This window comes from Sminthopsis crassicaudata, chromosome 5 (assembly GCF_048593235.1).
Source record: "Sminthopsis crassicaudata isolate SCR6 chromosome 5, ASM4859323v1, whole genome shotgun sequence".
NCBI classification, from domain to species: domain Eukaryota; kingdom Metazoa; phylum Chordata; class Mammalia; order Dasyuromorphia; family Dasyuridae; genus Sminthopsis; species Sminthopsis crassicaudata.
The window spans coordinates 243,325,156-243,469,334 of NC_133621.1; the positions used below are offsets into that span (position 1 = coordinate 243,325,156).

Consider the following 144,179-nt stretch of genomic DNA (forward strand, 5'->3'; position numbering starts at 1 on the left):
GTTATGTGCAACTCCTCATTATGGCTACCTAAAAAGGCAGAAAGAATAGTCCCCATCTGTGGCCTCTGACTAAATTTAACTAGCTTTGCAAATGTTAAGTCTCTTGTAAGTCCCTCAAGTTGATTGAACTCTGTTGCAATTGGCTTTATTTGTACATGATCTTAACAAAAATTGTGACTCATTAGGTCATTGTTAAACTTCTGTAGCCTTCCAAAGTTCCTTGGAAGTGAAAACCCATCCACAGTCTCACTCTTCTGCACAGGCAATCACATAATAATAGGATAAGCCAATTACTTAGAAAACTTATGAGGTTTTCTTACCACCCATGATAATTCCCAATTCTCACCCTCATTTCTGGCCTCATTGTCTTCTTGCTCTTTAATACACTTTCCAGAAAAATGCCAGGGTCAGACAGTTTTTCCCACTTATCCTTTGGTTCCCTTCCACTCTCACCACTGTCTCTTTTATCTACCTTCCAGACATAGTCATTAAAAACCAAGCACTCTGTTTTTAATTGATGAATTTGATGAAATTTATTTTCATTTTTCTTATGTTTTTAATTGATGAATTTGATGAAATTTATTTTCATTTTTCTTATGTTGTCAATCTAACTTTTCTCAAGCTATTAATAATAACCAGAGAATGCTTCCTCTCGGTGTTATCTTTATCCTTTATGCTTTAACTTTCCTTTGTACCCAGTGTCCCAATGCTTTAGGATCAATAAGAGCGCTCTTCTTTTTTCCTGTGAGAAGCCTTGCCTGTGATAGTCATAGGGTCCCATACTGCTGAATTGGGTCATTCTTTCACCTATGACTCCACTTCTTTTGTTTTGCCTTTCCAAAATTCAAGTCCATTTACCATTGCCAATTATTACGGGCCAGTACCAACTTAGGTTAGTCTACTGGTTTCAGGTTTGAGTTTGGAATGAAATGAGACATTCATAAATCACCTAATAGTTAACAAAATAACAGAAAAAGACATTAAGCAAGAATATAGTATTGATTTAGGTAAATGCAGGCTACCTCATCTCCACACAGAAACACATCTGGCTAGAAGATCATTTTGATTTGAATGACTGTAGAAGTCATCAAGGATGTTGGACACTTGCTAATTATGGGTTGACTTTTTTATTCCCTTAATAACCTGGAAGCCTTATCAAGACCATGAACTAAGTAAATCTCAAGGACAATTCCTTTGATTTTTAAGGGGAAAACTGACACAGTCTGTATAACAGGGCCTTAGGAAAAAGTAGCCCAATCTATTAGGCAGGGCTTTACTAGGTAGACCATGGAAGTCCTAATTGGCTATCTGAGCTCTTCCTCCAATATTATGGGGTAGCCACAAAGATGAATGTGGAAGGAGACTAAAATGATAAACAAATTTGACTTGGGTTAGAGAAGTATATTCCCTATGAATTAAAGAAAGGGCCTTGCCTCTTTCACACATATCACCCCATTGCACATCTGAAGTAACAGATGTAACACATGTAACTGACTCTGAGACTACAGCTGCTAAAATTTGAGAAAGGAAAATTTCTCCCTCCTTAGTCTCAGACCAGGGGGGATTATAATTCTCTAAGAGGACAAAGGGCAAGTGAACTATGGGGCCTGGAAGCAGCTGGTAATTTCCTCCTCCTTCTTGTGTCTAATGCCAAAGTTTTAGCAAAACAGGAAGAGGTGATTTAACAGCTGGGAAAGTAGGAGTATTTCTTCTTCCCCCTCCTCTTACCAATCTTGGGGCTGAAGTGGGGGTAAGAAATACTTTAGAGACCAACTTGATCCAGAGAAGTGACATCTCTTAGAGGTAAAGAAGAGCGAGTCATAGGTGAATCTCATCTGAGCTTTCTCTTCCAGCAATATAGAGACATTGAATTTAGTAGCAAAGGGCTTTGAATTTGGATTCAGAGGACATATGCTTGAATCTTAGCTCTATCACTTGTTAGCTGTGTGATCTTGAATAAGTCACTTCCCATGTTTTCTTGTCTGTTAAATGATTAAGCAGTCACCATCTTTCTTTCTAGGTACAATCTTAATAGGAGCTATATGGGGTGCTATATACACCCTCACTTTCACCCCCACACCATTCATGCTTATTTCAGGTTGTCACCTTTGGAGCTTCTCTTACCTCATCTTTGTTCAAGGCTTAGAGAAACATTTAATTGGTTCTAAGCCAAATTATCCAGTAAAACTGAGATCCAAGCCTCCTGATTACTAGCCCAAGCAAAGCTTTATTCCATGCTTTTTGTAGCTGGCTTTCCATCTGCCTCAACTAGTCAGAGTCTAGGCAGAGGAGAACAATTGATTTTCTTGTAAGAAGAATGATTAAAGGACCACCTTGATCTTCAGTTTGGGAGAAAGCCAACGTGTTTTCAAGAAGTAAAATTCTGGGGAATTTCTGTCCTAGGATCGCACCTATAATGACAGTCAAATCCATCTCAATTCTCCTTCTGACCATGTTTCCCTGGGCAATTGTGAAACAAAAAAAATGAGAGAATGAAGCAGGAACTGTACTTTATTTACATTGCCTTTAGAAGACTGTCTGTCCATAAGGTATCTTCATCTTATATGGTTCTATCAGTGACTAGCTATAGTCTTTAATCAGTCAGATAAATCCAGCAGCATCTGTTTCAAAGGTCAGGTGGAAAGGGTGGGGAGGGGGAAAGAGCAGAACTTAATGTAAAGGATTCCTTTTCTCTATATGGAATTGGATACTTGAATTCTTAGGGACCTCTTGTAGACATGGAGTCAGCTCAGATGGAATCTACACAATAGAATAGACAGGGAAACTAAGAAATAGAATGTGGTAGAAGGCACAATTATCTCACAATTTTGGGAAACGTGCTTCACTCCTCTTCTATTTACCAACACACCTGGGGCTGGGCTGGGCTGAGCTAGGCTGAGCTAAGAACTGATGAAATCTCATTTCCTTTCTTGCCAGGTGTACCTAACCTCTGCCCCTCTCTCACCCATCTACTCTGTCCAAACTAGCCCTCTCCTCTCTCCCTCTCCTTTTCTCCCACCTTGGCCAAAAAATGTTGTGCTATGTCCAATGAAGGTTTAGATTAAAGAAGGAACTAGGATACAAGCACATAGCCAATCAGTTAAATGTTAAATATTAAAATGTTAAAAAATTCTAATGCTGAAGGATTAATTAAATCATGGCATGGATGGGGTCCATTTTTTGTTTTGTTTTGTTTTGAAGGGAGATGTAGATGAGAGAGTAAACTCTTACTAGAGGAATTATCTGTCTTATTTGCCCAAAGTGAGGTGTCTACTTCCTTTCCCTTCTTTCCCATATGTTCTCTACTGTAAGCTTCTCATTGTCTGGAATGGGCATAAAAGATAGAGGGGAGGGGAAATTGGGTAATAACAACAGAGGAAGGTTGGGGCAGGAATAGTAGAGGAACAAGGGACTGAAATGGAGGTTATAAAGGGGCTGGTGGGGAAAAAGATGTCACCCATGCATTAAAGGGAATTCCATCATAGGTCTTGGATAAAGTTGTAACCTAGATACAGGACTATAGGTCCTTCAAAGACCTGAAGGGGACAAAGGAGACATGAACCCGGTCATTACTCTCGCTGCTATCCATATTCCCTTTCAGAACTCCCTGTGTCCTAATTCATAGTCATCAAGATTAAACTGATGTCCATTTGACGTTTTGTTTCCATAAAATTTATCTATTATTCATTTATTGTAAAACTATCTTAAACTTCTGGCTCCTTTCCCCACCATAACTCCTCAGCCTCTTTTCCTATTGCCTACCCAGAATCTATTCCTTCCTCCAGACTCTCAATCTATTCTCCTTTACCTCCATCGCTCTCATAATCTATTAGTTCTTCCTCAGTCCCTCCTTTCCACACCTCTATTCTCCCTATACATCTTACTCACTCCTGTGCTCTAAGGGCTACTGATCACTCCTGCTTCCAGTGGCCTGAGCTTTGGAAAAGGGGATTTTTCTCCTCCTTTTGTAAAGTGTCAGGAAGAAAGATGTTTGGCCCAGAGGGGCTTCTTTCTTATTTAGAATCAGGAAGCTAGGTATACCTTCAGTGTCAATCTAGAAGAAGCCCTGTCCCTTTTCCACTTATCCCATATCTGTTTTTTTTCCTAGACAACGTAATACTAAGAAGCTCTCCTTTCCTCCATCCCTTATTGTTAATTCTCAATTTCTCTGCCTTTTCTTCCAAAGGATACATGAAGTTTAATTGCTCTCTTCACTCTTTTTTTTTTTTAAAGAAAACTAGGGTTTTCTGCTCCTCATTCTGAAACCCCCCCCCCAGAATGATGAGTTTGAAAGTTCTAAGGTTCTAAAGTTCTAAAGGGGCTTATTGGAGAGAGGCGGTTGGGGTTCTGGTGGGGTTCTGGCAAGGAGAGCTACTGGAAATCTATGGGGATGGAGGTGGGGGAGTATTGTGGTTTGGGTTATCTGATGTAAAGAGCCACGTGTGCAGCTGTAGTGCTTGGGGGAGGAAGGTAAAGGAACAGGGCTAAAAGAGACAAAGACAAAAAGATGGTGTGAATGACAAAGATGTGAGGGAGAGATAATGAAACATAAACCTGAGACAGTGAAAGACTGAGAGAGGAGATGACAATGGAGTATGTTTCTGTGGATTCTGAATCTCTTTCTTCCGTATTTGTGCTGCTTCTGCCTTCTGTGACCCTAAATCACAACCTTTCCACCCTTTTCTCCTCCATTCTTTTAGAGAATGCTCATTTCCTTGGTAGATTCTGGGATTGAGGGGTCAAAATAGTATCAGGACCCTTTTCTCACTCTTCTACTCTAATAATAAAAAATAATAATTAAAAAAAAGCCTTAATAGCCCAAGCCTTCCTGTCTGACCTTCTTATCCTTCTTCCTGACCTTATTGTCTATGGCCAGGAATATCTTGGTTTTCTAGGTTGACAGATTTTACTTTGGGGAGAGAAAAGAGAAACTGACTCAATCCCAACTCTTCCAGAACCCCCCAAAAAAACTTTTCCAGTTTTGCAGACTTCTCCCCTCTCTGGACTCTGGTAAAGTAGAAGGGTGGCAGTGCTTGGGGTCTGTATAGGCATGTGAGATTGAGGAGTATAATCTTGTCCCAGCATCAGAGCAGTTATTGGGTGACAGTTGGGTGTTTCTAATCTTGGCTGGAGAGTTGAGGGGATGGGGAAAACTTTGCAAGGGCAGATAATGAGACAAGGAACCTCTCCTGGAAGAGAGTACCTGGGAATTAAGTTGTGCTCTTGCTGCCCCCTCATTTTTCATTAGGCCTTTGAACATACCTCTTCTGGGACTTTCTTCCCCTCTGGTTGCATATGAGAAATGATTTGGGGAAAGAATGGACTCAAATGAAAAAGACCCAAAGGCAGGAACAATTTCTGAAGAATTCAGATCATGTAAGTTATAGTTGGAAGGGTCCTGAATGAATAGATGGAGAGAGGGCAAAGAGAGTAATTAAGCTGTAAGTATTGTATTTCCTTTAACACTTTGCAGACAATATAGGCAGCAATAATAGTGATAATAATAAAATTGCTGTATAGTGCTTTAAGTTTTGCAAAGAACTTTACATATGTATTTGTTGAAAGAGGGAATGTTAGCCTACAAGTTATTCTACAAGGCAAATAACTTTTAGGAGTCACTGAACTCATTAACAAATAAAAACATCTCTTTCCTACCAAAGTTCACTACTCCAAATCTTTCCTGTAAAAACAGCTATGGACTGAGACCCATTTCTGGGGTGGGGTCCCTATCTGAGAGGAAGTATGTCTATCTGGCTTCCCCCTAAATAAATTTCCTTTATCATTCAGTCCCCCTTCTCCACTCCACCCATCTCCTCCCGTAACAAGCTCCCCAACAGCCACCCCGCCTTAGAATTTCTTTCCTAGTCTCTGAATTTTTCTGGAGATATAGTTTAGAGGAAACTGGGAGGGGAAAGGGGACTATGTCATAGAGGAAACAGAAAAGATGTTACCTCCAACATACAATGTTCCTACATTCTGTACCCCACAAATGAAAGTTCACAGATTCACAGTACCTGTTAGATTCTCAAACCCAGGTTCATAAATCTAGTATCTTTAAATCTAGGGACAACCATTTCCCTCATTGAGGACAGAAGTACCCCCTGAGATGTATAATACCTTTGTTGTGTCTTCTCTGAAGACCTGTTTGGGAGGAAGGCAGATAAAGAGTATGAAATAGGGGACTGGTAGAGAAGTGGATAGGAAGAGTGAGTGGCTCAGACTTAAGTCCCAGACAAAAAGGATGGATACCAAGATAGCATCCTCTACTAGACTGCTCAACTCCTTTTGTCCTAGTCCCAACTTAGGCTACTGTGGTGTTACAGATTGGAGCAAAGTAAGATACTTGTAAAGGAACTAAGAGTTAAGTAAAAGAATTTTAATAATTTAACAATGACATGGAAAGAATATTCATCAAGGACATAGCAAAGTTCAGTTAAATGCTGTTCCCCATTTTCCATGGCAGGAAACCTGGTCAGAAGTATTATGTTAAGACTGAAAAATTCCTTGATTCTTTTAAAGGCTTTTGTACTTGGGTGATTGGCATACTGTGTCAATTGGTGAAAGTGGTTTCGTTATCTTTTAAAAAATTATTTGTGTTTTGTTTTTTACATTAACTACTTATAATGCTGTATCCCTTTCCCAAATTCCTACAAAGGGAATAAGTAAGAAAAAAGGGAAAAAAATAACTTAGCAAATCTAATAAAAATACATTAAAACAATTCAAAACAAATGTTTTATGCAATGTTTTACACCCTTGGTTTCCCTACCACTACCACCTATAAAAAGAATCAATGGGAAGTATCTTCTCATATCCTTTATTTGGATTATTCTTTATAAGTTAATGTAATTAAGTTTTGATTATTTTTTGTTCTTTCCATTTCCATTGTTGTAGTCTTGTTTTCCTCATTCTGCTTACTTCAATTTGTATCAGTTCACGTAGATTTGCCTTCAAGTTTATATTTTAATAGGGAAGAAAGAACATGTGTACAAGAATAATGGTCAGGAAAATGGGGTTTTCATCAGAAAGATCAAAGGGAAAAGAGATTGTGGTCACAATCATGTCGTGTGAAATAGTGTTTATGTGTTTTACTATTCTAAGAGCTGGAATTGGAAATGGCATGAAGGTTTGGGAAGGAGTGTTTGTATGTAGTACCATGACATGGAGATAGTCAGGAAGTGACATGGTAGATCTTCATTTGGACAAGATAAAGAAAATGCACATCAGTCAGAAGCCCAGGAGAGCAAAGGTGGGAGTTAAAGATGAAAATCAGGGTGGAACTTGGAGTTACAGTGAAAAGAAAATACTATTATAAATTTTTTGGTGTAGTGTGGGAGGGGAAAGGAATAAATATTTATATAGTTCCTACCATATGTCAAGTACTACTGTAAATTTTTATAAATATTATCTCATTTGATCCTCATAATAATCCTGAGAAGTAGGTTTTTGTCATTATTTCTATTTTACACTTGAGGAAACTCAAGATTTCTTTGGCCTTTATTTATTTGTTTTATTTTAATAGTTTTTATTTACCAAATATATGCATGGGTAATTTTACAACATTGACAATTGCCAAATCTTTTGTTCTAATTTTTCCCCTCCTTTCCCCTCCCCCCATGGCAGGTTGACAATACAACAAAATATGTTAAAGTACAAATTAAATACAATATATGTATACATGTCCAAGCAGTTGTTTTGCTGTACAAAAAGAATCGGACTTTGAAATAGTGTACAATTAGCCTGTGAAGGAAATCCAAAATGCAGGCGGACAAAATTAAAGGGATTGGGAATTCTTTGTAGAAGTTCGTAGTCATCTCCCAGAGTTCTTTCGCTGAGTGTAGCTGGTTCAGTTCATTACTGCTCTATTGGAATTGGTTCATCTCATTGTTGAAAATGGCCACATCCATCAGATTGATCATCATATAGTATTATTGTTGAAGTATACAATGATCTCCTGGTCCTGCTCATTTCACTCAGCATCAGTTCATGGAAGTCTCTCTGAAATCATCCTGTTGGTCATTTCTTACAGAACAATAATATTCCATAATATTCATTTCCCACAATGTATTCAGCCAATCTCTAATTGATGGGCATCCACGTAGTTTCCAGTTTCTGGCCACTACAAAGAGGGCTGCCACAAACATTCTTGCATATACAGGTCCCTTTCCTTTCTTTAAGATCTCTTTGGGATATAAACCCAGTAGTAACATTGCTGGGTCAAAGGGTATGCACAGTTTGATAACTTTTTGAGCATATTTGGCCTTTATTTTTGCCATTGATCTCCTTATATCTAGCAGTGGGACCTCTGGATCAAAAGGTATGGATATTTCAGTTATTCTCTTTGGATAAATCCAAATTACTTTCCAGAATGGCTGAATTAATTCATAGCTCTGCAAATAACATATTAACACATTCACATCCTTCCCATATTAACGATTATATTTTGTTATCTTTGCTAGATTCCTGGGTGTGAAGTATAAACTTAATTATTCTGATTGGCTTTTTTCTTATTAGTGATTTGGAGAAATGGTTTCACATGATAATAGTTTACAATTTGAGGGGGAACTGTTTATTCATATCATTTAACCAGGGGTATAGTTTTTGGACATAAATTTGTCTATTAGTTATTTATATTTCTTGAATATCAGACTCCAATAAAAGATAATTGAGAAGATTTTCCCCAGTTGATTGCTTGCCTTCTTATCATAGTTATTTTAATTTTCTTCATGAAGAAACTTTTCAATTTCATGCAATCAAAATTACCTGTTTTATCTTTTTAAAATCTATTTTATCTTTTCACTTTTGTTTCTCTTTTGGATAAAAATTTATTCCCTAACCATGGCTGTAAAAAGTGTACAATCTGTTCTCTTTTTATGGTATGAGTATTAATATTCAGCTCATATATCCATTTTGAATTTATTATGGAATATGTTGGTCTAAGCTTAATTTCTTCTTGACTGCTTTCAAGTTTTCCCAGAAGTCTTCTTAAATAGTGAATTGTTTTCTAAGTAACTTAGATTTGAGAAGTTTATTGTACAGTGAATTACTGAATTCAATTGTTTCTGATTTTTTTCCTTATCTAGTCTGTTCCACTAACCTTTTAAATTTTTTAATCAGTAATAAATATAAGATAATTATTTCTTATAATTGAAATTATATAATTGGAAGACTAGAATTATACAGTTAAAAGACTAATACTAGCCTTAATTCATATATTTTTCCCATAATGTCTCTTAATATTCAAGATATTTTATTCCTCTAAAATGAATTTTGTTATTATTTTGTTTAGTGCTGTAAAGTATCCTTTGTAGTTTTATGGACTTCTAATGTGATTAAGTGAATTGTGTTCTCAATGTTGAATGAATGACTTTTTGGATAAATTGCTGTAGTCTTTTGATTAGGATTTAAAAACTTGGATCCACATTCATTAGTAATATAGGCCTATAATTCTCTTTATTTTATCCTTCTTAGGATCAAATATTAGGACTACATTTGTGGAATATGGTAAGTTTAGCAGAATGTTTTTTTTTCCTTTCTCAATTTTTAGATTAATTAATGTAGCTTAAGTATAATTATTCTTTAAAGGCTTCATAGTATTCTCTATAACTCTGTCTAGACCAAGATTTTTTCCTTTGATAATTCCATAATTAGTTCAATTTTTCTTCTAAAATTGGATTATTTAGTATATCTATTTACTGTTATGATAATTTTAGTATTTTATATTTTTGTAAATAGTCCTCTCTTTTGAATTTTCAATTTTGTTGGCAGATAAGTGTATATGATAGATTCTGATAATTGTTTTCTATTTCTTATTTATTGATTTTACTTTATTCTTTTCAAAATTTCTTAATTTGATTTTCCTTCCTTTCAATTAGGTTGACTAAAGATTTGTGAATTTTATTAGTTATTTAAAACAATCAACTTTCAGTTTAATTTTGTAGGTACTATATTAATTTATTTATTTGAAATAATTAGAAATTTTATTTTATTTATTATTTATTTAGTTTATATAATTTGAAAAAAACTTTTCTGCTTCTTTTTGAGTTTATTTTTTGGTTTTCTGATTTTTAAAATTTCAAATTATGTTCATTATTTCTTTTTTATTTTGTTACTTTTTTGTTATTTTTTTTTACTTTTAGGAACATACATTTTATTCTGAGGACTACTTTCATTTTATTTCAGACATTTTTAAAAGGGTTTCATCATTGTTTTTCTTTTTTTTTTTTAGATTACTTTATTTAGAATTTTTTCCCACAGTATATATGCATGAGTAATTTTTAAAAATAATATTATCCCTTGTATTGATTTTTCCAAATTATCCCCCCCCTCCACTCCTTCCCCTCCCCATGACAGGCAATCCCATACATTTTACATATGTTACAATATAACCCAGATACAATATATGTGTGTAAATCATAATTGTTTTTCACATAATTGTTACTCATTTGCTTACTAGACATTTTTTAAAAATCTACATTTAGATTTGTGTTTTTGGCTTGTTATTTTAATCGAGTTGTAGTTTTTAGAAGATGTGTTTGATATGTCTGCTTTTTCTTACATTCACTTGCAGATTTTCTGCCCTAAAGCAAAATCTATTTTGTAAAGATTCTATGTGATTCTGAGTAATAAATTTACATTCACTTACAGATTTTCTGCCCTAAAGCAAAATATTGAAAGAAGAAAAATTGAGAATTGAAAGTCTTTTCTTTTTTCCTCTTCTGAGGTGGTGATAATGTCCTAATCTCCCATCCTCATGGAAGTGAGGTTTTTGTAATGGATTGTTATAGGGCCTGGTGCATACCCAGATGACATCAATTTCCTCAGATGCTAAGGAAGCTTGCTTCTCAGATACTGATGCATAAGGAAAATTCCTGGAACTGTTATGAAGCATTTCTAGATGTTCCCCAGATAATTCTGCTCCATTAATGGAGTAGTGGAAGGATGTTCTTTCATTTGTTTTATACACATTAAAAAAGGCCTGTTTAATATCCCATATTTTCTTTATTTCTTTGGGTGACTCCTTTGCATCTGTAAGGAATGTATTGTAACAGGAATGTTCTCACTGACCTCTCCCCATCTGAGATCATATGGTCCCAAGAAATGGTCTTCTGTCCTTAGATTTTTAACTTAATTCTTTTCCATTCTAAGTGAAGGGAGTGGATTCTCCGACCTTGGGAGTTTTAAAGGTTGAGAAAGTGGATCACAGGAATTTGAGTGTTGGAATTCAGGCTGGGTTTTTCAGCCAGCATAGCATTGATGCCCCAAGGAACAAGGAATGATTTTTTGCAAGTGACCTTCAATCATGTCATATTTGGACATTTTGTGAGATCATTGCTATGTAGGAACCAGGGTAAGTTTTGAGCTTATAGAGATTGAACCCTAGAGATTGAAATTAGGGGAGAAGTCCCCTGTAGGAACTGGGAGAAATGCTTGTGTGCTTGATTTTGCTCTATCTTTGGAGTAAATACCTCTTTGTAAAAGTTAATTGATGTTGAACAGTTAATGGAACTGGGACCCAGTAATAGTATCCTAACAATCGGGAGAACCATTGTTCCCCAGATGATGGGGATCAAATTTAAGGCATTAGAGAAATGACATTCTATCTCCTCAGGATTATTCTCTGAAATCTTGAGGGGGAGATATAGCCAGAATGACCCCTGGAAAGTGGGACCAAAGTATACATGCTAACCTTAAAACATATTGAAGTCATCTTTGAGATGTGATTGGCTCAGAGAACTGTATTTAAAAAACCTTAAGAACTTGAGGAATGCTCTGATGAGGCTAATAGACAGTAATAGGTCAAGTAATAGGTGAGTTAAGAGGGCTATCTCTTCGGAAAACTACATTCAGCTGAGTCAATTCAGGGTGTCCTCAATGAATATCTTTGTTGAATATTCTTATGTTATGAATTTTTAAATTATTAATTGTTGAATGACTCATAAATGTTTCAACATCAAACCACCATGAGTGGTCACAGTCCTGAGTCAAACTCAGTCCAGAATACTTTCAGCTTTTTAGAATAGTCAGTTTTCTTTTTTTTCTGCACCTTTTTCTAAGAAGTGTTCTTTTGCTTCATTTTCTCCATTGATTTTCTCCTTCTAGACATTTGGGAGTGCAGTAAATAGAGCACAGGAAGTCTGGATTCCTTCAGTATAAATCCAGTCTTTGCTACTTAGTAGCTTCATCACCCGAACTTAGTCACTTAACGTGTGTTTGCCTCAGCTTCTTCATTTGTAAAGTGAAATAATAATAGAAATAATATTTCTGAGAATCAAACTAAGTATTTGTAAACTGCTTTGCAAGCCCCAAAGCTGCCAATTCTGAGGAAGAAGTCTTTGCTAGGCCACTTCTCTACTTTTCCCACTGCAGGAGGGGAAATAAATCCATAGCTTTTGGTTATCCATATTCTCACACTCTCCAAAATCTCTTTGGCCAAAGATGATATCCAATGTCAACCAGTGTGTTGATGATATATTTCATATGACTCTGGATTAAACAGTGGTGAAAGAATGGAAAGAAATCACAGGGGGAAGGAAATTCACTGAGTATTGACTGGATTACAGCTGGTGATTTTCAGAATAGGATTGTTTTTGTGCTGGTGCTTTCTGGCCACAAAGAAGAGGTGAGTTAAGAGGGCTATCTCACATTTATACACAGCCCCATTATTAAGGAGAGCTACACAATAGCAACTGCTTCTCACTATAAAGAAGGCAAGCCAAGAAGCACAAATCCAGTACTAAGTGCTAAAATCTGCAAATGTTCCCATGGCATCACCATGGAGGCAGCCTCAATCCCCTGACCCTTAGGTCACAGCTTCTGCCTTCTGCTTTTCAAATTATTTTGAAACAATCCTATAGACACACACCCACACCCATTCATTTCATGACTTCATCCAAGAAATCCTGGAAAAATATCTGTATTATCATAACCCTAAGACAGAGCTAGATTCTAACACAGGATTACAGTGAGATAAAATAGCTGAGTACTCTTATTTTAAAAAACTGGAGGAAATAGATGATATGCCCTTATCTTGCCCAGAAATGACTATGAAAGGGATAATGACTCCTATAATCTCTAAGCAAGAAGGGCTGTAAGAGAAAAGGACAGAAAAAGGGAGGGATTGAATTTGGGGAGTAAAATAAAAGAAAGGCATCTACAAAATATAGGGTCCATTCATGAGAAATCCTGTAAAGCCTCTCTCTCTGTCTTTGTCTCTGCCTCTCTCTCTCTCTCTGTCTCTCTCTCTCTCTCTCTACACACACACACACACACACACACACACACACACACACACACACACGCACACACGCGCGCACACACACACACACATACACACACACTCCAGCATCAGGAGGTGAAGAACTTATTCACCTACTGATAACAGTACAGGAAGAAGGAAAGAACCAGAGGCAACTTTCTTCTACCTAAAGGCATGGACCCTATGCCTGAGAAACTGGCTTGAGATTTGGATCTGTTTCATCTGTTCTTTTTCAATTCTAGATACAGCTCCTGAGCCAGAAGCTCAAGTACTGGAGACCTTGGCACACTGGATTCCAGCCCAGATGTTGTAACCAGCACAATAGGCCCTCCCTGCCAAAACTAGGATTACTGATCTCAAACCCAGGGGATGGGTTTTGAACCTGAAACTTAGTGTAACTGAAGTTATTTAGGGATTGAGTTAAACGGAACCTAATTTTCCTCCTCTCTCCAGAGATTTATGTAGGGGAAATTATGCCTTTGAGATATTAGAAGCTTTTTGTATGTAGGTTTTCATTATGTCTTTGAAATAAACATGGTCAACTGTACCCAGAGTTCTTGGACCCCTAAAATGAAAAGGGAACATAACTGGTGGGAACTTGAGCCAGTAACAGGGATAAGAGATACCTTAAGAATTCTGAAGAACCCTGAGGGAGAGATGAAATGTAGCACACCTGAAGTGAGCCTTCAGGTGTGAGACCAGAGAATTATGGTACCAAAAAGAGCTTATTTATGTGTTTACTGTTAAAGGCAAAACATATTCAGAAAGTATTTAAATTTGCACAAGGCTGTTTGAATTGCATTTCCCATTAGGGATTCAAGTTTACTTAGCACTTTCCTGTACTGATACTCATCAAAAACAACATAGCAAATGTCAAATCTAGTGTAAATCTCTTAGTAAAGCATGCATGAAAATGACCTTATCCATGAATGTTAGTGATCTTCCCTGCAGTGAAATTTTGCCTTTCTTTATTCTTTAGCCAGGCAAATACAGCTGGACTAAATGTAGACCAAGAATTGTCAAGAAGGCAAAGATTGAGGAGAGTTGGAGAAAGTAGCATATGAGTTCTAGGGATCCTTCCAGTTTCAAATTCTATAGATTTTTAAAAATATTCTTTGTATCCCCATTCCCCCCTTTTTTATTCTGTCTTGAAATCCAAACCCTGAGAGACTTAATAAGACTTAATAAGTCTTTGCAAGAGCCGACTTTTTTATTTTTCAAAAGTGGTATGACCTCCCAAATGACAAGTCTGCTCCCTGGTGGTGAGACGTCACATAGCACAAAAATAAGCTAGGTCCTTAGACTAATTTAAGTAGCTGTCTCTTTTAGAGCCAGAACAGAGAGGGAAGAGGACCCAGAGAGAGATGAAGATGATAAGATAACTGGGTAGTTGGAAGAACAGCTGAAAGCAAGTTTGTTTTGCATCAGATTACATTTGTTTTGCATCAGATTACAGTCCAACTACTCTAAAGGCCTCAAAGGCCTCTTTTTGCATTACCAAGAATTTAGTACAATGCCCAGCATCTGGTAGGTTCTTAATAAATGTTTATTGCTTGCTTGTTTGATTAATTAACATCTTTAAGTCATTCTCCTAATTAAATCCATCCAATAAGCATTTATTAAACGTCTACTATGTGTCAGGTACTGGGAGCTAAATTCTAAGGATGTAAACAAAAGCAAAAGATAGTCACATCCCTTATTATGTAGGAAAGCATAGTTATCTTTCCAGACATCAGCCTTAAAACTCAGGTATATCTGCTTCTTAGTTCCATTTTTATTTTCTTTTTGTACCATCTCTTAAGGTCCTGACTTCCATTTGTTTCCCAGGTATGAAATGGTATGTATTTTTTTTTAAATAAGTTTTAAACTTCTCTAAATCTCAAAATGTATTCTCTCCTTCAATTCAGTTAAATAAACATTTATATGTTAAGTTCCTGTCATTTTCCAGTTATGGGAAGACAAAGATGAAAACTGAAGCTCAAGAATATTTTAGTACTTGAAATTTCATAAGTCTGCCTGAATTTCATCTCCCATTAGGAACACAAAAATTCAGTTAGCACTTTCTTATATTAATGTGTTGAAGCTATCAAGTAAAATCATTAATTAATTAAATCATTTAATGCATAGGTCAAGTATCTCACAATTAAAGTTAGAAGGGATCTAAGAAAACCATTTGGGATAACTTTTCCATTTTGTAGATGCACAAGCTGAGGCCTAGAAAGACAAGGTGATTTGGCCACAGTCGCACAGTCAACTATAGGAGAATATTAAAAAACAATACACATACAAACTAAACACCTTGTTTGTAAAACTGAAAATATTTTGCAATGATATTTCTCTAGCTTAATAAGTAGTCCTTTCCTTGCTTCCCTGTGTAAAGATGGAATAGCTCATATACAATTCCCCTTAATGCTAATTAATGTCTTTCCCTCTAGTGATTATCTCCAGTCTATTCTGTTATATTGTTCCATTCCATGCTCTTCCATCCCCAGCTCTTTGACAGCAGTTCTTCCAGATGAATTTTGTTGTTAGTTTCTTGGGAGTTTGATTGGCACAACACTAAATAAATAGATTAGTTTGGGGAGTATTGTCATCTTTATTATATTTGCTTGACATCCAAGAGTACCTGATATTTTTCCAGTTGTTTAGATCTGACTTTATATTTGGGGAAAGTGTTTTGTAGTTTTCCTGACTTTCCCTTGGCAGATAAATTCCCAAATATTTTATACTATTGACAGTTATTTTAAATGGAACTTTTCTTATATCTCTTGCTGTTGGATTTTGTTAGTGATGTATGAAATGCTGATGATTTATGCGGATTTATTTTATATCTTGCAACTTTGCTAAAGTTGTGGATTACTTCTAATAGCTTTTTAGTTGATTCTCTGGGGTTCTCTAAGTATACCATCACATCTTCTACAAACACTGATAATTTGGTTTCTTCATTACCTACTCTAATTCTTTTAATCTTTTTCATCTCTTATTGCCAAAGCTAGCATTTCTAATACAATATTGAATAGTAATGGTGATGGCTTTTAGTCTTATAAATTTGATTCAGTTCCTTATATAATTTGGAAATAAGACTTTGTTTCAAAGATCTTTTCCTGGTTATCTAGTTTATTTCTAATTTTTAGTACATTAGATTTGTTTGTGCAAACTCTTCTTAATTTAATTTAATAAAATCCTGGTTGAGGCTCCCTGAGCCTTGTCTTTCTCCCTGCGCTTGTCTTTCTGGTCCTGAGAGCTTTTTGCTTATATGGTGCACACTGAGTATGCATTATATCATTATATTACTAGGAAACCATTATTTGTTGTAAGATTAAATCAATGCTAAACTAGATTTAACCATTGAATGGTTGATGGTAAAATTCCACCTTGTTTCAAGTTCTGGCCCATAACATCTCCTTGTAGGATTAAATCAATCATACTAAACCATGCTAGATTAGATAACTATTGTCTCTATCAATTCCACTGACTTAGTACCTTGTAAAAATCCTTTGTTTCAAGTTTAGAGCTCTGGCCCCAAACAGATTTTCCTAAAAAGGCTTTAGTCGTTGTCTACTGTCTCCAGGCTCAAATATAAAATTCTCTTTTTGATTTTTAAAAACTTATATAACCTGACCCTTTCTTAACTTTCCATTCTTACTATGCCTTATACTCCCTTCTCTTCATGTGCTTTTTTCCCCCCAGTAACATCAATCTCTTTGTTGTTCCTTGAATAAGACACTCCTTCTCCTGATTCCAGGTCTTTGGAAATCTCCTCATCTCATCTCTAGCTTATCCTCCTAGCTTTTCTAGATTCCTTCAAGTCTCAGCTAAAAAATCTCAGTCCTTTTTAATCTCAGTTGATTACCCCCAGTTTGTACAGCATCTTCATTTTTTGTATATAGTTATTTGCATGTTGTTTTCTCCTTAGATTGTGAATTTCTTGAGAGCAGGTACTGTTTTTATACATATATGTATATAAGTGCATGGTATATACACTTAATAATTACCTGTTGATTGTTCCCAGATATTTCTTATCTTGGATCCAGAGTATTGATTTTAAGGAAAGTCAAATTTCTCTTCAATTGGTGTCCTCTCAAATTATTTTGAAGTCTCTTCTCCTGTAAAAACTCAGAATTGTATAGGGATGAAGTATAGCTCCTGATTGGTCTGCGAATTATTTTCCAGTTAAGTACAAAAGGGCTAGGTGATGTCAGCAGAGCTGTTGGCCTGCTCATGAATCTTTTATCCCATATTCTTGACTATAATTTATTACCTCTAAGATCTTCCAGTTGTTTATTCACATGAGTTTGAATTTAATTTTACTAAAAAATTTGAATGTTTCATTGACTACTTCTTCCTCTGGGTTGTTTTGAAAAATAGTAAATAAAATCTTATTACTAAGTCCTAAGAAATCTTACTCTTTATAATCCTATATCTGTAGATGTGTTGGATATTTTTAATAATATATTTAGAATATATCATGTTTTTATCAACATATTTTGCTTCACCTTTCTTTTTGAATATATCATTCCCCTCAGTGTGTGTGTGTGTGTGTGTGTGTGTGTATTTCTCTCCTTAGATCCTCCATGGGATGGCATTTGGTGATTTCTTTCAGGAAGTGACTGGTGAATTCTTTCTATTTTCACTTTGTAGTCTGGTTCTAAGAGATCTGAATAGTTTTCTTCTATAATGGCTTAAGATTTTTTTATCTTTTTTTTTTTTTTTTTTTTGTGAGGGCTTTCAGGTACTACTTCAATTCTTAAATTACATCTCCTTAATATTTTCTCCAGTTCATTTGTTTTTGCTAGTAATTATCTTATATATTTCTCTTATATTTTAAGTCTTTTCTCTTTGTTTAAAAATTTTTTTTTTATTATTTCATGGAATCATTAACTTCTTATTTGGTCCATTCAAATGTTGAGGGAAATTTTTTCCCTTTTGAATCACGTTTTGTATCTTTTGTGTTAAACTGATAGTTATTTTTTAAATTCTGTATTCCATCATTCTCATTTCTTTTTAAATTTTTTTTTCTAGTACTCTGATTTATTTTAAGTAATTTTAAAAACTCATAAAAGTTACTTTAACTTTTTCAATAATTCTACTTGAGTTACTCAAGGTTTTTCTTGTAGCTATTTTTAAGTCATTTTCTTCTAGGTTTGTGTCTTGAGAATCCTGTCACCATAACAGTTCTTTATGTTAGGATATTTTTCTTCATTTGTTCATTCTTTCCTCCTATTTCTTAATTTCAGACTATATAAAGGAAAGGCTCTCAGTTCTGGAGGCATTGCCTGAGCTGATTCTACTCATTCTTTCTCAGGGAATTGAATGTTATATTATTTTAGGAACTTGAGTACAATACAGACTGGGGACCTGCAAGCTTATAGTGCTTTCAGAATGGTCTTATGCAGTGTGAAGTCATTTCTCATCTAAGTTCTATCAATTCCTGACCTGAGTTTGGGCCTGAGCATATGCCTGATGATTTACACTTGGTTGGAGTTCTAGTAGACAATAGCTGGACTCAGCTACTATCAACCATCTGGGAATCTCTCCTTGTTTATAGTGACAGAACTTTAGACTTTGTTTTGGTACAGGATTCCTGCCCTAGTTATTCCATAGCAAGTTTCTGACTGGAGACTATAACTAAGACTCCCATTCCATTCCAAAGGCCACAACCACATACCTTTTCTTGCTTTTGAACTTGTTTTTAGCTCATTACACCAATTTATGGCTTGCAACCACTTTTCATCCTGGAATGCCATTCCTAAGTACAAGCATCTTTCTCATTTCATCCTGGATTTATGACTTAGAATAGAATACCTATAGGATAATGGATGACAGCTTCCAGTTGACACTTTATTCCTACACTCTATCCAAGGATATCCTTTATCCTGGATATGAGATCCTTTTTGTCTCTGATGCACAGCTTTTTCCTATATTGAAGCACTTAGGATTGCCTTTCTTGGCTAAAGTCAGTCTCTTATGTCTGTAGATGTCTCTGTCTTCCTATGCTCCTCTGAACTGGAAAAAAGATGCATTGTGATTTTTTTTTTTTCTTGGATTCTCCAATCAGGAATCAATGTAGTTCATTTTCTAGATCTGTAGGAGAGTTTTACTTTCCTTTCTGCTACATCAACATTTTTATTCTACTTCTCTTCTTCTTTTATTTTAATGCCCTTCTAATTAGATTCACAAGACTTCAGGAAAATACATTCTTACTATTGCTTCTTTGTTTTGTTGTATGCCATCTTTAGCTAGTGGATTGTTGTTATGGACCAGAACTAGAAACAAGGTGCTAAGTCACTGAAGAGACAATACTTATTTCACACCTTTAAGGGAGTTCACACCTTTAGAGAGCATATATAAGGAGGAGATTCACAAGTCAGACAGAAATATAAGTAAGAAGCACTCAGGGCCAGAGCCATAAGCCACAGAAACCCACAAGCCCACTCTCTGGAAGGAGGAGTAAAGATTCATTCCAACTTCCACCTTTGTGTTGGCTGGAGGCTGAAGCTGGAAGAGACAAAGGACTAGGCGCAAGAGCTCTCGAGGACTAAGGAGAGAGGAAGGCCTCTAGAAAACTAGCAGAGCCCTAAGTGAAGGAGATAAGATTTTGGAAGAGACAATAAAGGATTTGGACTTTTAACTCTTGCTTGCATTTGGGATTATTGAACTGAACTGAAAATAAGGCTGCCTCCAGAAGCTCCCCAAGAAACCTGCTCCCAGAGGATATTACAGTTAACAGAAGAGAACATTACAAATTGTTATTCCTGTCTTTTAAATCATGATCCAAAAATCCAAACTCCATTGTCAAACACTACTCAACTATTCGCTTTTCTTGGACAGATCATGTCTGCTTCTATATGGACATAACTGAACAATAACTTGTTCTCATAAATCAGAAAAAGAAACAGTAGATTGAAGGGCCAGATAGATAGGTTATAACTTTTTAGTTCTCTAATACTTTTTCTTATTTATTATAGGCTCTTGAAAGCTTTTCAGAGTCCATAGGGACATAAATTCAGAGCAATAAGAAATCTCAAAAGGTGAATACAACCTATATATTTTAATAAATGAGGAAACTGAGGCCCCAAATAGTTAAGTGACTTGTTCAGGGTCACTAGCTAGTATATATGTAAGGCAGGATTTGAACCCAGGACTTCCTAACTCCAAGTCTGGTGCTTTTTTTTTCACTAGACTGTGATGTTTTATTGATTTTAAACTTCCTAGGTTCCCTTTGTCATTGCTCTGATGTCAAAGATCACATTAACAATCCAATAAATCTTCTACTACAGTTGTTTTTTATGAAGACAAGTTATATATTTAAACCAATAATTATTCAGATTTATCCTTGAATTCCTTCAGAACTGTCATTCATCCAGTCTGGTGATTTGTATATTTATTTTCTTCATCCATTCCTTTCAACAATTTGACTTAAATATCCTGAATTTTGACTACTCTTATTTAGTGTCTCTCCCTACTCACTTAAGTTACTTTTCTTTTTTTTTTTTTCCCCAAAATGTATCTCTTCCTATAAAAAGCTGACTCCTAGGTAACCATCAATGGCTTTTTTTCTTTTTTCTTTTTGGTTCCAGAGTCTGCTATTTGTCACCCTTTGTATATAGTCACCAGGCTTCTTAAATCCACAGACTTGCAGAGTTGAAATATCAGACTTTGATCTAAAATGGGAATTTCTGGCAAAGGTCCCAAACATGGCAGCCTTACGCCTGCCAGGTCAAAGGATTTCTGCTCACTGGAACCACCTGGTTCTGATGCCCTCCTCTCTTTACCTAACAACTTTTACCTTATTTTCAAACCCCATAATAAACCTCTTTCATCAATCTAAAAAAAAATTAATTAAAATGGGAATTTCTAACAATCCCAATAAGTGATTACTCACTTGTACCCAAGTAGCTCATTCTTTTCTGGTATGGTTTTATTTATTGGTTTGTGTTTTCTTAAGTTGACTTAAAATATGCCCTCATGCAACTTTATCCATTGCTAGACATCTGTCCTCCAGAAAAAAGACATCAGTATGTCTGGTAACCAAAAATTTCAAGACAGGTTTTTTTTTTTTTTTTGTAGTTACTGACTTTAAAATTTCTATGTATTTCTTCTTAGTCTCCTTTCTAGATGAATGAGCCAGATTAGTGCCCACATTTTCTCATTATTCCTTTCTCTAAAATTAAGTAAACATATTATGAATGCTAACTGAGACTTTCCCTTTGAAGATGACCAGGGTTTCTAGTGTGGATTGATGTCCATGTCACTGGAGTGGATTACAAAGAATTCATCATGGAAGCCAATGCCAAAGCTAGAGCTGGGAAGGTGGACACATAACAAAGCCAAATGTACTTTATTGATAAGGCAATAGCATCATATAGGCAAAAGTGGCTCCATGAAGCCAGGGTCAGAGTACAGTCCAGTTTAGTATCTTGTCACAACAAAGAAACAGCCAAGAAGGAAGAATTATTTGAACAAGACTTCTTTCTAAAGTTCAAGGTCCCAGAGGCACTGAATAAATTGAGAGAAGATTATATTTGGATTGCAATTTAGTATAATGTTAAAAAGAAAGTACTAGATTGGAAGTTGGCTTGAGGAAAGGAAGCAAGAGCTGGAGCATTTATCTCTGTCCCCACTTAAATTGGGGAATAGGGCTTCCTCAACCTTTCACTTAAGGGAAAACCCCTGGCTTCCACTCCAATTCTTTCACCAACAGGTCTTAGTCTCTAATCTTAGTCCCAACAGATTGTGTGACCCTAAGGAAGTTGCCAGTCTGCACTTCGGTTTTTTCATCTTTAAAATGAGGGTGTTGAGGGATGACTTTTAAAGTTTCTTCTTGCTCTAATATTCTCTAAATCTAGTTGGATATATTAATAAAAATTTTTAAAAAGCAAAAGAAGAAAGGGCTGTTTCTCTTCTAGATGGTCTCAGAAGAGTTCTGACCAATCTTTAGAATTGTTTCCATGAACATAAGTTATCTATTTACATACATCCTGTGGTCTAGTAACTATTTATACTGAGGAATTCATATAGAACAGGGATTCTTAATACAGGATATGTGAAAATTAAAATATATATACTTTGATAATTATATTTTTAATATAATTGGCTTCCTTTATAATCTAATGTATTTATGTATTTAAAAATAATATTCTGAGAAGGCTTCACTAGACTACCCCATGAGTCTATGACATAAAAACATTAAGAATTCCTTCCATAGAAAGATACTGCTGCAAAATAACCCTTTACCCCAAGTTCCTTCCACATCAATTGTACCCTCTCCAACCAAAACCTCTTACTGAATGAGTGCATTCTTGAGTAATTTATTCTCTGCTTGGTATTTTGTCACTCATTCATATAAGTTCTTTACCATGCAAAAAAAAAAAAAAAAAAAAAAAAAAAAAGATCACCATAGACTTTCTTTTTGCCCAAGGTACGGAAACAAAGCAGAGAACTGTAGCTATTATTGTCCAATCTTACTCTTATTCCTATGGATAGGAGGCTATTTGAATATTTTTAGCACTACATGAGTAACGTTTTTATAGCAGCAGAATTTCAGCCAATGGAAAGGAGAGTGTGACTTTGGTTCTGGGGTTTACTCTTAGAGGAGGATGTCTTGAGGTGGTAGGTGAGTGAAGGCCTCTATTCTGGGATTAGAGTTGTTTTGAGAAAGGGAGCCAACTTTCTTTGTCCTTCTTATTCACTGAGAAAGAAGACTTCCTAACTTTCCAACTGAGGGGATGAAAGGAGGCAGATGCTAGAGGGATACGAAACATGATGAAAAAGAATCTAAGGGTATCTTCTGGAATGGAGATAAAATACTGTTGAGATAGGGATCAGAGTATGAAATGATGCTTTCTGTTTGAAGGGGCTTTCTATGTTTTGTCACACATCTCAGTCTCTGAAATCCAGGAAGAAGCTGAAAGCTTAGGAAGCTAGCTGTGTGGTGTCCTCCTTCTCCCTCTCCCCTTCCCCTTCTACTATTAACATTTTTTGGAGTTGATATAGAAGACAAGAGATGGATTTCCTTTTTCTTGCTGTCCCCATTTTAGCTTTTGTTTTTCATGTAATCCTCTTAGCAGGTGAGTTCGATGATGGCTGTCCCCATTCTATGAATGAAGATGCAGCTGACTAGATTCCAAACTCAGGACAAGGAGTCTGTTTACGACAACTGCTATTGAAGAGGCTCTGGAGACACTTACTATAGTAACACAGAAATGGTTTGGTCACTGAAGGAGCCAGGCAGAAGGTGTGGAAAGGTTGGAAAGGTATATAATTATCACCATAGTCACCATATTTCTGGAAAACTACTGTAGAGAATGTCCCAGCCCTTGCTCATCTGCCTGGATTCTCTAAATCCAGTCTACTATATAGTTCCTAAGTGGCATAGGTTGGCCAGGGAAATGCATATATGCAAGCAGATTATTTATCTTTGGGGATGGGGAAGGGCTGAAGGAATCCACTAGGACTCAAGTGTTTTGGAGTTACAGATATGTCTCTGAGGAATGGACATATTTTTCTTATATGGTCTCACAATACCTTCTGGCTGCCATATAGATACAGGGAAGAAGCCTTAACATTCAGGCTCTTGCCTTCTGATCTCTGATTCCTTTGAGTTGCCTTATCAAATAAACAGTGCCTCTTAACTGAGGTCCAAAGGAACTGGAAAGCCTTCAAAAGGGTGTGGGATGAGGAGAGGTCTTGGGACCCCTGACACACAGGCTGGACAGGAGAAAGGATTGACCTGGGGTATGGTAAAGGGAAGGAAAGAAGGCAAGGAGGAGGCTGAGCTCCAAAAGGGGTAGGGAGTGCTGCTCAGCAGCAAGTAGTCAAAGGATTCTGGAGCTGGGTGACCATTTGCACCACCCCTTTGGAGAGTGCCTCCTACCCAGATACTAGCATTGGCTGACCCAGTCATGAGATCTCATTGCCAAACACCTCGAGTACCAGGGGAGTGAGCTTCATGCTGTGCTCTGGTTGGAAGGACAGGCAGCGGTACTGCTTTGAGTGTTCCTCATTGAGACTCCGCAGGTCTGCTAACTTCTGGATCATCTTAGCATACAGGAGGTGACTACCAGGTGGAGGGTGGCGGCAGCGAATGTAGGTCTGCAGCGTGTTGGACAGCCGGTCTTGGATGGCCTCAATGAGTGCTGCATCCTGCACCCCAGGCCGGTCTGTAGGAGGGAGAATGACAGGGATAACTCTCTCAATGAAACTCTGGCACTAGGGCTCCTTAGACACACCTCCCCTATAAACACACATTGCATTTTTTTTTTTGGCTACAGATTGAGGTGACTATTTATATGTCCTTTCCATTCTTAGGTTTCAAAAGACAGCCCTGACTATTCAGGACTGCGCTTGAAAATAAAGACAAGTCATTTATCTTTACTCTTAACAGCTTGGATCCAATCATATGGGAATCTTCCTACCTATTTCATCCCCATTTCATGCCATGTTCCCCAGTAGACCCCTTCTCCACCCAGCCAAATTCCAGTTTTCCTTGGTTGTGGGCCCCCTACCTGGGGACACAATGCAGATAGCCATAAGTAAGACATGTTCTTCTTCATGCAAGTTCAGTTTCTTCAACCCAACCTGGAACTTGATAAGTGGTTCAATTAATTCCAGGCTGTGTCCAGCTGTAGAGGAGAAAGGCCATGGATAGTTCAACCTCTCAACATGAAGCTAACTGAATTCCTTCCCTTAGTCTACCTCCTCCCAATCCTTCACCAATTTTTCTGGGTACAGAAGGGATGAAGGGAGAAACTGGGTGAAGAGGGCTTGGAGTAACTTACCTTTAGCAACATCACTGACACGGTACTTATAGTCTTGGCTCCCACAGGTCCAAGACATGTCATCCATGGTGAAGGATTGGTTGGAGCGAAGCATGATCACTTCTATAGCACTCGATTTGAGCAGCACAATCTGGTCCTCAGAGGTGAGGTCTCTATGGAGTAGAGATTGAGGGTGGGTGGGATAGAGAATAAGCTTGGGGTACTGGCCATTATAACAAGCCCAAGTCAGCAATATGATAGTCACATGATACTTTTGTGGCTAGCATTGTGAAGACATGCAGAAAAAGTAAATAAAACTATTTCTGTCTTCAAGGAATTTACAGACTTGTTGAAACTAATAATTAGTTTAATAATAAATTCTCATTTTTGGAATGGAATATATCTCATATCATCTTTCCAATGAAGATGTAAATAATGGAGCCACTGTTTTAACAGATGAGGAATTTGAGGGACTGGAGAAGATGAATAATTTTCCCCAAAGTCACAAAGATTGTGATTAGTGTGCTAGAATAAGAACTTGGATCTTATTTTTTTTTTAGATTTTTGTTGACATTTTGCACATAAAAAGCATTATATAAATGTTAGTTATTACTGTTATCTTTTGTTTTAATATAGCCTAGATTTTCCCTTGCATCTTTTCTTTTCTTCTCCTAGAAAGTCTTCTTTTATAACAAAGAACTATTTTTTTAAGAGGAAAGGAAAAAAAAACATTCAGCAAAATCAATTGGTTTTAAAACATTAAAAACATCTGATATTATATGCAATGTTCTATCTACGAGAATCCCCACATTCAAAAGGAAGTTATATCTCTTTTTTGGAAAATCCTAGTTCAATATTCTTTCTGTCATATTATACTTCCTCATACAAGGGCAAAACTCATAATAAAAAAGTAATGGAAAAAATAGGCAAAAAAACCAAGAAAGTCTTCAATTTGAGTATCAAGGCAAGTAGTAATATAGAGGCTTTAATTAAGGGGGAGAAAATGTAAAAGAGGAATTTATGCATGAAGTAAAATAGTTGTAACAGGTAGTGTCTATAAATTTTTCCTGCTCCAAAGCTTCCTTAACCTGGCTCGCCAAACCTGCCAGAGAAGAAATTGCAGTGACAAACAGTCAGAGGCTGAAGGAATTTCTTTACATGCTGACATCAGCGTGTTAAATAATATGGTAAGCTTTTAAAAATTTAAATATTTTGTGATTGGAGAGGCAATTGGGGTTAGGTGACTTAGCCGGCTATGCTTTCCCATGCACTTGCCCATATGTACTCTTCTATGAGTACCATTTTCAATTTCTTCCCCCTGTACGTTTGTTCATAGCAGATCATAGCATCTGAGATTTAGAGTCAAAAGTGACCTCAGATTACTAGTCCAATCCCTTCATTTCACATGATTCTCTATGACTGAAATACCTTTTTTCCTAACCTCTATTCAAGACCCATACCATCACCACCAAATCTATTCAAGACCCATACCATCACCACCAAATCTATTCAAGACCCATACCATCACCACCAAATCTATTCAAGACCCATACCATCACCACCAAATCAATTCAAGACCCATACCATCACCACCAAATCAATTAAAATATTTTCTAAAATAAAATATCAGGCATGTCAGATCTTTGGATCAAGCAATTGGCATTCAGACCACTTGTTAGGTAATTACTATTTGCAGTTGTTTGGTTGTTTCAGTCTTGTCCAACTATTTGTACCCTATTTGGAGTTTTCTTGCCAAAGATACTAGAGTAGTTTGCCATTTCCTTCTCCAACTAATTTTACATATGTGCAAACTGAGGTAAATAGGATTAAGTGACTTGCCCAGAATCATACAGTTATTAAGTGTCTGAAACCAGATTTGAACTCAGGAAGACTCCTCCTTCCTGACTCAAGATCCAATACTATGACACCTAGCTGCCCCAACTTGGAATTAGACTAATTGGTCCCAGGTTTGAGTTAATCTATCTAATATTTTTGTATCTTACATATGTATAATATATTATTTTTTATTTTATGTACATAATATAATCTTATTTATCCCCATTCTAAACCTCTAAGGTAGGAATTACAGGCATTATTATCCTCTTTTTACAGAAGAGGAAATTCAGTCTCAGAGAGATTAAATGCCTTGCCTGTTGTCACATTGCTAGTAAATATCAGAGATGGAATCTGAACCTAGGTTTTCTTGACACTGCAGTTAGCACACTAACTCTACTCCCACGCTGCCTATCAGAGCAGCAAAATTCTTCCATCAGAGCATCAAAGAACAAATATTCCCAATTATCAGTAAATCCATCTATCAGCATATATTAAGTATATGTTATATGTTAGATCCTGGGTAAGGTGTTTGGGATAAAAAAATGCAAAGATGAAACAAATCCCTGCTTTAACCATGGGATATTTAATAATCAGATAATTAATGTGGATATATATATAGTCTGTGGATTACATATGAAAAAATCATTTAAAATAAATACAAAGTAATTAAATAAAAGGTAGTTTGGAAGGGAAGGCATAATCATTTGAGGATTTTATTTTTGGCAAAAGTTATGTTTGATCTGAGTTTTAAAGGAAGAATTCTATGAAGTTCAGTTGAGGAGTGGATGCATTCGAAGCGTGGGGAGCAACAGAGCAACAGCAGAAATGTCAGAGTGTTATGGGTTAGGAACAAAGAGAAGGTCATCTTGGCTATATTGCAGACATTTGGAAGGAGAGTAATGTTCAGTGAGGGTTAGTGCCAGGCTGTGAAGGGATTTGAAAGCTAAAAATAGCAGTTTATTTTTATTCTAGAGGTAATATGGATTCATACAAATTGTTTGAGTAGGAGTATTGCATGCATTTAAAGAAAATTACTTTGGTAGCAGTACCAAGGTAGGATGGACTAAAGTGTGGAAAGATGCAAGGAGGGGGGACTAGCTTCAATAATCCAGATGAGAGGTGACAAAGAATAAGGTGATGTCTGTGCAAGGAGAGATGTGTGGGTGTGGATATGAGAGATGAGAAGGATTTAGAAATGGCAAGAGTTAGCAGCTAAGATATATGAAGGGAAGAAGAATGAGGAAAGGAGAAGACTGAAGTTATAATCCTGGATAATACCTTTGATAGAAATAGAAAAAATTTGGGGAAAGATATATTAAGTTTAAGGTATCTTCAAGATATTTAATTTCAAATATCTAAGAGTCAACTAGTAATGTGGAAATGAAGTGCAGGAAGGAGACTGAGTTTCAGGAGTGTAAGTATGGGAGAAATACATATATGTGTATGTTCACATATTACATACATGTATTTATACAATATACACATATGCATATATATACATACATATATATGTGTCATTTTCAAAGAGTTGCTAGTCAAGCCCATATCAATTGATTAAGTTAACAAGAAAACTAGTTTAAAAAGAGAAAAGAAAAGATCAAGAAACACCTATAGTTGGGGTGTGATATGGATGGCAAGTCATCAAAAGAAACGGAAGGAACAATCATACAGATAGAAAGAGATCCAGGAGAATGTCACAAAAATACAGAAAATCAAGGTAGTCAGCAGTGTTTAATGAAAAGACATGTCAAGAAGGATGAGGAGCTGAGAAAAACAAACAGATCTGGCATTTAAGAAATCCTTGGTAAATTTGGAGAGAGCAGTTTCAGTTGAGTAATCAGTTAGAAGTTAGATTGCTAAGGGTAGAAGAGAAAGAAAAGAAGAAAGTAAAGTAATGAACATAGGCAGTTTTTTTCAAGGACTTTGGTTGAGAGAGGAGAAATAGAGGATAATTTTTTAAGGGCTTACATTTGAAGGGAGTAGGGAAAGAACCATTATATTGGAAGAAACTGAAGTTTAGAGAGAAGGTTGATTGAAGTTGTAATGTGCTAGAGAAGATGGGAAGGGAGGATTCTGGGAAGATGGTGGAATAGGTTGGTAAATTTCAAACTCTCCTGATTTCCCCCACAAATAGAACAAATTTGCACCTCAGGGTGAACCTAGACTCTTGAAGATTTGAGAAGACTTGGGGCAGAATCCAAGATCTGAAGACCGACCTGGGATTGGATTAATCTGTCTGAAATGCAAACACTTCCAGGCTACTTCCAAAAAACATCAAGTGGGGAATCCTTGGACTAGCTAGTTAGGGCTGGAACCTCAGCAGGAACCACCGAGATTTTTACCTTCTGGACTGTTTGTCAAGTTGGAGTCTGAAACCGGGAGGACTGAGTGAACCTTGGCTGATTGGGAATGCCAGGCCCAGTTGTGCTGCTGAGATGTGGTCCTGGGCAAGAAGGAACTAGCACCCTGAGTGCAGAGGCAGTGGGGCAAGGATGCCGCTGACTATGGGCACTTACAGGAGGATCAAGCTCTTAAAAAAAAAAAAAAAGAACTAACAAAGAAGAAAGACCCTCACTATTAAAACATATTATGGGAACAGGAAAGAACAAGGTTCATCTTCAGAGGAGGACATTTTAGTTTAAGAAAAAAAAAAAAAAAAAAAAAAAAACCTTCTACTCCAAAGAGTAATGTGAAATGGCTCCTTGCCCAGAGAGCATTTATAGAGCTCAAAAAAATTTAGAAATCAAATGAGAGACATTGAGGAAAAATTAAAAAGAAAAATAAAAACTATCCAAGAAAAAAAAAAGAGTATTAAAAAAAGATAATCAACTAGAAAAGGAAGTACAGAGTCTCAAAGATGAAAATAATTTTTTGAAAACTGGATGTAATTGGACAAGGGGAAGCTAGTGAAGCTATGAGAGACAAAGAAATAACAAAACAGATTATAAAGAATGAGAAAAATAGAACAGAATGTGAAACATAAGAAAAATGACAGTTTTAGAGAACAGATCAAGAAGAGAAAATATAAGAATAATTGTACTGTTGGACAGTTCTGACTAAAAAGAGAACCTTGATACAATAGTGTAAGAAGTAATCTAAGAAAATTGTCCTGGAATGAGAGAACATGAGAGGAAAGGAGAAATAGAAAAAAATCCACTGATCCTTCTGAAAAACACAGGAATATTATTACCAGATTTTGAAAACCCCAGATTAAAGAAAACATTTTGCAAGAAAAAAGAAAAAAAAATTCAAATATGCTGAGGCTACCATTAGAATTGTACAAGACTTATCAGTAGCTACAATAAAAGACTTCAGAATCCTATAATCATATCTATTAATAATCAAAATAGCTAGGCTTGCGGCCAAAAATATCATATACAGCAAAATTATAATTTTGAATAAGAAAAACCGGACATTCAATGAACTTACAGATTTTCAGGACTTTCTATCAACCAAACCTGAATTTAACAGAAAATTTAACATATAAAAACCAATATGAAAGATCCGTTTTAAAGAATTTAAGATGGCCAACGGTTAAAACATGGACAAATTATGTTTTTTATACATTTATACATGTATAAATTAAGATTCACATCAACAGTAGTATGGCTCAAAAGAAACATTGGCAGAGTTAAGGTAAAAATAATCATATTATACAAATATGTGTAGAGGAAGAATAAACTCAGAGGCATTAGAGGGGGCCGGAAGGAGATCTTGTAATTCTGAAAACCTACTCACAAGGGGATGAAAACTTATTCATACCAATAGTCAATACTACATATATACCATGGAGGGTACAGCACCCTCCAAAATCTATAAAGAAAAAGTGGATGGGGAAGCAAAGGGTAAGAGAAGAAGACAAAGGAGGAATTTTTAGGTGAGGGAGAGTTTTAAGTAATAGTAAGACAAGTTAGGGAGCAGCATTTAATTAGTTAGCAGGGATAGGAAAGACATGTAGATGTTGGGTATATGTGTGTGAATATATGTATATATCTACATATATATATCTATATATATATATATATAGATATATATATATATATCTATATATATATATATATACACCTTTTATTAATTATACCTTGCCTGAGGGTTGTGGGGGGATGAAAAGAAAAAAAAAATAAAGTAAATAAGGTGAACAGCAGAGAATCAAAAAACAAAAGGAAGTAAAGAAAAAGTGGACATTCATGAATATAATTTCATCTCCTAATATGTGTGTGTGTGTGTGTGTGTGTGTGTGTGTGTGTGTGTATACATACTTTCTTGATCTGGCACTTTTTTTATATTTTGAATCCTTCCTGATGTTCTGCTAGGCACATGACAATATTCTCTTTTGTTTTGCTTTATTTTGTTTTGTATTTTTTTGTTTTTATTTTTCTTACTCCTTTTTCAAATAAAATTTAATAAATTTAAAAAAAAATAAAAAATTAAAAAAAAATTAAAAATGATGGGAAACTATGATATCAAGGGTATGTGTAGATTGGTTGACTTGGACAAGGAAAAGAGTCATTCCATTATCCTAAACTGGAGAATATGAGGACAGTGTGGGATGGTGTCAAGGGATTTTGAGATAAAGAAGAGAGAAAAGGAAAGATCTCATGTTGAATGATCTCAATTTTATCTATAAAGAAGATTTTCACCTAAAAGGGGGAGAAAAGTATGGAAGGCTTGAGGAGTGAAGAAAAAATCCGAAGCAATTTCTGTGGAGAGAGAGCTCAATTAGAGAAGAATAAACAAATTGCCTTCAGTTCCAATGAGCTTGTGATGAAAAGAGCCATCTAAACCCAGATAGAGGACTATGGGAACTTGTAGAGGGCTGCAGATAATGGGGCAACTCTGGGTAAGGTAAAAGACCCTTTAGCCCAGAGAAAACTCGCTGACAATATCTGGTTTGGCTCCCCATTTTCCTTGGTGTTCACACCTTTTCCTGAGAAGTCAAGGAGAGTGTGACCACCTGTGTTCTACTTGAAGTAAGGACACTAACAGGGTGTTTACTCAGTGTGATTGAGTAAATTCTCTAGTTCTTATTTAGTGTGTTATGGTGATGTGATGGTTCTATAGTTGGCACATGCTCAGTAGTGCTGTAATTGTACTAAGATATTTAAGGGCTGAGAGGACTGGAGAGGAGAGAGTGTGTGCTTGAACTCGATCCTAGACTCCAGACTCTATCCCTGACCATCCTTGTGGTAACTCTCCTGCTAAGACCAAGTCCCATCCAGAGATCCTTCAGAAAGTTAGCCCAGACACTACAGGAACTTAATGTGGATCACAACATAACATTCTCACTCTTTTTGATATTGTTCACTTGCATTTTGTTTTCTTCCTCATTTTCTTTTCTTTTTGATCTGATTTTTCTTGTGCAACAAGAGAATTATATAAATATGTTTATATATATTGGATTTAACATATAATTTAACATGTATAACATATATTGGATTGCTTGCCATCTAGGGGAGAGGATGAGGGAAAGGAGGGGGAAATCTGAAACACAAGGCTATGCAAGGATCAATGTTGAAAAGTTATCCTTGCACATATTTTGAAAATAAATAGCTTAAAAAATTTAAAAATAAATATATTCCAACCTTCCCACCCACCCCTCAAAATGTTCTCTGTTAGGTTTTTTTGGAGGTCTCTGGAGCAGTCTTCTTTTCCGAAGAGTAATCATCACAAGAATAGCCAGGTGTTAAAGTCCAAATCCTTTAAATCCTTCAAAATCTTGTCTCCTCAACTAAGGCTCAGCTAGCTTTCTTGAGATCCTTCAAGAGTCTTGGTTTCAGTGGAGAAGGGTAGGAGGCCAGGCCAGCCACCACCTAACTGAAGATGAAATTGAATCTCTCTCTTTCCCTCTAAGAGCTTGAGCTCCCAGTTTATATGCTCTACACTAAGTATAAACCAATCATTATATCACTAGGAAACCATTATTTGTTGTAAGATTAAATCTATCATATTGAATTTAGAGAGCTATTAAGCATTATGCTTGCTAAACTAGACAACCATTGTCTTTATCAATTCCACTGACTTAGCACCTTGTAAGAATCCTTATTTCAAGTTCAGAGTTCTGGCCCATAACACCCCATCCAAAAAAAAAATCCAAAAAAACCCCAAATTGCCTTGCTCTGGTGAAGTTACTTACCATGAATATACCCAGTCAACATGGCTATTTCACTTCCTCTAGTTCTGATTGGTAGCATGTGGAGAATGCAGATGGTAAGAAAATATATAGAGTTGAGATTTGGCACGGAATGATCGAAATAAGGACAAGAAGTTGTGGAATTTGAGAGCCAAGGACAGTATCATATTGAATTGGTTGACTACAGGTTTGAGATTAAAGAGTGATGTCAGAGCAGGAGTAATAGCCTGAAGAAAAATTGAGGGGTGGAGGGATGAGAGATAAATAAAAAAATTTAGGAGAGGTGAGGCACTGGGAAAGATTAGATGATAGCAATTTATAGCCTTTCAAACTTTAGAGGAATGTCAGAGTTTTAATTAAGGAAGTAAACTAACTCATGAGTAATGGTGATATTGAGGGTGTAACCATCCACCCTTGTACTTGAGGTGGAGTACAGGAATAGGTCATGGGATTCAAAGAGACTAAAGAAATGGGAGGTTAGAGAGTTTGAGGGAACATCAATATTTGTGTCCAAGTTCCCTAGCAAAAAGGCTGGGACAGTTATGTGGTACAGTGGATAGCGTGCTAGGCCTAGATTCAGAAAGACCTGCATTCAAATTCAGTCTTAAGAGCTGTGTGATCCTAGGCAAATCACTTAACCTGATTTGCCTCACCTTGAAAAAAGGAAATGGTAAACTATTTCATCATCTTTACCAAAAAAACCAAAACCAAATTGGGCCATGAAGAGTCAGACATCAAATTGACTCAAAAATTTAAATAACTCAACAAAAAGAAAAATGCAACAGCAGAAGTTAGTGAACCAGGTGCTGAAGTCTTTGAGAAGGGAGGAAGAGCTAGAAAAGTTTGAGATCTAGCACTCAACAGTTGCAATGTTCTAGACTGGATGAAAATTAATAGTGAACTTCGAAGGAGAGGTTATTGAGTAACAGTAGTAAAAGGAAATCTGAAAGTGGCAGTGGAGAGTAAGGAGTATTACAATAACATTCCTTCTTCCCACCAGGAATAGTGTGTGTAGAGAGTTGATAGGGTGGTTCGAAGGGAGTGGTGAATGAGGGTACAACCAGTGCTGGAAAGGATGGCTGATGATCAACCAGGTGTCAAATCTTAGAACTGGAAAATGGAAGGAATGTAAGAGAAGATGGTCCAAACTAAAAGGAAGTTTGTTCACCTTGGAACAGGAATTCTAGATGGTGCAATGGGTAGAGTTAAAGTGAGTTATCATTGTATAAGATTAAGTAGAGATGAGAGAACAAGAGGTGAGAGCTAAAGATACCATGTTCCTATGTAGCTAGTGATTGATTAGTATGAGCATGGGAAAATGAAGGGGTGGGAAGAAATTGCTAGTTCTAATATGAGGCTATAAATAACAAAGCTCATATCTCCAAGAGGTATAGCTTTCCTAACAGTCCTTATAATATTTAATGATGTGTTCCCAAATGCTGCTCCCTTTCTCCCAAATCTTATCTTCTCTAGGCTAATTTATCCCTAGTACTTACATGGTTTCTAGACTCTTATAATTGATATACTGAAACATCTTCTCAGAGAAAACAATGTCCTTCAAAATGTACTTTAGATATGACCCAATCAAAACTGTTATTTTCTTTTACTGTGGTGAGGTCACTGCTTTCTATGATTTAAAGAAAATTTTCCTCGGAATACAATTTAAGTTAAAAGATTAGGTGAATCCAAATACCCCTGGTAAAAAGTAAAGGAGCAGTGACAAAGGAGAAGAGAGAAAAATGAAGAGGAAGTAAGAAAAAGATTTCAAAAGAAAGGAGAGACTACATTCTAATAGTCTACCTGAAATCTTAGGAATCAAAGTTTGAAAACTTTATAAATGTAAAGAATGTTTCAATTTATCCTGGTTCATTTTTTGATTCTTTCAAGAACTTAAAAAAAGCTTATATTGGATGAAAAGGAAAGCAAGCTACAAGAATGAATAATAATAATAATAATAATAAAAACAATGACTTCTTAATCATAACAAGGCAGAAAAGACCAGAGTACAGAATGGGTCGGACTTAGGACAAAGGCATCTAGATTGGAAGAATACTGATTATAACCTACATTATAATATCTTCTTGTATTTGTGTCAGCTAGTAATTAATCATATAAAGTTTGACATTTACCAATCATCCTGCCAATAGTTGGTGTTTTTTAATGTCTTGAAGTCAAGTAGCCTAAATAATGTCTTGCTACTGATTCCTTATTACTGAAAAGGCAAATAAAATTTCATGATGTCTTTCAAATCAAGACCTCCTGATCTAAGATTTTATGAATCAATGAGATTACTCCTCATACTTGAAATGTTAGCAACAACATTTTCCAATTGGGATACCTGGTGGTACTTGGGTGTGGGTCATATTGTGAAGAGTTTGTTAGAAAGGACTTCAGGTTTCAGAAGTAGCCCTCTTTACTCTTCTAGAACTTAGCCTCTCCCTTTACATCTCCATACCTTTGATCTAGCACAATTGTCAAAAATACCTAGCCCTTCTGGATTTCAATTGTGTCGATATTTCTTTGACAATGAGACTCAAGAGTGTCAAGGCCAGATAGCAGAGGGCTCTATCATAACTTTCAGCCCAAAGTATGTTCAGGGATACTTGGAGTCTGCTTTGGCACCCCAGCAATGATTTCTTTATAATGTCTCCTTCCTTCTAGGGGAAAAGATAACTTTTGTAGGACACAGGCCTTTTAGTGCCTAGCCTAGAGGCTGAGGAGGAACAGTCAATCAGTCAACATGCACCTACTATGTGCCAAGCATTGTTTGAAGCACTGGTAGAGGGCCAAGACCAGGCCCATATTCAACTCCTACTCCATCTTGGTCACATGCTTATGTAGAAATTTCCTACTATACCCCCTTCCCTTAACCTATTCACATAATAGTCTCATCCTCCCTTCCCTAAACCCTCCACTTTCCACCCCCCCACTGCTGGGCCCCAAGATCAAAGCTGCAAGGGATAAAGCTACTGTTCCTTCAGTTCTTGGAATAACAGAACCCCCAAGCTCATAAACCAGAAGAACCAGGTTGCTGGGAAACTGCCTGCCCTGCCCAACCCCACGTGGGTCCCACCTGGGCCCTGAGGTCTTCACCCTGATATTTACCACCCTGGACTTTGGCACAAGCTATACCATTGTCCTTCCAGGAGGCACTTGCCTAGGCAGACATGGTCTGCAGTGAGAAAAAACAAAACAAAACAAAACATTGGCATTGATTCAGAGGAAGAGAGTTTTTAAGATCCTTAAGGTACCTCAGAAATCACCTAGTCCTAGGTCTATATTGAACTCTCACTGTGATGGTCATGTGCTTATTTATGTGTGTCTCATGGATCTTTTGGCAGTCTGGTGAAGTTTAGACTCAGTAAAATAATGTTACCTATATTCATAATTGAAGGAAATATTACATTATTATTGTTGAAAATAAAGATGTCATTTTCCCCTCACTCAAGTTACAACACCTATCCATGCTTTCCTTGGAGGCTTTGTGGACCCAAGGTTTAGAACCTCTGACCTAGTCCAACTCACATTTTACTAATGAGAAAACAATCCCAGAGAAGTGTCAAGATTTGATTTAAATCTACTATTTTTTCCACTGCACATATCTTCTACTACCAAGGATTAGCATTTAGCAATCAGTTCATGTTATCATCTAAGCATATATTGATTTTGCCAACAAATAATTCTTCAATGGCTTTTCAAATAGAACATTCCAGTGTCAGAGAATACCAAGGAAAATTGGTATTTGCTCTTCTACAATCTAAAACATGAGATTAAAGCCACTGAGGTGAATAGGAAGTAGGCAGAATTTAGGACTCTCAATAAGTGAACAATTCCTTAGTAGTCCTAGTACAATTGTACCACTGTGTACAAGACAGATTCTTATGTTAATCAGAACTATGGCACTTCATTAAAATGGAACGATGTTGCAATAGTGTAGAAAAGGGATATACTATGCTGTTGATGATTTTTCTCATGTGTTTACACAAAACAAATGTTAGCTCTATGCTAAATCGTATTTTCAAGCCATAACACCCTGGATGGGGTGAGGGGAAGTAGAACTGAACAAAGTAGATTATTTAATAGTTCCAAATGGATAAATGTTGGGCATGTGGTACTCACATGTGGGCAGACAATCCCTTGCTCATTGATAGATTATGACTGTTCATCCCTGCTGTACTCACTCTATTTGATTACAATTAAGCCATCCCTTCAATAATAATAATAATAATAATAACTAGAATTTATATAGGCTTTAAGATTTGTAAAGCACTTTACAAATATTTTATCTGCTTGGTAGATGCCATTATAACATCCTTTTTACAACTTAGAAGCACGATAAGGTTAAGTGACTTGCAGGACTTCTTAACTCCAAGCCTAGAGGTGTAACTTTTTTTTTCTTTTTCTTTTCTTTTTTTTTTTCTGAGACAATTGGGGTTAAGTGACTTGTCCAGGGTCATACAGTCAGGAAGTATTAAGTGTCTGAGGCCAGATTTCAAATCAGGTCTTCCTGTCTTTAGGGCTGGTCCTCTATCCGTTGCACCAACTAGCTGCCCCATAACTAATAACATTTTACTCTGATATTCTGCTATGGCATGGAGGTGATCCTGGTATACTAGGGACATGCCAGTAGAATGTAAGATCTGAAAGTCCAACCAAGATGGAAAGGATCCCTTGTTCTCATGATAGGCACTATATCTATTGTTTGTGGCCCAGTTTAGCTTAGTGCAGAAAGGTTCATCATCTGCGAACTGGTCATGGTCATTCATGTAAAACCACCTATTAAGTCATGGAAATAGTAGTGATTTGCATCAACATACTGATTAAATCACAATTTTTAAAAATATTAAAATAAGATATTCCTAATTAAATAAATTAATTAAATAAATAAATTTGTTGTTTTATATATCTGGTTTCTCCTTTTGTCACCTTCCCCTCTCAGAGAAATATTCCATATAACAAAGAATTTTTGAAAACTGAAAGAGGAAAAGGAAAAAAACCCAGTAAAACTGATCAATAGAATGAAAAAAATCGGTATATGTATATAATATATATATATATGTGTGTGTGTGTGTGTGTGTGTGTGTGTGTGTGTGTGTGTATACAATGTTATACATCTGTAGATGCCCTCATTTCTGCTTAGTAGGAGGTGAGTTCTTTATCTTGAAGTAAGTTCATTTTACGAACATTTGATGTTTTGTCAAATATGTCATAGCGGCAGAGCTTTGGACTTTTCTAAAGTGTTTTCTGGCTTGTTTTGGTCAAGAATGTTGGACCTATTGGTTTGGGGGCTGGTAGGAGTAAAATAAAATGACACTGGGCAAGAGAGGTTGGAGAATAAATGGGAAGAACTCCGCACTGATTGGTCAATGACCATTGCTATGTTAGTGAGTAATTAGTTTATCAGTCACTGACGATGTTAAAATGACACAATCTGAATCGGAAAATTCAACCGGGCAGCCAATTGTACTTCAAAGTGTGCTTCTATCTTAAAGTGCTTCTACCAGTCTGAACAAAGAATGCTAAGAAGCACTCTATAAAACTAACCAACAGAAAGTTAATCATAAAACGCCAACCCTAACAACATTTTGAAAACACCTTAAATTTTGTCAAGATTTATAATAACTATATAGGTCCTCAGGTAAATGTATAACAAAATGTGTTCTCTTTATTAACAGGAAAAAATCTTTGTGAAATGATCTTGTAAATGAATTTGATAGGTTTTTGAAGGGAGTTGAAGAAGTACTGAATACTGGAAAGAACATGAAAGTAGGAACCAGTCTAGCTATTTGGATGTCGTTGGGCAAATCACTTCAACAAACTGGGCCTTACCTTTTCATTTGTAAAATGAAGCCATCGGATTAGATAATGTCTAAGGTTTTAACTCTAAAGTTTTCTTATACACTGAAAAAAAGGGAAATCAGAACAGGGAGACAAAAACATGCTCCTTGTATATTGTCAGATGTTATATAGTTATTTGTTCAAGTCAGATTCAACTTCTATCACTTAAGTGAGTAACCTATCTTCATCTAGTAGACTACCTTGTTTAAATATATTTATAATTAACAAACCTATCCCTCAGCCTGAGTAGAAACTGAGAGCCATTTTGCATATTTTTAAATTAAAAGAATATAAAGATTAGGCATAAATCACTGCTATTGCTCAGAATTGAGGTTTCTTACCGGAATCCTGGAATCATCTTGGCAAAGCCAATAACCTTCTGGATGCTGTAACTGACCAGATCAGCCAGGTGGGGTAGCATGGAGAGTTGCGACAGGTCCAGGGTCACAGAGGGATCCTCAGAATCCTCACTTAGCACCAGGTTGGAAAAGGGCTCCATAGTGTCTGAGGTTAGGAAAAAAAGATGCCTGGATCCTCATTCTGTATTGGCTCATTTTATTAAACCATCAATCAATCAATAAGCATTTATTAAGCCCCTATTATGTACCAAGCACTGTGCTAGTTGTTGGTACAAGTACAAAGAATGAAATAACTCTTTACTCATTAGGAATTTACATTCTATTAGGGGAGACAAGTACATGTGTAAATATACAAAAACATAAAGTTAATAAATCCAAACATATTTGAATTAAATACAAGGTAGTTTGAGACTCAATGAGGCAAAAGAAAGGAGGAAATAAATTTCAGGTTTGTTGGACAGACATTGCAAGTCACTGAGGCAGGAGATGAAGAGTCATATGTAAGAAACAGGACAGTTTTGATGGATAGCACAGTGTGGGAGTCCAGTGAGGCTGAAAAGACACATTCAACCATTGAGGGCAGGTTGTGATGGGCTATTAAAAAACTAAATAGAGTGTTTATAGATTATTATAAAAGCAATAGGTAGCCACTGGAGTTAATTGAGCAGTAGAGTCACATGATGAAATTTATACTTAGAAAAAATTACTTGGCAGCTATATGAGAACATGGATTAGAGTACTAAGAAACTAGAGGGAGGGAGAACAATTAGGAAACTGTTGGAATAATCTCGGTGAGAGATAATGAGGGCCTGAACAAGGGCTGTATGAATAGAGAAAAAGGGTCTGATGGGAGAGATGTTGTGCAGGTAGGAACATCAAGGTCTGGCAACTTATTGGATGTTAGAGTGAAGGAGATTGAGGAGTAAAGGATGAAATGTCTAATAGACAAGTGGTTTTATGGGACTGAAACCTGGGCCTAGATACACACACACACACCCACACACACACACACACACACACATATGAGTTATCTGAATGGAGATATTAGTTAAAACCACAAGAACTTATGTGGTTACCAAGAGAGAAAGGAAACATAGACAAAAGGGTCCAAAAGAGCAGAATGTACATAATTAGGAGGAATGGTATGGATGATGCAAAGAATACTGAGAAGAAATTGTTAGACCAATTTCTAACCAAGAGAAGAAAGTGTATCCAGGAGAAACAAGTGGTCAATAATATTAAAAGCAGTGGACAGAGTTAGAAAGATGAGGACAGTAGCTTTCATTGAATGATGAGGTCAAAAGGAAGATGCAAAATGTTGAGGAGTGATTAAGCAGAAAAGTAGAAACAGCAATTAAAGACTTTTTTTCAAGTTCAACTTAGAAAGGGAAGAGAGAGAGAGTACAATTACTTCAAAGGAAGGTAGGATTTTTAAGGATAAAGGAGACATTGGACATATTTGAAGATAGCAGAGAAGAAACTAATAGACAGGGAGAAGTTGAAGATCTGGGAGGAAGGCATGACAAAGGATGCAATCTAATGGAAAAGATTGGAGAGGAAGAAATCAAGCACACATATAAATGGACTAGCTTTGGCAAAGACAAGGTTCACTTCTTTGTCAGAGAATGGCAGAAAAGGGAGTGGGAGACATTGTCAAGAGAATTCTATTTCTGTCCAGACTATCATCCTCAACTATGGATAACTAAAAAATTTGGAATTATCTGTCCTATAGGGCTGGAAATAACTTCTACAGTCTCTGTTACTCTGTTACGGGAAACTTTCTCTTTGCCCTTCCATGTAATGTTTCTAGACAGTAGGAAGTAGAACTTTGGAGAGAATAAGACCAAAGGCGTAGAGAGTCACAGCCAGTGGGGAAACTCTGGGTAGGGTATAAAACCCTTCAGCCCAGAGGGAATCTGCTAACAATGTCTGGCTCGGCTTCCCATCTCCCCTAAGGGCTCTCAGCCTTCCTGAAAAGTCAAGGGGCAGTGATAATCTGTGTTGTATTTGAAGCAGAGTGATACCAGGTTGAAAACTACATACAATAGCAAGTTGTTTATGTGGTCCCACATGCACAGTATACTTGGCACATGCCCAGTGTTGTTTTTGTTATATTATAAAAAGAGGAAAGTCCTTGAAATAAAGGGACTCCATTTTCCACCATCCTTGGAAGTCCTGCCTCATCACTTCTCCACTAGGAAGGTATATCTTAATCACCGTGGTTTGGTGGTTCTAGAAAGCAATGGTATGTTTTGTCAGGCCAACTTGGGGGATCTAGAAAGCAGGACACAACACAAAGAGAGAATGAAGATAAATGGAAGACAATGGTGGGGGAGATGACAATATCAAGTACATGAGTACTTAAGTATTCATATTAGACTTTGTTTTCAGTGGGCTCAAATTCAAAGCATTATTCAAAAGGCCAGAGATATCCTTGGGAATACATGTCCTAATCACCTTCTAACCATGTGGTTAGGTTCAGGGTACATTTTATTCCTACCATCACCACATTTGCTGAACCAAAGGCTCAGAAAGAATAAGAGTTCAAAATGTAAGATGGGACATCTAAACTTCCTGACCTCTCTCTCCCTTAAGTCCTGAGAGCAGTTAGTCCCAAAATACCTGGAGAAGTTAGGTAGGAATCTGAAGATAAGGAATCCCCTGAAAAACTGGGTGTATGTTCTGAGGAAGATTTCGAGGGATGGATCCCTCCACCATCACTCCCTCGTACTGGAGGCTGGAATGGAAAAAAAAAGAAAGGAAAATGTGTCAATTTAAGTTTTCCAGGCTTATATTTGTGCTTGTGTCCCTGGCTAGAGATAGTAGCAATAACTTTTGAAAGAGAGGGCTCCTGTTCCTTTTCTCATGGAAGATTGGGTCTATCCAGTGAAAGACCCTTTGCTCTTTGCCATGCTATAAATTTGCCAAATTGATCTTTGATAAATATCCCTTCTCTACTTCCCAAAGCCATGTCTATATTTCACTTCAACAATTTTTAGAGTGGGGGATGGAGTTCGAATGTTTTAGGCTTAAGTGGTTGTCAGTCTTACCCGGAATTGGCTGAAGTCTGAATAAGTAGGGTCATAGGTCTTGTGGTGAGCATCCAATAGAGTGGTGATGATGTGCTGTTGCTCTTCAGAAAGCTTGGGTCTCAGACTATCTCTCAGTGCCTCTTCCTCCTTTCGTTTCAAGATCATTTCCCGTTTCCTTTGGACCTCTTCATCTGTCAGGATGACTGGAACCCAGGGGAAGGATGAGTTAACATCTGTACCCCGTACCCTCCACCTTTCAGCCCACTCAGGTGGAAAGGATGTTTTTACTTCAGGTCTTGCCTATCCTCAAGACGTTTTGCCATAGTAATTTCTTTTTCTTATTAAAGCTTTTTATTTTTCAAAACATACACATAGACAATTCTTCAACATTAGCCCTTGCAAAACCTTGTGTTCCAATTTTTCCCCCTTCTGCCCTGCTCTCCCCTAGATTTGCCATAGTAATTTCCACTTGCTTTAAGTGCCCCCAAATTAAAGAGAAACTGAACTTTCTATTAAAAAAAAAAGGTGATGAACATGATTACATAGTAGAAGAAAAAGGGAGTGTAAAAACAGGAAATAGGAGAACTAAGAATGGAGATGCCACAGTTAATCATTTAGTCATTCAATCAAACTGCAGGGAATGCTTAGAAACTAATTGCCTTCCTGAACTCAACACACTTCACTTAATACAAGAGATCAAGCATAAATCATCCCTCCCCACTACCACCCACATCTATATTGAGTGACTTACCCTCTTACAATATAGCTCCTTCCCTAAGCCAGATAGTCCTGAATTCTCTAGAAAATACTTTGCACATTAGGGATGTTTTTAGGGATGTTTCATAACCCTGAATTCAGAAATTCTTATCTTTGCCTAATTTTCAAAGGAGGTAGGAAATTGTTATCTATAAATCCCTGCTCTTCTGGCAATTTCTATCCCATCCCAGAGCCTACCATAGGCATATGAACACACACACACACACACACACACACACACACACACACACACACACACACACACTCTCTCTCTCTCTCTCTCTCTCTCTCTCTCTCTCTCCCCCCAAGTACTGAACGACTTCACTTTTATATTCACATTATTATAGAGAAAAGAAATCAGATCAGTATACATGAATTCATTCCCTCTGATATCCTAGTTTTTAGTCCACTGGCTTTGACTTATGCTTTAAGGAAAATTCCTTAATAAATACTGCATTGAATCAGCAAATGTGATGATGGTAGGAATAAAATGTACCCTGAACCTAACCACATGGTTGGAAGGTGATTAGGACATGTATCCCCAAGGATATCTCTGACCTTTTGAATAATGCTTTGAATTTGAGCCTACTGAAAATAAAGTCTAACATGAATACTCATCAATAGTAGTGTGCCCTTCATTAGTTGGGAAGGTAGATTTGGGAGCAAAAGGGCCTGGCACAGGAACCAAATAAAGATCCTGCCTGGCAAAGACATGCAGAATGCTGACAGCAGGACTGGGCACTGGAGCCCACAGCCTGTAGGTACTTGTCTATGTTTGTGCTGCCAAGGTATCTGCCTACAGAACTTGGAATTTGTTCAAGAGAAGGGAAAAGGAATCCCAAGTTTCAAAGAGCACAGGGTACTTGACAGACTTCTGGAGCACAAGACCCAGCAAAGATTGGGTAGAGAATGGGGTGACTAGTTGGGAGGGATCTTGGAAGTAGAAGAGGGATTGAATTTAGGTTATAGGGATAGTTATAAATGGGAAATTAGTTGTAAAAATAGTGCTCTTTTCATATCCAACCCATCCTGTTCTGAGTAGAAGCCATGCTCAGATAATTGACTTACCTAACCCCAAAATGTGCTAAACCTACCATCAAGAGGAACAGTAATGATTACTGCCCATAGCCCAAGAGATGAATTAGGGTGGGATAAAGAGGGGAGAACCTTGCATAAGTACAACAAACATGACTCCAGATTGGGAGTCCATGCTGCTTTGACTTGGACTAAAGCCTTGGGAAGGGGTGGATGGAACAGGAGAAATATCATCAACATATTCAAACTCTGCATAGCCTTGGGCCATGATTTTTCTTTCCTCTCACCCTCCCCCCATTTTCATAAGCATCATTCCACTCTTGTGTTACAGTGTCTTAAATGATCTCCAATTTTTCTTCTCTTCCTTCTTCCTCTCCTTCTCTTCCTCTTTTTCCTCTCCTTCTCTCCCTCCCCACTTTGCTCCCTCCACCCCAGTCCATCTTGGGCAACAATGTCAGACTACTTTTAAAATATCTCCTTCCAGATTATTCTTCATATTGTTCCTGCAATTCTAGGAATAAAAATAACATTTAGCACATAATAGGAGCTTAATAAATACTTGTTAAATGGAAATGAACTGCTCATTTCTCACTGAAAAACATTGGTAAAGCTACTTAAACCTTTCTAGGATAGTTTCCTCATTCATAAACTGAGGACAAAATGACCTTTAAAGAGCCCCACAATTCTAAAATTCAATTTTTCTAGTTAAAAAACCTTAAGTGTTTTTTGGCCATTTAGTTTGTCCTACGTCACTCTGTTTCCCATAGTTTATGATTTGACTAGAATGAATTTAATACTGTTCATATGATATAATTCATCTCCTATCACCATGACCTTGTGTTGACTATTCCCCCAGGCCTAGAATATACTTCCCTTGGAATCCCATCTTTCCCTCAAAATTCAGTTTAAGTGCCACCTCCTTCCTACCTAAAAATTTTCTTGATTTCCCTCTTCCCAGCTGCTGTTAACATTTTCCTCTGCAAAATTCTTGTATTTATTTTGTGTGTATGTGTGTGTATTTATATGTATACATGTATACTTATATTTATATATAAATAAAATTTCCTTTTATCCATATAGGGCATCATATCTTTATCTGTGGGTATTCTGCCCAAAGGAATTTAAATTTTTATCACTGAAACCCCACAAGCTATCTTGGGGCTGATGGGCTAGATTTCTTTTTTAAGGACCATGACACTCTTGAGTGGCCAAGAATAGGTCCCAGACAAACCCTCATTTGGTCATTGTTTGCACTCTGTTGGCCCAGAGTGAGGGTAAATAACAATTGTTTCTCTTTTGGCCAGAAATCATGAGGGTCTTCCCCTCTCAGATTAAATTTTTTTAACTAGGTAAAGAAGAAAAAAAAGCCATTCTTGCCTCACTTTTTAACCTAGCTTTCCTTAATCATTGAATAGGTATTGCCTTAGACAGAGACCTGGGAAAGACCTTAGCTTAAAATGGCCAAGATTTCCCACTGTATCCAGATCAGTTTCCAGTCATCCTGATCTGTCTTGCCATTGGAACCATATGGCTCAAGAGAAAAGAGGACTTTGCAGAGTCACCAACCTCACTATGTCACTTCAATTTAATTCATTTATTTGTAAGTCGAAACTTCACAATCCTGGAAGTCATGGTCCTTTTTAAGAAGAACAAACAGAACAACAATTTCCCTAATAGAATATAAGCTCCTTGAGGGCAAGGGGAATTACAAAATGGGAAATCAGTGGTAAAAAGTAGTTTTCTTTTTGTGTGTGTGTGTTAAAATATATGTTAAATCCAATACACATACATATACATATTTATACAGTTATCTTGATGTACAAGAAAAATTGGATCAATAAGGAAAAAAAACTGGGAAAGAAAACAAAATGAAAGCAAACAACAAAAGAGTGAGAATGTTCTTCTTGTAATGTCTTCTTTTTCATATCTAATTCATACAAATTGGGAGAAGTTATGCTCAGACAGTTGACTGAGCTAGCCCTAAAAGGTGCCAAATCTCCCATAGAAAAGTACAATAAGGATGACTGCACATAGTCCAGGACATTGTTTATTGATTATGTTAAATCTTTTTTATTCAACATGATTTTCTGAAAACTATTCTAATATCTATTTGACATCAATTGTGGCTACTCACTTGTTTTCCTTATAATAGAACACCTCAAAAGATAACTATGGGCTCCAATTCTGCACTCCAAGTCCAAGTAGGACAAGTATAATCTCTATTCCACATAACAGTCCTTCAAATCATAATTGCTTCAATTAGATCCTATTTGGTTTGTTTTTCGGTCTTCTTACCATTCTGGTTGTCGGTTTCTGGAGTTGCTCAAGCTTGCAAATGATCTTGCTAAAATGTGGCACATGGAAATGGACACAATTTATGTTGTCCAACTAGCACATAGTATAGTGGAGCCATTATATCCCAGCAATATTCTCTGATTACTGTTTAAGGTCACATTAATTTTTTTGGCTATCAGATGAACTTCATGAAAATATTTAGTCTCATCTATGACATATATCATATATGTCATCATTATATCTTTAAGAGGCAATATAATCTTTAGAGACCAGCAGTTCAATTGTCATTCTGCAAAGACTGTCATTTGTATTGATGGTAAAGTAGAAAGGGGAAGATGAAGAGAATAGAGAACTTTCCCTCCTAAAAGAACTGTTTTAACTCATCTTAAAAAAAACAAAAACAACAACAACAACAAAAAAAAAAAAACAAAACAACACACACCACATGGAGAATTCTTGAAAGACTTTAGTTGCTGTCCTAAGAAACCTGTATGGTGGGACTGTGTTTTAGAACTTAGAAGTCAGCAGTTGTAGTGACTATGTTCTTTCTCACAGCTGATCTACTGAAAATAATTTTTGTCTTTGTTTTTAATAACTTGCACAACCAGTAATCTTTATAGTTATTTAAGCCTAAAGAGATTAAAGGGTTTATTTATACAAAGCATTTACTTATGTTTATCAGAAAAGAGGCCCCTCTACTTTATTAAATGAGTAATAATCATTTACATATTATTTATTTAGTCAACTGGTATAGGGACTTGGTTAATCAATGAGAAAGATATTGCAATTTTATTATTTAATATAGAAATAGCAGAACATACTCCCTGATTCCTTTAGAACTCAGGATGAGGGAATGAAATAGGGAAAATGAGCTAGCAGGTAAAGATAGAGGAATAATCATGTAGACAATGGGTGAGAGTAGTGACAAAAAAAATCATATGTTCTTTAAATCTTAAATTCTACACATATGTCAGATATTCTCCTCATTATTGGCTGTCATATCACATAGTGAGCTTTTAGATTTCATCTAAAGGTTTTTTTTATATCACATGAATTGCTTTCTAGCCATTTTTCACCATTCTATACTGATACAATTGATGTCTTTAATCCAAGTGCACAATCTTATATTTATTATTGTAATAATAACTTCAATAGACTTACCCACAAAGACTTGCAGATGGTGTTACAATATCTTTAAGAAGGAACAGAATCTTAGAGAAAGCATCATTTTAGAGACTATTAACATGCTGAAAAAGTTGAATGATGGAATTATGTTTCCAGAATTGACAATAAATTAACTGCTACATTTGATGGCTAGACGTGACTTTTCATACTGCAATGCATTGTTGTTGAAGTATTAAAATTTTTTTTTGCAATTTTTACTGTGTTAAAAATATAGTAATAGTAGTCTTTTATTTAAGCCTATGAGATAAAGGATTTTAAGAAAGAGGAGAGAAAACTTATGGAAAAAGAAGTTTTTCCAGTTTAAACTGGAAATAAAATAATGAACTGGGATATTTCAGAGATCATTAACAAGAGTTGATATTTCTTTTAATTTATGCAGAAATAAATACCTCTTGGTTTCCTTAGATCTTTGGATGTAAATTAATAAGGAAATGAGTTAATAGTTAAAGAGAGGAGTGACTATGTAGCTTTGGATACACAAAGAGTGATTTCATTCCTAAACCATACTAATTTGCTATTAAATTTTGTCATCATATTTATACCATTAATCTTACTTATTAGGATAGCTGCAGATCTCAGTTGTGTCATTCAATAATTAAATGCCTTTTCAAATTTTGTGTTTTTTGAACAGCTGCATTTATGAATTCTAAGTAATTCAGATAAATGTTATACAGTTGTTTTTTTAATTTCCTAGGGTCCTTTCCATCAATTAAAATGAGGGGCTAAATGGCTTCTGAGGTCCTTTCCCACTATATATCTATAATCCTATGAACCTACTGCTAAAAATATTGACAGAATTGGGCCAAAGATAGATAGACTTTTGCTATATTCTTCTATTGACTCCCCTTAAAGTAGGTATCAACACATTAACATAACCCTTTTACTCATTCAATCAATTTGGATCTACCTAACTACACCATCACTCAGAATACTTTTTTTTCCTTCTTACATACAAGGATATCATAAAAGATTCTATCAATTTACCTTGCTGGAATCTCAGGATACCATGTATATAGCTCCAAGTTTATTTTTTCTTCTATTTAGGGGTGATTTTGAGTCAAATAAACTACTCCCCTTAATTATTTTTTGTTTTTCTTAAGAAGATCTTAAATACTTCCATTGTTGAAAGTTCATCTTTTTTCATTGACCATTAGAGTGGGGCTTTCAGAAAATGAGCTTGCATTTTGGAACTTATATTCACTCCTTTGACTTCCCATGACTATGGAATAATTCTGGGTTATTTGAATTCTTTTTTCTTCTTACATGAAGGATTTTCTTTTAGGTGCTTGCAAAAACAGACATTTTGAAAATATTAGTACTATGTTTTGAAGTTTGATATATGGAATTCTTTTGTTTTTCTGGTGATATGCATATTTGAGTGATTAAAAGTTTCCTCTCTACATTCCAAAGTTGTACTTTTCCTATAATATCTTTTGATTTGTTATATTTCTTTGGGAGACTTAGGATGTTTTAAGATATTTCTATATATTTGTTTTCAAGTCAGTTATTATGGCTTATATAGGATTTATGTATGTTTTTAATTATGTTCCTTTTTGCTTTTTTCTCTGTTTTCTTCCACCCCAGTATTTTTTATTTTATTTGTTTGTTTATTTCAAATTCGTTCTTTCTTTCTGAGCCTCTACTTCTTCAGGGAGATTTTCCAGTATATATTCATTTTTTCTTATGCTGTGGTGTAAGAATCCCTGTTTCAGAGTTCTAGCCAAAATGAACGTTCTTGGTTTGGTTTTCCTGGAGGTCATTGGGCAGTTCTTTTCAGCAGAGTTAATCACCACAAGAGTAGCCAGGTGTTAAAGTTCAAATCCTTTATTTTCTCCTTTAAAGTCCTATTTCCTTCACTCGGGGCTTGGGCCAGCTTTCTGGAGAGCCTTTCAGATCAGCCTTGGTCTCAGTGGGGAAGTGCAGGAGGCCAGCCACCAGGAGCCTGACTGAAAGTGGAATGAATCTCACCCACTCCTTGCTGGCTGTTATATACTACATTATCATAGATGTGAATCTTGTGGAACTGTATTAAGTACAAGTACATGTACTCAACTAGAGAACTATTAAGCACCTATTAATTAATTATTAATTAGTTATTAATTAATTATTAATTAAGCTATTAAGCAACTATTAAGCTAAACTAGATAACCATTGTCTTTATCAATCCCACTGATTTAATCCTTATTTCAGAGTTCTGGCCCATAACACTGTAGATCATATTTTTTTTTTTAGTTCTTCATAAATAGATATTTCTGATTTCTGACCGAATTTCTTTCTAATCATTTATTTCTTTTTTGCACTATTCTGGACTTTTGCTATTTGAACTTTGGTAAGTATGCAGAATCTTCTTTTCCATTGGGTAATTTTGACTCTTCTTCAGATTGTGCTCTGGTCCCATTTTGAGGTTTATGCATTCCTCCTTCTGTCTTTATGATTCTATTTGGTTTATTAATTTATAATATAGGATTTTATTCAGCATATCTTTCTTGAACCTTGGTCTTTGGATGTTTCTATTATATTCCTTGTCAATTACTTTTAAAATTCTTCCTTATCTGTAAAAGGCCACAGATAGTGGAGGAACTCTCAGTGAGGTATAAGACCCTTCAGCCCAGAGGGAACTTACTGACAATGTCTGGTTCAACTCTCATCTCTCCTTGGGACGTCTCAGTCTTCCTGACAAGTCAAGGGAGGCATGACAATCTGTGTTCTACTTGAAGCAGAGACACTTGCAGTAAAGAGGCATTTACATAATAATAGCAAAGGTGCTTATAGTTAGCATATGTTCAGTGTGCCATAGTGATATGGTACTATAGTTAACACATGATCAGTGTGCTGTAAGGCTGAGAGAACTTGAAATAAAAGGATTTCATATTTGACCATCCACATGGTTTCCTGCCTCATCACTCCTCTTCTAAAACCAAGGACTCGGGCTGGTACTGAGATCCTCCAGAGAGCTAATCCAAACAGTATATTTGGTGCCCAATGTGGGGCACAAGAAACACAAGAAACAAAGAAGCAGCAGTGCTCAAGAGCTGTTCATGAGTAGAATTCTCCCAGGAGAGTTCCTTTGATAATCCGCAAGGAAGGAAAGGGAGAAGAGACCCGGTAAGACTTTTTCAGTCAGGGTAATTAAAATGGGCCAACATATCAAAAGGCCAAGCCAGGAGACTGATGAGAGACTTACAAAATATACCTGTTCTCACTACAGTCCTCTTCTCTTGTTTGTCAGAAAATTTGCCTCCATGACATCTCACAAGATTCAACACCTGCTACAGCTACTCACCCTGCAATCATCCAAAGCATTAGGATGGAAAAGACTTTGATAGTGCTGTTTACATTTCTCATTATGTGGACTCAGATAATAGTCACCTCACAATATTGGACAAATTTACTGACCATACTGTTGGGGGAAAAATAATTAGGTTCCCATAAAACAAAAAAAAAATGGGGAATTATTAAAGACCATACCTAGGTGTGAAGGGGCAGTTCAATTTTCTGGAAGTCCCTACAGCTATGAATCATAACACCCCTGAACGAGTTGCAAATCAGCCTTTACTGATGCAGATATTGCTTGTGGATTGGTTAATTAAATAAATTGGAGGGAAGAGGAAAGAGATCAGAGAATGCAACTACCTTTCTCCTTGTATCAATATCATTCTTTCACATGAAGGGATCTGTTCTGCTGGTCAGAATTAGATCCCCAGCAGCCACTCCTATAACATTTCTATCCTATAAATTCGTGCTCCTATAACACCCAGAAGCCACTAGCAGGTTGTTCCTATAACAAATAGCGCCCAAACAGGGACATAAGAAACACAAGAAACAAAGAAGCAGCAGCTCTTGACAGCTGTTTATAAGTATGATCCTCCCAGGAGAGTTCCTTTAGTAACTCACAGATAAAGAAAAGGAAAAGAGACCCAGTAAGACTTTTTCAGTCGAGGTAATTAAAATGGGTCAACACATCAAAGGACCAATCCAGGAGACTGATGAGAGACTTATGAAAAATGCCTGTTCTGACTATAGTCCTCTTCTCCTCTTTGAGGTTTATGCATTCTTCCTTCTGTCTTTATGATTCTATTTGGTTTATTAATTTATAACATAGGATTTTACTTAGCATTTCTTTCTTGAGCCTTGGTCTTTGGGTGTTTCTAGTGTATCCTTGTTAATTACTTTTAAAATCCTTCATCATTCTTTGGCTTCTCTCCCTTCAATTTCTATACAGATTCCAAGTTTGGCTGTGCTTGTAGTCCTCAGCTTCTTTGTATTAGGAGATGTGAAGTCCTCCTGTACTAAGTCCTTGCTTAAAGTAAATTTGAGTAGAGAAGACTGGCTCTAATTCTTTCCACAGTGGATAGAGCATTGGACCTATAGTCAGGAAGACTAGAGTGCATATCTGGTCTTAGATACTTAATATGTGACACTGGGTAGGTCACTTAACCACTGTCTGTTTCAGTTTCCTTATCTGTGAAATGGGAATGGTAATTATAGCACCTATCTCCCTAGGTTGTTGTGAGGATGAAATGAGATGATACTTATAAAAAGCACTTTGCAAATCTTAAAGAGCTATTTCCTATATGTGTCAGAGCCTATAGCTCTGAGCTGCATGTTGCATTATCTCCATCTTCTCCTTCTCCCCAATTATACATTCTTTCCTTTGCTTGGCTGAGCAGAATCACAGTTTAATACTTCTTGATATGTGAAGTAGGCTGCAAACTGAGCATGGAGTAAATCTTAAACTTGTGAGTTTGCTCATATGATTGAAGGAGTGAGGATAAAGGAAGTTGATGTAGCACTTTGTATCTATAAAATTTAGTGCTTTATTATTATTAATAGCACATAGAATTTCTGTAGCATATCAAAAAGTTCTTACTATAGTTTATATTATATATTATATTATTATATAACTCATTTATGTTTTTAAATATCAGATGCTATCCTACTTAACAAAGATCAGACTCTGGACAAATACTACATGCTGTGATATAGTGATGCTAACTGACATCTAGAACAACTAACTCTGATAGAACAATTTCAAACAAAGAGTAATCAGAACCAAAATGAGGAACTGAGAAACTTTTCTTTTTAAAGTGGATAAGTATTTATAAATTTTAAACATTATTTTGACTAGAGACTTTTTTTCTTTTCTCTTAATTCCTATTGGCTAATTTGCTACTAGTTAAGTTGTGAGATAAGTAAGTGACCTTTGGATAAGTGATGTGTTACAGAATTTCTCTAATACACAAATCATAAAGGTAAAAGGCTCTTATAGCTTATTTTTTCTTATTAGCTATTTTTTAAAATTTATTTTTAATGTACATTGCTTTATGAATCATGGGAAAGAAAAATCAGAACAAAAAGGAAAATCATGGGAGATATTTAAAAAACAGAAAAAAAATGAACATAGCATGTGTTGATTTTACAATTCAGTCTCCATAGTTCTTTTGCATGCAGAAGGCATTTTCTGTCCAAAGTCTATTAGAATTGCCTTGGATTACAGACTATTTAATTTAAACCCTCATTTTCTTGTCGAGGAAGTTTTGGTCTAAAGAAATTAACCGCTTGCCCAAGTTCATGTTGCCAGTAAGTGACAGAATTAAGGGGAGAGAACCTTAGTTGCTTGATTCCTACTGCCTAGACTAGAGTTTTGATTCAGTTCAGTTTTACCTAGGACTCTTTAGTCCCACAATGGGCCTATCCTCTTAGGCTTACTTAAGTGAATCAGATTCCCATTTCCCCATCCCCAAATGCTCTAAACCTGCCATGACCACTGGGGGCCTCCGTACAAACTTTAGCACCTTTTGTCCTGCTGCTACATACTTGGGAAGTAATTGGGGGAGGTGTGGCAGAGTTCAGGAAACTATGAGCTTAGAAACTTGGTTCCCTGCTATGGTCCGGGCTAGCTCCCTCTGAAGGGCTCAGAATCAGTCCTTGCCCCACATTGGGCGCCAAAATGTAAATGTCCTGTGGTCTCTCAATGGTAATCATTCTCTGGGAGGAGGATTCTTTTCTCTGTGAATCTTTTCCTCTGTGAGCAGATTTCTTGGGAGACTTCTGGAGCCTCCAGCCAGAGAGAAGGTAGAATCTCGAATCCTCTTCTTCCTGAATCCTAGCTCTGAATCTCCTCGAGCTTCCCTGAAGTTCTCCTGGGAAGTGTTATTCTTTTCCCAATCTAGACTCTTTTCCAGGCTCAATGTTCCTTTTTATTCTCTCAGAGAATGGGCTTGTGGGTACTCCCAGGGGCTTGTGGGAACTCCTTACTGACCAAGCAAGCTTCTTAAAAGGTGTAAACTCCTTTCAGAAGTTTTTAAAGGTATATACTCCTTTTAAAAGTGTGAACTAAAGGTGTGAATTCTGAGCTAGAGAATTGTTATGTCCCGACTTACCACTTAGAAAGAACCTAACAGTTCCCCTCTGAAATTGAAAAATTTCTGCATGAATAAATAATGAAATAAAGACAGAAAAGAAGTTGTAAATTGGGAGGAAAAAAATCTTTCAGATATCACTGATAAAAGTTTGATATCTAAAATTTATAGGACTAATAACAATGGATAAGTAATGAAATGTTAGAATAAATGAATCTTAAAAGAAGAAATGCTAAGTATTAATAACCATAAGAAATATTGCTCTATTTGGAACTATGCTCAAAAAGTTATCAAATTGTGCATACCCTTTGATACAGTAGTGTTACTACTGGGCTTATATCCCAAAGAGATCTTAAAGAAGAGAAAGGGACCTGTATGTTTGTGGCAGACCTCTTTGTAGTGGCCATCAACTGGAAAGTGAGTGGATGCCCATCAATTGGAGAATGGCTGAATAAATTGTGGTATATGAACATTATGAAATATTATTGTTCTGTAAGAAATACCAACAGGATGATTTCAGAAAGGCCTGGAGAGACTTATATGAATTGATGCTGAGTGAAATGAGCAGAACCAGGAGATCATTATACATTTCAACAACAATGCTATACAAGGATATATTCTGATGGAAGTGGATATCTTCAACAAAAAGAAGATCCAAATTCAGTTTCAATTGATCAATGATGGACAAAATCAGCTACACCCAGAGAAGGAACCCTGGGAAACGAATGTGGATTGCTTGCAGTTTTGTTTTTCTTTCCAAGTTATTTTTATCTTCTGAATCCAATTTTTCTTGTGCAACAAAAGAACTGTACGGATCTGTACACATATATTGTATCTAAGATATACTTTAACATATTTAACATGTATGAGACTGCCTGCCATCTAGAGGAGGGGGTGGAAGGAGGGAAGGGAAAAGTTGGAACAGAAGTAAATGTAAGGGACAATGTTGTAAAAATTACCCATGCATATGTTCTGTCAATAAAAGGCTATAATAAAAAAAAAAGAAAGAAATATTGCTCTAAATCACTAACAAAAAATAAATCAAAATAATTTTGAGGTTTCACTAAATACAAAATTAACAAAGATGACAGAAGATGTGACTACTCAGTACTGGGGGAGTGATTACAAAAAGATAGGCATTGCTGGGTCTCTTCTGCAGTCTTGTCTTCAAGCCTTGAGTAGTCTATTTAGTTGTTTATCTTCCTTAACAACTGTCATTTTATCTTAGCTGAGGGATGGATGTTTATGGGAACAAAGGTTGAAATGGTAGGAAGGGATTGAAGGCTGACTGATCCACTGAGATTTGGAAGTATCTCAGTCTGACTGAAAATGAAGCTCTAGATGGAATAATGTAGTGCTAGTTATCAGACTAAGAAAACCAGCAAAGCAACTTTTCTCCACAAGTATCACTGTTGGCCCAAGCAGCTCGTCAAGGTGTCATTCAAGGGTATGGTATAATGGCAGGATCTCTGTAATGGGAGGCAAAAGACTTGAGCTCTGAGTGTTTATTTGTGGTCAGAATTTTTTGTGGTTTGAGTTCTAGATGGGACTTTGTGTGATTAAAGTTTGTGGCTTGAGTTAAAAATATGCCTAAACTGCTGGATGACTTTGAACAAGTCTCTGATTTTTTTTAAGGAAACCTTCCCTGACCATATCAGCTCATTAGGAAGGATCCATATTACCTATTGCACTCACTTGGCAACTATGTACTGCCTTGCACTGTTATCATTTTACAAATTTTGTCTTTCTGTCTTTCAACTAGATTGTATGGTGTTTTGTTTTGTTTTTTAAAGTGGGGAACAAATCTACTTTTATGTGTCTCTCATGTTTCTAAAACAGGCAATGGATTTCTTCTAAACTAACACTGTGGCAGATAGTAGAGGATTAATTCTGAGGATAAATTAATTGAAAAAAAGGGTGACTATTGAAATGACTGGTTTGGGAGAAATACATATTGTCTGGATATATGATATCCCCTGGACTTCTGGGTAGATTTTACTTTTACACAGGGTTTGCCAGAGAACAACTTAAACCCTAAGGAAGCTACAGGAGCTTCTTGATAATACAGAGAATAGAGTTCTGGGCCTGGATTGAGGGACCTGAATTCAAATCTGACCTAAGACACTTATTTAAGCTGTGTAATCCTGGTCATGTTACCTAACCCTGGTTTGCCTCAGTTTCCACTTCTGTAAAATGGGGATGACAATAATAGCACCTCCCATATCTCCCAAAATTGTAATGAGGATCAAATGAGATAATGATTATGAAGTGCTTACCACAGTGCCTGACCATATAAATGTTAATACTACTACTACTGCTACTACCACCACCACCACATATTATCATTACCTTCTCCAATTTATGCTTAGACTGAGGACTCTATGCCTATAGTTGCTCAAATATGGCTTGTAGAATTGCTTAGTTGTCATCTGGGATTGGGCTAAGTGATAATAAATAATCAGTTATCCCAGGACTCTAGGTAAGAACCTTTCAGGTAAATCAACTTTCAGGTCAGAAATATTTCTTTATGAGCAGACTGGTAGTTCCCTCTTGTTTCTGGTATTCCTTAACTAAGCCAAGTTGCCTAGATCAAGGCTGATTAGAGATATGGTAACTAAATCTCCCTTAGACTTAGGCAGAGTACCTCCTCCAGATGGTAGAAGTACTAAACCTAGTCTTGGCTCAATGTTCCCATCTTAGCTGTGGGCTTTAAGGTGCAGGAAACAGATCCTATCCACTTTCTAATTTTTAAAAATTCTTAATGGATTTTTATATCACTTAGATTTCCCCTGTAAGTATTCCTTCTCCTCTCAGTGAACCTTTCTTTATTAATAAAGATTTTTTTCAAATAGTAAAAAGAGAAAGAGAAAAATAAAAAAACAATCAATATGTTTTAAAAATCCTTTAATATTATACCCAATATTCCAAACCCATAAGAGTATGAGTCTAAACTTATTCTCCATCTATGTGAAGGAGCCATCCACCTCCTGGGGAATCCAACCCCAGATGGTTAGGTCATGGATGCTCTAGCACTCCCATCACTGGATTTCAGGATTTCTTTTTGACTGAAGCATAACCATTCCTAGCAATAGTTTCTTAAATGATATGCTCAATGAAGCTAGCTATACCCGGTCCAGTTTGAAAGGGAAATACAGAGACTATGTAACAGGGATGTAGATGAGTATAACGATAGGGGGATTACTAATGCAGATAGAATTCTTCTAGGTAAAGCAATAGATTTTTTTGAATACTACACTGTGATTACTGATGTAGGATAGACTTTGGATTTGAGGACTTGATATCCTATATTCAGGATATTATTTTTTTTTGTATAAGACTATCTTATTCCAGAAATATTGAAGAATACAAATTTTAAAAATCACTCAAGATATTGCTGGCTATTGGATCCCCTAAGTGGATCTGGACAGCATTCTCCAGGGCCAGTAGAAATATAACAACCTAGAATTACCATAGCTGACAACTCCTTCCCTAAAAATGAACTAGAATGTGATTAAAAAAGCCCTAGGGATCCCACCTATAACTCAAGCTCAACATAGACCATGGGTGACCAATTTTAGTCTTATAAATTGAATTTCTTCCACTTCCAATTGGCAATGCCTTTATCCCTTGCCCTTGGTGCCTTCTGCCTATATAAGGCAGAGCAAGGGTCTTTATGAAAACTGAAGGAACCAGAAGGAGCAGGACAAGAGACTGGGTTAAAAAACATAAAGTATTAAGGAGCAAGAAGAATTAGAGGAGATGAATTAAGAAGCAGGAGAGGGGGATGGACAGGACTAAATCAGGTTTAATAACCTTGCGGTGGAGGTCGGGGAAAGGAAGTACAATTTCTTTTGAAATTTTTTCTCTCTTTAAGTGAGATGCTTAGAATTTAATAAACTTGGCAGATTTGTGCCCCAAAGGAACAGAACAGAAAGATAGGGCCCATAGATTTAAAGCTGGAAAGGACCATCAAATCCATTTTATAGATGAGGAAACTAAATCCTAGATGAGTGAAGCAATTTGACTAGGAACCCTGACTAGTAAGATGTGAAAGAGATTTAAAACCACTTAGAATCTGTCTCCCTTGTTCTGTGAAAGTTATAAGTTCTTTATAAGAAAGGATTTTGTCATGATAAAATTCCATTAAGGAAAAAGAGCAGTGTTTTCCCAGCAAAGCTACATGATATCCAATTATGAGGCATTATGATCTCCAAAGAAGCAAAATGGTCTTCAAAGCAAAGGATCATTAGAGAGAGACACAGTCCCATTATGAATTGGTGCATAAGACATGAAAAAAGGAGTAGGGGATGTTGAGGTAAGAGAATAAATTCTTGCTGTATGTCAGAAATTGTGCTAATTTTTTTTTTTTTGCTGTTTTTACAAATACAATCTCATTTGATCCTCACAAAACTCTATAAGTTAGATGCTGTTATTATCTCCATTTCACAGTTGAAGGTACTGAGGCAGGCAGAAGTTAAGGGACTTGCCCACTTGTCCAGGATCACAGAACTAGTAAGAGTCTGAGGCTGGGTTTCAACTCAGATCTTCCTTATTCTAAGCCTAGCACTCTATCCACTGTACCACTGACTGCCTCAAACAGAAGTAAAATTATATGATCAGAAAAGGTGGTCAGATCTTGCAATGAGAGTGAGAGGGAACAGGTGGATAATTCAAATCCTACACTGGTACCCCCAAAATGCTGTTATTCATAGAAGTAGATCTCTAGATGGTAATAACCACATGATACAGGTGGAACAGGTATTATTATCATCTTCATTTTATAGCTATGATTTTATAGCTATGATTATTGAGATTAAGAGTTTCTTAAAATTTACTTAGGAATGCAGGGGATGGTTGGTAAGTGATACAGTACAAAGATAATGGGGTCTGGAATCAGAGAATTTGGATTCAAATCCCACCTCTGATGTGTATTTCCCGCATGACTTGTGGGTAAATCTCTTAACTTTCCTGGACCTTTGGTTCCTAAGGCCTGTAAAATAAAGGAGTTAATTAAATTAGATGACTCTGAGGTCCTCTAGCCCTAAAACTTTTTTGATCCTAAGAGCTCAGATCTTCAGACTCACTGTTCTTTACATACTTTAACATACTACTTTCTTCAATATATGGTCTTTTTTGTTAAATCCAAACTAGCTCCTTAGATGTCTCAGGATCAGCCAGAGTCAGGATAAGTAAAAGTCCTTGATCTTTAAGGGGAGAAGTTAAAGAAGCAGGCAAACTGCCAGAAGTTTTGCCAAAGATCTCTTCTTGATTCTGGAGTCTAGAAGCTCTACCTTTCTCCTTCTCATCCTTCAGCCTAGTAATTCTCTGATCTCTGTAACCCTACTCTCTAATCCTTGCCTACAATTATCTTAACCCCAAATAATGAGCCAACCAGTGAGAAGGGTCATTTTTCCAAATATATGCTAATTGTCTAATAGGTAATTAGCCTTAAGTGCTCAGTTGTCTGATTCAAGTGCATATTTTCATAGTTTCAGCCCTTTATACTTCTTATCCATATGTTATCTACGGTGGTATCTGTATGCAGTAGCTATTTAATAAACATTTGTTGATTGGATTAATAAATGGGAAAGTCCATAAGGTCACTCATTCCTTCCTGCTCCCAGTTCTTCAGGATAAACACTTATCCTGGGTGGGGGAGTGTGCTGGCCAGAAAATTAGGGGGTCAAAACCTGATATGTTTTCTGTGGAGGTGAAAATGAACTACTGCCTACAAACATCTATAAAGAATTTAAAGTGAGGGCTGGAGACCAGGAAGTAGGGTCTAGGAATAAATATCTGTGGTTCATATACTAGAGCATGAAACTGATGCCTTGATGAAGGCTTCAGTTTTCTTCATTTCCACAGTGAGAAGGATTATTTTTTTCTTTTACTGATGGAAATTCCCAAAGCCCAAGTTCTGTCATGAAGCCCTCCACAGCTACATCTCAGAGACTCTAGCCTCAAAAGCTTCTTCCCCTTTCTTTTCACCCAAACCTTTCTCTGAGGTAAGGCAAAAACTCTATCTTTAGGTGATGGGGGAAGAAGTAGCAAAGGCATCACCTAGGGTGATGAATAAAGAGAGCTGGGAAAAAACTACTCACCATACCATAGGCCAGAGGCAGTAGAAATGGGACTCCTTTGAGGGCTATGTTCAATTTAATTTCCTGCTTTGGTTAAAAAATAACTACGCCTACAGCTCAAAGGCAAAGTCCATTTTTAAACTCTGAACCAGATTTCATCATCTCTATATATCTTTCATCTTGGTCCTCACTCACAACCTTAAGATAGGAGTATGTCCTCTCCCTTCCTTAAGTTTAGGTTACCCTCCAAGATTTCCTTTAGCTTTCCTCCTAAAATTCTCTGCTTTCTCTGCTTCCATAATTTCTTTAAGGAGCCAACCCTCAGGCACTCAGTTAAACTCCAAAAGTATGAGTCACTATAAATGGCAGGATGAGCTAGACCCAAAAATGACTTCTCAAGGATTTTTCAGGCCTTTCAAGCCCAGAGGGTAATGCCTCCCTACTGCTTCTGATCTTCTTTCAATCCTTTGTAACTTTTTATCCCAAGGCCTAGATTCAGAAGGCAGTCAAGTTCCTAGAACTCAGTTCCTTACATGTAGGATCTAGGAAATGTACAGATTATTGGCAAGTAATTCTTAGAGGGAAACTTGGACATAGAGGTGTAGTAAGACTGAGCCCTTCAAAAAAGGGAAACCATGGACAGCAACAGCCTGACTTCCCTGCCTAATCCCAGAGTTCAAGAGTTCAGAGAACAAGAACTAGAATTGCTCTCTAAGCCTCTTCCATGGGATCTAATTTCATAGCTCTCCATCCTCAACTTAGTTGTCTGTTATTTTCCTCCCTATCTCCATCTCAATGAACTCACATTCTTTCATCATGCCGATGTCCACACAACGCTTCAGTCGGCAGGCTTGGCAATGACGCCGATTGTCCTTCGTGATGCGGCAGTCACCATTGAAGGGACAAGTGAATAGGGCCTTCCGTTTCATGCTCCTCCTGCCAAGAGATCAATTGCCGGGGGGAGGTTTGAACAAGTTGTAGAATATAATAACAAATGTGCTATAACAAATGATGAAGTCAATGATCTTAGAAAAACATGGAAAGAGCAGACATGATTTTGTTATCCATTAATAAGATCTCCAGAATTTCCAGCAGAGAAGCAGACTCTCTTCATTGGAGACCTGCACAAATACTGGGAAAGAATCACTATTCATTTACTTTAGATGCACCAGCTATGTGACTTTGGGTACAGCACTTGATAAATGTCTACCTCAGTTTCTTCATCTATAAAATGGGGCAACCTAATTCTATAAGGTTATTGTAAGGATTTAAAGTGTGTTACAAAATGTTAAAGCTCTATAAAAATTCTATATTTATTATTATTGTACAAATATTCTCATTTTACAGACAAGTAAACAGAGAAATGAATTTCAGAACCAAGACTGGAACTCAAGTATTCTGCTTTCTTCCTTCTCCTATGTTGACTAGCACTAGTATCAGGAAGGCTTAATGGAATGCAGCAAACATTGCTGTAGTCATGGGACTACATGGGGGTTCAAGTCTTAACTCCAATATTTCTTAGGTATATAATCTTGAACAAATTACTTGACAGTTCCAAATTTGTTTCTTCATCTATCAAACAGGCATATACTACCTAGCTCACAGAATTGTTGTGAGGAAAGCAAAAAATAAAAAGGAATTATTATTACTATTAATTACAGCATATCCTAGGGCCAAAAAGGAAGAACATTAAGGCCTATATCTAAAGAGAAGATTAAGAAAAAGAAAAGTTGTGGAAGAGAACTTTTCCAAAAGTAAATGTGGGTTGGAAGCTTGTATAACTGTTTTAACCTCCACTTGATAATAGTGCAGAATAAGACTTCTTAAACTTTTCCCACTTTCAACCCTTTTTCACCCTTCAGCTTTAAATATAGGATCCTTTGAAAATAAAGGGCTTGCACTTTAACAAGGACTAGCTTGTGATTTCCTTGGTATAGGGAACTCCATCTACCAATGCAGTTTATCATCTTTACAACTTAGAGAGTTTCCTGGACTTCCAAAAAATCACACAATCAGAATGTATCATAGATGTATCATATAGCCCAGATACCCCTGGCTTCCAGGCTGACTCACCACTCTGCCTCTCATCCTCCTTTAAGGACATGTAAATCATTTTCCTTCATGACAGCTTCATGAGATGATGCCTACCAATATTATTCTTTGCTCTAAATTTAAAATCTAGCTCTAAACCAAATCTATACATTTACATCCTGACTAGGCTATATTTGCCTTAGAATAAGGACTCAATCTCATTCATTTCTATGGCTTTAATTTTTTCTTTATCCTATTTTTTTTTTAATCAATAAAATTCCTTTTGACAAGTTACAACCTTGTCTTAGTTTGTCCAGACAATTTAAGGTAATTTGAATGTTCCTCAGTTCAGGGATTAGGGATAGTAGTAATGGATAGCAGTAATTGACTCAGTTTCCTCTAGGTTCAAAGAATCAGAGATTTAGAGCAGAAAGTGTTCAGAAGTCATCTAGCCCAATTTCCTCATTTTACAAATAAACTGAGACTTTAAGAGATTAAGAGGATTTCTCATGATCACACAGCTAGTAAGTGAGACAACAAAAAGTTTAAATGGCCATGATCACATAGCAAGGGTTTCCCTTATACGCATTAATATTCTGAACCCATGGATTCTCAGTCTAATAATTCTAATAATTCTCAATTCCTTTGTTACAACATCAGGAATCTTGCATTATATTCATTCGCTACTACTACCCCATGGATTGCAGACTCCCATCAGCAACTTATGTGCAAACTATCCCTGAATTTCACTCCTTGGTCTCTCATTTCTTTCTTTCTCTACCCTACATATCATTCCATTTCATCCTTCTCATATTCCTTCCATCTACTTGATCTTATTGAAATTTGGCTTCCACCAGATGATACTGAATTCATGTCTTTCTTCACCCTTCCCCAACTCCACACATACATAATCCTAGAGAGGGAGTTTGGAATAAAGCTTGCTGTCACTTCCAGGCTCTCTCTTCACTAGCATTATTCAGTCAGCTGTCTTTCTTTGAATTTTACCCTATCAATTTTTTATTCTATATGGTTCAAGATGGCTTATTGTGTACCAATCACCAAACCATTCTTTTTTTTTTTTTTCAAGGCACACAGAACCTAGGTTCCTTTCTTCCCCAAACCCTGTCTTTACTAGAAAACTTTAACTTTCATGCTGATGTTCTCTCAAGCTCCTTTACTTTTCCGATTCTTCTGTCTCCTTAAATCCTACCTTAGCCAAACATCAATTCTGCTTAGCTCATAGAACACAATATCCTCTTGGATGAGGGCATGCCATTCTGGGAGGTCCTGTGCCAGTGTCTCTCTTGTCATACAATGAATTCTAAACTTCATAATAGGGAATACCCTTGTATAGCTTTTTCTGACTATCTTGTGAGAGTTTTCCCTAATAGATATATAATAATAATAAAATGATGACTATCATTTATGTAATACTTACTGTGTTCCAGGTACTATGTTAAGTACTTGACAAATATCTTATTTGATCCTCACAAAAATTCTGAGAGGTAGATGCTATTACCATCTACATTTTACATTTGAGAAAATTGAGGTTATAAGACTTGTCCAGGGTAATAATCCTAGCAAGCGTCAGAGGCTGAATTTGAACTTATTTCTCCCTAACTCTTGGTTCCACACTTGATCCATACCTAGATGCAGCTAACATTTACATAGCATTTATTACACACTAGGCACTAGTACTTTACAATTGTTATCTCATTTGATCTTTACAACAACCCTGGAACATTGGTGTTATTATTATGTCCCATTTTACAGATTAGAGAATTGAGGCAAATAGAAAAGTGACTTGCCCAGGATCACACAGATGATGTTTAAGGCTGGATTCAATATCAGGTCTTTCTGCCTCTAGGCTCAGCTCTATTCTGTATGACTTAGTTGCTTTCTGATACATGTGTGTGTTTGTGTGTATACACACAAATATGTATATATGCACACATACACATATATGTGTATATATATTCATATTGTATATTCATATGCATATATGAATATGATTATGTGTTTATATATGTTAAAGACATACACAGATCTATAGATATATCTATCTATCAGTTAAAGATTTAGCAGGAAAATTCCCTAAGTAGGATTTCATTATCACTGGCCCTGCACATCTAGAAAGCTTAAGACTTCTGCATCTAATTTGAGCCATATCATCTAATTGATGTGAATTCTGAAACCTACTTCTCTCCTTTTGTCAGGAATCACTAAAATACTCATCCTGGAATGAGGGAAGGGGAGGATGAAAAAAAATTTGGAACATAAAATTTTGCAAGTGTGAATGTGAATTCTCAGTGAAACTACTAAAGTAGGGACTGACCTCTTTTTTTTAATCACCAGAGATTTTAAAGAGTTCTCAATCCGTAGAAAATAGACAAACCAAAATCCTTTGATTTCAGAGGTTTTTGAGTCTCTCCCTATCTCTAGAAAGACTAGACTATCTTCTAACACCATTATGCAAGATTTCCAGGAAAAAGAAATTCTGTGACCTTCCTTATTTGCCTTACCACCAGGAAGTTATTTGTTTTCTATGCTTAATTGAAATCTCCTTTGCTACAGCTTAAATTTCTTCTCGTTTTTCACTCAAGTGAAGACAGGTAACAGATAGTTTCCAATGACCAATTAGACAACAGGAAAAGGATCTCTGATGAGGGAAGGCAGTAGAAAAGTGAAACCTGGGACAAGGAAGACCAAATGTCCAGCTGACATTTTCTTCTCATTTAACAGGCTGAGTGAGACAAGAAAAACCCCAAAACTTGCTGCATATTTTGAAATTTTAAAAAAATTATAAATAATATAGCGACTGATTGTGTCCCCTGAAAATGGAAGTAGAGAGAACAGATGGAAATTGAAGCTAGAGATTGTGGGAAGCTAGACGATGGAAGAATCTCTTGGGGACATGAGAAACTCCAATGAGTTTGCTGTAAACAACACTGGACTGAGAGTCAGGAAGCCTGGATTCCAATAGCAACTCTTTCACGAATCAGCTGTATGATCTTGGACAAGTCAACTATTTATCAAATGAAAGGTTTGGATGAAGTGGTATCTAAAGTCCTTTTCAGCTCTAATAGTTTTATGATTTCTTCCACAGTGGCCAAATGAGATCCATATCTATCTAGGCTGAGGGAAAGGTTGTCTTTTTTTTTATTTTAAACCCTGAATGCAAACAAAATTACAGGATGACCTAATTAATATCCTTTATTACCTTGTATTAGACACTGATGGTTAATTTTGCAATCATGAGCCCAGGGTGTTTCTCATCAGAATGTAAGAGGAGACTCTACTGGAAAACCTAGCTTATATACAGTGATGAAGGCTCTGTTTTGCTAACCTGGAGGAGAGGAAGAATAGGAAGATACAGCAGTTTTGGGAGAAGATAGTTGTAGGAGGAAGGAGCACCATAGTCTGGGCACTTACTTGTTTAAAAGACCAGAGAATGACACAGGTTGGAAAAGTGACTTTGAAAAAAATTCATATAATCAAAGCCACTTCTGCCAATAGTGCAGGACTTCCAGATGCCAGGAGAAAATAAAACAAAACAAAACAATGTAAAGCAAACACAACTGTATTTATGGTCTAGCCAATGGTAGTAAACAAGGAAACTCACCCTAGCAGCTCAGAGCTCAGATCATTCCTTCTTTCCTAATATATTTTATCTGTATTTCCATTGTCTTTATCATTCCTAATATGACTTCTAAAAGTGTGGCTCTCTTCCTCAGAAATCAGGAACACCATTCTGCTCACCTCACATGCTTTGCCCATGTTCATTTCATTTCCACCCTGCTTCCCCCAATATATGTTAAATGATTGTGAGCCAGTCTGGTTGGAAGAAAGCTTAAGTGTCAGTTTTCAAAGGAAATTGTTTTCTTTTCTGCCCCCTCAAATCTGGGACCCTGTAATCCTCTGAATGGTCTGCAATTATAAACAGAGTTGGGAAGTAGCTGGATGGGGGTGGAGGGCAATCCTGAGCTAAATATAAATGGAATTTCTAGAAAGCCAGGGCTTAGGGAGAACATTGCCTCCTTATCCTGCCACAGATCTACTGACCCAAACATGAAACTGAGACATGAAGCTCGAATGGGGTTTTTTGGGCCAGGATTTAAGGGAATATGTCAGCTATACTTTGGGGCCTTAATATCTGTATAAAGTGATCCTTAGCAGCACACCCCATATATTTTAGATACAAATATTCTTCATGTGGGCTTTGTTGACAATTCAGTTTTAAATTTTAGATAAATCCTATCTTAAATTAGAAGAATATTACAGCATATTCCATTATTTGATTCCCTCATCTGAAAGACTTAATTTATCTGATTGGTATCTGAGGTTAAGCAGACTTGTGTGTGAAGGTATCATGGGATTTCAGACGAAACAGAATACCTCTACAACCAGATTTTTTTTTTTCTAAGGGCAGGGATATTATATTATATTATATTATATAATTATTATATATCATATAGAGTTTTTTTGCCCAGTGCAATGGCTTACATCTCACAGAGGCATGGTGATGGTGATGCCCAAATCCACAATTACATCTCCCAGAAGTCACTATCTACATTCAGCTGAAATTCAGGCATCTACCATTGAGGACAATTCAGAGAAATAGCTTTCTTTTTTAGTCATTTGCCAACAACTAACTTATTGATTCCTTTCCTAGCTACTTCCTAGCATTTCATGCATATGGTCTTCCTTGACTGTTTTGAGAAGTCTTTTTGGCCTGGCCAGGAAATGTCATCCAAGTTGCAAGGATACTAGACTGAACAGTTTCCAAAATGGAGAGCAAATGGGAAAGACTGTCACAAACTCCCTGGGTCTCAATTTCTTTATCTGTAAGATGAGACTAAATTTGGTAGCTTCTGGAATCCTTTTTAGCTCTTAAGCTATGATCCTGTGACATTTCTCTCTCCCTTCTTAACCAAGGCTTCTTAATCTGGGGCTAAATTCAGAGCAGTGGGTATAGCACCAAGCCTGAGTTCAAAACTAGTCTTAGACATTTATTTACTATGTGACTCTGGGCAAGTCCCTCACCTCTGCCTCAGTTTCCTCAGCTGTAAAAAGAGCATTTACTTCCCAGGGTGAAGAGCAAATGAGAGGAAAAGGACTTAGTATAATATTAGGCACTATATACAAATGCTTATTCTCCTCCTCTTTCCCTGGAGTCCATGGATAAATTTTGGGAGAGGGAGGGGAGTTCCAGGAATTTGAATGGGGAAAAAAATCTTTATTTTAAATAAATAACTAGTTAAGAGTTTATCATTCATTACAATTATTTAAAAATACTGTCCTAAGAAGGAGTCTATAGGAATAACCAAACTGTCATAAGGATCCATGATACAAAAAACCATTAAGAAGCCATGCTCTAAATGCAGGTGCATAATTCTCCTGCCAAGTTGTCAACTTCCTACGAGGCTGTCATCATGACTGTTATTTATCCAATATAGAAAGAACAACCTATTAAAAATGAGCTCCAAGACTTACATGAACTGATGCTGAGTGAAATGAACAGAACCAGGAGATCACTATACACTTCAACAACGATACTGTATGAAGATATATTCTCATTGATGTGGATATCTTCAATATAAAGAAGATCTAATTCAGTTCCAGTTGATCAATGATGGACAGAAACAGCTACACCCAAAGAAGGAACACTGGGAATTGAATGTAAACTGTTTGCACTACTGTCTTTCTACCCAGGTTACTTATACCTTCGGAATCAATTCTTACTGTGCAACAAGAAATTTGGTTTTACACACATATATTGTATCTAGGATATACTGTAACACATTTAACATGTATGGGATTGCCTGTCATCTAGGGGAAGGAGTGGAAGGAGGGAGGGGAAAATTTGGAAAAATGAATACAAGGGATAATGTTGTGAAAAAAAAATTACTCATGTATATGTACTGTCAAAAATTACAATTATAAAATTAATAAAAATAAAAAAATAAAAATGAGCTCTAAATTAAGCCCAGTTGTATGAACCAAACATTATTTAGAAATAGCTTTCCAAGGCCAAGAGGGCAACAGGAAACCAAGACACACAGACAATAAGCAGAAAGCTATTTAGGCTGGATCCCTTGGAAGTATGGAAGTCTGACTTTTCTTGCTAAGCCTATATTCTTTATGTAGAAGATTAAGAGTGGTATATAGTATGAAAGATCATAAAAACTTAGATCCAGTAGTTATGAAAATCATTCCTGGTTCATATTGATTAGGTTCTAAAGTAATTATTAAATAGATGACAAAAGGCCTTTTCCCTTTTTTCCTTTTAGTTATTTTGGGGGACTTTATTGTCGATACCTTCAACATTTCCCCATTTTGGTGCCTTGTTTGGACTTCCCTACTCAAGGAGCTTCCATCTTCACTAGTGGCTCATCCATTTAAAAACTGACTTTCTTGCTCTTGCACTCATGATTGTTGAATAATTATGGAGGAATACTGACCACCAAACTTACTTCTGCCACACCCATTTTGTCTCTTTTAACCCTGACCAAAAGCCAGTATGGCCTTGGCTCCTCTCCAGTCTGATTTCTTCTTCCTCAAACTTCCTCCTTCCAACTACCCCTTACTCCAAAAAAAAAAACCCAAAACCATAATTACTAAGGTCACTGGGGACTTCTTTACTGACAAGACCAAGACATTTCTCTATCTCCTTGCTCTTAACATTTGCGTAGCTTTCAATTCTGCGTGGGTCACTACTGGTTTTTTAAAATTAAAAATTTTTTCAATTTATGTAATAAAACAAACATTTTCGTAACATAGCACAATTAAAAAGAGTCTTCAATTTTTCCTTCCAAGGCTTGGGCATGAAATCACAAATATCTTGACCACTTCCCATTTATTGCAAGTCTCCATCCTCAACTCTTTACAGTTGATCCCTGATAATGCCATCTAACATTCACAGATTCATCAGTCATCTATTATACAAAGAACCTAAAAATCTAGTTTTTCTAGCTTGAACAAAACCCTCAATTCCGGTCCATATAAATTCACTGACTACATGTTATTCTGGTTTTGGACATCAAGCAAAGCAAAGCAGAAATAGTTCTGCTTACTGTTCTTTCTGGAGCTTGGACTTTTTTATTGGGGGTAATTGAAAATCATTTCCATAGTTTTTTAAATTGTGTGTTATAAGCAGATACTTGATTTTCCACTGAGCCCTTGAAAGAAGCAGAAAAGAAATGGCATGCCCAGAGACAATTGGACAGGGCAAAATTGTGGAATTTGATTTTTTTTTTTTAAAGGTACACACACACACACACACACACACACACACACACACACAGCACAAACCAAGTCATGTGATATAACTGATGTATTCTTTGGAATATTGGAAAGTGAAATATCCTAGCATCAAGCTCCAAGCCAGACTGATGATCATTGTGAATTGGGACTACCATGAAAATAAGACACATTTTTGGCTCATTTTCATTGAAGTCACTAAAAGCTATATCTATCTTATACAACCAAATAGAATGATCATCTATTAGGACCTGGAGAGTAGCCTTTTATAGTTTATACCCTTTACTCCACTCTCAAAGATCTATAGGTCTTTATTGCAATAGCCTGATGATTGGTCCCCTCAAGTCTCTCTCCACACCAATCTTTCAACTGCCAAAATGATCTTGTTAATGGGTAAGTCTGACCATGTCAGATAACCATCTTCCTTCATTCCAACATGCCTGCCCCACTCCTCCCCTTCAACAAACTCCAATGGCTCCCATACTGTGCCCCCAGGATCAACTACAAAGATTCTATTTGACACTTAATGCCCTTAACAACCTGGCTCCTTCCTATTTTTCCAAATTCTGATAGATACTTTATTCCTTTTGCTGGGATCCAGTGACCCTGACTTCCTTGCTGTTATTTGAGGGAAGTGACCTGGCCAATTAAACTGATTTGAAAATGGGCTTCAGGGACTCTATAGATGGAGCATAATATTACATTTTCTAACATTGTTCTTTTTCACTGGCTATCCTCCATGCCTGGAATTTTTTATCCTGCCTCATCTCAGAACTTTCATGGCCTTCAAGAGTCAGCTCAAATCATACTTTGTGCAAGGGACTATTTTTGATCACTGTCATTGGTAGAGCCTTCCCTCTGAAATCGCCTCCCATTTATACTATATATGCCTTATATGCTCACAATTTTTTTGCATATTGTCTCTATAAGAGAAGGGCAGGGAGCACATTTTGACCTTTTTTATATCTCCATCACTTAGCATAGTACATGGCACTTAGTAAATGTTTAATAAATATTTGTTGAATGATCCTATGATCCCAATCTTTATATATCAACCATATGTAGGTATCAATCATAAATTTCCATGTTTCAGTGCTGCTCCCATGATGTGGGACTTCAAAAACTTGTGGGGATCATTGGATTCCCTAACACGGGAAGCAGTGGACAATAGATTGGTTATGGACTATCTCTTGGTTGCTGAAGAAGGCGTATGTGTAACTGTTGTTTACATACCCTTCTTCTAGGACTTCTGGAAATCTTTTACAAAACCATGTTGATTTATATTGTTTGTTACATCACTATTTACATGTACAATTCATGTTTGTTACACCACATCGAGTCTGCACTGACTGTGGGGAGAGTCATCACTAATAGCCTCTCCGTTATTGCTATGTGCTTGTGTAATAACTCCCATGCTGATGGGTTTGTGCATAGTTGTCTCTAATAAGGCCCTTCAACCCAGAAACCCACTAGCAATCCCCACTTTCCTTTGGTGCTTTTCATCTCCCTTCCTGAGATGTCGGGGGGGGGGGCATGATTACCTCCTTTTTGGGGTTCTCACCTCCCTGAAAAGTCAGGGATGGCGCAACCATCTGTGGTCTAAAACAAAAGAAAGCAGGAGATGTAAAGGGCTAGAACTGAGCAAATGCACTTGATAATGAAGCACATAGGGGGCAGGTAGGTGGCGCAGTGGTAGAGCACCAGCCCTGAATTCAGGAGGACCCGAGTTCAAATCTGGTCTCAGACACTTAACACTTCCTAGCTGTGTGACCCTGGGCAAGTCACTTAACCCCAGTCTCAGAAAAAAAACACAAAAATAAACAAAGATAATGAAACACATGAGACTAATTGCCAATTGGATAGTTCCCTATTAACTTGTTTGAAGGTTGACCCTCCCAGCTGTTCTGTGCTGACTTGATTGGTGGGACAAAGAGGGGGAAGTGACTTGTGTGGGAGGAGTAGGACGAGGACAAACTTGGGTCGTGGAACTCATTCTCGCGTTGGAGGGTGAGGGTAAAAGATCAAGAATAAAGACATTTAGTGATCCTGACTCCGGCTGATTTCTGGGAAGACAGAGTTCCAGCATTTGCTGCTCCAGTTGCTCCCAGTATTCCCAAGATTCAACCAGCAGTTTCTCTAAGGGTCCTATTCCCCTGGACTTGATCCTCATTTCCCAGAATCAAACTGATTATCAAGGAAAATAAAAATTGTTCTGGAGGAGTGATCTGACCAGGTCACTAGAAATAGGATCTAGCAATCTTATAAATGATAGATGGGAAAGAAGATGTAAATGTTTCTTGGTCAGTTCTATGCATTTCTACATAGACTTCTTGATCAGGGTTTTCCAAGAGCTAGCTACTGTATAACACTTGAAATTTGAATCATTCTTTAGAGCTTTTCAGATTTATGATCTCATTTAATCTTCACAATTCTGTTAAGTAGAGCAGATATCATTATCTCCATCTGCTAAAAGAGGAAACTAAGAGTTTAGAAAAATTAAATGACTTGGTCTAATATATTTACTTAATAGCAGAGATGGTACTAAGAACCCTTGGTTCTATAATAGGAGGTGGGACCTATTCTGTAAGAATTCAAGAGGCACCAAGCCCTGGCAGGAAAGAGCCTAGGTATGGTCCAGGAAACCTGACCCATGTTTCAACAGGGCCTATGTTCCAGGAAGTAAAATATAATAGGTGGGAGGAATGATAGATGCAACAATCTGTAGCTGCTAGTGTTGTAGGTCTGGTTCCCCAAGCTAGGGAGCACCCCAATGGGAAAAGAAGGAGACCTGTGCCAGGCTAAACAGATAATTAACTCCCACAGAAACCTTGTTGCCTGGCAATTGCTCAGGGGAATGAAACTCTGAGCTTACTGGTTTCTGAAGCAGAGATTGGGGTGAGTCAGACTCCCATATTTCTAGAGAACTCAGGATAATCCCAAGGTTGGGAGGAAGTCTCACATAAAACCCAACATTAGTGCAATTGATTCTGACTCATTCCATTGTCAAGGCCAAAACAATGCCAGGTGAAGCCCACAGATTCAGAATGGTACCAATAGGATATGAACATCCTATCTCTGAATTTTGCTTTTCCTTTTCTTAATATCAAAATTCCTGGTTTTGGTTTTGCCTACCATAAGTTTTGATTGTTGTATTAGTTCTTTTTGGTCTTCTACATGAGACTTCTATGGGAGAAGGATGTTGAAGGAGGGGAGGGTAAATTAAAGTGACTCTATATAAATTTAAAAAAAGAACATTGTATAGGTGACATAGAGGGATTTAGATTAGTGAAATATGTCAGAGAATCAATCTGGAGAGGAGAAATTTAGAGAAATTGAGCAAAATTTCATAGAAAACAATCTTCAGGCCAAAATATTTGATCAGATCCTACTTCTGGCTTGAAAAGGAGAATGGGATTAAGAATAATTAAGGACATAAAAAGATTAAGAAGGATTATGGTGTAGAACCTGCATAGGACAACTGAAGAAAGAAAAGTAAAAGGTGGTCGGCAAGTCAAGGTAAGAATACTGTATGTAAGAAAAGGTAAGTGGAATAATTGGAGGGCAAAGCAATTAGTGGGTGGGGCAAATTGGTGAAATGGTAGGAAACTGGTGCAAGATTGAAAGGGAGTGAGTGGGATGAGGTGGCTAAACTAAAGGAAGGAAGTTGAGTGAGATTGTTAGATTACTAAGAAGTATAAGTTTTAACCAGGTACCAAGGGTTAAGGTATATACATTCACAAATAATTAAAAAAAATGAAAATGAAGTGGGAATCTGTCCCAAGCCTATGGCAGCAGCTTCAGAGCTCTCAGTGCATAGACAGTAAAGTGGTCAGAGAAATGGTCAGGAAGACATTACAGGAGACTCTTTGTTAATACTGATTGGCAATTTAAACATAGGCAGTTCTGGGTTACAGTTCCAGGACTGAGAAGAACACTGGAGGTTGATCATAAGGGAGTAGGGGTTCCAGTTGCAGTTCTAAGGTAAAGAGAGTATGAGAGCTTGTGGCTGCAGGGAACTAGAAGCCCTTCCTAGATAAACACCAGAGTGCAGATCAAGAGAGCAAGATGACTTGCTTTGGAAAGACAAAAAACTTGCAAATCCCCAAGTCTAAAAACAATAACACAAAAAAGTCTGAAACTTGGTGCACTGAGATGAGAAGAGCCCAGTTTTAACATAAAGTTCAAAGTCAAGAAGTACACCAGAAAAGTGAGCAAACAACAACAACCAAAAAATAATTTGGCCATAAAAAGCTAGTATGGTAGCAAGAAGAATCAAGATAATAATTCAAAAGAAGATAACAATGAGAAAATAGCTACCAAAAAAAGCCTCAAAGAAAAATGCTAATTGGATCCAGTCTAATAAGAATTCCTGGAAGAATTGAAGAGATAAGATTGTAGAAGAAAAATTGGGGAAAGAAATGAGAATGATGCAAAAAAAAAAAAAAAAAAAAAAAAAAAAGTGAAAAAAAAGTCAACAACTTGGTGAAAGAGGCACAAAAGTACAGAAGAAAAAAATACCATAAAAAAGCAGAATTATCCTAATGTTAAAAGAGACATAATAATTCACTGAAAAGAATACTTTTAAAAGCTAAACAGGTCAAATGGAAAAGGAGATACAAAAATTCACTGAAGAAAAGAGCTACTTCAAAAACAAATTTGGCCAAATAGAAAAAGAAGTACAAAATCTGACTGGAGAAAATAATTCCTTGAAAATTAGAATGGGCAAATGGAAGCTAATGACTCTATGAGATATCAAGAAAAAATAAAAGAAGGTCAAAGAAATGAAGAAAAGAAGAAAATGTGAAATATCTCATTGGAAAAACAACTGACTTCAAAAATAGATCCAGGAGAGACAATTTAAGAATTATTAGACTATCTAAAACCATAGTTAAAGGAAGAGTCTTGACATTATAAAACTGCCCCAATATCTTAGACACATTGGGGTCTAGAAATTGAAATTCAGAGTGTCTAGCACAGGGTTTCTCAAACTACAGCCCATGGGCCAGATGCAGCCTGTTGAGGACGTTTATGCAGCCTGCTGGGTTATGGCAAATGGGCTGAGGGGCGAAGATAGAGTGTGAGTTTTTGTTTTTACTATAGTTTGGCCCTCCAACAGTCTGAGGGACAGTGAACTGGCCCCTTATTTAAAAAGTTTGAGTTCCACTGGTCTAGCAATTAAAAGAATCTACGAATCACCTCTTTTAAGAGATCCCAAAATGAAATAACAAGGTACATAATAGCCAAATTCCTGAGACCTCAGGTCAAAAAAAGAAATATTACAGTAGCCAGAAAGAAATAATCAAATATTGTGGAGCCATAGTCAAGATCACATAAGATTTCACATTAAAGAACAGAAGTCTTAGAATATGATATTCTGGAATGCAAGACTAACAATTAATATTAAGTAGAATTACAACTAAGAGTAACCTACTCAGCAAAACTAAGTATAATCCTTCAGAGGAAAAAATGGATATTTAATGAAATAGAGGTCTTTTAAGAATTCCTGATGAAAAGACCAGACCTGACTAGGAAATCTAATATTCAAGTACAAAATTCAAGAGAAGCATAAAAAGGTAAACATGAAAAAGCCAGCATAAAGGGCTAAATAAAGTTAAACTGTTTACATCCATTAATTAATTTTTAAAATACAAAAAAAAAAAAAATTCAAAGGTACAAAAAGGAGACCTAAGGTTGAGAAGGGAAGATTTAATCCTTGTCAGAAGTTGAAGAGTAAAGAAAACTTTTATATAAAGAAAGGAAAGAAAAATGATATCTGTAACAATTAGACCTTAAACACACACACACACAAGACTTAAGGTTCTTCCTGAAGAGGAACAAGCATTTATTAAACACTTATCATATGTGAGGCACTGCCCTAAGCACTATTTCATTTGATCTCAACAACTCTGTGAGGGAAATGCTATTATCCACATTTTATAGTTAAGAAAACTGGGGCAAACTTGTCCAAGGTCACACAATGTATAAGGCCAGATCTGAACTCAGATCTTCCTGACTCCAGGCCCAGCACTATACATCTATTGTGTCATCTAGCGGAAGAAGATAAAGTTGTTTGTCCTTCAATCACCAGAGGTATCAGATGAGAATCTATCCTGCAAAGGTCAGAGAAAAAGAGGAGTAATCCCTGCTCAGGGATAATGAGACGGTTATTTGTTGAGCTGATATCAAGAAGAGGCTTCTTAGAGCATGTAACCAATACATAACAGTATTATCAAGACATCAAAATAGTTGGGAACTTTTGTTAATTCACTTGTATATAAAGTATCTGCCATAAGTAACCTAAAATGAATATAAAGTCTTCAGCAATAAACTGAAGACTCCTGGTATGGCATTTTCCTTATAGTTACTCACTGAAGAAGGTAAGGGGTACAGAAAATATAAATTAATTTGGAAAGAGAACAGTCAGCTGAGAAGATGGTATTTAAGAATTGCATTTAGATTTTTGGTCCATGGCTTATAACATAAGAATGATAAATCCCAAGCTAAAAACAGAGTATAACTAAAGCCTGATAAGAATACATGTGACAAGTATTTCATATATCCAATAAAAATACTTAAACTAAAAAGTATAGGGGATTGTCTATATAAATCCTCCAAGCTAGATTATCTTATAAAGTAGATTGAAGGAAAACAATACATCCAGAAGTTCACAGTCCTGGCTTCAAATGGATTTGCACACTAATGTCCAAAGTTTAGACAACAAACATGAAGAAACGGAGGGCCTAACATAACGAGGCAAATTTGGTCTTACAGGTTATCACTGAAATTTAGTGAGATGAAATCCATGAGTGGACTATGGCTCCAGATAGGTCTACTTCATCTTCCTTCCAAAGAAACAAGCTAGGTTAGGGTGAGGGGAGTGAGTGGGGGAGGGTAACAGTGTATTTTAATAAAGTATACTCAAATGAGGCAATCCAAGAATCAGTAATAAAAGTGAGTACTTAAGTGGAAGTAAACTGGAGAGAAAATAGATGAGGAGCTTAGAAAACACCAGCTCAAAGGCATAAAAGACATAACACCAGCTCAAAAGGCATAAAATTATCCTGATATCTGCAAGGGCTCCCTCTTTCTCTGCCAAAAGAAGAGGAGACAAAAACTTCTTGATAATTTCATCCTTCAGAAAATAAAGGCAACTTCTACCTTTTCTTCTTTTCTGAATCTCATTCTTACTAAAAGGGAGAAATTCCCTTTGTTGGGGTGGAAATTGGGATAAGTGATTATTCCCTTCCAGGGTTTTGATAGAAAACAGGAAATCCAGGCACAATGTGACATATAACCTAGATTTGAGGAAAGCAGATTTCAAGGGATTCAGAGGAAAGACAGTGAGGATGCTATGGACTAAAATGCTTCAGGAAAAGTCAGCCCATGAGGGATGGGAGATGTTTAAAATTAGAATAATGAAGACAGAGAGGAACTATTCCAATAAGCTGGAATAAAAGGGGTTTGTCTGAAGAAATTGGATATGTATATATACGAAGTTCAGTAATCAACCTAGGTTTTTTTAAAAAGAAAAGTACCAAAAGATGGAAGCACAATTGATGAATAATAATGATGGTCCTGAAAAATAATGTCAGTCCATTCAAGCCTTAACTCATTCTAAGAGTTAAGACTAGCAATGGAAGTTAAGGGCAAAAGCAAAAAAAAATTTTTTTTGCTGAGGCAATTGGGGTTAAGTGACTTGCCCAAGATCACACAGCCAGGAAGTGTTAAGTGTCTGAGACCAGATTTGAACTCAGGTCCTCCTGACTTCACAGCTGGCCCTCTATCCACTGTGCCACCTAGCTGCCCCCAAAGCAAAAATTAAGAGAAAAAATACACACATATATATATTTATTGATAGATAGACAGATACACAGACACACACACACATAGCAATTTGGGGACAAACAGGAAAGAGGGAGAAAAAAATACTGAAGAAGGGATAGGACCTTTGCTTGGGGGCAGTGATAAATGATAATAACAAAAAGCAGACCTGCTTAAGTTTTATTTTGCTTCTGTTTTTTCTTCCAAAGTTAATGATCTTCATATTGTAAATGACAGAACAAAAAATGACTAACCAGGAGTCTATAGGAAAATATACAAATAAATAGCAATTAATTGCCTTCAATGAATTTAATCACTTGACACAAGTATGTATAATATTATATATGTATATATAAACTATGTATTCATATGATAATGATGAGATAGAAGAAAAGTTAACATTTATATGGTACTCTGATGCTTTCATAGTTTCATACTATTCTTTCATTTTATTTTCACAATCCTATCCCCCATTTTACAGATGAAGAAATTGAATCTGAGGAAGATTTAAGCAACTTGCTCAATCCACAGTTAATAAGTGTCTGGGACAGAATTTGAACTCAAATCTTCCTGATTCCAACTCTAGTGTTCTATCTGCTGTGCCACCTAATTGTTCCTAAGGGGCAATTATTCCTTACCCCCAACAAAACAATAATAACATCACAACAACAACAACAAAATTGGCACATATGACTTGCTGGGCTTCTGTCAATGATATCTGAAAGATCATGGAAAAATGAAAAGAGATGCCACAAGATTGGAAAGGGGCTAATGGTGTCCTAGAGAAAGAGAACAGAGCTTGCAAATAGAATGTAGCTTCAGTTCCTGGTTGGCAAATACATAGAAAAGGAACTGGAGATTAAGAAGAATCAGCATGGCCTCATCAGGAATACATCATTCCAGACTAAAGTCTTGAAGAGGGTGCGATGTGAGGCAAAGATGGGTCTTGTAGGTCTCTCCTTTCTCCTCTCCAAATTGCTAAGGATAGTGAAAGAATTCGCCTACTCAAAGCTGTGACAAGAAAGGCTTTATTGATTAGGAAAAGAACACCAAGATGTCTTGGCGGACAATATCTGCTTCCAGAGAGAAACCATATTGCAAGAAGCATGCTTGAGATCTTTATTTTATACACAACAGGATAATAGAACAGGATTTGTATCTGACCAGACTTTTCTGCTTCCAGAGGATATGGAGAAGTTTGTATATCAAAGAAATTTCTCCAGAAACTAAGTCTTTTGAAGTTTGTATAAGAAAGGAATTTTTCTCCAGAGGATGTAAGGTTTTGTTGGTCATTTACATACTGGGCTGTCTGCTTTTCTTCCTTATCAATCTCACTTCCTTTTGGGGGGGACAGAATTACTAAACAAGTAGATGGAGATAATGCTATGGTTTATTTGGATTTTATTTGGACATTTGGCTCTTGATAAAATGCTCCATACTTTCTGGAGAGAATGGAGAGAAATAAATGGGGATAATTATGCAATTAAATGAGTTCAGGACTAGTTGGTTTTCTGGATACACAAAATTATTACACATTATTGATTCAAAATCATTGTGGCAAGAAATTTCCAGTGTTTTGGAGAACTATGCCCTATGGTATTTAGCTTTTTAAAAATCAATTAATTAGATTAATTAAATATCATTGTCATGGTCCTCAATTGTGCAAATGACAAAAATCTGGGATGTAACTAATTTGTGGGATACAAAAAAGTCAGGAATTCTAAAAGAATTTCACAAGATAGAGCACTGAAATCTAGAGTCCAATAAAGTACAATAGAGATAAACGGCACATTTTGCATTTTTGTACCAAAAAAAATCAGTTTACAAATATAAGACTGGAAGGCATAGTTTGTAGTTGTTGACTTGTTTCAGTCATGTCTGACTCTCCCCGACCCTATTTGGGTTTTTCTTGGCAAAGATACTAGAGTGGCTTGCCATCCACTTCTTTCTCTAGCTCACTTTACATATGAAAAATGGATGCAAACAGAGTTAAGTGACTTGCCCAAAGTCTCTTAGCTAGTAAATGTCTTGAGGCTGGATTTTAACTCAGGTCCTGTAGACCCCAGGGCTGGTAGTTATTTTTGAAAAAGACTTTAATATAGCTGCAAATATTATATGAGTCATCAGTCCGATATAGTAGCCAAAAAAAAGTTGATTTGATCCTGAGCTATATTAAGTGAGATATGGCTTCCAGATGTAAAGATCAAGGGAGAAGCCGTGCACAGCGTAATCAGAGTAAAGAGGCCTTGAAACCTGAGATCCCCTGAAGTAAATTTCTGTGAACCAGCAAGGACTGCCTAGTGGGCGGGAGCTCTGATTGAATAGAGATCCGCATCATCAACCAGAGGGGTCTCCTCTAATTGGCTGTGTGTGTGACCTCATAGACCCTATATAAACTGCGGAGATGAGGAAGTGGGTCTCTTTAACAGGGAGTACTACTAGGAGTAACTAAGATGAGGAGGTCAGAAGTTGAATGAACACTCAGTGGATATATTAAGGTGGGGATTCCTTTCATTGATAGATTAGACAAATGGACTCTGAGATGTCTTTGTCCAAATTCTGTGGGGGGTTTTATGTTTCTCTCTTCTCCCAATAAATCTGGTCTAAATTATAATTTCCCTCTCTTCTCAACTAGTGCCTTTCCTCTCCCCTTTTCCTGGATCTATCCAGGTCTATGTTACAGTATTTTCCATGAAGCCCAAGTTTATGGGGAGAGTTGCTAAAGATGTTGATCCTGATCAAAAGCTTCTACAGACAGAAAATTATACAATTTAAAGCTTGAAGGAACCTGTGAGTTCATGTGTGTATTTAGCCTTGTATATACAATGAATTCATTTGATTGATTTATCTCTCTAATTATCTGAATATTCCAGGGGCATAGAGGTAGGCAAAACCTGGAGGGTATGGGTAAAGAGAAATTTTGGATATGAACACAGAAGGAATTCATATTTATCTAATATTTTAAGTTTTAGAAAGCATTTTTTTCATAGCAACAGTTATCACCTCCAGTATTTAGCAAAGTACCTGGTATATAGTGAGTTATTAATAATTGCTTATTAATGTTGTAGCATTCCATTGTTTTCTAGTTAAAATATTTCAGCTTTTGAGTATCACAGCTTAGAATTGTAGGATTTAGAGTTGAAAAAAAAATCATGTATGTCATCTTGTCCAATCCCCTCATTTTACAAATGAAGAAACATCTTCAGAAAAGCTACATGACTTGCCCATAGTCACACATATAGTAAATGACAGGACTCTTCAATGGCAAAGAACACAACTATTGACATAAGATTTGGTATTTTTCCCTATGAGAAATTGTTGAATGGTCCTAAGTTGAGTTATATGGGTAGATGAACTTGAGAAGGCTGTCTTGGTGTTCTTGCTCCCCTTGGCTTAGAAGGCTATGGTTATCAGAAATTGATATAGCCAACTTCACACAGTATGGGATAGTTGTGGTAGTGGATTTCTAGATAGAAGACCTAGAGAAGGAATCTCTAGGACTGTCACAGATGGAAGCTATTGAGTCCTAAGAACAAGAAGCCATATCACTGTACAATCCTCTTAGTCTAATTCCACAATAGCCTTGGGGAGAGGATTATCATCATGAAAAGTTCATGAACAATCTACCTCTCTAAAGAATAGTTTGTGTGAATAATTTACCTGAAAAAACCCTTGCAGCCTTCACAAGTCATAGCATTGAAGTGGAATCCAGTAGCTCGATCCCCACATACCCCACAGATCCGAGGTACATTTCGGTCAAAATCACCACAGCTAGGATCAGGAAAGGAAGTACTAGCTGCCATTTCCACTGTTCCTGCAAAAGTAATACATAGTTGAGACCCCACTCTAGAGTCAAAGACAAAGCTAATTGTGATCTTTCATTCTCTCCCTTAAACCTTTGGAAATCATGGAGAACAGAGGGTAGATGCCATTATCCCTATCCCATTTTGTCTCTTATTCCAAACTCATGTTCCTGGGATCCTCTGACCAGACTTTTAGTGTCTTTAAGTTTGCTAGAGTCTTTTTATCTTCTTTTTAATCATGCAACTTCCATTAAAACTAACAGTGAGTCTCTAAAAAGTGGAAGGATCTTCAAATTAATTGAGAATAATCTGTCTTGTCCAATGGATCCCAAAGAGAAGGATAAATCTCCAATATTCTCAGTGACATATTCAATGGACAAAGCCTTATTTTTCAGATAATTTGGTGAGGAAGGAAACCCAGGTGTTTCTTTCCAGATCTAGCTATGATCAATCACATACATCCATGAAACTCAAAATTGACTCTCAAATTAAGTAGTTATATGTAGGATATGAGAGAAAATAAGGATGACTTTAAGATACCACCCAAAGAAGAAGGTATGCAAGGCATGCAAGGGAGCAGGTGGAAGTCTTTCGTCTGAGAGTTTTCTTGTTTAATTATTCTTGGATGTTTCTCAATTTTTGATATGATTGATGATGCTAATTATTTCTATAATGTTAAACCATCTTTGCATCCTTGGTATAAAGCGAACTTGACTGAAGAACATAACTTTTTGGGATACGTTGGTATAATCTTTAAATAAGAATTTTCTTTTTTGAACTTTAATTGCTATTTATTAATGAGATTGGTCTCTGCTGCCCTTTTTTTGTTTTATCTTTCCCAGATTTAGAAATTAAGACTACATTTATCTTATAAAAGAAATTTTATAGAGTGTTACTTGTTTCTCAGTTGTTGAAAATAATTAGTGTAGAAGAAGCATTAATTGTTTTTTAAAAACTTAAAAGTGTCCTCTTGTAAATCCATTAGGGCTTAGAGTTTTTGTAATCACTTTCTCCTTGGGTAGTTCTTTTTCAGCTTGAACAACTTCTTTTGCCAAAAATAAATTATTGATCTTTATTTGATATTGGGTTTGTTAGGCAGTTTTTCCATTATGTTCTATTTCTTCTGAATTTTCTTTTTTGCTGACATATAACTATATATATGTAGGTTCTGACAATTCTCTCAATCTGCTCTGTTGTATTTCACATGTTCATCATGTTAATTTTTTATTTTATTAATTTGATTTTCCTTTCTTTTCTTTTTAATTAAATTGGGTAAAGCTTTCATGTTTTTATCAGTTTCTTCAAAGAACCAGATTTTATTCTGTCTCTTAGCTCTGTAATCTTTTAAAACATTTTATGTCTTCTCTAATTTTCAGATTTTTTCTGTGCTTCTTTATAGGATTATAGATAAAATATTGGAAATGACATTAAAGGTTATCTGTTGCAATTCACTCCTTTTATAGATGAAGAATTTGAGGGTCAAAGGTAATAAAGCATCCAAGAAAAATTTGAATTTGACTTCCTGATTCTAATCTTTTCTATTCACTGTGTCATTTAGCTGCCTCTATTTTTTGGTTTACTAAATTTTTTTTTGTTTGTTTTACTAATTTTTGAAGTTGCATATTCAGTTCATTAATCTTCTCTTTCCTAATCTTTTAACATGTTTTCATGAATATAGTTTTTTTCTGAAGACTACTTTAGCCACATTCCAGAAATTTTGGTACACTGACTCACCATTATCATTTTTTCCACATGCCAATTGTTTCATAATTTGTCCTTTTACTCACTTATTATTCAGGAAGTTGTTATTAAGATTTCTTTCAGGTCTATATTTTAGTATTTCGGTATATGCTTTTTCTCCTTGTATTTGAATTGCTATTTTTGTTGTGTTATGGTCTATGTACTTTGTATTTAGAATTTCTGCTTGATTACATATATTTATAATTTTACTCTAGTATTGAAATACTTTAGTAAAGTACCATGAAATGACTATATATACATATATATATATAATCTTCTTTAATGCTCATTAAGAATATACAATAAGCTTTTTAGATCAAACTTTTCTAACAGTTTGTCCCATTCTATATTTTTATTTTCCCTTTTGTTTATTTTTGTTAGATTTGTCCAGCTCTGCCAGAGAAACATCAGTCTCCTACTATGCAATAGCATATCTATCTATTTCTTTTTGAAATGCACTGAATTCTTCCTTTATGAACTTAGATGCTGTGAGATTTAGAATTAATATATTTAATCATAACATATAATTCCTTGTTTTATGTGAATTTTTCTTTTTGTTTACCTGAGAACATAATTGCAACTCCTGCCTTTTTCAGTTCCATTAATGCATAATTGGCTTTATTTTAGACTCTCATTTTATTTTTTGTGTGTGTTTCAAGTTTTTTTAGGTGTGTAATTTTTTTGTATACAACAAATAATGGAGATTGGCTCTCTTGTCTATTCTGTCACTCTCAATAAAATTAATTATTGAGTTGTTCATCCATTTACATTTAAAACTATGAATGTTACAACAGGACTAGGATGGAAATATGTTCAATAGCATTGTACATGTATAACTTATATCAGATTACATGTTGGGGAAGGGAGGGAGAAAAAAATAAAAATAAAAATCTTATAAAAGTAAATGTTGAAAATTATCTTTACATGTAACTGGAAAAAATACAATACTACTAAACTGGGAGGGTAAAATCCATTTCAAGAACATTCTCTGGCTTTGAAACCATAGCATTTTAAAGTTATAGATGTAGTACTGGAAGGAACTTTAAAGATCATCTGGTTCAACCCTTTCCTTTTACAGATTTTGAAACTAAGGCAGAGAGAGAAGTTAAATGACTTGCTCAGGTTCACAAAACTAGTCAATTAACAAAAGCAGAATTTGAACTTATCTTCCTAATTCCAACTCCAGCATTCTACTCTATTAAATTCTATTTTATAAAATCACTATTTTAAATTCCTTTGTTCATTAAATGTTGATGCCCTGGGACAAAACTCTAAACAGATCATCTCACTTATAATTCTGTAATACCTTCTTGGAGGGTTTCATAACATGGGTTAGATGGGTTTGAGAAAGGGGAAAAAGGGTTAGTCATTTTCTCTGCTTGAAAGAGCTCATTGGGCCCCAAAACATCATCTTATCCCTAGCCTAAGTCAATATTCTCCACTGATCAGCTCAACCTGTTTTCTTCTACAAAATAGGTACCATGATGAATGAAGAGTATTTTTTCTACTGAGCACATAAAGAGGATCTCACTGGCTCAATAGGAGCAAACATAAAAAACTATTTCCACACCCATTGTTGGTGGCAGATGATAGATTCACTAGTTCTTTCTGATGTCACTGGATTGGTTCCCATGTTGGCTTTGAGGGTAGGATGTGAGGAAAATAGGAAAAAGTAAAGATACAATAGGTTTAGGAATCCCTACTGTAGGAAAAGAACATCTATTCCCTCTTCCCAAGTCATTAATAATAATAAACCATCTTAATTCAGCTACACTAAGCAACTTATTTGATTACTTGGTGAATTGAATGAATGACTGGGCATTGTAGCCTTTTGGGACTAAATAAAGAAGCTAAAAACTAAAGAAATGAGTAATAAATCACACAGGACTGCATGAATCATAACTCCTCAATATCAGTTTTCTCCTTTGCAAATTCAGTCATCCTCTTGAAACAATGAGAACAAGGAAAGAAGCACCTACCTGGAGGAGCAAGACAGCAAAAATAAATGTGAGAGGTATAATAATAAGAACTCTCTTCCAAAATGTCTTGGACAAAGAAGATTCTGAAATAAAGAAGGGAAAGCTATCATTTAAAGTTGTATCCCTACTTCAAAGTCAGCTCAAAAGCCCAGTTTCTTGTGGAACTCTGAAAAGTTGAGGAGCTCTTTAAAGGAAGTAATAAAATAATATCAATAGTTTACATTTATATAAAGCTTTTTAAAGTTTACAAAATGCTGTGCACACATTATCTCTTTTGATGCTCACAAAAATCCTGTAAGGTCAGATGTACAGGAATCACTACCTCATTTTACAGATGAAGAAACTGAGGCTTAGAGAGGTAATAAATATTAGAGGTAATAATACTTATTACTATTGATTACATATATTTATAATTTTACTCTAGTCTGTCCTGACTTTTACTATGCCATATTTTTCACTGTGCCATGATGCCTTTTATGTAAGATATTTTAAAACAACCAATAATTAAACATTTTAAGTACTTAAATTTTTACTAAGTTATCAGGATGCAAAGAAAGGAGGAAACTCTGGTCTCAAGAGGTTTACATTCCAAAGGGGGAAACAACTTGCAGATAGATATAAAAGGTACAAAGTATATAGAACATAAAATGCCTGGAGAACTAGAAAAAGGTTGAAGACCTGTGATTTTAAAAAAATATACTGTTCTTCCATTCTGCCAACTTTTAATGAAGTGGAGTCAGTTAGCAGTAGGTAGTGCTTCTCCTAAGTTCAAGGATGGGGCTAGTGACTACAAAGTGGCATGATAGTACATGTACAACTTAAAAACTGACCCCATGTCATCTTTGTTGCCCCTTGGCCCATTGTACAGAGGGAACCAAGGATAGGAATAGCTTTTCTGTAGAACTGGTATCATCAGTTCTCCACTCTAGATTGAATATCTGGGGATACCAGTCTAGTATTTCTGAGGTACTAGTTTCATCACCATACAGAGTGCTCACCATATGGTGCACAGCACTTTCTGCCCAGACATTCTGGGGACTTTGAATGTTTAAACCCAGTACCCTATATTCAAGAGTTTTATTTTCCTTTCAACCAACAATGCCTACTTGTATCTTCCAGAGCTGAAGTCCAGAGTGATTAGGCCACCCCTAATACTAAACCATTTCGTTCCTTACTTTCTGTTGCTAACTCAGGGGTTTTTATAAGCAAACTATTTTTTTGTAACTGGTCACCTCTGTCTCATATAGAAAACTAGAATTTTATATATATCTATATCTATATCTATATCTATATCTATATCTATATCTATATCTATATCTATATCTATATATATATATAAATTAAAACAGAATGGCAAACATTGTTTCTTTGCTGCATAAATAAATACATTCCAGAGTTGTGACTGAACCACAACTGGATCAACCAGTCCAATTCAACTGACCAGAAATTGGAGTCAGCTTTTTCAAAGCAGCCAAAGCTGTGAGCAAAGATTCCTTCTCTCTTTCCCAAGCCCCCCCCCCACACACACACATCCCTCTCGTCAGCCCTTTCCCCTAGGACACCCAGTACCACAGCCCCTGGAGCTTGAACACCCTCTACCCAGAAGTCAGTGTTTGGATTCACCCTGGCTGCTCTAGGCTTCCATCTCTCTCTGCTCTCTGCCTCCCAAACTGGACACCAGAGAACAACTGGATAAAAGGCAGTTGTATAAATGAAATGAGCCAAGGATGCTTAGGATGAGGAGTAGAAGATGGGGATATTCAGGGAGCCAGGTCTTGTGCTTTCTTTTCAAAGAGTATTGTTATAGGGACTTGGAGTGGGTAGATCTGGAACTGCCATAAGTTAATGCACTGTTACTATTTTTTCTTCTCCAAACAGGATGCTTTCTGATAGTCTTAATTCTTTCCCAAATATGCTTTATCCCTCCAATCCTGGTAAAGAGAAGAAATATTCAGTTTTCCTCTCCATCTACCCAAAGTATGGACATATACATTGACACACAAATACAAACCTGTCTCCCTACTCCCCTGTCATCCCTCTGCTCGCTGTCACAAATACTACTATATGCCAAGAAAATACATAGACAGAGGTCCAGTCTCTATGACCTTTGTATGTAACCTGACTGGAGAAGATAAAGACCTCATCACTCCAGATTTCTAGAGGGAGAAGAGGTTTTAGTTTTAGAATTGTAAGTTCCCCTTAAAAAAACTATGTATTCTGGAGAGCAATCTGGAACTATGCCCAAAAAGTTATCAAACTGTGCATACCCTTTGACCCAGCAGTGTTACTACTGGGCTTATATCCCAAAGAAATACTAAAGAAGGGAAAGGGACCTGTATGTGCCAAAATGTTTGTAGCAGCTCTTTTCGTAGTGGCTAGAAACTGGAAGATGAATGGATGCCCATCAATTGGAGAATGGTTGGGTAAATTATGGTATACGAATGTTATGGAATATTATTGTTCTATAAGAAATAACCAGCAGGATGAATACAGAGAAGCTTGGAGAGACTTACATCAACTGATGCTGAGTGAAATGAGCAGAACCAGAAGATCACTGTACACTTCAACAACAATACTGTATGAGGATGTATTCTGATGGAAGTGGAAATCTTCAACATAAAGAAGATCCAACTCACTTCCAGCTGATCAATGATGGACAGAAACAACTACACCCAGAGAAGGAACACTGGGAAGCGAATGTAAAATATTAGCACTACTGTCTATCTACCCAGGTTACTTATACCTTCGGAATCCAATACTTATTGTGCAACAAGAAAATTGGATTTACACACATATATTGTATCTAGGTTATATTGTAACATATGTAAAATGTATGGGATTGCCTGTCATCTAGGGGAGGGAGGGAGGGGAAAATCTGGAAAAATGAATACAAGGGATAATGTTATTAAAAAATTACTCATGCATATATACTGTCAAAAATGTATAATTATAAAATTAACAAAAAACAAAACAAAACAAAACAAAACAAACAAAAAAAAACTATGTATTTCACAATGTTCCAAATAAGATTGGCCACCTTCAAATAGCCCTTAGTACAACAGGGAGCTTGGATAGTCTCCTTTTGTTATTGATTTCCTCAAATAGAGGAGAGTGATCTTGGAATCTGAGACTTAGTGTCTCACTCTCATACTCTGGCCAGCTCCTCAGGAAACTCCATTGCAGGAACTTCTCACCAGCCACTTGTGAGCTCACACATTATGCAAATTCCCTTATCTCACACTACCCAAACTCATTATTCAATAATATTCTGCTTTTAGGTCTCTACAGCTATTTCTACAGAAGCTTACTGGCTCCATGACTTCAAGGAGGGTACTCAAAAATGAAATAGGCATAGAGCTTGGTATTAAGTTTTGCTGCTATCTAAGATTACAAGAGTCAACATTTGGGAAGCTGTCCATGTCAAAACAAACATAGCAATAAAAGTCATTTTTTTAAAAAGTTAAAGCTAAGCAATAAATGGATGTTATTTTCCAGTTATGTCTGACTCTTTGTGACCAATTAACTGCCATACAAATAGATACCTGCCCCCAAACTCCCTTGTTAGTCTTTAGGCAAAGATGTACAATTATAATCTTCAATACTAGTCCTCTTCTGATATTCTTTTATTGGGTCAAGAAACAAATGAAGGACAAAATAATCCTTAAGATCTACTCTTCCAAGAGCAGGAGTATATGCATTCCTAATAACAGGAAGAATAGGGCATGACAAAAATCCTGGGGGACCACTTCACATCACTTTCACTAGTTGTAAGAAACAGAATCTGATTGAGTAACTCCTCCTAGATTATTCATGTGAACTATAGGTTGTTCATAAGATCAAAGAACTGAACCAGAAGAGACTTCACAGATGAAGAAATTGATGCTCAAACTGAGTAGCTTGCCTTAGCTCATATAAGTATATAGTGCCTTTCAACCCAGGTTTCCCTATTCCAAATCCAGTTCTCTTTCCACTGTACCACACTGCCTTAAAGACAGGAATCCTTTTATTTATAATAAAATTGTATACATTTATATATTTATCTAGCATAGTAGGTATAACTAAAAAAGATCTGCATATGGTTATTGTTCATAGACTTAAATCTGGAAGCGACATCAGATGTCATCTAGTCCAAGGTCTGCATCATTGTATAATTGAAGAAATTGGCGGTAGAGGGATAGAAAAAGAGAATACTCCAAGAGAAAGTGACACATATATTGTATGTGTTGAGGATGGGGTTATGAAGGAGAGTGAGAGAGACAACAACAAAGAGAAAGAAAGATACTGATAGAAAAGAGAGCCAGAAAAGAATGATAAATAGGAAGAAAGAGACAGAGAATATGAGACCATAGGATCCAGGAGAAACCCATTTGACCATTTGTTTTAGGAGAGATGGGGAGACCAGATTGCCTGTTTAGTAGGGGATTAACCTAATCAATATGTGGGCCAAGGACATTTTCTGCAGTAGAAAGTAGGGCAAAGCTGTGGGTTGTGAGAGAATGGCGGAGGTGGGGGGATAAATCTACTTACCTCATTTCCTCACCCAGAGCCTAGAATCCTTCTTCCTCTACATTTACCATCACACTAAATACTGCAGCTGTCCCCAAAGTAACCTTGTCCTGGCATCACATACAAAAGCATCAAATTTACTCAATACCAAGATAAGAAAGGTCAGGGGAAACTACAGACATGTTGAAAGGGGTCGACAGAACTCCTAGTTAAGGTCCAGAATAGGGATAGAGGAGAGGATTAATGAATGGAAAGTACTTCCTCCTCCCCATTCTGGGTCATGTAAGTGTCAGCTCTTGACAAAGAGAATTCAAATGAAGTACTTGCTGACTCTCTGGAATCCCCCAGATTGAGAGTCTGAGGTCAAATTGTTGGGCCTCTCTTAAAGTATCTCTCAAAACTGAAACTACAGTTATAATCTAGGATGTAAGCATTAGTAGAGAAATTGCAAAGAGCAAACTTTTTGTCTTTGGCACTATGTCACATATCTGCCAGTAAATCACTTCTCTGACCCTCAGCTTTTTTATCTATAAAATAAGGGGTTATCTGATACCCAGCAGAATTGATCTAAGGACCAAATTCTTTGGGCCTCAAATTTCCTCTTGAATAAAATGAGGCAATTGATCTTGATGATCTCCAATGTGCTATCCCTCAATTATTCTATTCCATGATGTTTATTAAATTTAAGTAATGTATTTGAATGTGCTCTGAAACAATGGGAAATTGAAAAGAGATCAAGTAGATAGGCAAGATAGCAGAGTAGTTTTTTTTTTTCAGAAATCCTTAGCAACCCCCAAATTTCAGAAAATAAAATAAGATGTAAAACAATAAGACATAATCTAGAAGGTGATAGACATTCCACAAGGTAAAAAATCTTATGAAATAACATTGGAGAATTTACATATTTAGTGTTCCCACTCAATGTCCCCATTTCCCTCAAGATCTAACAGTAGGACTCCTTGCTTGTTCCCTCACTGCAGTAACTCAAACTGACTTCTCCCTTACCTCTTCAGAGGCAGGAGATACTGTCATTCTTTCCAGCCCCACAAAGAGCAATGAAAGGTAAAAAAGAGAGGGCAGAGAGGAAGATGGAAACCTACAGAATCACAAGCTTATTGAGTAAGTTTTGGCACCTGTGGGAAATGGGACTTGGAAACCCAGATGTGGTCTGTACTTTCCAACCAAGTTTACTAGAACCAATCCCCTAAGACAAAGAGATCAAAGATAACAAGAACCAACCAACTTGGAGGGAAGGGAGAAGAGAAGGTTCTACGCAGTTGTGGAAGGAGAAATAAAAAAATGAGGAAGGAAACCAGAGGCAAGTGACTAGAAATATAAGGGGAAGACTGCCTTGTTTAAGAGAGAAATCCTGAATAAATTTATCTTCTTTAGGGAAAAAAAAAAGATAGAGTAAAAAGTTAAACTAAAACCCCAAAGAGATTCTAGAGCTCATTGAATGTGCTCTGCTATGAAGGAAATGGAACCAAAATAGCTCAAAAGAGAAATAAAATTTAGAAAAAAATATTAGGAAAGAAATTTAATCAGAATTCTTCAATGAAGAGAGGAGGAAGGAAAGCATCTCCTGTAAGTCATTAATGAACAACAAATACTTTTATATAAATAAGAAGTGGAACAAGTCTTAACTTTCTGTCTTAAATTGGCAAGATAATATCATTCAACCATGAATGGATCTTTGTATACCAATTCTGAAAGCATATGCAATTCACATTTTTCTTTGGGATTTAACATTGAGTGCACAATACCAAAAATATGAAAGATTAAGTTTTTAAAACTTTTCATCCAGATATTTTGACATAAATTTAATTGTAGCTGTTCACGCCTCCTTTCCTCCCCACTTTCTTCACCCCTAAAATTCTTTCATAAGATTAACTAAAATCTCACTCAAAGAAAGAATCAGGAACTGAGCTAAGGAACAATATAAGTTGTATCTGCCCAAATCATCCTTTATTTTCTTTTAATTTCAAGGATTGGAGGAGATAAATTTGGGGTGACTTCGAAGATTCTAACGGTCTTGGGAGAAGTCAAAAGAATCTCTTACCTCCACCCTACCACAGTGGGAGCCATGAAGTCGGGAATGACTATGTGAAACACCTGTAATTTCAGCATAGACCCCTATAGTGATGCTATTGCCACTGAAACTCTCAAGGCTTCTTTGCCATTCCAAGTAACTAGCACCAAAATCAAAGTCTTCAAGGCTTTAGATATGTTCAGTATTTGCCATAGTGGGCTTCATTTTACAATAAGGTCTTACCTTGATTGATGTCATCTTATTACAGGAATGAGCATCTTGGGGGGGTCAAAGAATAATAGGAGTCTGACCAACAGGGGCACAGTCATGCACAGTATATTTCCCAAATGACCACCCAGGTAGAAGCCAAGAGGTCTGGGGAATCTAACCTGCTGGATCCTATAAGCCCTACAAATCATAGATTTATAGCACAAAGACATGGCAAAAGGGACCTGTGAGATCAAATTCAAATCCCTCATTATATCAATGAAGAAAACTCGGGATCAGTCAATAATTTGTTAAAGATCAAGCAAATACTAAAGCAACAAATCTGTGCTTCAAACCCAAGTCCTCTGATTTAAATTCAATAATCTTTCTAATCCAATATTATAAATTATGTGGCCATATATATAATGTAATATAATACATATAATGTAGCATAGAATGCTATATATGTCATTGTGTGTCTCTGTGTATGTGTATAACACCCCAACTAGTACTTAGGGTTGGATCACATACTCCCTCATATTCTAAGAATAACCCTACAGGTGGGTCACCCCATTTGCTTCCTGTTGAGTGTCAGTCAGTAGACTCAATTAATTGTTACCAAAAGCATTTATTCAAATGGCATAACAAGGAAAGTAGTTACAAAACAATCTAGCCCAAGAGGACCTGATGAGAAGGGGGATTCTAGAAATTCTTGGAGCCTCTCCCATCAGCCCTACCTACTGTATTAGCATCGACTATTTTGGGGAGAAGTAAACTAGACTTGGATGGGCCTCACTTATCCCAAGAAAAGGGATAATGTTTTCAGACATCTTCATTGAGAAGCCCAGCAGATAAATCAAAGCAATTATACCTCAAAGGGACAAACAATCATGGAATTACAAGTTAGGGAGAACATTAAAGATCATTTAGTTCAGACTCTTATTTTATATGCTAGAAAGCCAGAAATTGCTCAAGATCAAGGCAAAAAACACAATTTGAACCCTATCCTATAATTCAAAATCAGATACTTCCTCCCTATCCCAACACACACACACACACACACACACACACACACACACACACACACACACACACACACAGAGTCCTGCTACCAAGTGTGATCACTGAACAAAGTCACAGATATTTCAACTAATAGTGAAATCAGACAGTTCTTACATTATGTTGCTTCCTAGATTTCTAGTTGAGCTAAAGGGGTGAGAGAATATATGTGGTATATTTACAAACACACACATTTATTATCTAGAACGAGTGCTCCTACAAAATGTTTTTTTTTCCAGTGGAAACTCTGCTTTCACCTTCATCAAGATTCCTGGGCTGATTACCTTACTCTAGGTAACAGCCTAGGTTGTTGCCCACATCACTGCCCAGAAGAACAGGTGGCAACAAAAACCAGTAAATCATGGGAAATAATCACTCAGAATTTTACTAGATAAGAATAAAAATAGCTTAAGTCAATTTTTTACTTTATAGATGAGGAAAGATCCAGAAAGGTGGTTTAAGGAAATACATTTGGTTGGTGTCAGACTATTCTATTTCTAGATCCTCTTTAGTAAACTCCATCTTAGAAGCTCAAGTCTCAATCCAAATCAGGATCAAAGAGTATCTATACTTGTATAAATGTGTAATACCTCAACTTATATTTGGGTTAGGTAATATACTACTTCAATATTATAGGTAGGTCATGCCATGGTACTTCCTATTAACAGTCAACTAATGGACTCAATGGATTCTTATCAAAATCATTTATTCAAATGGCATAGTGAAAAAAGTAGTTTTTTTAAAATTCCCCCATAAATTTGGGGTACACTCTCTTACAAAAAAAATAATATACATAGGAGGAATGGGCTCTCATTTAAAGTGCAACGGCAATGAGATACATTTGTAACAAAGCCAACTTGAAACCCCTGGTACTGGCATGGCCTGAAAATTCTGTCTCCTTTCTGAGTCTTCATGTTGGATTCCCAGGGTCTGTTTGACTCATCTACCAAGGGGCACCACTTCTTGAAACAGGTTCCTCCCTCAGGTGACTGTCTCTATGTATCTGAGACAGTTTTATGTGTGTTTTTCATTCCCACTGCATGTAGTTTTCCTACTAGTTCAGTGGCTCCTTTTCAAAGCTACATGACTAATGCTGGCTAAGGGGAGAAAAAGAAAGAAATCCTGTACTCTTCCATTGAAGGGAGTCTCTTCTACAAGATAGCTCCTGGCTTGCAAGGGCTCAGAACTCTGAAAATCATCTAGAAGTTACTTAATTAAAGTGCCTATAGCAGAAGCTAATTTGTTTGCACAGCCAATCAGGTTATTTCCATCAATGACTCAAACTGATATTTCCTTCATAAGGGATCAGAGTATGCGTACATCTTGTTTATTCACTGTAACCTCATTACATGTGACATTAGTTGAGCTGGAGCTAGAATGGGTTTGAAGAAGATGAAGAATCACATCTCTCCTTACAAATGTATGGTATCAAAGGGACCTCATTCCTCAGGGGGAGGGAAGTAAATAAAAAGAATAATAATAAAAAAAGACTTAAAAGCATAACATAGAATAACAGATGGAATTATCCATTCCATTCAGAAATATCAGAATACCAATGTGGGGAAAGAACCTTATTTAGGGTCATGAAGTCGGTTCATGCTATTGATATAGATGTTAAGTGATTTGGCCAGAGTCATATAGCTAGTAAGTATTTGAGGACAAATTTGAACTCAGATCTTCCTAAACTCCAAGTTCAGGATTCTATCCACTTTGCTTGTTGGTCTATGTTCTAAAGGCAGGTAGGTAGAAGAGAGGACAAGATTAGTTGCTAAACCGAGGGATTTTAGCCAGAGGAAGAAGAAGCAAAGGCTAGTGAGGAGGAAGGACATTGAAATATGGGAAATGAGAAGATCCAGCCTCTCTTGGGTACTTATCCTTATTAATGAAAGACCCAAGTCATTATTGCCATTTAATCTCTTTTCACTTCTGATTTTTGGCTCTCTTATTCATGTGTGAAAGTTAACATTCCTCTCTTATTGAATTATAAGTCCCTTGGAGACAAGAACTGTTTCACTTTTGACTGTGTGTATCTAGTACCTAGCACACAGTAGAGATTCAATAACTGCTTGTTGATTAATGGATTCTCTCAGGCTATCTTTTCATAAGGGTCACAATCTGTGATTCTCTTGTGTATTTCTTATCAAGCACCCCAGCTTGCTCAGTGTTTGGGGACTTCAACCAGGCTCCATGAGTGATGAGCTGGTGGTCCACTTTAACACCTTAAATCTTCTGCCTCAGCCGATATGTTCCACACCTACTTTATAGTCTTTTTTTTATTCTATGATCACTGTGTAAAGGATTCTTTCATAGGCCAGATGGTTGGACCAAGATTCCTTATCTTTTTCTAGGGGTTACCTGTTTCCCCTTTCTTCTCCTTTACCTTGATTCACCTGCCCCCCTTTTCTTTCTTCCTACCATTCTCCAGTTATACTAAAAGCCCCCAGAAGAAGAATCAAACACCTTAAAAGAGAACAGTGGGTCTTGGAAAGGAGCTAGGATGGTCAGGAAGTCTCTCCTTAGCTGTCTCAAGTGCCCCACCCTAAACAAACATTGCTCAGAAAGCCACAATTCTGCTGAACTGGGAAAAGATTGTGACCACTCCACCCACAAGCTCCAGTTTCCAGGAATGTGGATGCTTTTTTCGGGGGAGGAGGGTCTGAGCCTCTCCTAACTTCTCCCCTATTTGGCAGAAAACCAAAGGTAAAAAACTGGACTTTCCCACCACAGGGTTAAGAATCCAGGCTATCAATGTAGTGTTGATTCAAATTCAGGATTTTTTGGAGTATGAGATATAAATAAGTATAAAGAATAAGTATAAAGGTTGATATGAGGATTTTTAGCATTGTAGAAGGTTAAGGTTTTAGATATGGTCAGTGCCGTGGGTAGCGGAGATTTTGACCAGTAGTGTGATATAATAATGGGTTAGAAATAAAATTGGATTAGAAAGATTATTGAATTTAAATCAGAGGAATTGGGTTTGAAGTCCAGATTTGTTGCTTTAGTATTTGCTTGATCTTTAGCAATGTATCCTATTCAATATCTTTTCTCTATACTTGTGTTTAATCTATACCATACCCTTTCAAGGGTGTCCTGGTTTATGGATTATTTCCTTTAGTAGAATGTGAGAAATGGCTGCTGAAGATTGCCTCAAAGATTTGACAGCACCATCATTTGCCAGGTGCAAGTATAAATCTACAAGTGAAGAAGAGTATAGCCCTGAGCACACCAGAGATGGTCATATTGAGGGTTCTGTCCACATTCTCCCACGTGAAGCTGATGGAATCAATATTAATAGGGTATTGGAACATATCCCTCCCAATTCTTATCTAGTACTGAAGGAACCAGTCTGAAACAGTCCTACTTAGTAAGGTCATCCTCTGAAGGATTTGAAGAATAACCCTGAGTACCTTTTAAAGTATTCTGTCAGAGTCCCCTTTGAATTCTAAACAGATCTTCTAACATTTATATGGAAGTTAAAGTTGGGAAAATTATATAAAATATTTAAAGCTTTCAAAGGACTTAATTCATATTCTATTCTCGCAACAGTCCATTCTGGACTAGAATTTGCACTTGCTAATGTGGATTTTTATTAAGTGACTAACTGCTCTAGAGTAAAAGTTCTCAATCTAGAGTCCATAAATAGATCTTTAAGGGGTCCTTGAATTTGAATGGGGAAAAAAGACATCTTTATTTTCCCTAACCTCTAACTGAAATTTAATATTTCCTCCAATTATTCAAAAACATTATTCCAAGAAGAAATCTAAAAGATTTCAGCACATTATTAAAAGGGTCCAGAGGCTTTACTAAACTCTTAAATGGGTCTATGATACACAAAAAGCTTTTCTTTAAAAATCCTATTCCAGAGGTTATATGTCTGAGATCAATGGGACTCAGACTGTTTTTTGGGGGCACTTGCTCGCTGACATGCACCAAGGGCAGCTTCTTTGTTAAACTGTCAGAAATCACTCAAATTGTTATGATCACAAAAAGGATAAAAATTAAGAGTGCCTGTCATAAAAATTATAGACTGAGATTAACTGTCTTTTTAATACATCTGAATAATTCCTGAAGAGCAGTTCTAGAGTACTATTTTTGATATCAATGTCAATTGATGTTGTCCTGGCCTCCCTGGAAAGCTGATGATGATTTTACTTCTCTCCCATTGCAACAGTAATACTAGTTTACTACTTCATCTTTGAAAGTAGTGATTGCATACTTTGCCTTCTCTAGGTGTTTTCCTAATAAGAAAGTACAATGTGAGATATAGTTCTATGAAGTGTACTCCAAAGGGCTTAGAGTATCCTGAAAGAGCTGAAAAACTTCAAAGATCATCTTATCTACCTCTTACTTCCCATAAGATCACTGAAACCATTTTGGACACGTACCTATACTATTTAAATACTTGAAGGAAAGCATATGGTAAACTTTTGGAAAACCAATTTCACCAATAATAGGAAATTTAGGTTATATGTGCTTACTGAACTGAAAGAAGAAAACCGACATAATACTATTTAAAAAAAAATCATTATACCTTTTCCCCTTTTTTATTATTAAAACTTTTTATTTTCAAAATATATTCATGGATAATTTTCAACATTCACCCTTGCAAAACCTTGTGTTCCAAATTTTTTTCCTCCCTTTCCTCCATCTCCTCTTCTAGATAACAACTAATCCAACATATGTTAAACATGTACAATTCTTCTATTCATATTTTCATAATTATCAAAACATTTATATCTCGAAGCTGAAGTTTTTCAATTCTTTTTTAAAAAGTTATGGTCATTGCCCAGTTTCCTCCTCCAGCTTCAATTATTCATTCATTAGTGCTAGAAAGAACCATAGGTTCTTTCTTATTTTTTGATTCCCTAAGAGACCTTAACAGAGAAAAACAGATCCTCTTTGAATAACTTGAGCCACCCTAACTTGCAAATAGGAACTGTTTAGATTTCTCCCTAGGAAATTTTGGGTATCTCACAAAGAATTTCATAGGTAGTATTTCTTTAACCTCTGTGTAGTTCATGAAGAGATTCAGAGACCTTGTTGAAATAGTATACTATATCTTGGCCCAGAAGAGAGAGCAAAATTCAAATAGAAAAAGAAACTGAGTTCAGATAAGCTGGCGAATTAAGTTATTTTGTTGGCGAAAGAAAAACGTCTATGGTAAAACTTAAGGAAAAAAGGAGAGAAGAGGAATAGCTCAGCTGCCACAACTCAGATTTACCTTCCTTCTAGCAATTGGATAGCAATCTATTCAAGATAGATATGACTTCTGACAGTAAGATATGCTTCAGTATTTAAAGTCAACACATAACACACATCTCTCCAAACATGTCCTACAATATTTTCTGTTTTTTCCATGCTTAACTACATTTAACCAAAAGTCACTTCCTTGTGGTCAGAGACTGCACTGGAGATGGGACATAGAAATACAAATTGACAATCATATACACTGTATACAAAGGAAGGCTCACCTTGCTTGTGATGTCTCTTTGGGATTATGTATTAGAGAATTTAGGAAGACAGAAGCTAGAAGAGTTCTTTCTCCCTTTTGTTTGAGAGGTAAGTGCCATTTTTGGTCCTTTCTTGTCAAAATTAGGTGAGAATCCAGCTGTTCCCAGATATAGCATTAGAGTTGTGAAGTGCCCAAGAAACTAACAAAAACTAAGGGAGATAGTTAGTGAGAACATGCTAGCACTTCACTAGAACATCTCTTTAATCACTTCACTCACCCCAAATCTGTTACAGATGAGAGAATAACTCTCCATTAATGGTCTGTCTCTTTTCCATTCCCACAAAAGGTGAAAGTGAGCACAAGTTCATTTCGATTCTGTATCTCTAAGAGATACCAGTTTCTTCCTATCCAAGAAATTGTTCCCTCCCCTTTCCATTATTTATTGGGTTTTTTAGTGCTATTATCCTCGTCATACAAAAGAAAATCCAATGGCCACTTGATCCTTGTCTCGTATGAATAATGTTGGTTCCAATAGACTTTAGAAAAGAGATTAGGATCTCTAAAGAGCAGGAATTCTTACCCTGGGGATATATGGATAGATTTCAGAGTTTCTGTGGATATGGCTAGGGGGGAAAAAAAAAAATCTCTGTCCCCACTAAGCTTTAACTGAAATTTAGAGTTTTTTCACCTATTAATAACAAAAAAAATTAAACATTATTCTGAAATGTGAAGGTCCGGTCTTCTCTCAGTTGGAATTCTTCTCTGGGAGATCTCTTTTCTGCTTTTCTGTTTAAGGGAATGTGCACTTGTATACATATATTATTTTGGTACTGTATTTTTTCTTTTTCCTATAAAATATGAGGCAAAGTTCTTAGCTGAAAGTGAAAAGAAGAGGGGATACAAGCAATCTGAGGAGAAATGAAAAGGTTAGAAAAGTCTCGTGGAGAGTGAAATAGTGAATTGATAAGGGAGGCATAGTAGGATTGCCTAGTATCAGTGAGGGACCAGTTGCGATTGTAAAATATAAATTTGTAGTAGACCTAGTCTGAATGTTTGCATGATTTTTTCTACCTTTGTTTAGCAACCCATGCATGGGAATGAAAGTGGTATATAGTTATCTAAGACTTAAACTTAACTGGGCATGGCAAAATTATAAGGGGATATAGAAGAGGATAGTATAAGTTGAATTAATTCATTAAGAAGTCCAAATGAGAAGCGATTAATGCAGAAGAGCTGATTTAGAAGAGGATTGAGGGGTTAAAGATTATGGTATGGAGGAAGAGTAAGGCTTGGCAAGGGAAGGCAGGAGATATAGAAAGTCAACAGATTATGTTTGGATAGGGTTTTTTTTTTTTTAAGAATTCTTAATGGCAAGACAAGGATATGACCATCTTTGTATGTGACTGACATGGTAAACTGAAAAATTCAGTAGTTAGGGTGTTTGAGAGACAGCCAACATGCATTATTAAGTCCTAGGCAGGAACTGGGGAAGAAATAAAAATTGTGAAATACGTACCAAACTCAAATGAAGAAGGAAGAGGAATGACCTGTATTTTGTAGACAATCCATCAGGATTTTGATTGGGTGGTAAGCAAAACTGCATAAATCCTCAAAGAAGGAGAAGTTACTGAGTGATGGAGAACATCTAGTAGTGGCAATGGAAAAATATTCCTATTTCTCTGCCTTGATCAGTGAGCTGAAGGGAATGAGTAAAGATGCTGCTATCATGCTGGAAAAGTGTGGCCAGGAGAATGGGCCATCAGGGGATTCAAGTTTCAATGAGAATTAGAAGATGAAAGGAGTATAAAGGAAGATCTTTTTTTTTTTTTCCCCCTGAGGCTGGGGTTAAGTGACTTGCCTAGGGTCACACAGCTAGGAAGTGTTAAGTGTCTGAGACCAGTTTTGAACTCGGGTCCTCCTGAATTTAGGGCTGGTGCTCTATCCACTGCGCCACCTAGCTGCTCCAGGAAAGGAAGATCTAAGGAAGAAAAATATTTATGATGAAGGGAAATTTGTTGCCTGTGGAACATGTGGAGAAAAAATAGTCCCCTTGCATTCTTTATAAGTGTACATCACCCTTACTCTTTATATCTAAATTATATCTATATAACACAGATACATATCCCAAAACCGCATGTCTAGAAGATGTGACAACAGCACAACACAAACTTTTCAAAATCCTCAAACCTAAAAGGCTCTTTGGAGAGTTGTATTTTTTTTCCAAATGAAATGGGGAGTTATTCTTCCCTAGCTCTTATCTGTTTGGTTGATTCAGCATCCAGAGTGCCCATTGATATTACTACTTATAGTGCATTTGTCTGTGAATTTTCTCTAGAGGTATATACCCTTCTCCACTAACTTTTTTAAAGCTTCAATATCCTGGGTCAGGTTTTATATAGATACATATATATATGTGTGTGTGTGTATTTAGAAGAAAGGGACATGGCATGGAAAGATTTTTTTTTTCCTTTTCCTTATTCTCCAACAGTACTTTATGTGAAGATGTCTCTCCTTCTTATACAGAGGCTGAGATGGACCTGAGCTAATTTAGGAATCAGCCACCTTCTTTTGTGCTACCTCTGGGCTCAGGAAGAGCAAAGCCTAAGGTTGAAAGAAAAGTTTCTTCCCCTTCTGTTCTATGTCCATTAGATTATAGGATAGATTTAGAGTTCAAAGGGACTGTCTGATGTAGCCTTTCATTTTACAGATAAAGAAATTGTCATCAAAAGAGATCTTTGTGACATATCCAACATCATACAAATAGTCAGTAGCAAAGCCAGAATTCTAACTCAGGTCCTCGGATTTCAAATTTGAGCCTCTGAGCTGAAGATCTAAACAGTGCCTCCTGTAGTCCTAAGAAAGGAACAAAGCCAATTCAAGTGGACACTAGTAAGTGAATCCTCAGATCCAAAGCCAAAATCAAAAGAATTATAAGTGAAGCAATGCTCTATCTTGGACTGCTTTGGAGCTTCAGTATATATAACATGCCTAAGGTATGGAAATTCTGGTAATTTGTCCCACAGGGCTTTGTCCTGAGCCTTCTTCTCTTCTAGCACTGTTCTATTTCACTTGTTGATCTCATTAGTTTTATTAGAAATTATAAGATAGAAGGTATCAGTGTATATAAACATATAACTTATACCTATAAAAGTATATGTGTATGTATACACACAAATACATCTATAGGTGACTCTGGGTATTTTCTCTGGCTGTTTTCCATGCCTGGAATTTTCTTCTGCCTCATCTCAACCTTTTGGTCTACTCCAAGTAAAAGCTAAACTCCTACCTTCTGTAAGAAACCTTTCCTAATCCCCTTTAATACAAGTGTATCTTATTTCTACTGATTATCTCTAATTTATTCTATATATAGCATATTTTATGTAGTTTTGTTTTTCTATTTAATTTTCCTATTCTATTGTGAGCTCCTTGACTATCTTTTCCCTTTTTTTCTGCTAAGTACTTTCCCAGTACTTAGCAGAGTGCCTGACACTTAATAATGGGCACTTAATAAATGTTTATTATCAGAATGAATGACTCAGCTGAGGCCTGCTCCATTTTGAGAAAGTAGAAAGCTGCTTAGAGCCCAAGATAAGTATGGCATTATTAAGTGAAGGCAGGTAATACTTAGATTGGGTATCAAAAAGAGCCACAACTCACTCTATGCTCCTCAATACCACAATGGAAAGAAACATGTATTCCTGTACTTGCCAGAAATGCCCTAGAACTGAAAAACAACTCTAAGGATAAATCTCACAAACAGCCTGGGTTTGAAATTTAACAAGAAAAAAAAAAATTCCTTACAGTGAGCTGGGTTTTGTTTTTTTTTTTTTTTTTTCTCTCAGTTTTCAAAATAGTAGATCTGGATGACAGTTCAGGAAGTTGATGGTACCATCCCCCTCCCCCAACCCCCTCCGATCAAGGTATCTCAGAAAGCTAGGAATTATGGTCACTGAGCTTTTAGGACACTGTTTAGCCTAGCCAGTTGCTACTTTTAATCTCAAAAAGAGGAGTTGGAAAGGTAAAATAAAAATAGTATACATGTACCTCAGCTAGTCCATTAAGAGGGGAAGGGCAGGAAAAAGGAATTAGCATTTATAAAACACCACCGTGTGCCAGGAACTATTCTAAACACTTTTTTACAAATATTATCTCATTTGATTTTCATAATAACTCTAGGGTATTGATAGAAATATCTCCCTTTTATAATTGAGGAAATTAAGGCAAACAGCTTAACTGACTTGCCCAGGGTCATACATCTAATAAGTGTCTGAGGCTGGATTTAATATGGGAGGTCTTCCAGACTCCAGACCTATCCAATGCTCTATCCATTGCACCACCAAGTTATCTCAAACATTCAGGAAGAGCCTTAGGGCGACAAATTGTCATATCCTCCCTTTTCCAGTAACAATGGTAGCATTTATTCAAGTATTATTTCCAGAGCAAGAACAAGAAGTGGAAAGGAGTGGATAGTGGGGGTATAATGTATTTGGTATCAGAGCAGATGGCAAGCTGGCTGCATTCAGTAGGTTTCTGTTGTCCTGATGGTTTCATAGCTGGGAAGTAAAGCATGCCAGTTCAGTACATTGAGTTAGGTGAGTTCTCACTCACTAATTGGAATAACTTGGCATCAGGAAGATTCAAAGCTTAATGGACCAATTTGATAATGGGTGGGAGACTTGGCAGGGAGAAGAGATCATCAAGAGAATTGATAGCAAGATACCCATGCTGAGTAAGTGTAACTTATGTCAATCTTATTTTCTTCCTTCAAAAGCTATTCACAATGAGGGAACCAGCCAAGGACTTGCTTTCCCTGGAGACCTACCCAAATATTATCCAAGTGGATAGAGCTTCACACTAAGTTGGGTTTTTATTTTTGTTTGTTTGTTTGTTTGTGTTTTTTGGCCCAGTTTCTTTTGAATATAGTCCTGTCAATGCCTTGTTGCTTTGAAGTCAGGGAATCTGGATCTAAATCCTGGCTTACTACCTGGTGAATTTGATGAGATGAAGGGACTAGTCCTGATGATCTACAAGTAGGAAGAGGTATATAAGGAGTCAGGAGAACTGGACTCAAGGCTTGATCCAATTTAGGCCAGTTGACTATTTTGGACTTCAGTTTCCTTACTCCAGAAATAAAGGAGGGATGGGATTGAATGATCTCCTAGATCCTTTTGAATTATCACATGAAATGTGGATGAAGAAATCCAGTTGTGGTTCAGCTCTTTAAAGCTTTTTTGTCTCCAACTGGAAATTCTGTTCTACCACCAGGTCAGAAGTCCTAGTCATCTGTATAAAACACAAAACTCTCAATCACCACAGAGGAGACCCCAGAGTGAAAATGGGAGTAGTTGTGTGTGTGTGTGTGTGTGCCCTTTTCCTATTTACCCTGAATTAAACTATTGCTTTTTACTTGCCAGTTTTTTCCCTGCCTCAACAGGGAGATTGGGTAGTAGCTTGGTTTCATTCCTAAGTACTACATGCTGGGGATACGATTTCTTCCACTACATATATTTAAACAAGATTCTATCACAACAAAATAATTTGGAGTCTTGTAGAGTTCATCATAATGGAATTTTGCCTGAGGCATCTAGAAAAGTCCCCCACTCTCTAAAGTTGAGGCAATCAAGAGGTTGGTGTGCCAGGTGGGAAGGGCAGAGATAACTTCCCGGTCCTTGGGAGGAGTATTTAGAATAAATAATTCTGCCCTGCAAGAATCCTTTCCCTGAATCTCTTTGACCAATCCAGCTTATGTCTTATTTCTTCTCCCCAAACACCACCCTCTACCACCAATGATACTATCTCTTCCCAAAATTTCCTAAGCTTGGATTTGAACGGAAATTGGCTGGACTTAATAACTTTATGAGAAGATTCATAGGATCCAAACTGGAGTCTTCGATCTCCTAATCAGCATGGAAGAACAGATTGGTTCAAGTCCAATCATGACTGGTATATGTAGCTCACGGACAGGAAAGAGAACACAGAGTGGATCCCTGGAAAGAGGGTTGGATTTGGAATCAGTTGAGAGCTGGGTTCAAATTATAGCTTAGTACTTGTGTGATTTTTGGCAAGTTTTTCCACCTCCCTGAGCATCTGTTTCTTTATCTGCAAAACAATAAGTCTGGACTAAATGGCCACTAGAGTATTTTTCAAATTCTAAATCTATGACTCCATGAAATGCTCATTAGAGTTACTTGAGTAATTACTGAATTGTTAATTACTGGGAACAGTTTTGAGGGGTGACTGACTTTTCATAGATGGGGTTGACTAAGTATTTCTCATCCACCCAGTGTTGTTGACAGAATAGCTAGGGAGACAAAAATATTTATATTTAGAGATGATGAGATTTAGTATAAAATGTTGATTGAAATTGTTCATATATCTACTAACCTGGAGAGAGGTCTTTGACAAGTGGCTGGAATAGCAGGCACTTGACAACTAAAGTGTTAGTGTGGCCAACTGAAAGTCAATAAGTATCAGTATACCTTTTCCTACAATTTGTAGAATACCTCCAGGGGCATGGTACTAAACTATGCATGGCTTAGAAATGGAATAAGTTGTTCTTTGCTGGCAGGTTGCCCCATTCACATCCTGCATACCTCCCAAGCTCAGTTCTATCCTACCCCCACAGGAGTCAGAGATCAGAGCACATACCAACCACGGAGTTACTAGGGTCTATTAAACATCAACCAATCATCCAGAACCCTGAAGTAATGAGGGAGCTCAGAGGACACTACATGGTCCTCCCCTTCTCTACTATTTACCTCTGCCCTCTGCTTCTTCTCTCTATCCCTCCCCCTCCTTATACACCATTTTCTATGTAATATACTTGCAGTCTTTTTCTCCAGGCTTGCCTCAGTAGAATTTCTCAGGGGGAAAAAACCTTGCTCGAGAACCTGCTAGAAAAAATATTACTGAATTCTCTAAGTCGCACAAGCATTTCAAGCTTAATAGGAATTTATTAAGCTCCTACTAAGTGCTAGGCACTGTGCTAAGAGCTGGGGATACAAAAGGGAAAGACTCAAGGAGTTCAGTCTAGTGATACTACGAATCCATCCTTAGTTGTACTTAACAAAAGGATAAATTGGAAATAATCAATAGAAGGAAGGGCCTTACATTAAGGGAGATCAGAAAAGCCTCCTCAGAAAAAGAAAGGATTTTATCTGGGATTTGAAGGAAGCTAGGGAAGCCAGGAGGAGAAGATAAAGATGAGGAGAGGGAGAGGAGATGTCATTCCAGGCGTAGGGAAAAGACAATAAAAATGCCCAGAGAAAGGAGATGGGGCATCTTATATAAGGAACAGAAAGGAGGCATTGGATCACAGAAACTGAGGTGGATGGGGGGAGAGATAAGGTATAGAGGTACTAGAAAGATAGGAGAAGTCTAGGGCTTTGAATATAAAAAAAAAAAATAACATATATATATATATATATATATATATATATATTTAGAGCTAGAAAGGCCCTTTGTGATTATTTTAAATACTAATCTCCTTATTTTGCAGATTAGAACACTGAGGCCCAAAGAGTTTCACTTTTCCAAGTTTACACATGTAATATATTGCAAAGTCTGCATTTGAACCCAGACCCTCTGCCTCTGAATCCATTGCCTTGTATATGAGATTAATTTTTAATTCTAATAAACGCTTCTTTTGTCCCATTCTTTGATTTTTTTTTTGTTAGTTTAAAAGTAATAATAGATTCAAAGACTTATGCTATGAGAGACTTGCAGTGCTCATGATAAGCATTAATAAATCCCTATTGATTAATGAAGGGAAAACTTACTACTTGCCTTAACAGATCCTTCAAATTCAATATCCTGAATTATCTTAATTATCATTTATCATGAACTCTTTCTTAACAGAATTCATTTAATTTTTATTTCAAGATTACTGCTTTCCTTTATGTTTAATTTCATCTCGAAACAGAGACCTAGCCTATTTGGGTTTTCTACTCCAAAGGGCCAAACTTAATTCAAACCTAACTCAAATCAAAGAGATAAATCAAATCAATTAGATGATGTGAAGTCAGCCAGCTCTTTAATCTTTGGATTGTAGAGCTGTTCCTCAAGTGCCAGCAGGTGACACACACAAGATAGGTCACCAGCTGGCCTGAATGAGCCATAGTGATTGAGATTTTATACCTTGCACAATACCTCAGAGTAAAAATGGTTGCATGAAATCTAAGTGTTAGCCAAGTGTCCTCAGTTTTTTTGGCCTGCTTCACTCTGTATATTTTCCTGCTGGCACAACTGACCCCATCTTCCTTCAGACCAGGATTCTTCCCCAAGCAGAATGAGGACTTTGTGCGGCATCTGGTTCTAGGAACACTGCTAAATGTGTTTCCTGGCAAGGACCCCAAATAGCAAGTGAGAATTTGTAGGTGTGACATCTGCACACAGTCCCAGAGCACCTGACTCTCCTGCCCGACTTTTTTTATAACTCTTTAAAGTTTGAAGACTACTTTACAAGGATTTTCTCATGTGACCTTTGTTTATCATCACCATTTTACAGATAAGGTAAATAAGGCTCAGAAAGGTTAATGATGTTCAAGGTCATACAATGACTAGGTATCTCAATGGTAGCACTTCACCCTGGTCTATTGGATTTTAAGGTTGGCCCTCTAGCCACAATGCCTTTTATAACATAAAATGGGTATTTCTATTCTATTTTATGGGAAAGAAATGGACTCTCAAAGAAGTAAATTATTTTGCCTAAGGTCACACATTTAGTAAATGGGAGACTCAAACTTTGAAAAAATGTCTTCTCACTCTCTATGCTACGTCTCATTCCTCCTAATTCTCCTTTATTCTTACTGTGACCTTCAAATTCTCTACTCCTAAGTATTTTGCCAGATCTCTATTCTGGCAACATTCTCTTCACTTTCCAATCCTGACCCTCTGGTGAACCTGTTCAATTCTATACTCTTCTCTTAAATTTCATATTTATCCATTGCCACTCATATTTTGCCAAACCCCAACCTTGAATGATTCCCACTATTTGCTTCTATTCCTTCTCATGTGCTGCTGAATAGAGTTGGAGGAAGTCATACAAGCATACTGACTAGAGCTAATCCAAATATATGTTATCTAATTTCAACTGGACCCTCAAAGCAAGCAGCAAGGAAATCTTTTTTAGTTGTTGTTCATTCGTTTTAGTCATATTCAACTCTTCGTGACCCTATTTGGGGCTTTCTTGGCAAAGATACTGAAGTAGTTTGCCATTCCTTTCTTCAGCTCATTTTACAGATGATGAAAGTGAGGCAAATTTTTACTCCTCTGTAGTTCATTTTCTATCTTACTCATGAGATAGCTAAGTGGGCTAATGAGATAGAGCACTGGACTTGGAGTCAGAAAGGCTTTAGATACAATTCTGCTTCCAGTACCTACTTGGCTGAGTGATCTTGGACAAGTCACTTAACTTATTTAGCCTTACTTTTTTCATTGTAAAAGAAAGGGAATACTATTAAATACCTTATGGGGTTGTTTTTTTAAAAAAAAAAAGACAAAATAAAATAACATCCTTAAATTGCTATATAAAAGTTAGCTTGTCAAGTTTTATGAATTCTGCCTCCATATCTCCTCCTTTCTATGGACATAACCACCACCTAGTTCAAGTTTTTATCATATCTCTTCTGGACTATTGTAATAGTTTCATATTAGATTCTCATTTTCATGCTTCTATCCATTCCAATTCATCCTCCATATAACTGAGAAAGTGATTTTCTTAAGGTACAAGTTTAATCATATTACTCAGCTTAAGGGGATCCCTAATACTATTAGGACCCAATATAAATTCTTGTATTTAACATTTAAATCTCTTTAGAACCTGGACTCTTTTTACCTTTTTAGTCTTTTTATACATTATTCATTCCTCTCTTTGAACTCTGGTCCAGGCATATTGATCTGCTTGTTGTTCTTGCATTTTATGCTATATATCCCATTTCTATGACTTTTCACTATCTCACATGTGTAGCATGTAAAATATATCTTCATTTCTTGGAATTCATGGTTTGCTTTAAGATTGCTCAAGAACCACCTTTTCACAGAGCCTTCCTGATCCTTCCAGATACTAGTATACTCTCTCCCAAAACTATCTTATATGCACTTTATATATATATATATATTATGATACTTATCTATGTATGTTGTATATACCAGTAGAATGTAAGCTTCCTGTTTTATTTTTGTCTTTGTATTACAGGAATCTGTCTGGCCAAAAGTGCCACAGCCTTAGGATAGAATAGTTGGGTTTTTTTTCCCCCCCATATGCAATGACATGCAACAACTGAAATCAAACCTCTGTGTCCAAGGAAACCTGCTCTGTCTTTAGCCACTTAGTCCCTCTTTCTATCTCTAATCATGGAGTTGTTTTTCACCTCACTTACCATTTACTCTGCTAGATGGAGTTAGAACCATAAAAACCTCAGCTAGAAGAGAAAATCAGAGTCCTGGTGCCCCCATCAATTGCAATTTCCATTCATGTTGGGTTATGGGAATATGGTTGACATTTCTATATTATTCAGAAATATTCAGTCATATATCACAAAACAAAGCAGCTGGGCACTGGGTGAGAATGACTAGAAGCAGTAATATATTTCCCAAGGGGAGTGAAACTTGGAAAATCTGATGGAGAAAAAAGTCTGGAGGAAGTGGTCACTCTGCCTTCAGAACCAGGTTTCAGAACTTAATCATAGTCACCCTAATTACAATCTACAGTGACTCTTTAGTATATGTCGCCATAACTTTTATGAATAGCAGTGCAGGAGGAATACTGAAGTTAATAAATAAATAAAAACTGAATAAAATACTAGAGATTGCCTTACTGCTTGTCTTGAGGGCCCAGTTGAAATTAAGTAACACAAAATTGTATTAGACCTAATTGGTATGCTTATATAACTTCCTTCAGCTCTGTTTAGCAACATATGAGAAAGGATAGAAGCAACAGTGGTAATAAATCAGGGTTAGGGTGTATGAGTGGCAGTAGACAAATGAACACTGAATTTAAAAGATTATTCAATATAAACAGGTTGGATTTATACCAAGAATGCAAGCAATGCTTCATCATTGGAACAAACATAATGAAGCTTATTAATAACAAAATAACAAAAATCATGAAATTATTATCAATAAATGCAGAAAAGGACTTTCACAAAACACATCAACCATAACAGCTATCTAAAACCAAATGCTGGAAAAATTTATAAGGGACAAATATTGGAAGCCTTTCTATTAAGATAAGAGTAAAGCAAGGATATCCTGTGTCATTGTTAAAATTTTATGTACTTCTAGAAATGCTAGCTATAGAGATATAACAAAAAAAAAATAGAAGAAATTGATAGAATTTTATCTAGTTGCAAACTATATGATAATTTGCTGTGAGAACTGTCATTGAAAAAATTAAGTGAGACAATAAATTACTATTAGTAATTACTTTAGTAAAGTACTAGGATATAAAATAAACTTCCTGCAGGAAGAACTAGAAAAATAAATTCCATTCAGCCTGTAGCTCATCCTCAGCACAGATTGGTCCTCCAACAGAGACAATATCATGGAGATTTGGTGGAGATAGATTTGTCTAGCCCACATTTTACCCAAAATCCCTAAGTTTCTGTGGCTTTTGACCTTAAAGGAACTTCCTTCCAAATGAGGGAAGCAGAGAAACCAAGAAAAGAAATACCAAGAGATGGAAATAAATTACAGTGATCACATTTGATTCTATGTTTCTCCTGATAATCTAAGTGGAGAGCTTGAGTTGAGAGCATCAATTCCCTGTTGATAAAGACAGAGGATAGCAGAAAAGAACAGGCTGAGAATGGAAAAGAAGGTAATGATAAGCTCGGAGTTATAGAGCTAGAAATGGATAAAGCATCAAAGCATCAAATGCATATGGTTGGTGAGAGAAATTTAAGTTTAGTTCTCATTCCCTTTGCTTCTCCTTCTATGAAGAAACCCTGCTCCTTTAATTTGCCTGAACATGTTTCTTTCTGTTTACCCCTCCAATCTGTGAGGGAAAGAAAATAGTTATATCCTCCAGCTACAAGTCATATTATAGCCTGCTGTACCTTGTTTTAACATCTGTGTTTCTATGCTCTTTGATATTACTATGAAAGTAGATGAGCATTAACAATGATTTAGTATAAGCCTATAAGTGTTCCTTTTGAAATTTAGAGAAGGGAAGATAACCCATAGGCAGAAGGGATTTTTCTTCAGGTCAGACTGGAATAGAAGTGAACTGATTAGGGAAAAGGTTTTTTGTAATTTTAATAATATTTTAAAGCAGAATCTAAATTGTCTTTTCAAATAGGAAAAAGAGGAAAGGGGTAGAGAAGGATGGAGGGAAAGAGTGTCTTACACAGAGAGTAAGACACTCACAGAAAAGGGAGAGAAACAGAAACAAAGATACAGAGAGAAATTAAATGAGAAATAAGCCAGATGGAATGAGAAATGGAAGTTAGTGTATTTGTTCAAGTAATCATATATAATATACTTAGCCAAAACCCAACTCACTACAAAAATAACTACAAAGTGAATAAAAAACATTTTGAACACAATTAAAATCCATATGATACAACTACAAAATGGACTCCATGTTAAGGAGGACAAATAATTAGAGAGAATCTATTATTCAAAATTGGGCCACTCTAATACAATAGAAATGTTGACAAAGTTACTTTATAGAACTAGATACAGTATAAAATTTATCTGGATGAATTAAAGATCAAGAGCTCGTAGGGAAGTAATGAAAAAAAAGGACATATCTTCATGACAATCTTTCCAGTAGAGTAAGTTAGTATAATTTAAACCCACTTAATAGATGAAGAAAGTGAGGTTTAACTGAGTGAAGTGATTTGGCTGAGGTCCCACATTAAGTGTCCAAATTCTGACTTTAGGTTTCTCAAGACAAGACTTTTTTCTCTAGTCTCTGCTACTTCTAGAAACCAATTAAACTTTGGTCCAAATGAAAAGGCTCATAATTCTTTCCTACTGTGACAAAAGGAGTACAAGAATATGCATAATATTTTGATAGAAAAAAAAAAGTACCAAACTTTGAAGAAGAAACTGATTCCCTCAGCCTTTTATCTGTAAAATGGTATAATAATACCTGTTCTATCTACCTCACAGGAACAAAGAAGATAAAACATAAAATGCTACATAAATCTGAACTGTTATAAGCTAGAGTACAGTTCCAGTGGAGATTTCTGAGTCCTCCTGACACTTGACCCTCTGTTCTGAGGGAACCAATTAGATAACCTGATCAAAGTAGGGGGTTGTTAGAAGTGTTTCTAGAAGAATTTTCCTGGACCAATATTTGGCTCTAGGTGTCAACATGGGACAGAATGTAGTGAACTAAAAAACTGGGCACTCCTTCAATCTATCTTTAAAGAACTAACTATTTCATGTTGGCCCAGTATTATTTCCCAATTTTGCACAGCCAGCCCTGGTGAAGTGTTGGGTTTATTCTTTGGGAGAATTCAAGAGTTTCACTTTATTTTTATCTAGGATTTATTATCAAGTAGAGATCAATCCTAAAGTAAAGTGAGGAGAAGATTCCAGGAAATAAATTATATGAACCTTTCACATTATTTATACAAATGAAGAATAATTGATCAAATCCAATCCCAGTGAAGTAAAATGGATGAGAGGTTAGTTTCCCACAGGGTTCTCTCCCTTCTCCCCTTTAATCTCTTCCTAGATTTGAGGCTAGGAAGGACTCAAAATGTAGTTCTCTCCATAAGCTCATATCACTGGTGACCCAAAGACTCACCAAACCCACAAGCCTTGATCTGGCTAAAACATGGATTGTAAATTTCTCAGCTTTCTGCAGTCTGAGTCATCCCCACAGTCCAAGGAGGCATCAAGGCCTCTTCTCAAATGAATTGAAAAAAGGAAGCAGCAGGGTCGGGAGCTAAAGAAGAAACTCTGATGCCTCCATTATCACCCACAGAAGGAAGACTAAAAAATGTAAGGGGTACTATTTCTAGCGTAATCTGGCTATATATTAATTCTTTTTTTTTTTTTTTTTTTTTTTCCTCCAGGAAGAAACAGGGGGGAGAAGGAGGGGGAGGAGGGTGGGGAGGGGGGTGTTTGTGTGTGAGGTGGTAGAAGGAAAAAGCTGGACCATTTCACTGACAACTCTGGAGTACTAAGACCCATCACCAAATCCTGACAAAGAAATGGGAAAGAAATGTAGTCACACCTGGAGTGGTCACTCAGGTCTCCTTTCAGAAATATCCAGCGAAACCCTAGGGCCATTGCTCCCTTGAAAATGCCTGTTTCTTTACTATAACTAGCCCTCCCTAGTGGAAGATAGCCACCTAATAATGATTTAGAGGCAGACCTAAACTCTGCCCCAGAGTGCTTCCGCAAAGCAGAAAGAATATCTACTTACCCAGACTTTAGCCTCTCTGGCTGTGACTGAGCTCAGACAGGAGGCTGACTCACTCACCACACGGAGGAGGACAAAAGAGGAGGAGGAGGCTCAAACAAAGGGCCCAGACAAAAAATGCTGGGGGCACCCCGCCGGTCCAACCTCCTTATCCTCGGGACAGTAAGGGCTTCATTCTTGGTCTTCTATTAGTAAGAGGGCTAAAACCTCTCACCTGAGTAGCTCTCCACAGCTCCCTCAAGACCCACATGCTGTTACTTCACAGAAACTTTCACTCATTCACCCACAGAAATTTCTCATTTCAACTCATCTCACCCATTCAGAACAACTCCCGAGTCTCCTCCAGACTGAAATTGTCCCAGAGCTATTTTACCACCCTCCCCCAGACCTCCTATCGCCGCCGCCACACGCATACATACTCTAAATTAGAGGCACTTCCTTAATTAAATGGCACAATATTAATAATGATAGTTGTAGAAAATTCTGTTTTAGAAACCCTCCTTGATCAACATAGTATAGGAGTCTTGGAGACCCCTCCTCGTGCGTTTTACGCTTCCTTGGGGCAAATGGACCAAGATAAAAAGCATTCTGGAGGACTATAGATGTTCTTCTAGTTACAGCTTCTCTGCCTTTCTGTCTCTTCTCTCTCTCTCAATTCGAATGTGTTTGGGGGGTAGAGTCAGCTCTTTTTTTCTTTTTAACTGCAGCCTACAGTCTACTTCCCCTCTGGATAAAACTTTCAGGACTCCATTCTTTCTCCTAACTCAGTGTCCAGTCAGACTCGTGGCACTACATCCTGGCACTCCGAATGTGCCCTCACCTCCCAGCCTTGCACAGTGGTCCAGGGACGCACACACTCGAAAGCACATACACCCTCTTTCTCGGTCCCCGAGATCTCGAAATCCCAACTCCGCACCCGTCCCAGTATCCAAGCTCTGCGTCCCGGTCCTTGCTCCACACCTGGTCTCCGCACTCGCCCGCTCAGAGATTGGAACGGCTCAAACTCGGAGGAAGCCTTTTGACAAGGAGATTCTGCCTCGCACCTGGCCCCGCCCCCTGGCTCTGACCCTGCCTACGGACCCGCCCCATTATTTTGGCCCTGTTCCTCAGTCTCAATCCTCCCTAGTCAGTTGCTTGGAGTAAATTGAATTTAATTTGCTCCGACACCATTTTGAGTTTCGAATCAACCACTCGCCAGTGCAGGGGTGGGTGAACCTATCCCACGCACCGGAATCATGCCCCTAAAATTTTGGTAACAAGAAACGTTCCTACCCCCTGTATTTATGTTATTCCAGTTTCTGTGATTCTGAAGATTCACGTTCCGACCTTTATGTCTTATTTTGTGGACTGTCCCCCCAAAACACATACACCTCACAGTGCTACAATTGATAGCACTTTCCAGGTGTGTCGCCCACACCTCGATTGGTTTGCGCGTTCGGAATACTGTTAGCTCCGGTTCTATTGGCTATGGAACTTAAATCTATTCTTTCCACTGGCTTCGGAGAGGAAAACAAGGCATTTGGATTTCGGCCCAAATGCTAACGCAAGCATGCAGTTTCTTTTTCTTCAGGATTTTTAATTAATTTAATTTGTTTTTGTTGTTCTGAACTTGACACATATCAAGGAACTAGAACAATTCGGTATATATCGGGGGCGGGGGCAGGAGGGAAGGAAGGGTAATGTAGGATGCGGAGAATTTCTGTTTATGTATGTAGCTTTTTAAAAAACACACACTAATGTATCGTTACTGCCAAAGTTGTCTTATTTATCTAGGTCTCCCTCAGAACTTCCTTACCTTCTCTAATGTGCTTTTAAAAATATTATTCATATTCACCCCCCCCTTTTTTTATCATCACTATCACTAACTTTATTTTCCTCCACCTCCCCAAAGTCCTCCCTTGTGAATAATAATAATAAGTATGGTCTAGTTGAAAAACAAATTCATTGGCCATATCTGAAAATGTATTTTCCATTCGGCACTTCTAATCCATTACATTGTGAGTTCTAAAGGTCTGGAGGACTTGGGTCCCCTAGGGTTAGAGCTGACAGCTGGCAGCTGAAGGAGCTACTGCAACAGAGAAAGGATAAATGGATTGGACTAACTGGCAGACATATCCTGGCAGTTGTTTGGATTGTGCCAAGAGGAAGTGAAATCCAAATACTTAATACCTAATTAACCGTACCTGATTTTTTAGTCTTCTCTCAATTGATGGGTACATTCTTAATTTGCTGAGAGGGTGTGAATAGTTTGGTGGCTTTTTTTTTTTTTTTTTGGTTAAAATTACAGATTTCTTTCCAGAATAGTTGGATCAATGCATAACTCCACCAATTCCCTTTCTTGTCATCTTTGTGAATTTGTTGGGTAGAATACCAGAATAGTTTTAATTTGCATTTCTTTTTTTTTTAGTGACATCAAACATTTTTTTTCATATTTTTGTTGATTATTGCTTTGGGGAATTGTCTGTTTATAATTTTATCTGCTTGGGAATAGCTCTTTTTCTTCTGTATTTAATCAATTCCTCATCTATCTTGGACATCTGAACTTTATCAGGGAAATTTTTTCAAAGACTTTTTTTTAACTGTTTTATTTCTCACTTTAATTGTACTGATTTTGTTTGTGCAGCTTTCAGGGCTATATAATAAAAATATTCATTTGTTTCTTATGATCTATATTTCTTGTTTACTCAAGAAATTTTCCTCTATGGTGAAAGCTATTTCTTTGCTTGCTTCTTAAAATATGACCTTTTATATCTATATTATGTATCCATTTGTAACTTATTCTGGTATATGATTTGAAATACTGGTCTAAATCTAATTTTTGCCAGACAGTTTTTCAGTTTTCAGAACAGTTTTTGTCAACTAGTAAATTATTAACCTAGCAGTTGAGGTTTATCAAACTCTATGTTATGATGTTTGCTTCTAGATTTGATGTACCACTTTTGACCAATCAGCTTTCCTAATTTTTTTTAATGGCTTTCTAGTATGACTTAAGATTTGGTGCTGCTATGCTTCCTTCTTTCTGACTATGCTGTTCAATCATTTCAATCATATCTTATGCTTTGTGATCCCATTTGGTGTTTTATTGGCAAAGATACTGGAGTGGTTTGCCATGAGGAAACTGAAGCAAACAGAGTCAAGTGACTTGTCCACAGAGGTATAAGTGATGGTGGACTTTAAGTTTACTCTCTTCCCTTGTGAGAAAAAAGCCCAACTGGCAATTATCAAGCATAACCAAATTCCACTCTATTTTGTTTGTATAGAGTGATTGTAAGAATAGAACTCTTATGATCCTCTATTGTCTATCCCTCAGACCTCTGGGTATCTTTAAAGAACATTTGAAATATTGATTGTTGTATCTTTTAAACAGGTCTGGGACACTAGTCTGGCAGGTGCATTTCATTTGGGTCTTCTTTGATCCCTTCCTCTTAGTTACTAAATTCTTTCCTGGTACTTCCCTTGTTCACCTGAGAAACCTCCACGGTTATATGTTCCATCTAAAAGATGATCTCATGATGCATATTTTTGCTAAGTCATTTTCAGGACCAAGCCCACTATGAAGTTCTCTTTCCCTCATAGTGCTTTCCTTTTAATGGTATTTTTCTCCATTCTCTAACTCTGGTAAATCTGCTAAACTCTTCTGTGGATTTAATCTGCTAAGCAATGGCATATACTCAGTTCTCACGATGGATTCTTTCAAACTTCTTGGTAACCTTATTGCTCTCCCAGTTCTATTTCATATTTACTACTTCTGATGCCTATTTTACCTCTTCATTTTGTCTGTAACCTCTTCTCTGAAATAAGAATGGCCATTGTGACAACATGTTTACTTCAACCTAGGAATTGTGACCCTGACCTGATCAGTAAGTATCTGAAGCCACATTTGTACTCAGGAAGATTAGTCTTCCTGATTTTAGTCCTGATACTTTATCCACTGACACTTTATCTTCCCTGCCCATTCATTTAAGTTGTACAAAATAATTTATAAAAAATTCCTTTACTCATTTGTTATGATTTTTCCTCTTTGATATTTGTCATTTAATCCATTTCTCTTAAAAATCAGATCAGCAGGGCAGCTAGGTGGATAGACCACCAGCCCTGAAATCAGGAGGACCTGAGTCCAATTCTGGAATGATCACCATCGTTATCTGTTTTCTATATGAAGCCCTATTTTCTAGTTCTATTATCCATTTCCATGGAGTTTTTTGCTTTCAATTTTATATCTTTTACAAGTTTTATTTTTCTGTTTAGTTGGAGTTTTTTTGGTTACATTTCCAGTTGTTTTTGAGGTGGGTTTTATGAGTATGTGTGTGTGTGTGTGTGTGTGTGTGTGTGTCTTTTAAATTGGCCATTCAATTTATTAATCTATTCTTTCTTTTGTTGAGGAAAGCTTTTAGAGAGACTTTTTCTTAGGACTGCTGAATCATTTCCTTAGGTATGCTGTATCATTGTTGCAATTTTCTTTAATGAAATTATCCATTGTTTCTTTGTTTGAACCACCAATTCTTTAAGTTTAATTTATTTAGCGGGCAGCTAGGTGGCGCAGTGGATAGAGCACCAGCCTTGAATTCAGGAGGACTGGAGTTCAATTCTGGTCTCAGACACTTAACACTTCCTAGCTGTGTGACCCTGGGCAAGTCACTTAACTCCAGCCTCAGGAAAAAAAAATAAAATAAAATAAAAAAATTCTAATTTATTTAGTATCCATTTAAGTTCAATTTTTTTCTTCAAATGACCTTTATCGATTATAATTTTCTAGTGGTCAATAAGGATGTGTTTAATTCTCTATTTTTGTGCATTTGTTTATGAAGTTTTATATCCTCTACATGTTTGATTTTTATAAAAGTGCCTGACAATGTGTAGAACATATTAGCTGCTTAATAAATATTTGTTGATTAATAAATTAAATCATAGGCATGTCAGAGTAGCTAAAAATAAATGGAAACTAAATGATTTCAAATCAAAGCCATATATTTCTATGTCTTGATTCTTTCTTATTAGGCTTACTGTAGCAGTTCCTGGAGTGATTAGCAACTATGCTGGTAGAGTAGGGTACTCTTTTCTCCATCAAGCGCCGTTCCAATTCCTTTGAGGTGGGAACAAGATGAAATGGACCAAAACTTTAGCAACAGAAACCAAGGATAAATATAAAGCAGAGCTTTTGGTGAAGGTTATGAAGATATTGGAACAGTTTATTGTAAGAGTTACATGGAATTTTCCTCCCTGGAATGTTTTTAAAAATAGGAGAGATATTATTTTTATAAAGATCATAGAATCTTAGCATTGGAATCAGTTTCCTCTAGCTTAATCTGAAGCATGAATTTTCCTTTCGTCTGAATTAAAGGATAGGTCGTTCAGACTGGGAAAGAAGGAAGAGTGTTCCTTATGAGGTGCTCTGATTTTCTGAAAATTCAAATGTAGCAGCTGTGATCAGAAGAACTATTCAGTTTTATGAATCTTTCCCCCTCCTTTTTAAAATCTATGTAAATAGATTATCATATGAAGATCTTTGTTAGAAATAGAAATCTCCCAAGGAGCTAGATTTGCCTTAAGAACTTGGTCCACAGTAATTGAGACTATTTAGATAATGATTACTGGCTGAGAATTGGGGGTGTGCTGAGGAGGGAGAGACTCCAGTTAAAGAACCCCTATCCCTTTTTTTTGTATCTATGGAAATGCTCCACCTCCTTTTGAGACCTTTATTCCTTTTGGTAAAATAGCTCCATTTCTAACCCACCCTTCAACTCCCTAAGGTAGATACTTCACTTAAACTAGAAGGAGTAGGAGATATAAGCTTATCTAGGCAAGCCTGATGTAGGGAAGGAATTGACACAGCTCTGTTTTGGCTCTAGTACCTTGACCAGAAAAAGAAAACTCTTTTTGATTGAAGCAGTCAAAACCGAATATAAATAGGATCTGTATGCCTCTTTGTATGAGACTTAGTCAAACCCTAATCAATTTGTATGAGAGGCTATCTCAGAATTGGAAAAAAAAAAAAAAAAAAAGATTCCGAAAATCTGAGTATGATGCATTCATGTGGATTTGAGACATTGGTACAAGCATGAAGCAAAGTAAAGACGGAGTTATGATAGAGAAAGTCACTGCCTTTATGGATATCTTAGAAAGAAGGACCCAGGCTGAGGGCAATACCAAAAAAAGATTGGCCCTTTTCCTAACTTCCTCTCCTGATAACTCTGCCTAGCCACAGACATTATAATAGTAATCTGCCGTTTCATTACCCAAAATGTTTCCAGTAAACTGAATTTTGCCTCGACCACAAAGAAGCTATGAGATAGATATGAATATTTGGTCAGAGACCCTTAATGTTAGTGCCCTCCCTCGGAGATTATCTCCAGTTTATCTTGCATAGATCTTTTGTAAGTAGCTGTTTACATGTTATCTTCTCTATTCCATTATGAACTCCCTGAACACATATTGTTTTCAACATTTTTGGTATAGTACTTAGCCCAATGCCTGGCACATAGTAGATACTGAATAAATGCTTTGTTGTTGTCTAGTTAATAGAATTTTTCCTAAGTAGAGTGTCTAATTGATTCTAACTAAATTAAGTTTTAAACTCATTTCAGTTGAATCTCTTTGAGGTTTTCTTGGTAAAGAGATTGGAATAGTTTGCCATTTCCCTCTCCTGTTCATTTTACAGATTCGGAAACTAAGGCAAATAAGGTTCAATGGCTTGCCTAGGGTCTCACTGCTAATAAGTGTCCAAGACTGGATTTGAACTTTCTGACTCCAAATCTAACACTCAAAGAAGGGAGTCAAGTAGACCTTAACCATGATTATATTGGCCCCCATGCTTAAATGAGCTCATATGGTGTTATACAAGAAGCCATCAGATTCTTGTTGCTTCTTATTTTTCTGTGTTTTTTTTTTTTTTTAAGTCTGGGTAAATGACTATCAATCCTGAGAAATGGATATTTCTAGCCTTGGTAGTTACTTCACAGGGAGGGAATTCCTGAATTCAGGATCCTGTTATCAGCCAACCAAAGGCAGATTATTTAACGTGAAGGCTTAGAGATCTGTACCTTCTTAGCTTTCCATGATAATTATGATTAATTACTAAGGCAATACAAGTCCAAAGTGAATGTGAAATATTTATTCAGGAGTCTCACATTAAAAACAAAAACCCAAAAATTTTTCTGGGGAAGACATGGTAAATGGATTTTTTTTTTTAAGTATTTGAGTTCATATATACCAGTATTTGTTTATACATAAACATATATATATATATATATATATATATATATATATATATATATATATATATATATATATATATATATATATATATATATATATATATATATATATATATATATATATATATATATATATATATATATATATATATATATCTGTGAGTCCTTTGTAACTTATAAAGTTTCTGTAGTGGAGGAAATAGAAGCTGTCTATAGCCAGTAACAACATTGGACTTATTGAGTACTTTTGTAGGATGAAACCCACTTTTTGGAAGACACTGACATGAATCATAGCTAAATTTTGCTTCATAGATTTCCCTGGAGTTTTACTGTGTTGTGACAGCAGAGCCAGTCAGTGAGTCAGTAAATAAACAATTATTAAGTACCAATTATGTGCCAGGTACTATGCTAAGCACTAGGGAAACAAACAAATAAAAAAAAAGGCAAAAGATAATCTTTGTTATTGAGGAGCTCACAGGACAAAATGAAAATAAATATATCAAATAAGCTATATGCAAGATAAATTGAAAATATGCAACAAAGTGAAGCACTAGTATTAAGGTAAATAGGGAAAGGCTTCCTATACAGGCTTGGATTTTAGCTGAAATTTGAAGGAAACCAAGAAAATAAAGAAGTGAAGATAAGGACAGAGAACATCAGAAAGATAACCTAAGCCTTTTGGAGGTAAGGTCCCCTAAGGATAAACATAGTGCCATGTGAGCTTAGACTTGAATTCTTTATCCTTTGGGATAAGGAATATTCTTTCAAGGTCCTTTGTTGTATCTACCTTCTAAGAGTATCATTTATATTGGGGTAAAATGTAAGCAATTGTGGATTTTGAATTGGAGTACAAGAACTTGAATCCTAGCTCTGAAGCTTACTATCCTTGAGCATGTCACTCAATTTCTCCAGGCCTCAATTTCCTTATCTATAAAATGGGAGAGGAAAAATCTAAATTCCAATTCCAAACCTATGACTTTATATACAGATAAGTCTGTGCTCTTACTGATGTGGGAACTTCTTCCATAAATACAATTGTACTTTCTGCCCATTTAGATTCTATCAATTTTCAAGGCCCAAGTCAAATCCTATCTGTTCAACTAAAACTTCTCTGATTATTCTAGGTCTTAATGATCTTTTGGCTTTCAACTTTCTTTGCTACTTATTATTTCTAAAACATCTTTTAACATTTGATCATAAACTCATTCTATTTCCAGTTATCTCAAACTACTTAGCTATGATCAAAATTCAATCAATACTAATCATACCTTCTATTTGTACAGTATATTAGGTTTTTTTCCCAAAGTGCTTTTGATGTGAGTTAAGATCCCTTTAAGATTTCCTTTCTGATTTCCCAACCTTCATGGCTGACCTTTGATTCACTAAAGCACCCTTTTGAATATCTGGGCCCAGCCTCACCGGATCTGAGCTGGCTTGGGTTTTTCAGCCCCCACTCAGGTTTCCCCAACCCCCCACAAACAGTTTCTTCCTTATGTGAAAAGCCCGCCAAGAACTCAGGGTATCGCCCACAAGCCCCTTTTAGGTATAAAAGAGCCAAGTTGGAGCTCTCTCTTTGCAGGAGCCCTTCCCTCAACCATGGTATCCTTCTGGCCATGTAAGGGTTCCTGCCCGCCCAGTGACCATCTTTGGCCCTGGCGTCTTTCTACCTTAAACTTTACTTCCAAATTTCTACAATAAACCTTTTTTTTTTTTTTTTTTTTTTTTTTATCAATCTAGGTTTTCGGGCCCATAAATTCATTTACAGGGGACACTGCGCCTCATGGGATATAAGTCCAGTAGTAACACTGCTGGGTCAAAGGGTATGCACAGTTTGATAACTTTTTGAGCATAGTTCCAAATTGCTCTCCAAAATGACTGGATGTATTCACAATTCCACCAACAATGTATCAGTGTCCCTGTTTTCCCACATCCCCTCCAACATTCTGCATTATCTTTCCCTGTCATTCTAGCCAATCTGACAAGTGTGTAGTGGTATCTCAGAGTTGTCTTAATTTGCATTTCTCTGATTAATAATGACTTGGAGCATCTTTTCATATGGCTAGAAGTTATTAGCATTTTTAGCTCAGAATCTGGCACATATTAAGCACTATATAAATGTTAGAAGGCTGCTAAGTGACTCAATGGATAGAGCACTGGACATGGAGTCAGGATAGAGCTGAGTTTACATATTTACTAGCTGTGTGATATAGAACTAATCACTTAATTTTTGTTTGCTTTAATCCATTGGAAAAGAAAATGGCAAACTACTCCAATAACGGCCAAGACAATATTGGGAAGAGTCATATATGATTAAACAACTATATAAATGTTAGCTACCATTATTATTATTATATGTATTATGTATACCATGTATATATAAAATAGGTATGTATTAATATATCATCTGTATGTGTGGTACATATACATACCACACATACATATAGAGAATGGGAGAAGTGGAGGTGGTATGGTAGAGACTGAGACAGAGAAAAAGTTACAGAGAAGAAAAGAGGGGGATAGAAAGTCTATTATATGGAAGGTATAATGTTAGGCAGAATGCTATCTTGTTATTATTTGTAGAAAAAAGAAACCCCCACACCACTGATTTCTGGGAGATCCAATTTGAAAGGAAAAACTGTGAAAGGGCATAGTACTCACTCTGCTATCCAGAGACCACTGATGAATGCTTCATTTCAGAGAAGTCAGGGAAAAGAAAAGGGGTGGCCAACTCAGCCTCTCAACTATCTATGCCAGGTTTTTGTGGCCAGTTTAGCTTGGTCTGTATTCAGGCCACAGCAATACCATCTGTTCTAGGCTTTGGGGCCTCCTCCCTTCTGGGGACACTATCACCAAAGTTGGCTGGACTCTGCAATTTCAAAGTGCCAAGGGAAATGTAGCAACTATCTCTTCAGGGGCTCTTGAAAGGGACTTTTAACAGATTTAAGTATTTATATGGTTTAGAAACTAGGTAAAAATATGCCCTTTGAGATCTCCCTGGAGTACTCTCCTGAGACTGTTTATTTTTCCTTTTTTTTTTAGGGCTCTTCTTTTTTCTTTAAATATTTTATGGCTTTTAATGGAGGTGGGGGAAGTGAAAGCCTCTTGATTTCATATGGCAATTCAGAGATAGATTTCCAATTACATTGGACTTCTATGCTTTTTTTCCCCTCCAAAGACCATATTCATAAATTCTGAGTTACAAAGTAGACAAAGTATGATTCTACATAGGGTTATGGAAAAATCTCAGAAATTATCTATTTTAACCACTTTCTTTTATAAGTGACCTGCAAATATTATTGTTATGTAAGAAATGACCAGCAGGATGAATACAGAGAGGCTTGGAGAGACTTACATGAACTAATGCTAAGTGAAATGAGCAGAACTAGGAGATCATTATACACTTCAACAACAATACTATATGAGGATCAATTCTGATGGAAGTGGCTATCTTCAACAATGAGAGAATCCAAATTAGTTCCAATTGACCAGTAATGAACAGAACTAGCCACATCCTGCAAAAGAACACTGGAAATGAGTGTGGACCACAACAAAGCATTTCCATTCTGTTATTGTTTGCTTGCATTTTTGTTTTTCATCTCAGGTTATTTTTACCTTCTTTCTAAATCTGATTTTTCTTGTTCAGCAAGTATAAATATGTATATGTATATTGTATTTTTAACATATACTTTAATATATTTAACATGTATGGGACTACCTGCCATCTAGAAGAGGGGGTGGAGGGGAAAGAAGGGAAAAATTGGAACAGAAGTTTTTGCAAGTATCAATGTTGAAAAATTACCCATGCATATGTTTTGTCAATAAAAATCTATAATAAAAAAGGATAATCATAGCATTTAGATGCAGAGTTGTAAAACTCAAGTTATATAATATTTGTAGAGTGCCTTTCAAATCTTAAAGTACCATCTTAATAGTGATAATGAAGATGATGATTCTTATTTAGTGTCAGAATCTTTTCGTGCCAAATGGGCTTTAAAAATTCAGAAAAGGGGATATTCACCATTCCTATATGATGACATAGATTTTTTTCTCTTCCCAAATCAGACACCAACTTAATTCAATTCATTCTTTTTATTGCATTAATAAAAATTACACTTGCTGTTGTCCATCTATTCCAAAAAGAAGTGACCTGCAAAGACTGTTACTTATTTTTCCTGCTCAGGATAAGACAAAGAAGGAACAAACATTATTTTCATTCTTCATCCTCCTCAGCCTTTGTGTAGCATTCAACATTGTTTACCATAATCTAGTTCTGAATACTCTGCTCCCTTGCCTGTCTGACTTTCCTTCACTAGTTTGGGATAATGGAGGATGCAGAAAATGCTGTCATCTGGAAATGAAAGGGACTCTGAGAAGATTTCACAAAGAAAGTGGTAACTGAATTCAATCTTAGAGGATAAGGATGGGGAAAGGCAGAGAGGATGCAAATTTTCTTTTCTCTCTCCATACTCTTCCTTGCTAAATTTTTCTGTTGCCTTGTGTATAGTTACAGCCTCTATGCAGATATCTCCCAAATGTCTCACCTCTGCCCTGAACTCTAGACCTACAACTTAACTGCCTATTAGATATCTCACCTAGTTATCTCTATTTTAGCACTTCAAATTCAATCTATTCAAAATTGAACTCATCAACTTCCCCCCAAAATCTGTCTCTTTTGTTACTTTCCCCATTTTACTTAATGCCACCAATCACCTTTCCAATAACCCAGGTTTGAAATCTTGGGGTCATTTTTTACCTTTGTCTGTCTGTTTGTCTGTCTCTCTCTTCCCTTCTGCCCCACTTTCAGTAACTCACCAAGTCCTATAATTTCGGCCAACACAATGTCTCTGAAATCTATTCCATTCCCTCCTTTCATACTGACACCATCTCACTTCAGGCCATCATCACTTCTCACTTGTACTGTTGTAATAATCTCTTAAGTGAGCTCCTTTCTCCAGTTTTCAACATGAGTGACAAGATGACCCTTTTAATAAACAAGTCTGACTATAACATTTGCAAATTCCTGCTTGCAAACCTTCAGTGATGACTAGACATATCTGTTACAAAGGTTTTCTTTTTCCTTTTTTCTTTCAGTTAGGGATGAGAACATGGATTTTTTAAGCTGAAAAACAAATTAAATTTTTAAAAAATCCCTCCACTAGCTCCTTATTCTTTCTAAAGTAAAATATGAATGTTTTAGTTTAGCATTTAGCAACTTGCATAATGTGACCCCAATCTCCCTTTCTAGATTCAACTTCCTCTACTTCTCTTCAGTATACTCTATTGTTAGGTTCTTACTAAGTGCTAATGAGATAATGAGATATTAGGTTCTTACTAAGTGCTAAATCAGTACTTAACAATTCTCTAGTTCTGGCCTTTAGGGGAGTTTTACTCCTGTGAACTCCTGGGGAGGAGCTTGCATGCTTAGGAGGAGCAAGTTCATTGGTTGAAGTAATTTTTCCCAGAAGCCCTTGCGTTATCCCATGCCCATTCTCTGGGAGGATAAAAGAGGGTGGCACTGGAGAGATTGAGAGTTTGTCTGGGCCAGACCTGGGGCAGCTCTCTGGAGGGAGAGAAAGAGTCTCTCCATGAGGTTAGAATTGGCGGCAGTTAATGACAGCAGATCTCCTCCCACAGATCGATCAGCAGTTTCTGGAGACAACAGCACATTACACTCTATAATCAGACTACTCCCATTTTCTAAGACTGAGCATGATACCTTCAGCCTCCATTAATTCATTCAGACCATGCACATGGAATATACCTCCTCTTTATTCCTGTATTTTCCAAATTTTATCTTCTTCTAGTCCGAGTTCAGGTATCACTTCATCTATGAAGCCTTCCCAGATTCCTTCATCCTAGCTGAAAGTATTTTCTGCATAAAAATCAACTGGCTATGGTATATAAGTTGGCTGATAGTTCATTTGACAGAACTGTCTTTTGAAGCACTACAGCCTAATTAGTTTGTTGTAATGTTCTTGGTTTTGGTTTTCTGGAGGTCTTGGGGCAGTCTTCTTCTCAGAAGATTAATCACCACAAGAATAGCCAGGTGTTAAAGTCCAAATTCTTTATTGTCTCCTTTAAAATCTTGTCTCCTTTCCTGGAGCCCAGTTAGCTTTCTTAGAGGTCTTCCAGTCTTGATTTCAGTGGAGAAAATGCAGGAAGACAGGCCTGCCACCACAAGGTGTAGGATGGGATGAATAAATCTGAGTCCAAGGACTTATGCCTCCAGTTCACTTGTCTTCCCTAGTTCTGAATGAATCTGGCTGAGACTCCCAGCTTATATGCTTCTACACTGAGTATAACCTAATCATTATATCACTAGGAAACTATTATTGTAAGACTAAATAATGCTGAACTTAGAGTACCATTAATCACCATGCTAAACTAGATAACCATTGTCTCATCAATTCCACTGAAGTAGCAGCTTATAAGAATCTTTGTTTTAAGTACAGAGTTCTGGTCCATGTTTGGGATGACATGTCTCTTTATATATCTATATAAGACTTTTACATAAGCATAATGTTAATATTTTATGTTCCTATTCGAGAATAAAGAGCTAATAATGTCACCATGATAGGAGATTTATTCAGAATATAAATATGTTCTATTTACTTTAGAACAAAACTTCTAAGATTGAGAATAAAGAAACTGAAGCAATCAGATAGTTTCAGACTGCCTCCATTTTTAATGAATTAGGAAAGACTAATAGGTTCATAATTAGAGTTTTAATTTGAGTGTATGTGAGGGCACTGTTGAAGCTCAAAATGAAATGTTTAAATTCACCATACCACTTAGGAAAACCATTCTCTTCAACCAATTACCTTCTTTATTGTAAAATGCACTATCTTATTTGAAATGTACTGATTTATTTTTCAATTAAAAGCTTTTTCCCCTTTCTAAAAAAAAAAAAATAAAAAGAAAGTATTTTCTGCATTCTCAAATTTTCCTCAGCACTCTGTCTAGATTTTTTTTTTCTTAACCTTCAACACATTCTGCCTTGTATTATACTTAATTGTATGCAAACTATATCTCTTGCAGCATTATACAAGGTTCTTGTGCCTAGGAACTATGTCATAATTATTTATTATTATTATATCCCCAGTACCCAGCATATAATAGATCCTTAAACTTTGCTTGTCAAATAAATTTATGTTCCAAAATGGGGAAATAAACACAAGGAATGTGGCAAAATTTGAGTAATTTGCACCCATGGAAAAGCTGGACCTGGAACTTAGCTTGATAACTACATTATTTGCCATGGCATCTTTGATCTAGAGCCAAAAAGGACTTTACAGGTTGTGCATTTTACAAATATGGAAAATGAAGCTGAGAGAAATCTAAGGATCTGTCTAAGGTCACATACTTAATAAGTGACAGAGGTAGAAACCAAATCCAAGCTTCTTTCAACACCACCATATAGTAAGATATGTTGTTGAATTTCAATGAAACACAAACTTTTTTCAGAAGGTGTTAGCAGTGAAAAATTTATCCTACACTGTAATGTTCTGGTTAGCTTTCTGGAGGTCCTTTGAATGGGCCGTGGTTTCAGCAGAATAATCACCACAACAATAGTCAGGAATAAAGTTCAAAGTCTTTATTATCTCCTTTACAATCTGCTCCTTTGCCTGGGGCCGGGCTAACCTTCTGAGGGACTTTCAGATAGTCTTGGTCTTCTTACTGGAGAAGTGCAGGAGACAGGAGAAGCACCATGAGGTTGGTCAAGTCTTCTCTTCTGTGGCTGAGTTTGTTTGTCCCAGTTTATATACTCTATTACAATTAAATCAATTCAGCATACTGAGTATAAACCAATCATTATGTCACTAGAGAACCATTATTTGTTGTAAGATTAAATCAATCATACTGAACTAGAGAAGTATTAATCACCATGCTAAACTAGATAACCATTGTCTTATCAGTTCCACTGAGTTAATACCTTTCTCCAGAGTTCTGGCCCATTACATCTCCTGCTTTCTTTTGTTTTAGAACATGGGTGGTCTAACTGACTTCTCAGGGAGGTGAACATGTCCTTCCTGACTTCTCAGAAAGGGGGGTGAAAACACTACAAAGGAAGGTGGTCACACCCTTCCTGACGTCTCAAGAAAGGAAGTGAAAACACCAAAAGGAAATGGGGAGTCCAACCTGATTTTGTTAGTGGGTTTCTGAAGGGTCTCACTTGAAATATGTATACATAAATCCATCAGCATGGGAGGTATTACACAAGCACATAGTAATATAACACAGGCTAATAGTGATGGCTCTCCCCACAGTTGCACACGCTCAATGTGGTGTAACAAACATGAATTATACATGCAAATAGTGATATAACGAACAATATGAATCAACATGAGAAATTATACATGTCCATAAGTCCTAGAAGGAACATATATAAATAACAATCACACATACACCCCCTTCAGCAGTCAAGAGATAGTCCAAAACCAATCTATTGTCCATTACTTCATGTGTCAGGGAATCTAATGATTACTGCAGATTTTGAAGTCCTGCAACATCCTCATCATATGTCAGGGAATCCAATGATTCGTGTAGATTTTGAAGTCCTGCAACAGTCTTATCATGTCTCAGTGATTCCAATCCTGAGGGTTTTGAAGTTCTGCAACAGTTCTATTAATAATTTTTCACCTCAGGGAATCCAATGATTCCTGTGGGTTTTGAAGTTCTGTCTTATCAACAGTTTTTGATATTCATAAGTCAATTGTCATACCCATTGGGTCATGCTTTTTCAGTGGCACATGTAGTTAGAGATGGAACCACCCTATGTTTCTTGAGTTTTCTCCTTTGTTTCAAGGTTTTTCTCTACTTTCTCTCTGTGATGGACAAGGTGAATATGGCTTCTTGGCACCCATCTGATTCCTTCTCCATCTGTAGAGATACAAGCAAACTCTCCCCCAAGCAGTTAACCTATCTAGTCCCTTCCATTCACCATTTTCTAGATCTCTCCACATCACTTGGAGATTATATTGGATCTGCTCACACTGGACACTGCCCTTCTGTTGGGTTATAAAACCTGTATTCTCCCCAATTGTAATCCTTTTTTCCCATCAGGTTGCTTTTTGACTGATAGATCATGTAATCTCTTTCTTCCATCAGATTGCTTCTCAGCTGACTGATCATGTCTGAGTACTTAGCTGCCATCATGCCTCACCTGTTTTTTGCCTGGGGCCCTGGAGCTGGGCCTTGCCATTTGTTTCCCTGAGTCAATCTACATCTTGATGTCCACTGGGGCCCTGGAGCTGGGCCTCACTTCCTATTTCCCTGAGTCAATATACATTCTGTTGCCCAATGGAAGCCTCTGTTGCATTTTGGACATAAAATTTTGGGTCTTGTTTTTTCACCTTGTCTTCTTGCTCTATCTCTATGCCAACGTTGAGCTTTCAGATGCCCTACTTTATCACATTTAAAGCATTGATGAGTCTCTCTGTAAGTCCCTTGCCAAAAGGGATCTTGTCTTCCCATGTTCTACATCTTAGCCTGGGTATAAAAGGCATTTGTGCCCACTGTGAGACAGCGTTTTATGATTTCCTCTAAAGGAGCATCTTTGTGTAGTCCTAGTATAATTTTTCTACAACTTTCATTAGCATTTTCTCTAGCAAGTTGTTTTATTATTATTCCTGTTGCTGTATTTTCACCAATAATTCATATAACAGCTGTCTGCAGACATGAAATCAGCAAAGGGTTCATTTGGACCTTGCTCTGTTTTCATGAAGGCTTCCCCCGAAGCTTCCCTTTTCTGAGAGGGAGCCCCATGCTTTGATTGCAGCAGAAGCAATTTGTTCATATGCTGCCATGGAGTAATTAATCTGTGCTGAAGTGTCTGCATAATGACCCTATACCTGCTAATTGATCAAAGGTGATTGGTATATTAACTCCAGTTTGCCTATTTTATTGGTCTTGTATTTTACAGAGTTCAATATACTCTGAAAGCCACAACAAGTTTGTCCAAGTTCTAAACATGTCCTTGCTATACATTTCCAATCACTCAGGGTTAAAATTTCAAAAGCCAAATTCTCTAATACCATCTTAACATAAAATAATGTATCCCCATAAAGAGTGCAACCCTTTTTCAGATCTTTGACTATTTCCAGATCAAAATGAGTGTATCTTCACCTGGCTTGACTGAAGAATCAAATTCTTCCATCACAGGGTATGCTTTTATTCTTAAATTGGATATATCCTGTCCTTCTTTTTTTAGCTTTAATTAGTCCTTTTCTAATAATGTCATAGGGGGTGGACCAAGCTGCTGCATGGGTGATGCTGATTGTGTCACTGCCTCTCCCAATACTCCTCCTCCCTCCACCTACAAAGGAGAAATTGAGGGAGGCAGATCAAGGGATGGAGAATGTCTTAATGGCTCCTGCTGTGAAGCACCACACTCCTTAATTTCATCAGCACTGTACTTAACTCCTTTTTTGTCTAATTCTTCATGCTTTTCAGCTAGTTTGTCAGTATCATCCCCCTCCTCCTCTTTCTTCTTTTTCCTTATTCTAAAACTTATGTAATTCCCTAAAGCCAGTTGTATTATGTTGTATATATAGAATGTTTCTTTAGGAATTGAATCAAGACCATTATCATTGTAATATTCTATTAGTTGCTCTCCCTCTAGTTTCCATTTATCTGCCTCTAATTCTTCTTTCTTGGAGAACCAAGGGGACTTGCATTCTAATGTTTCTAAGAGTCCACTAATCTGCTCCCAAGTTACAATCAAACTTTGTTTTTTTATTAGCTTAACTATGCATTCCACACACTTCCCTTGGAGTGGGGAAGGTTCTTTTCTAAGCCTTTGTCCCATTTCAGCTGAAACACTAGTTTAGCCCTTGCCAAAGCTTCCTGCTTATGTATTTTTGTACTCACCCTATTTCGGGGTCAGGGGGACTTTTCCACTGAACTCATGATTGTTCCAGTTGGACTACTAAGTGTAAAAATCCTTATGTCCCTGTTTGGGTGCCAAAATGTAAAATTCTTTACATGTGAATTCTACCAAACATTAAAGAACAATTAACTCCAATGCTATATAAACTATTTGAAAAAATAGGGATTGAAGGAATCCTACCAAATTCCTTTTATGACACAGACATGGTACTGATACCTAAACCAGGTAGGTTGAAAACAGAGAAAGAAAATTATAGACAAATCTCCCTAATGAATATTGATGCTAAAATCTTAAATAAAATATTAGCAAAAAGACTACAGAAAATCATCCCCAGGATAATACACTATGACCAAGTGGGATTTATACCAGGAATGCAGGGCTGGTTCAATAGTAGGAAAACTATTAGCATAATTGACTTTATCAATAACCAAATTAACAAACAACATATGATCATCTTAATAGATGCAGAAAAAGCATTTGATAAAATCCAATATCCATTCCTACTAAAAACACTTGAGAGTATAGGAATAAATGGACTATTCCTTAAACTAATCAGGAGCATATATTTAAAACCATCAGTAAACATCATATGTAATGGCGATAAACTAGAAACTTTCCCAGTAAGATCAGGAGTGAAATAAGGTTGCCCACTATCACCATTACTATTCAATATTGTACTAGAAATGCTAGCCTCAGCAATAAGAGCCGAGAAAGAGATTAAAGGAATTAAAGTAGGTAATGAGGAAACCAAACTATCACTCTTTGCAGATGATTTGATGGCATACTTAGAGAACCCCAAAGATTCTACTAAAAAGCTATTAGAAATAATTCATAACTTTAGCAAAGTTGCAGGATACAAAATAAATCCACATAAATCCTCAGCATTTTTATACATTACCAACACAATCCAACAGTAAGAGATACAAAGAGAAATTCCATTCAAAATAACTGTTGATAGTATAAAATATTTGGGAATATATCTACCAAAGGAAAGTCAGGAATTATATGAGCAAAATTACAAAACACTTGCCACAAAAATAAAGTCATATTTAAATAATTGGAAAAATATTAAGTGCTCTTTGGTAGGCTGAGAGAATATAATAAAGATGACAATACTCCCTAAACTAATCTATTTATTTAGTACTATACCAATCAGATTCCCAAGAAACTATTTTAATGACCTAGAAAAAATAACAACAAAATTCATATGGAAGAACAAAAGGTCGAGAATTTCAAGGGAATTAATGAAAAAAGAAAATCAAATAAAGGTGGCCTAGCTGTGCCTGATCTAAAACTATATTATAAAGCAGCAGTTACCAAAACCATTTGGTATTGGCTAAGAAATAGACTAGTTGATCGGTGGAATAGGTTAGGTTCACAGGACAAGATAGTGAATAAAAATAGCAATCTAGTGTTTGACAAACCCAAAGGTCCCAACTTTTGGGATAAGAATTCATTATTTGACAAAAACTGCTGGGAAAACTGGAAATTAGTTGCTGAGTGAAATGAGCAGAACCAGGAGATCACTATACATTTCAACAACAATATGGTATGAAGATATATTCTGATTGAAATGTATATCTTCAACATAAAGAAGATCTAATTCAGTTCCAGTTGATCAGTGATGGACAGAAACAGCTATACCCAGAGAAGGAACACTGGGAAAGGAGTATAAAATGTTTGCACTATTATCTCTCTATCCAGTTTACTTATACCTTCAGAATCCAATTCTTACCGTGCAACAAGAAATTTGGTTTGACACACATATATTGTATCTAGGATATACTGTAACACATTTAATATATTTGGGATTGCCTGTCATCTAGGGGAGGGAATAGAGGGAGGGAGGGGAAAATTTGGAAAAGTCAATAGGGATAATGTTTTTAAAAAAATTACCCATGCATATGTACTGTCAAAAAATTATAATTATAAAATTAATAAATTATAAAAAAAAAAGAAAACTGGAAATTAGTATGGCAGAAACTAAGCATGGACTCACACTTACTAAGATAAGATCAAAATGGGTCCATGATTTAGGCATAAAGAACAAGATCATAAATAAATTAGAGGAACATAGAATAGTTTACCTCTAAGAACTAGAGATCATTATTGATCACAAAATAGAAAATTTTGATTACATCAAATTAAAAAGCTTTTGTACAAACAAAACTAATGCAAACAAGATTAGAAGGGAAATAACAAATTGGGAAAACATTTTTACAGTTAAAGGTTCTGATAAAGGGCTCATTTCCAAAATATATAGAGAACTGACTCTAATTTATAAGAAATCAAACCATTCTCCAGTTGATAAATGGTCAAAGCATATGAACAGACAATTTTCAGATGATGAAATTGAAATTATTTCCACTCATATGAAAGTGTTCCAAATCACTATTGATCAGAGAAATGCAAATTAAGACAACTCTGAGATACCACTACACACCTGTCAGATTGGCTAAGATGACAGGAACAAATAATGATGAATGCTGGAGGGGATGTGGGAAAACTGGGACACTGATACACTGTTGGTGGAGTTGTGAAAGAATCCAACCATTCTGGAGAGCAATCTGGAATTATGCCCCAAAAGTTATCAAATTGTGCATTCCCTTTGACCCAGCAGTGCTACTACTGGGCTTATATCCCAAGGAAATTCTAAAGAAGGGAAAGGGACCTGTATGTGCCAAAATGTTTGTGGCAGCCCTTTTTTTAGTGGCTAGAAACTGGAAAATGAATGGATGCCCATCAATTGGAGAATGGTTGGGTAAATGATGGTATATGAATGTTATGGAATATTATTGCTCTGTAAGAAATGACCAGCAGGAGGAATACAGAGAGGCTTGGAGAGACTTACATCAACTGATGCTGAGTGAAACGAGCAGAACTAGGAGAACATTATACACTTCAACAACAATATTGTATGAGAATGTACTCTGATGGAAGTGGATGTCTTCAACATAGAGAAGATCTAATTCAGTTCCAATTGATCAATGATGGACAGAATCAGCTACACCCAGAGAAGGAACACTGGGAAATGAGTATAAACTGTTTGCATTTTTTGTTTTTCTTCCCAGGGTATTTTTACCTTCCTTTGCAACAGTAACAACAACAACAACAAAATTCGGTTCTGCACACATATACTGTATCTAGGATATACTATAACATATTTAATATGTATGGGAATGCCTGCCATCTAAGGGAGGGAGTGGAGGGAAGGAGGGGAAAATTCGGAATAGAAGGGAGTACAAGGGATAATGCTGTAAAAAAATTACCTATGCATATGTACTGTCAAAAAATGTTATAATTATAAAATTAATAAGAAAAAAACCCAAAAACAAAATGTAAAGTTTTTGTTAGCTCTCTGGAGGTCCTCCAAATGGGCCTTGATTTCAAGTCTTCTCTCGTAAAGTCTTCTCTTCTATGGCTGAGTTTGTCCCCAGTTTATGTACTCTATTACAATTAAATCAATTCATCATACTGAGTATAAACCAATCATTATGTCACTAGGGAACCATTATTTGTTGTGATATGTCAATCATACTGAACTAGAGAAGTATTAATCACCATGCTTAACTAGATAACCATAATTCCACTGAGTTAACACCTATCTCTAGAGTTCTGGCCCATTACACTATACAAAAGGACTTTCCTTGGTCTACTAGATTTATTCAATTGAGTAATATTCTGAGGCTTTGGATTGTATCCTGGTTTCACTACATGATTTTTCTAGTTGATAAGAACAAGTCATTTTCCCACTGTAGATGCCTAAATTATAAACCATTAAATTTGAGTTTCACATTTCACATTCTCAGATTAATCAGTCATAAGCATTTCTCAAGGTTTTTTTTTTTTTTTTTAATACCAGTTATTGAGCTAACTTCTGGGGATACAAAAAAAGGCAAAAAGACAGTCATGTCCTAGAAAAGCTCACAATCTAATGTGAAAGAAAATAATACAAAAAACCAAACCAAAACAACAACAACAAAAAAACCTATGTGTAAACACGCAATATAAGGGGCATCTAGGCATAGGGTACAGTGGATAAAGGGCTGGTCTTGGAATTAAAAGGACCTGAGTTCAAATTTAGCCTCAGACAGTTACACATAGCTGTGTGACCTTGAGCTAGTCACTTAACCTCTCCCCTCTCCAAAAAAAATCCCCAAACCAACAAAAAGTCCTAAATCAAGCTATATCATGGGCAAATAGAAAGTAATCAACAGAGGAAGGCACTAGAATTAAGAGGGCTTTGGAAGGGCTTTCTATAAAAGGGGGAATTTTAGCTGGAAATTGAAGGAACACAATGAAACCAGAAGGAGAAGGGAGAGTATTCTAGACATGGAGGACAGTCAGAAAAAAAATGCTATGATCTGAGATATATCAACTGTTTTGTTTGAAGAGCAGCAAAGAGGCCAGTATCACTGGATCACAGCATCGGTGGGAGTATGGGGATGTGTAAAGTGTAAGAAAGTTGAAGTGAGGCTAGGTTATAAAGGATTTTGAGTGCCAGGAATTTTGTATTTGATCTTGGAGGTGACCAGGAGGATAGAGGTGAGGGGTCACATGGTCAGATCTGTGATTTAGGGAAATCATTTTGTCAGTTGAATAGAGAATGAATTGGAATAGGGAGAGATTTGTGATAGGCTATTGCAATAGTCTGAGCATAAGGAAATAAGGCTCACACCTGAGTGATACTTGGTATCTGCAATGCTTAATTGGAACCCCTTTGGCTGATGTAAAAATGTTTTGCATGACTTCATAAGTATAATGTTTTCTGTATTTCTTGCCTTCTCAATGGGTGAGAGAGAAATAAAAGGATAAAGAGAATTCAGAACTGGAAGTTAAAAAAAAAAGTGAAATCCCCTTAGAACCTAGTTAGAACCCTATTGTTAATTCCTTTGGTATCTAGATCTTCAATAACTAGCATCTATTTGCCTTTGTGGTCTTTGTTTAATCCTTCCAGTAATACTAAACCCTTAAGTTTTTTGCCTCTTTGAAGTAATTAGGCACCATAGAAAGCCCGACTTTGCTACAGTAGTCTTTACTCTAGGGTGGCTGACATAGCTCAATGCAATGGAATTTCTGGGTGTTGAGCTTACTCTATAGAAGTAGTAATATTATGACTCTTTTTTGATTCCAAATTTGTTTGGCTCCAGGGCTCCATTCCCAGTAGCCCAGCTCATGTCTCCATCCTTGGGATTTTTGGCACTTTTATTTTGCTCAACCACAAGCCCCACCAGCCCCAGGCTAACTGCTAGCCACACACAGCATCTGCTGGCACAGGAAGAACTAAAAGTAAGGGGCAAGAGGAAAGTAGGAGTAGACTTCCACCTCTATTTCCAAGCTGAGATACATCCAGCTCACTATCAGTCTTTTAGTATTTGCTGGGCTACAATCCAAATCCCAGGACTTTTCTCCAACCTTCAATCCTGTTGGGGCCAGAATTACAAGCTATGGAATATTGTGTTCTTAATCATCCAGTATCGTCTGAGTTCACATGGACTATTTACTCCAATCTGTAGTAGAGCATTCTGAACTTGCATTTGGCCCATCAGCCACAGTTGGATACACTGTAACTTGACCCTAACCTAGTGATGTCATTTTGGTTCTCTTTGAAAACAAAAGGCAACAACCAATCGATCATCTGAGTTATTAGTTGCACTGATTATTGCTGTAAAAGAATGCTTTAAAATGATTTGTAATTCCTCTAGAAACCTTTTCCTAAGCTTCCCTGGGGAATGAAGAGTATCAGACATCTAATTCCATAATTGTTGACTTTGTGATGGGAAGTAGACTGAATGGCCTCTGTAAATCTAATTTGTAACATATGGAAGTTGAAGGAAGATTGATTTTCTATTTCTAATAAGTTCCCCTCCCCCTTTCCCTAGAGAAAGATTAAAGGACTAGTTGTGCAGTTTGATTCTTTACTTCAAAAAGGTGAGCAGGAATTCCATAAGGTACATCTACAGAAGAACAGGAAGGATATTCCATAAGCATCTACAAAATGCATTCAATACTTTTCCTCTGAGGCCCCAACTCCAAAAATATGGTGCTGTTGACATTTCCTTCATCTTTACTCTTTTTTCCAAGGCAAATATACTTCAAAGCATTGCTATTCCTTTTTATTTATATTTATCTCATTAGGCTTCATAATTAAAGACACCACTGTTATTAAAACTGCTGTTTCCGGTGTCCAATTTCCTGTCATCAGATTTTATGCTCAACTAAATTATAGTAATAATTTATTTTTTTTATCTTGTATCAAGTTTATCTTGATGCAACCCAGTGAAAAACAAAGCAAGGCAGTCCTAGATGAAGATATTACTTAGTAAGAAGATTCATCTGTGTCCTCCATAGCACATTTTAAAAAATCTTTTCTGCTTTAAGGAACTGAATTTAGATTTAGAAGGCACTTAAGTGGCCAGACTGTCCTACTCTTTCCATGTAAATACCCAAACTGAGGACTTGTGAGTTTAAGCAATTCACTTAAAGTTATACAACTAATGCCTTGACTCAAAATCCAATGGGCTTTTCATTTTATCTTCCTTCTTTTACCTCATGAAGAAGGTTCTTAGGAAAAAAGAAAAGAAAGTTACATAGCATTCCTAATCTTCCTAGCAATTTTTCCATTAGCAGCAGCTACCTGCTGATGTCTAGAACAATCTGTACTGGTAATATATCTTTAGTCTAGGATCTAGATCTTGAGTGATTCAATTCCAAAGCAAACAAGCTCTGGTTCTAAATGCTTTTTTTTTTTTTTTTTTTTTTTTTCTTTTTTCTGAGGCTGGGGTTAAGTGACTTGCCCAGGATCACACAGCTCAGACGTGTTAAGTGTCTAAGATCAAATTTGAACTCAGGTCCTCCTGATTTCAAGGCTGGTGCTCTATCCACTGCACCACCTAGCTGCCCCTGGTTCTAAATGCTTGCAGGAATTTGAAATGCCACTGCCTTCTTGTCTATAAATTATCACTTGATTTCTTCCAAAGATTATATATAGAATACAAAGAAGAATGGTGGCAATAAGAAGAAAGAGACTGCCTCTGGTACCTATTTTCCAAATGACTCAACAAGTTGTAGATAGATATTTGGGATATCCAGTCAGGAAATATTTGTGCATGGCAGCTAGATGGATAAAGCACTAAGCCTGGATTTAGGAAGCCTTGAGTCCAAATCCAGCATCAAACACTACCAACTAGTGACCCTAGGCAAGTCACTTAACCCTGTGTGCCTTAATCTCCTCATTTGAAAAGTGGGTTGGAGAAGGAAATGGAAAATCACTATAGTCTCTTTGCCAAAAAACTCCTACAAAGGGTCACATTAGATTAAAATGATTAGACAAATCATCAGGAACAATTTAGATGATTTTTTAGTTCCTCAAAGTTATTTTATTTTATTCCTTAGTCTCAGTATTAAATTCTATAAGTGAATCAACATATCTTTGCATTAGTTTGAAAAAAATTGACTATCAACAAAAAATTGACATTAGTTCATAAAATCCTCTTTTTCTTTCACATATCCTATTATTCTTGCCATGACTTTTAGCCAAAAATACTATTTTTGGATCAAGACTTAATTTCTTCTTCCCAATTTTTTCCTTCCTGGAAATTCTGGATCCATGGTAACCAGATTTATTTGGCTAAGTTAACCAGGGAACTGAAGACTCCGATTTTGTTATTTTCTGAGTAGTGAGCAACTATTGGAGTCTCACTTTCCAAAAAGTGAGAAATAAGAAGAGTAAGGCAAATATACCTTACTATTCCAGGAAAGGAAGTAACAAAGTAGAATTGCCTACTTAAAGAGGCAATTCTGTAGATGCTTCTCATCCTTCATCAGCTTAGAAAACTGACCTCCAATGTTCCTTGACATAAGAGTTAAATCCAATAATTAGTACTATTTGTACCTGAGCCACCCAAATAAAAGCAGCCAAGTTTTCTGATGAGAATTAAGCAATTAGAATAACAGTACCTTGTACTTTACTTGTGCTTTATTCTTAATTTAAGATTGTCCTAGTTTGTATTCTATCTCATCTCTTAAATACAAGGAATGAACATTATTATTATCCCCATTTTTTAGATGAAGAAATCAAGGTGTTGTGACTAGCCTTATATTTTATTGTGTCTGAAATCTTGCATGTATCATACAGAGGGTACTTCTCTAGAGGGCATATAAAAAGTGTTAAAATTGCTTTTTTTCTTAAAAAAAAAAAAAAAAAAAGGTTTTTTTGAGAACTTTTGTCTTTATATCATAACCATTTCCCACCCATCCCTAAAGAGAATGTGCCCCTTTCTTGTGACTTTGTTCTATATTTGTTTATATGTATGCATATATATGTACATACATATGTTATATATATCTAGATATGTGTACATGTATATGTATATGTGTGTGTATACACACATATATATCAAAAGAGACCACATCCTATTCTAGAAGGTTCCTCTAACCCAGCTTCCACCATATAGAAAGAGGCTTTTTTCATTCTCTCTCCTTTGAAACATTCATCAATTTTTTTCCATTGGTTGCAATTTTTACACTCTTTTTAAAAAATTATCATGTACATTATTCTCTGATTCTGTTTATTTTGTTCTATAGCAATTCATACAAATTTTATGACTTTTGTTTGTTTGTTTGTTTTGCTGAAGCAATGGGGTTAAGTGACTTGCCCAGGGTCACATAGAGCTAGGAAGTGAAATTTTATGTTTTTAAGAAATAATGTGTTATAGGGGATGGCTCTCTGAGAAGGAAAGGGGAAAAATACTGGAAAAACACTGTGATTATATTTTTTAAAAGATATTAATAAAAACTTATTTAAAAAACTATTTGGAGTGGAATCAAAAAAATCAGATAGGCTAGATAAGGAAGAATTAGACACAATTGAACTTAATCAACTATTCATTAAATCTGAGAATATAAATTATTTGAGGAAGAAATTACTATTTGACTAGATCTGCAGGAAACTGGAAAGTAGCTTTCCTGAAATCAGATTTAAATGCAATATACCAAAGTAATGTTGTGATCGACATGCCCAATTTTTTCAGCTTAATGTTCTTCATGTTATTTCTTCATGTATGTTGTCTTACTGCATTGAATGTTTTTTAACATTTGATTAACAGTAGTTAGAAGTTTATTATCATATTACCTCCTCCTTAACAGACAGAGACTTCACTGTAGCAATTTACCCTCTCAAAAAAGGGCACTTTGAAAGCAGTGAGTGCTTATAAACTGTATAGCTATTTTTCCTTTAATCTGAAAGGTTGAAAGAATTTTTTTTAGTCATAAATATAAATATAGCCTTTTAAAACAACTAATAAAGTATTTGATTAATGGGCATTGAAATGGAACATCTAATAGTAGACTATCTCTTCCCATTCAAGTTCTTTAGATTTTCTCTTTTTAAGGGTATTTTTCAAAATTCTTCTCTCATTTCCAATCCTTCTCCTGGGAAACATAAGAACTATCCTATGCTAACTCTGTTCTTCCTCTCCTATTATTTTTCACCCAACCATTCCTGATTATTATTAGGATTTTCTATATTGACAAATTAATTTCATTAGCTTTGTTTTCTCTTCCATCCTCCTCTCCCCCATGCTCTTCAACTTTCAATTATCTCCTTTCATGATAATGTTCCTGTCTCTCAAGAACCCATTCACTTATTTTTTCTTATTCTACTATTTTCTTCTGTCAGACCAATAACATGCTTTATTCATATCAACTTAGGTTACAGAACTCCTCCCTTCATAATTTTGATTGTTCAGTTTATAGTTACATTACATCTTTGAATCAATTTTATTGATTATTCTCCAGCATGGTATCTGCCTTTTGGCTATCTCCATGGACTTTGAACTGCTTTCTTTCAATAATCCTGACCTCATACACATATACTTCCTAGCAATTAACTAAAGTAGCTAAGTACAAACAAACAATACATCAACTTTTTGATCTTCTGCACCTATTGTGCAGGAAAGGGGTATGTTTTATTTTTTTCTCCAGATTCTCACTACAATTACTCAGAGTATTACAGCTTTTTAGGGGTTTTTTAAAGTTTGCATTATTGTAATCATTGTGTAACTTGTTCTTCTGGTTCTACATAATTCACCTCACAAATCTTCCCATTTTTTTTTACACTCATAAAAATATTCAGAGCATCAGTTTTTATGAATGCAAAATATTGTAAACTAAGTAGAAACCCTTAGATTGAGGTATGACTAAAGAAACTGTGTACATTAAATGGAATGGAAAGTTACTATAATATAAGAAATTAAAACTGAAGAATTCATTGATTGAAAAATGGTTGGACAACTTGAGGTATATGAATATAATCTTATGGGCTTTAAGAAACTATGAATATGGTCATTTCAAAAAAAATAATTACTATGACTCTATCAATCCTTTATGGGAACAGGGATGGGGCTAGGCACTGGCCCAAAGAGAATACCACTGCAAAGCCTCCCCAGTGTCTGTGGTCTAGGTGTCACTGGCAAGAGCAGCTAAGGAAGAAGAAGAGGAGTTGTTGCAATTCACATTTAACCAAGTCTTGCCACTGCCATTGTTTACAACTTTGTGGTAAAATAGATCACTGGCCTTAGAGTCAGCAATCCTGGTTCAAATTCCATTTCCAAATCTATTTATCTTAAGGAAGTCATTTTACTTCTGTAGACTTCAGTTCTTTATTTTCAAAATGAAGGGGTTCAACTAATGATCTCTGAGCTTTGTTCTCCCCATTTCTAGAACTATGATCCACGATTCAAAAATGAGAGACTGCTACTGCTTCTATATGAATTATTGAATGACTTTGATGGGTGATAGCTACCTAGGCATCAGCAGTAGCAGTGATCAGCTACTTCTACTATTAGCTACATAAGATTTCCTGGAAGCTGAGGTATAGTCTCAGAGGAGCTGCTACAACTCAGATAAATTCTCTTGGATTGAATAACACTAGTCTTTAGTAATTGTTAATTCATTGCAATTCAGTTTTGTTCTAATAGGATACAGTGTCATAGTTCAAATAGGGAACATGGGAGTGATGGAAGGGAAAAGACAAAGAATAGAGGTATCTGAGTTTGACAGTTTTTGTCTTCTACCAAGTTTTCCCTAAGACTGGTCATAGCCTTTCAAAACTCTGACTCTGCTCAAGACAATTTGTATCCATTATTCAGACTCTGTTGCCTGTTCTGAAACTTCATTATGTAAACAGAAAAGCTACTTTTTGAAAACCCAAGTTAAATAAGCTATACAAATTACATTTTAACAAGTAAATTAGCATGTAACTAGTGAGAGTGGCATTTGTGGTTTCCCACTTTTCTAAAATTATAGTTATTTCCATATGTGAATGTGAAGTAATCTATCATCTTATTTCATCCATCAGGTGTTAAATAGGGGAAATGATGTAGGAAAACATCTGGAAGATTTTTTTTGCCCACTAGATGGGCCTTCCACTAGGGCCCTCTTTGAAACCTTAAAAATAATCTTATTCTGTTTAAATTAAAAAAACAAACAAACAACAAACCCAAGAATAAGAAAAGCAGAGGTGGGGGAAATAAGAGTCAATTGCTATCTGGGGAATTAAAATAACACCTCAACCCCATCTTAGATGAACTACAAACAGGTTGAATCATCTTAATTTGATGGAAAAACAGTTTTGTTAAAAGCTTCTAAATTGACTTAATAGTTCAAAGCAAGGGGATTCATCTTTACAGAAATAAGGACTCAATTAAATTGTTACACAAGCTGTAGCTCCATCCTGATTGAGACTGAAGAACTTCTACTAGCTTTGGGATGCTTACCAAAAGCAAGTCAATACTCTTTCCTTGGGAGGTAAATCCTATCATAGAAAGGTGACAGGAAATGAGTTAGAAAGGTAGGTTAAGACTCAAAGAAAATCTAAAATATACAGATTTTTACAAAGTAGAAGTAAGTTAGTAAAATCCAAAGGGCCTATCTATTGACTCTTCTAGTTCAGTTGTTTTCACCTCTTCATGATCTCATTTGGTGTTTTCTTGACAATGATACTGGAATAGTTTCCCTCTACACATCATTTAATAGAAAACAGAAGTAAATAGGGTAAAGTTTCCTGCCCAGGGTCACACAATGAGGTCAGATTTGAACTCAGGAAGATGAGTTTTCCTGACTCCAAGTCCAGCACTTTATCCATTGTGTCCCTTTATTCCTCTTCTGTATTAAACTACTGGTTTGCCACCAGGCAGTTTCTTTTTTTTTTTTTTTTTTTTTTTATATATATATATATATATTTTATAATATTATCCCTTGTATTCATTTTTCCAAATTACCCCCCTCCCTCTATTCCCTCCCCCCGACGACAGGCAATACCATACATTTTACATGTGTTACAATATAATCTAGGTACAATACATGTGTGCGAATATCATTTTCTTGTTGCACAATAAACATTAGAATCCGAAGGTACATGCAACCTGGGCAGACAGATATTAGTGCTAACAATTTTCATTCCCCTCCCAGTGTTTCTTCTCTGGGTGTAGCTACCTCTGTCCATCATTGATCAACTGGAAGTGAGTTGGATCTTCTTTATGTTGAAGATTTCCACTTCCATCAGAATACATCCTCATACAGTATTGTTGTTGAAGTGTACAGTGATCTTCTGGTTCTGCTCATTTCACTCAGCATCAGTTGATTTAAGTCTCTCCAGGCCTCTCTATATTCCTCCTGCTGGTCATTTCTTACCGAGCAATAATATTCACCAGGCAGTTTCTACAGAGCTGATACATGTTTGGTGGATCTTCCTTTTAAAACCTGACACTCAGATTCCTAGATATTCTCCCTATCTCAAATTCAAGTGAACATTTAGAGTGGTTAGCAGGGTGCCTGATGAATATCATAAGATTCATATCCTTTTTCTAATTATCTGTTGGCCACTATTGTTGCTCATAGATCTCCATACCTCAGTTGAGCTTGTAACTATTTCTCAATAGTCAGTGTGAGCAAGAAATACTTGTTCAAAAGCTACATAGTTTTCCATAGTTAGTATTCCCTTCAGAGACAGTCCCAGACTCTAAGTCTATTTCCTGCTGTTAGGACCCCTGTAGTTCTCATGTCACAAAATTGTCTTCATCTACTACTTTAGGAATCCATGATCTCACAGATCCTATCAGCAATCCACATTGGTTCTAACCAACAATTACTTTATACAATCCACTCTACCTGGTATCTAATTTAGCACCTTGACTAGATCTGGACCAAGATCTGATGATGATCATTCATACTTAAAATGAAACTCTGTATGAAGTTTCTGATAGGCCATGTCAAATAGAGGAATTCCATTTTAAAGTGGAATAGAAAGTCTCAGTAAGTGAATCCTTTACTGGCAAATACAATAGATTTCATCTAGTCATAATTCTCCTCAGAAAGTTCTCACAAAATCATTTAGGATGGTGCAAGGTTACTATTTTTGCATTCATCCACATTGTGGATAAAAAATGTTAAGTAGAATCTAGGGACTCTTCAATTTAACATATCTCCAATTGCCATTTAATATTTTAATGACTAATTTTGATGGTGCGAAGCCTGGCTTTGCTTACTTCTCACATGTGGGAACGTGAACTTCACCAAATCATTCAGACTGAGTATCATAATTTCCTTATCTACAAAAAGAGAGAAGGAGGTGATAAAAGTTAAGTTCGTTCCAATTCTAAATCTGTGAAAGAAAGCTATCCAACTAAACTATTATCTACATTCAATTTATTCATCTCTTCTGCAAGAATGGCATGAGAGACTCTCAAATGTTTTATTGAAATCTAGGTTAATGCCCACATTTCCATGAACTACTATAGTAACACTATTTAAAAATGAAAAGGAAATGTGGTTAATCTGTAATGTTCTGTTTATGATAACTCAGTGATGATCATACTTCTTGTTCTA

At 36.4% G+C, this 144,179-nt stretch overlaps 1 protein-coding gene across 2 annotated transcripts; it reads right to left on the reverse strand.

Annotated features, from left to right (window-relative positions):
* Positions 1-21,574: 21,574 nt before the first annotated feature.
* Positions 21,575-113,205, reverse strand: VDR (vitamin D receptor). Of its 2 annotated transcripts, XM_074270704.1 has the most exons (9): positions 113,011-113,205; positions 80,696-80,849; positions 60,729-60,859; positions 42,229-42,413; positions 41,801-41,915; positions 39,161-39,323; positions 25,037-25,188; positions 24,764-24,880; positions 21,575-24,418 (listed from the first exon to the last, which is right to left on the reverse strand). In XM_074270704.1, the coding sequence occupies exons 1-9, from the start codon at positions 113,057-113,059 to the stop codon at positions 24,159-24,161; spliced, it is 1,326 nt and encodes a 441-aa protein (XP_074126805.1). In that variant the 5' UTR covers positions 113,060-113,205; the 3' UTR covers positions 21,575-24,158. The 2 variants fall into 2 exon arrangements, with proteins under 2 accessions (XP_074126805.1, XP_074126806.1); XM_074270705.1 differs by lacking the exon at positions 80,696-80,849 and having other exon boundaries at positions 113,011-113,203.
* Positions 113,206-144,179: the final 30,974 nt, after the last annotated feature.

Bases quoted from the DNA above. Each gene is read 5' to 3' on its own strand.
- VDR (XM_074270704.1), bottom strand. From the start codon at position 113,059: ATGTGCTTTCGAGTGTGTGCGTCCCTGGACCACTGTGCAAGGCTGGGA. The intron at 39,324-41,800 runs GTATTTTGGGAC...TCCTAACCTCAG, and splicing joins TTCCTACCTAACTTCTCCAG to ACACTATGGAGCCCTTTTCC. The intron at 24,881-25,036 runs GTAAGTTACTCC...TCTCCTCTACAG, and splicing joins TGTCAGTGATGTTGCTAAAG to CTGGACACAGCCTGGAATTA.